The sequence below is a fragment of the Phocoena phocoena genome, chromosome 3, assembly GCF_963924675.1.
Source record: "Phocoena phocoena chromosome 3, mPhoPho1.1, whole genome shotgun sequence".
Lineage (NCBI taxonomy): Eukaryota > Metazoa > Chordata > Mammalia > Artiodactyla > Phocoenidae > Phocoena > Phocoena phocoena.
This window is the reverse complement of record NC_089221.1, coordinates 130,562,697-130,706,875: the sequence shown is the minus strand read 5'-3', so window position 1 is coordinate 130,706,875 and position 144,179 is coordinate 130,562,697. Positions and strand designations below refer to the sequence as shown.

The 144,179-nt window shown below is 42.9% G+C and overlaps 2 protein-coding genes and 1 pseudogene across 3 annotated transcripts; 2 read left to right on the top strand and 1 right to left on the bottom strand.

Moving 5' to 3' along the window:
- Positions 1 to 53,043: 53,043 nt before the first annotated feature.
- On the bottom strand, positions 53,044 to 57,029 carry MFAP3 (microfibril associated protein 3). The gene is made up of 2 exons (XM_065875179.1): positions 56,735 to 57,029; positions 53,044 to 53,837 (listed from the first exon to the last, which is right to left on the bottom strand). The coding sequence occupies exons 1-2, from the start codon at positions 57,027 to 57,029 to the stop codon at positions 53,044 to 53,046; spliced, it is 1,089 nt and encodes a 362-aa protein (XP_065731251.1).
- Positions 57,030 to 59,525: 2,496 nt separating this feature from the next.
- Positions 59,526 to 60,272, top strand: LOC136120821 (large ribosomal subunit protein uL30-like; annotated as a pseudogene).
- A 6,950-nt stretch (positions 60,273 to 67,222) lies between these two features.
- Positions 67,223 to 104,748, top strand: FAM114A2 (family with sequence similarity 114 member A2). 2 transcript variants are annotated; one of them, XM_065874491.1, is made up of 14 exons: positions 67,223 to 67,250; positions 70,720 to 70,964; positions 71,309 to 71,408; positions 71,820 to 71,912; positions 74,526 to 74,617; positions 76,029 to 76,163; positions 76,663 to 76,821; positions 77,656 to 77,779; positions 81,306 to 81,385; positions 88,895 to 89,017; positions 89,506 to 89,645; positions 92,558 to 92,630; positions 101,821 to 101,874; positions 104,152 to 104,748. In XM_065874491.1, exons 2-14 carry the CDS (start codon positions 70,734 to 70,736, stop codon positions 104,251 to 104,253), a joined length of 1,506 nt encoding a protein of 501 aa, XP_065730563.1. In that variant the 5' UTR covers positions 67,223 to 67,250; positions 70,720 to 70,733; the 3' UTR covers positions 104,254 to 104,748. The 2 variants fall into 2 exon arrangements, with proteins under 2 accessions (XP_065730563.1, XP_065730564.1); XM_065874492.1 differs by lacking the exons at positions 67,223 to 67,250; positions 71,309 to 71,408 and having other exon boundaries at positions 70,734 to 70,839; positions 71,826 to 71,912; positions 104,152 to 104,253.
- The last annotated feature ends 39,431 nt before the right edge of the window (positions 104,749 to 144,179 follow it).

Genomic DNA, 144,179 nt, shown 5'->3' with positions numbered 1-144,179 from the left:
CTAAAATAGGCTGGCAGCTATGGTTCTTCTGGAGACTGTAGGGGGACAATCCCTTGCTTTGCCTTTTCCAACCTCTGGAGGCTGCCTGGGTCCATCTCTGCTTCTGTCATCACATCTCCTCTTACTCTGACCCTCCTGCCTCCCTCTCATAAGGACCCTTGTGATTACATTGGACCTATCCAGATAACCCAGGATAATCTCCCCATCTCAAGATCCTAACTTAATCACATCTGCAAAGTCTTGCCATGTCAGGTAGCATATTCACAGGTTCTGGGGTTAGGACATGGACATATTTGGGGGGCCATTATTGTGCCTCACACATTGGACTCTCCTGATGTAATGGTAAGACCCTGGTGTGGGAATCAGGAACCCAGGGTCCTGGTCTGCCCCCTGGGTTGACTTACTGCGGGTAGTAAGTCTGACTTACTGGGCTTTTGGCAGACATATTGAATAAAACGAAGGGCTAGGATGTGATCCATTTCACAGGTGCCTCCCAGCCTCCACGTTCTAGGACTCAATACATAAGCTTTAGGCTTGGGGCTCTATCCAGCCACCCCTTTCATCTGTGTGTGCCGATTCCTTCCCACCCCCAGGGCAAAGGGAGCACACCTTCTGAGAAGACCTGGGAGGCCTCCAGCAGATTCCCCACTGTCCCTCCCTTCCCCTTCCTTTCTATCATGTGACCCCTGGGCCTTTTATCCAGAATGACTCTGAAAGCCTGCTATTGATTTTCCTGTCACTTCAGGTCATACACTCCCACCCGTCATCTTCCTTTAAGTGAAAGTTTGAAAACACAATTTGGAAAAGAAAAAAAAAAGATCACCCACGTGATTTCAGGGGCTGGGCTGATGGAGCAGCCCTTCCAGGAGGCTGGGTGTGAAGTGCTTGGAGGAAGTAATAGAGACGCCCTTAAAGACTCCGTTCTGACATGAGCTGAGCTGTTCCTTCATTTGCAGTTGACGGCTGTTCTAGTCGTGGGCTCCCAGCAGTTACTGAAAAGAGAAAGTGGGAGAGCAAATCATTTTCATGATTGCCATACAGGAAGCCTACTTTGCTGAAAGCGAACCAGCCGCCTGTTGGGTCTTCATATTTTCTACTAGCCGAGTATTTGGTCTTTCCTAGCTGGCACCTTGTGGCTGATCATCTCCTCCATCTCTTCTCTCATTGATACAGTCATTAGTGACCACCTACTTTTTCTGCTTTGCATGGTAACTAGGGCATATGCTTTAAAGTCAGATGGTCATTCCTTCAATAAATGTTTACTGGGTGCCTACTTTATGCCGGGCACTTGACCAGGCACTGGGGACAAAATGACAAGCAAAACGGATATGGGGTCTGTCCCCAAGGAGCTTATACTGATGGAGGAGACAGAAGGGAACTGCATAATCCCACGATATATTGAATTACAAAATGTGGCAAATGCCATGAACCAAAAGTCAGGGAAGCTATGAGAGCAAATTCCAAGAGGGCACGAACTAGTTTAAGGGTTAGGAGAGGCTGCACTGGGTGGAAAATGGGGGCATAATGGAGACAAAGGAATCTGTTCAGATGAAGCCCTGAGGCAGAAGGAAGCTGGGTAGGTTTGAGGACTTTGGAGGAGTGTAGACGGTGAAGGGTGAGGGAAGGAGAGCAACACATAATGGGGAGTTTTGAATTTATTAATGCTGTAATAAAGTCCGTAAACTGGTTGACTTTCAGTGTCCTAATCCATAAAATGTGTATAGAAATACCTTCCTTGCAGAGTGGCTTTGAGGATTCACTGAGATAAAATATGCCATTTTAAGACAAAGTGCTTAGCCCAGAACTTGGTCTATTGCAATCCTGGAATAAATGGGAGCAACTAGTTTTATGACTGGGCAAGGTGCACCGCTGCTGGGAGCTGGGGACAGAAATGAATCAGCTTTGGTCCTTGCCTTCAAGCAGCTTCTAACATCGCTGAGGGGATCAGCAATATCTAGTCTGCAAGTGTGCCATAGCTTCTCCGCCGACAGGGCTCAGAGGAGGGAAGGCTGACTCCAGTGGGGAGTAAGGGAAGGCTGCTTGAGGGGGAGGCATCTAGATGCCCAACACATAATTCTGGTCAGGCGGGAAAGCAAAGGAAAGCGAGGACCATCTTCACCTCCCTGGGAGCATCTGGGTTGTGGAGAGGGAAACAGCTGCATTTCCTTCCCTCCTGCCGAAGTGAAGGAACTCAGAGGTGCTGCTTCTCTTATTAATCCAGCTGTGAGCATTTTTTAGACCATCGTGAGCCCCTGAGGAATGAGGTGCAGAGCCTCTGAACAACATCATTAAAATGCTTCCCAAGATGAAACTCAAGCCGAGCAGGTGAGAATCTAACGGCAGAACCAGCACCAAGCGATGTAGCTCGGAATGCGAGGCAGGGAATGGTTCCTGTCTAGCTCTGTGCCAACAGTCTTGGACAAGTCCCCTCACCTATGGGTCTTGGTTTTCTCACCTGTAAAATGAAATGATTGTTGTAGATGATGACATTTGTTCTTCTGACATTCTATGTCTCCAAAAGGCTACATTATTGCTTTGGTAAGATTCTGGGGACGATTTCTATCAAGAACAAAGGGGAAAATGGAGGCAACTCCCCAGTAATTCTCACTGCCTCTCAACACATTTGTACTGGAAAATCCACACATTTGCAACCTAAGTGAGTTTGGGAGCCTAAAATATATCTGGCAAGCTAAATAATTTCCTCACTTCAGTTTCCTAATCTAGTCCTAGCGTTGATATTTCTAAGCAATATGTGACCACAAGCAAGTCACTTAACCTTTGTAAGTGTCTGTTTCCCCTTCTTAAAATGCAGACCTCCGACTGAATCATCTCCTTGGGCCCCTTCAGCTCTCATTTTCTCTGTCTTTTTCATTCATGGCTTTGATCCTTGGGCAGGTCAGTTATCTCTAGCAACAAGTGAGATGTGGAAAAAGAAACTCAGGTGGTCTACCATCTCCCTGAACCTCAGTGCTGTGATCTGAATAAAGTTAACATGTTTAAGGGTGTCTTTTCTAGACCAGCAGGGTAGCAAAGTAGTTATAAGCAGGGACTTTCAGGCAGGCAGTCTGGAATCAAATCTGGTCTCTATCACTTACTACCTGTGTGGCCTTGAGCAAGTGCCAATCAACATGAAGCACAGATAGTTCTATTTAGGCAGAAAAGCAAGAAGTCTCAGTTTCCTTATCTGTAAAACGGGAGTGAAGATAATGCCTGCTGCTTACAGTCATTGTGGGGAATAAATACACAGTGCTTTCCAAATTTCTATCATACAGTAAGATAAAACATAGTTTCTCTGATAAATGGGCAAATGACGCTTGGTCCTGAGATTAGGGACACGTGGAGCAGTGGGGACTGAGGCCAAATGGGTCAGTTTGCTGCAGCTGACTGTAACACTGTAGGTCTCAGTGTTGCCAGATCTGATTTTTTTCTTTTTCAAGAGAAACCAGAAATCTGGATTTTTATGTGAGATTGCCTAATCTTAAAATACTGGCTCACATTTATTTTTTTAAACATGCAAATAAGACATGGCTGCTGCCAGGATGTGGCCCACAGTTTTTCAGTTGGTAACCTCAGTTTGTAACCATTAAGTGCTCAATGAATGATGGGGAAAACCCCGGTCATCTTAGTTAGCACTCTCAAGCACTCTCAACCACCCAATTTTACAGATATGGAAACTGAGGCCAAGGCTAAGAAAAGTGAAATGACTTGCCCAATGTTGCATGACTTTATTATGTTAAAGATGGGACTCTAACTCAGGTCTTTTGACACTTAGTTTGGTGCCCTTTTGCCAAGTCACAGGAATCCTTCTAGAAACTCACAGCCTGGATGGTGAGCTGCCCTGGAGCCACAATCCTTGCTTTCCCCCCATGTCTTTTCCTGCAGTGCTTACAGATAACTGTGTTTTGAGATGATGCACAGAACCTCTACCTATGTGCTTGCATAACACCCACAGTCCAACAGTGGCTCAGATCGGGGCAGGGGTGATTCCGAGTGTTCCCAGCTGTTCCCCTCACTCCATGCCTCCCGTCTCTGCCCACTTTCCCTGAGATCAGCTACAAAATGAGTTTTAGTTGGAATGTATCTTTTTATTTTTTTTTTATTTTTTTATTTTTTTGGAATGTATCTTTTTAAAAGGTTACAGGACAAAATAATCCTTGATGCAATATAATTATAAAATATAATCTCATTTGTGGTTAAATCCTCGAGCTTCAGCACATTTTAGCTAAAAATGGATAGTTTTATTTTTAATAAAAACAAGATTAGCTAATGAAAATCTACTATAATTCCTATTAGAAAGCTCTAAAGCATTGCTGCCTCTGATTGAGCTTCCAGACGCCCTCCCCACTATCCACATCCCCTGATGCATCCTCCTCTCTGGGGAGCCTGATAGATGTACCCACATTGCCTTCTGAAACCTCCCTCTTGGGCCCCAGTTCTCAACCTTCATTTCCTTCACTTTAAATTCTAGTGCAAACCAGCTCAGCCATCCATCAGCACCCCTCGGCTCTGACAGGCTCTCTGCCCATCGGGAAGTCCCCTCTGCTCCATTCTAAGAGTCTTGTTAGGGGTGACTGGGATGTGTACCATTGGCAAATCGCTTCTGGAAACGAGTTTCCCACTTTGACGGGAGATGGAGCAGGGACAATCCCGCTGGGGGACTGGCATGGTTTATCAGCCTTCGTCCCAACTCTGTGTTCTTAACAGGGGTTTTCATAATCTCCTTTCCCTCAGTTGCTTCCTCTCAAAGGTATTTGCATTTAAACAAGAGTTTGCTCCCCTGCTGATTATTTTCCCCCTCTTTGATTCCATTGCAAAAGCAGCCAGAGTTGCCCGGGCGTGCTGGTGTCTGGATGGGCTGCATGGTAACAGCTGGGTGTAAACTTCGCCTCTTCCTTTTGCAGGTACGGTTGGCAGAGTAAGCACATTTAGGAGAAATTTCCAGGAAGTGAAAAGGGAACTATTTGTCACCTCTGAGTCTCCTGGGCCTGCTTCAAAAGCCTCTGGTAACATTTCTCAGAGAGAAATATTACCCTCTAGGTAATATTTTAAAATATTACCCACTAGGTAACATTTTAAAGCCAAGAGCACATGATTCTACCCAGGGAGAATTGTGCAAAGAGCAGGAAAAAAGCGTTCCAGTGTCTCCTTGACACTGACCCATGGCATGACCTTGAGCAGACAGGTGATCTCTGGTTAACTTGGGTGCTCTTACACTGTGCTGGATGGAGGAGAAGCCTCTGAGGCTGAACTCCAAGACCCTCTTCCCTGTGGGGCTTAGCTCACCTTGCATTTAGCAGAGTTCAGCATAGTAAACACACAAGCTTTGGTGTCAGACACAGCTGGGTCCAAAACCCAGATGCATTCCACACACACTTGTGACTTTAGACAAATAGCTTAACTGTTTGAAGCCTCGGCTTCACCATGGGGTAAAGTTGGGCTGTAGTAGATGGGATTGTTGTTCTTGATTCTTCACACCCTCGGTCTTCCATGTGACCTTGCAGGGCACACATGTGCACAGGAATATATTTTCTTACCTTATGGATGTTGGGCTTTGCCATATAACTTGCTTGGGCCAATGGAACGATAAGGACTTGGTGTGAGCAGAGGCCATAAATGTGCTTCCAAGGTTTGGCTTGGTTCTTGCATCTATGACCTACCATGGAAAGAACACGAACATTGTAGTGTCTTGTCTAAGGAAAATGAGGACACAGGTAGAACAGACTAGAGACCATCAACAGCCTGGAGACTACCTATGGCTTGAAGCTGAGCCCCTCCCAAACTGGCCTGTAGACTCAGAAACTAGAACATGAAATGCTCTTTAATATAAACCATTGGGTTTTGAGGGGTAGTTTGTTATGCACAAACTACCATGGTTGTGGCCATAGCTGACTGATACAGAGAAGTTACAACACTGAGGATTAACTGAGAATATGCATGTGTTACCTGGCTGCCGTATACCACTGCTTTGTTCAGTCTGCACTACTCCCAAAGAACTCAACTTCAAACACATGTGTAAGTGCGTACAAACGTACAGATGATCTAAAGAGCAAGTCAATATTTTTTCTTACCATCATAGTTTTTCCTCCTCTTAATGCAGTGCCAAGTAGACAGCGAGCTTTCAATAAATGGTGACCATGATGAAAATGATGATAACTCTGGCGAGGGCAATCTCTGTGCACTTTAGTTGGGGTGCACTTGGCATTGTACCCCAGGAATCTTCTTGGTAGACTCTTCTAGCTTGTTTCTTAAACACCCGAACTCATGGATATCTGTTTCATTTGCAGCTCTTGGTCTGACCTTAAGAGTAATAATAATCCATAACTTCTAAGGAGCATTTTAGAGCTTATGAAATGAGTTACAATTCATTCATTCAGCATTCATTTATTGAAATTTTATTTTTAAAATGCCCACTAGATGCAGGCATTGCCTAAAGTGCTGGGAAAACAGCAGTGACCAAGACTGGGGAAGCCTGTGCCCTCATGGGACTTGTGTTCCAGGCAGGAAGGACCACACAACTGAACAATTAATTAACTTAATATTCTAAACAAATATTTAAAAGTACATACTTTACAAGCAAATAATTAAATAAGAGCTTAATTAAACAGACTGTGGTAAGTGCAACAGAGAAAGTAGAACAGGATTGAGTGACAGGGAAGGATTGAGGGCACTTTTTAGATGGGTTATCAGGGCCAGTGACTGCAAAGAGAATAGGTACCCAGGAGTCCAGGTGTTTAGCTAGAGTATGGAGGTGACATATTTTATCTTGGAATCTTATAACAACCTTGCCAGGTACCTATTCTTATTTCTCTCACCCCTCCTCTCCTTTTTTCCAGTGAGGAACCCATGGCTCAGAGAAATCAGATACCATGCCTCACGTAGCAGAGGAAGGAACTGGGACTTAAAATCAGTTGTTTGGAGGTTACCCAGAAGGCACCGGGCAGCAGAAGACCTCAGATGAGGATGTCAGGAATCCAGGTGATTGCCTCGCCCACCCTAACCCCCAGCTCCCATGTTGGGGATATGACCATCTTTAAGGCAGTGTCATTGATGACCCCCGACCCACCTGCCCAGTGTTACCAGCCAATACACCCAGCAGGAGGAAGGCAATCCTCACCAGTCCTTCCCTAAGAGAGACAGCTGGGTGCCTGGAGCAGCACACACTGCCTGGTCCACTGTGAGCCAAAGATGCCAGCTGTCACCTGGCAGCCTTTGGATGATGCAGTGATTCAGGGGAGCGCCATTGCGAACTCAATCACACCTCCCTGCCGCAGGTGGCAGCCACAGACCCACAGCATGAGCACTGAGGGAGGGCCTTCACTTCCAGACGCAGAACCAGTGATGCGCGGGGGCGCCAGGCAGTCTGGTTCCCACATGCAGCCTAGCACACATGCTCTTCTCAGTCTTTGGCTTCTGAGCTCAGGATTCCATAGATATAATGTCTCTGAGTTTACCACCACTCGAAATTAATCAGTAGTACCTGCCGTCTAAAATTTTCCTTATGGAAAAATGGAGGCACAGGCCAGGCAATGACTTACTCATAGTCATTTGCAATTATGAGTTCTGGCTAGACTAGGGACCCTTCTAAGTCTTGGTCTTCAACCAAGTGTTGAGAATCTGCTATGTGCCGGGTGCTGTACTAAATGCTGATGAGCTCACGTCTTCTGAGAAAGAAAGAAACATGAACAGTTATGAGTGTTATTTACCTTAGAAGTGATGTGATAGGAATAGGTGTGGGTGACCTCTGGGGGTCCCCAAAGTAGGGAATCTACACTTCTGCAGTGGTAGAGAGGGGAGGCCGGTGGGTGGGGTCTTGAAGGTCTAATGCAAAGGTCATGCTTGAGCTTTCCCCTGCTCTTTCCAGTAAAAGATATTCAAATTTTCCATTTGCATAAACTCATTTTATTAAAAGTAAAAAAATTCACTTATTTATTTTTAGCTTCAGTTTTGTTTAAGTTTGAATATGTAGTTATGAAGAAAGCGTTATCATCAAAGCTGTGTGAATTTTAGCAGATCCTCAAGCCTCTCTGTGCCTCAGTTTCTTCAAAGGGGGCTTGGGAAGACTGAATGAGTTAAAATATACACAGAGTGGTTAGAACGAGGCCTTACACTATATGCTGTGATTCTTGCCTTCCTTCCCAGAGGACACCATTAGGGGGAAATTGGGTATGAATGAGCCACAGCAGCAATCCAGACGCCTGCAGTCTCCGAATCCTGCCCCTGAAAGCTGCAGGAGCCACGTCCAGCCTCAGTGAGCTGGGGTCTGTGGACGAAGCCCATGCCATGGTTAACCTGCAGCGCTGCTGTGAGGATTGCTGTGGGATATCGTTTGGGTATAGGAACGTGAGGCTTATTATTTCTCAAAAGACAACCACGTGGCCTGTGGGTTTGTTTTTGTTAGCCACAGGCCAACATTTATTTCGTTTGCTAAAACACGCAAACAAATAAAAGGTCCACACTGCAAAGCACTGAGAGGCGAGACGCATGTTTAGGCAAATCAGGAGACAGTAACAATCCATCACAGCCAGTTTCAAAGCCTGCTGCGCTTGTGACTGGGCTTGGGGAGGCTCTGCACAGAAACTCCATGCTTAATTGGGTCTCAGGTCTTTGGTATTTGCCGGCATCACATGGGAGGGGCTGGCAAAGCCAGGAACAAGTTAGCTGTGATTGGAAGTTTGGATTTCAGGACGGAGCAGTAGCTGGGAACTTAGAGCTGAAATCTCACTCCCAAGGAGGCTCTAGTGCACTAAAAACCCACTAAGAAACATCTGGGGTGGGAGGATCAACAGCCAGTTGATCCCAGGTATTGGGGGTGGCTGCATACAAGGTGATATGGGAAGCAAGCAGCGTTTGTCTGGCACTCAGGATACAGAGCGTCTCCAAGTTCTCACAGCCTGAGGGAGGCAGGAGGAAGCTCACTATCTGGGATATGCCAAGGCAAAATGAGCTCGAAACTCAGTTGTGGTGCCCACTGGAGCACAGTGGACGCTGCAGCTGCTCTGTCTCTGTGCCTTCAAGGATGTCACTGTTCCTCCCCCTTCCCCAGGATTTTGTCTGCCAGAGGAGTCCCCCACCTACAGCTACCCTTCAAAACCCTGCTTTGGACTTGCTAGATGAATCATGTCACTGCTCAAACACCTTCAACAACTGCCCCAAACATACAGAATAGAGTCCAAACCCTAAACTCAGCACCCAAGGCGGCTTACCCTGATATGGCCCATAAGCGCCACTGCTTCTTCTATTCCATGTTTTAACCACAGCATACATGCTCACTGCAAATGAACCCCTATTTACTATCTCTGGGCCTTTGCTGATGCTATTTCCTCTGCCTGAAGGCCTTCCTTGCTCTTTCCTCATCCTAATCACGTCACTTATTAGACAAGAGTTTATTTGCTTGGTGTGTCTATTATGTGGCAGAGACTATTCTGATGCTGTTTGAAATGGCCATAGTGGAAGACTGCAAAAAAGGCCACAAATTCTTCCCCTCCTTGAATCCACGTCCCCTCACCTATAACTCTGCGTGCCCTCCCATTCTGACTCTGGGTTCAGCCATGTGATTTGTTTTGGCCAATGGGATATTACCAAATGGGATGCAAGCAAAGGCCTGAAAAGTGCTTGTACTCTTTTTGTTTCTCTTGGAAACCTTTTCTGCTTCTGTGTGAATGAGCCGGGGCTAGCCTGCTGGAAGCTGAGAGACCTTGTGAATCAGAAATGATGGCTCAACCAAGGGCCCTAGACCAGTCAGTCCCAAGCAGACCGTGTGTCTGTTCACAGATGCATGAGTGAGCCCAAACTGCCAACCACAAAATCCTGTACTAAATAAATAGTCGTTGTTTTAAGTAACACTTTTCAGGTGGTTTCTTAAACACAATAGATACCTAATGCAGCCATCGATGGGTCTTATCAGTCTAATCTCTTACCCCTTCTGTTGGTGCTAACAACCTGCTTTTATAGTGATAAACATCCTCCTTCATTCTAAGTTAGATGCTTCTGGTGAAGTTAGTCTACCTGCTCCTCTGACTGCAGGACTGTCAATCAGTGTATCTCTGGCCACCACGATGGGCACATGGCTCAAATGGTCTAATAAGCCTCAGATCTGGGATTTCTGTTGAAATTCCTGAAACAATAATGCTCTTTTTCCAGCAGGGTGGCTAAGCTAGGAGAAGGTCAGCCTCGAGTGCTCACACAGCTCCCACAGAAAAGAGAAGGACCAAGAGACGGAGAGTGAGTCCTGCCGACACGGGTCCCTGGATCAGCCTGTGCCTACAGTTCCATCTCTCCCTGGGTTTTTTTTTGGTTACATAAGACAGAAAAAAAAAAATCCTCTACTTCTGTTTAAGCCAGTATGAGTGGGATCTCTGTCATTTACAGCCCCAAATTTCTGACTGATGCATTCCTCAAATGCTACCTTCTCCAAAAAAACTTTCCTTCATCTCCTGGCAAGAACGGAGGTTCCTAAAGATTTTTGCACATAGTCAAGAACACTAACTTCAAGTCGGACAGACTTGACCTACAGTGACCACAGGGCTTGCATTAGAGACGGGCACGTGACCCATGACAGACCAGTGGGTGTCATTTCTGGGACTTTTACTAGAACTGTTAAGGAAGAGAAGTTCTTTCTCTATTGACATTGCCAGACTAGAAGAATGAAGCCAGGAGTTTGTAGCCTCCATCTTGAAACCAAGAGGAAAATCCTGTCTGGGGTGACGGCAACACAGAGGGAAAGGAAAAGCCAAGGCAGGAGATGGACAGTGTCATCTTTGAGCCCCTCTATCCAGCTGAACTTGAAGACCAACTTACCCCTAGACCTTTTAGTTACTTGAGCCAATATCTTCCCTTTTTTATTTAAGCTGGTCATAGTTGGGTTTCTGTCACCGAAAGAGTCCTAAAGAACCTCTCTCAGCCTCAGGTTTGTCCTCTGCTAAATAAGGTTTAACAGTACCTCTCCCACACATGTAAGATGTCTAGCACAGCGCTGGCCCAGAGTGGGAGCTCCACACTGGTAATGGTCCTCCTTCCTCTGAGCTCTGGGAGTGAGGGTAGTATCCCCCTCTCTCTGCAAGCAGCAGCTTCTCCTCTGTTGGCCAGCTGACTGGAAATTGCCCAGAAGGCCAACAGCCTTCTTTCTTTGTTGCAAATGGTATCATTTCATCTGGGTGGATGCAGGAGCTCAGTGGAGTGTATATTTGTCCCTGATCTCTGGTTTTTGATTGCCACCCGGCATGTGCCCAGCAGGCAGCCTGCTGTGTTCTACGTACCACAGCCAGATGATAAATCTTTGATTTTTGCTCTTCTCTGCTTCTTGGGAATAATGGGTCCATAATGAATTGCATCCACAAGAATAGCTGTAATTGTAACAGTGCCATAGAGATGGAGCTGGCAGATCAGCCTGTCCCACGAAATGTGCCTACTTTGTTCCAATCACTTTCTTTGAAATGGCTACCAACTTTGTTTTTCCATCTCAAACTTTTAATAAGCAGTGGGTTTTCTGTGGAAAGAGGAGAATGAAAGCTATATATCTGGGAGGTTTTATTCTTGGTTTGTTTATTTTATTCCCTTGTCTGCACAATTTCCCTTAGAATTTGGTCTCGGGGGTAGGGGGGAAATCTTTGGCTCCCAAATATCTTAGCCACGCTGGCATTGTGTCAAAGAATTGACACCTCCCTGATATCTAGAGATGCGGAATCACTTGTACACTATCCGAGGTGTTGATACCTGGTATTCTTATGGAAATTTCAGAGGAGATCTCAAAGATTGCAATGTGCACAGATCTCAATCTCAAAGAGATGAGTGGTTGGGGGGTGGGGTGCAGGATTGCAAAGATTGGTAAAGAGGGGACGCCCCTGTCTATCCTGGGCTGTTTCCTGACAGCATGTCTTCTTGGAAGTTCACAGCCATCTTGACTCTCTGAGACGCTGGGGTCCAAACGGAACCAAATGATGAGCAGTAAAGAGTCAGGATGGTAAATATGACTTTCTAACGTTCAACTGGAATTGTAGGTAAACATAAGAAGAATCAGTATTAATTATATTTAGCAGCTATTAGTACTGTATACTTGCTATATGCCAGGCCAAGTACTCAGTATCAATTTTATCATTTAATCCTTACAACAACCCAGTAAGTTAGGTACTATTAGTGCCCTGATATTTTAGTCAAGGAAACTGGAAGTTGAAAAGAAAAATGGCTTGACCCAGGGCAGAGGCTGAGTTTTGACCTCATAACCCACCTTTTAGCTACTATGTTAGGCCTAGTGAACGTGCTCAAGACTGCATTCTAGGGGACTTCCCTGGTGGTCCAGCGGTTAAGACGCGGCATTTCCACTGTAGGGGGCACGGGTTCGATCCCTGGTCGGGGGCGGGGGGGGGGGGAGAAAAAAAGACTGCATTCTAGAAGACCCAGGAAGGTCAGCCTCCAGCTCACTGGGTGACTTAGGGCAAGCAAAATTTCTCATCTGGGTTTTGAATTCTCCAGTTAAATTAGTGGATCGGCTCTAAATCCTCCAATGGGCCAGGTAGACTTGGTTCAGGGGTCGGCCCCCTATCATTGGATGTAAGCTTGAGTCATAGCCAGGGAAGTCCACGGCAACAAAGTCACAGAGGGGATTCAATCACAGGACGGCGAGATGGGGCGCCATGACATTTACGGTTCTCTCTCCTATGAGAGTCTGATGCCAATATGTTTTTTCATCTATTTTTAAATCTAAGAGGCCAGCATTTGTGTTCCCTGAAGCTCGGCCGTGCCGATTGCAAGGCAATTCTATTTGCCTGCTGCATTTTGCTCTGGTGGCTCAGCAGGAGGCGGGGAGGAGGCGCCCATCCACTCAGCCCTCCTTCTGAAGCCTTTGCTTGGCTGAGCATGGGAGACTGGGTGGGAGGGCACCAAGATAATTGCTCAGAATTGGTTTGCTGCTGGTGCGCCCGTTGTCTCTGCAGGCACCACATTTCCCCATCCCTAGCAGGGTTCTCACTGGGTTGAACGCTGAATGCCCATTAGGGAAGCTTGTCACTTTCTCATTTGCGGGAAATGTCCGACACAGAAGGGCAGGTACCACTTAAAATGTCAAGGCAGCAGTGCAACTGGCAGGTAAATTTCTGCGTAAAAATCCTCTTTCTGCTTTAGAGCGAGGAGATTATGTAAGATTGTTTGACAGCCGTCAGACAGGAGGACTGCCTTCAGCCAGAGAGGAAGAGGTAAACAATCTCAGGAATCCAGCCAGTTCTTTCACCAGTTGAAGATTCCAGTGCGGGCTGCCTCCACACTCACACTTCCAGTCTTCATACAAGGCACCCTGTTCCCCTCCCAAAGCCCCTTTCCATGTCCACCGTTGATCAACACCTCCACTATCACTACCTCTCTTCCACCTCCACTGCCACGTCCTTTTGGAATAATGTCCTAACTTATCTTCCTTCCTCTAACTTCTCTGTATGACAATCCATTCTGTAGGGAGCTGCCATTTGAAGACTACTGAAGGGGAATTCTGAACAGCAGCTTCCCAGCATATGAAATTTCCAAGGCTTCTCGAGTGTTTACAGAAAACAAACAACACCTCTACTGCCCAGTCTCCAAGCCTAACACTTTTTGTGTGCTTACTACATGATGCCAGGAACTATGCTAGGCACTTCATGCATTGATTTGTCTTTCACAACAGCCCTGTGAGCTGGGTATTAACAGCCTCATATTACAGCTGAGTAAACTGAGGCTGAGAATTAAACAACCTGCCTAAGATCTCCCAGTTTTTAAGTGCCTAACCCAGATCTAAACTGAAGTGGTCTGCATTTCCCCCCTCTTTCATTACTACTTTTAATAGACTTTACTTTTTCGCGTAGTTTTAGGCTTATAGAAAAATGGGAGTGCCAAGTATAGAGAGTTCCCATATGCCCCATTATCTTTGTCCCTCTCCCAACAGTTTCGCCTATTATTAGCATCTTGCATTGGTGTGGTACATTTGATGAGCCAATATTGATACATGGTTACTAACTATAGTCCATAGTTTACCTCAGGGTTCACTCTTGGTGTTGTACATTCTATGGGTTTTGACAAACATATAATGACATGTATCCACTATTACAGTATCAAAAGGAGAGTTTCACTGCCCTAAGAATCCCCTGCACTCCACCCATTTATTCTCCCCCACCCAACTCTTGGCAATTACTGATATTTTTACTGTCTCCAACTGCAGACCCAGCTGCCCAGAGGCCCTCGGTAGTTTCTAGCTTCTTTCACTCCCTGGAACAATCATGCAGGGCAGGATTCAACAAAGCCAGACCCCACCATCGCCAGCATTGGTGGGAAGGGCTTCTTCCCCTGATTAGGCCTGGTTCTCATTGGGCTTGTGGGTAAAAACTCAGGATCTGTCTGCCTGTCTCCACAGACTCGGCAGGTGGCTCGGGGTGGAGAGATGGGACTGAGAGTTTCATCAGCAGAGTCAGAGAATTCAGCACATGGGGCAGGTGATGGAATGTGGCAGCAAAGGGCTGTTGGCTCATGGGCTCGCTCATGCTGTGATGGGGTAGCTAATGCTTATTGTACTTGCCTGTGGCAAACATACCTGTAGCCTGTCCTTCAGAAAAGTGCCCCCCCCAACCAATTACGCAGTGCAGCTTTTCGAATCTTTAGTATGCATGTGGATTTCCTGGGCATCTTGTTAAAATGCAGATTCTAATTCAGTAGGTCTCAGGCGAGGCCTGATAGTCTGCATTTCTAGCAAGTTCCCAGGTGATGCTGAGAGTAGCAAGGATGTAGGAAACAGAAAATGAATTTATATTGGGCTCATTGCCTGTTTTGTCATTGGGCTTGCTACCTAATTTCCTTAAAACTCTGATTATTTCTTATGCTTCAGAGAAACACTTGTACCTGGCTGAGTTCGATCCTAAGTTCCACCATTAAATAGGGACATTTACAATCTCAGTGTGCTCAGATGAAGGCACCTGGGATGGATAATGAGGCCAATTATTCAATAACCAATGTAGTCTTTCAGTAAATATCTGTCAAGCTCCTAGAATGTGCTAGACACTGTCCTCTTGGGACTTTGGGCTAGCAGCCAAAGGCACCAAAACTAAGCAAACAATCAAAGTAATTTCAAGTTGTGATAAATTCATGGAAGGACATTAACAAAGGCCTAAGCTGGAGACTAATGAAGGGGAAGGGAGTATCTTAGAATAAGTGGTTGTACAGGTTTCCTGTTGCTGATATAACAAATCAATGCAAACAGTGGCTGAAAACAACACAAATGTACTCTCTTACGGTTATGGATGTGAAGTTCTAAATCAGTCTCACAGAGCTAAGGTCAAGGTGTCTGGGGGCTGCTTTCCTTCTGGAGGTGCTAGGGGAGAATGTTTCCTTGCTTTACCAGCTTCTAGAGGTTACCCACCTTCCTTGGCTCAGGACCCTTTCCTGGAAACAGGCCAATCTCTGTGTGCGCCCACCAAAATAATCCAGGATAATCTCCCCATCTCAAGATCCTTAATCAGGGAATTCCCTGGTGGTCCAATGGTTAGGACCCTGCGCTTTCACTGCCGAGGACCCAGGTTCAATCCCTGGTTGGGGAACTAAGACCCTGCAAGCCACTCAGCGTGGCCAAAAAAAAAAAAAAGATCCTTAATCACACCTGCAAAGTCCCTTTTGTCGTGTCAGGTAACGTGTTGACGGGTTCCAGGGATTGGGATGTGGACATCTTGTGTGGGGTGGGGGGAGCAGGCATTATTCTGCCTACCACGGGGTCAAGAAAGCCTCCCTGGGGAAATAACATTCAAGCTAAAGACTGAGCACAAGTCAGAAATGAGAAGAGTAGAAGGAACAGCTTTCTGGATGGAGCCAACAGCGAGGGCAAAGACCCTGAGGAGAGAGCTTTTAAAGTCCAAGCACTGGAGAGAGCCCTGGAGTGTGGGAGCACAGGGAGTAGACAGGATGAGGGCGTAGCAGATGGCAGGGGTTGGGCCCGTGGGCCCCGCGGGCTATTATGAGGACTTTGGATTTTACTCCAAGTGTGGTCAGGAGCCACTGGAAAGTCGAAGCCTGCTGCTAACGTGATCTGATTCGTGTCCGAAGGAGTGATGGTTTCTCAGCGGCAGCCCACGCTTGCCTTGTAGAAATGTGCCACACAGCCCAGTGTGCCCAGCTCTTCTGACTTCTCAGGCAAAGTTGGAAATCTGGATACTTTTAATGTCAAACTCCCTATTTTATATTACTGACAATATACTGGAAAATTAAAAAAACACACCTACAAGTAAGGTTTGGCTGAGACCTGCCAGGCCACCATCTCTGAAGAAGTTCTGCTACCTACTCACTGCATGACCTGGAGTGAAATATGGACACTTCGGGGCTTCAGGTTCCCAGTCTGTACAGTGGAGAGAATACTGGTGGCTATTACAGAGGGTTGAATGGATTCAAAGTCTATTAATGAGAGAATCCATATAAAATACTTGGTACCGTGCCTGGAAGCTTTCAGTATATCTGTACCCATGTATGTATGTTTTTTAATTTGAGGGGATCAGATGAAGGTTTGAAAGAGATGACCTTTAAAATTGCTTCTGGCTCTGAGATTCTAGGATGATAAAAGAGTCCTGAGTTGCCTTCCTTCACCTGGATTTAATTTCCTTACCCAGTATGCTTCACACAGAATGCATGGTTGATAAGATGACAGCAGGCTCCAAGACAACTATGCTTGACAGCAAAAACCACTGTGGTCAGGAAAAAGGCCCCTGTTGCTGATTACACACAATACCAAGGAGTAAGAGCCCCAGCAATCAAGCCCCAGTATCTGCTCAATTTTCTCAAGAGTTTTGGAATTAACACTTCCTGAGCTTCTGAAACTCCAAATATGGTTCCTTTTTTCTTTTTTATTAAATTGAAGTATAGTTGATTTACACCATTGTGTTAGTTTTAGGTGTACAGCATAGTGATTCAGTATTTTTCAAATGATATTCCATTAAAATTTATTACAAGATAATGGGTATAATTCCCTGTGCTATATAGTATATATCTCTGATGCTTATCTATTTTATATATAGTAGTTTGTACCTGTTAATCCCATACCCTTAATTTGTCCCTTCCTCCTTCTCTCTCCCCTTTGGTAACCACAAGTTTGTTTTCTATATAGTTGAGTCTGTTTCGGTTTTGCATATACATTCATTTGTATTATTTTTTAGATTCCACATGGAAGTGATATCGTACAGTATTTGTCTTTCTCTGTCTGACTTATTTCACTAAGCATATTCTCTAGGTCCATCCATGTGGCTGTTAATGGCAGTATTTCCTTTTCTATGGCTGAGTAACATTCTATTTTATATATATATATACATGCCATATCGTCTTAATCCAATTGTCTGTTGATGGGCACCTGGGATTCTGGGTGCCCTTCTTTCTACTCAGGGGAGTAAAATCTGAGGAGGGTATAGGCGAGTACAGGTCACTGTCTCTAGACAGGTGAACCTGAAGATTGAAGGCTTTTGCTCAGGAGGGCCTCCTCCTAGGACCACATCAAATATCTCCCCACCCTCAGGACTGTACCCAGAAAGGCACAGAGCAGAGTCAGGGCAAGCCTGATGCCAGGCAGAGCTCCAGGAGAGGATGTGGCAGGTTTGAATTTTATCAGTAAGATCAATGTTTGTAAATGGCAATGACAAACAAATTGCACAGCTTCTTGGAATACTATCCAAGGACACTTCCGCGTACATTTACACACTCACACAGAACTTTAATTTCTTTACCAAGTTTCACCAGCAGCTTGGAGTTGGGAAGATAGAGAGCCATGCCTGATCACCAACACATCTCTCGCTAATTGAACTTCCCCAACAGGAGGCTGCAGTCACAGTGGTAGGCTGGGAGGTCTACCTGAATCTCTGAATCACAACCTTTAGTGTCTCTAGGGTGGGTAAAATGCTCCAACTGTGCCACTTTAGGGGGACCATGTGAGGGAACTGCCCAGCACTGTACAGATGGAGGGCACGGATTCTGACACTACTCGGGTCCTGGGCTGCAGTTCTTTTGCCTCAGCCTGGTGTTCAAGGCTGTTTGTTAAGGCTCTTTGTTTGCAAGCCCAGACTGACTCAGGCTAACGGCTAACTCAGGCCCAAAGCGGGCCTAATGGAAGACTGTGGGGCTGACAGAGTAAAAAACAAAACAAAACAAAACAAAAAAGGGCTGAGACCTTGGACAGGGCCGGCAAAGGCAGCTCTGAGATCCAGGGCAGAAATGAACATGAACTCACTCCCTGGGGACACCATCTGGTGAGTTGGTGCAATGGTTTTCAGTCTCTGTGTCATTCTGCTCATGGATTGAAATCCCTGAGAGACTCTTATGGTGTAGGTCATCTCTCTCCTGCCCAGTGTGTGTCGGGACTGACAGGCTCGCCAGTCTGCATGCTATGGGGAAGCAGGTTTCCCCAAAGAAATATTGATGTACTGCTACCAGAAAAAAAAGGACGAAGGCAGGCAGAGACAGCAGCTGTCTGCACAAAGGCCCTGCATGAAGAGGTTCCAGCCACCCTACTGGCCTACTTCCCAAGACTCCCAGCACATGCTGTCCCCTCTTTTTTACCATATTCCCCATTTCTTCTGGTTTGTGTCCTGCTCACTCTGGGATGCCCTTCCTGCCTACCTCTGTATGTTCCCCAAGCCCATATCATGGAAAGGGAACCTCTTCCTGGTCTCTGCCTATTGTGCATCAGGGTTTGGGTTCAACTGGCTGTGGGTTAAGAAATAGGCTTTACTGGGGAAATGGAAAACTTACATAGCTAGTGCTTCCATACCCCACAGAGAGAAGCCACTGAGGGGCCCACAGCTAAGGTGTGATTTCCAGCAGGGAAAAATTGCCCCCTGCTCTTCTCCCATTTATAGGGCAAAAGTGAGAAAACAGCCTTGGTAGAGGAACACACAGGCTACTTTGTGCCATTAGTCCAAACGTGGGGTGCCAACCACTTATAGGAATAGTCTGGGATACTAGCTACCCTGCACTTGAACTTGGGGTCCATAGAAAGTTAGAGTTCTCCTTACCAGATGAAGGAAACCATCAGTTCTGTGGGGAGCTGAGTTTGGGTGCAGCCCCTTTGGTTGTGCAAATGGGGAGTGATCCTGGTCCTAATTAGCTTGTTTCTAGGCAACACACATACCCAACTCCAAAGCCACTCCTTTTATAGTTCTTTCACAGGTCCACACTCTTAACTTCCAAACCCCACAAATCAGACAGCTCTCATTTCTCTAAACCCTTTGATGAGGTTGCCTTGAGGATTTGTCCTCTTTTTCCTGTTTCCATCTTTACTCATCCCTGCCCAGGCTCACTCCCTTGATTTTAAATGTCCATATCCCTGTCTCCTCTACCAAACTGTCATCTCTTCAAGGGCCTCTGCCATATGTCTCTTATCTTTGCATTCCTGTCACTAATTGGAAGCTTGACCCAAAGAATCCCTCCATACAAATATAGGGTTGACAAACAAATGGTTTCAACTGCAAGATAGAAAACTACTCAGATATGAGATGAAGATGGATCATTCAGAGCAGCTCCCTAGAAACACAAGGCAGTGGCATGAATGACAACACCACCAGGAATGGACTAATGGGGAGAAAGCCCGTATGGCATTGTGGAGGGCGGGTGGTAGAGCTGGTGTTGGTAAAAACGTTGATTCCTTCGACAAATATTTTTTGAGCATCTACCACACCTCAGGCACCAGGAAAATCTGTGGAATACACCAGTGAATAAGGCATTTAGGGTCCCCACCATGATAGAGGTAAACGTACATTCTTCAACTTCCTCTAAACCCTGAGAGTGAATTTTCTTTGCTTTGCTAAATTCTTAATACTCCAAGATAAACTGGGCTCTACTTAGATCCATATTTACTGGTGCATGGCATTGAATCAGAGGGGAAACTGGACCAAAAATTCCCTGTATTTGTTAAGAATTTTAAAAAGAAAGAAAAGAAAAGAAAAAAGAACTCCCTCCCCTTCTCTCCCTCTCTCTCTCTCCTTTTATCCCCAAACGTTCAAATGGTCACAGGCAAGCTGAGTCAAGATTTGGCCTGCTCAGCTCTATTATCGTGCCAGAGACACAGCAGGGGGTGGCATTGTTTTGACAAACTTAAATGGCTTCAAAACCCAAATAGCTTAAATGTAAAATGCTGTCTCTGTGAGCTGTCACTCAGAAATCGCTCCAAGCATTGATCTGGGGAGAGTGAGGATGAATCAATGGTTGGATAGGGAGAGGTCTGCCTTTCAAGTCCATGCTTCTCTTTCTTGCTATCTCTGGCCTTGGAGAGGGATGGGGGGAGAGAAGGCATTGGGTTATTTTGAAAACCTTGCCTTAATCACAAGGAATAAACCTTAGAGATTTAAAAGTACAGGACCCTCATTCTACAGATACTATGAATGAGGAGCCTTATTACTGACTTTCCTGGTCAGTTCCCCACTCACCTCACCTTTTATGCTCACTGGGATTAAGGAGCCCAGAAGGAGAGGAAGCTCCTTTTCCTCCTGGGTCACTGACATATATAGAGGGAAAAACTGAGGGTTATACAAATGTCTGAAACAACTCAATTGGTTAGTTTAGGAATATGGTTCCTGTGTGACAGACAAATGCACATCTAAGTCACAGCTGTTTGAATGAAGACCAAGAACTGCAGTTGATTGAATGATTATACTGTTTAAAAGCCTAGACTTAGGGACTTCCCTGGCGGTCCAGTGGTTAAGACTTTGCCGGGGCGGGGGGGTGGGGGGGGTGGGGGGGGTGGGGGGGGGTTCGATCCCGGGTTGGGGAGCTAAGGTTCCACATGGTTCGGGGCCAAAACACCAAAACATAAAACAGAAGCAATGTTGTAACAAATTCAATAAAGACTTTAAAAATGGACCACATCAAAAAATCTTAAAAAAAAAAAAGCCTAGACTTAGTCTTTATGTCTCAGGCTCAGGACCGGCTCCTCTAGAATAGCTTTCTGTGCCCCACTCAGCCAGAATTTGGCACTTCGTCTATACACCCACCCCACTTATACTTCTGAAAAAGCACTTGCTGAAGCAACTGAGGTTGTTTGCAAGCACTGTCCATTGTTTGTTAGTCTATCTCCTTGTGGACAAAGAGACCATCTTATTCTTTTCTATATCCTTAGCACTTAGTAAGTATTCAGTAAATGTCTCAAGAATGAAGGAACAAACACCTGATTACACGCACCCCATATTATGGTAGTTATGAGAGAAAGAGATGGAAGGGGATTGCCTAGTTCTGAGAGTTAGAAGGGAACAGGAAGATTGAAAACGGGAAAAAGAAAAAGGAGAAGATAATAAAAGAGAGGGACAGGGGCTTCCCTGGTGGCACAGCGGTTGAGAGTCCACCTGCTGATGCAGGGGACACGGGTTCGTGCCCCGGTCCAGGAAGATCCCACATGCTGCGGAGCGGCTGGGCCCGTGAGCCATGGCCGCTGAACCTGCGCGTCCGGAGCCTGTGCTCCGCAACGGGAGAGGCGAGGCCACAACAGTGAGAGGCCCGCGTACCGGAAAAAAAAAAAAAAAAAAAAAAGAGAGGGACAGAAGGTAAGGTTCCAGGAGGGAGACACAAACTTAGAAGGCAGGAGCTCAGTGGCTTTGAGTCAGATTCCAGGAAAACATGGATCAGATCCTGCCGTTCCCTGGGGTTTATGGCTGAGAGTGGATTCCTGTTATCACTTCTCTCTGAAGTGCTAATTAGAAGATTAGCCATTGTTCAGAGCTCTTTGGCCACTCTTTATCTTCCCCAGTTGCACTCTGAAGGGGACAGCTTCAGGAGAACTAATTTTCTGTACTGCAGCCTAAAAGCCAGAATACTATGGGAGCTGGATGAAACCAGATTTGAGCTGGCTCACGGGGGTCTTCTTTGTCTCTCTGGTTGAAAGCAATGTTTTTTGCATCTACTCTGATCATCCACAGAACTGGATTTCATAATCCCTACCCAACCAAATCTGTCACAAAAAAAACCCCCAAAAAACAAAAAAGAACTGCAGAGAAAGGCAGAGGATGAGAAAGGGAGTTTTGCGGTCCCTATCTCCCATTTATTGAACTCTGACTGTGTGCCAGGCACCAGCCTCAGCAAGTTACATGAATCGTCTCACTTAATCCTCACCTGTGGGGTAGGGAATTTTATTATTCCCATTTACAGATGAGGGAACCGAAGCTGAGAATAAATAACTTGTCCAAGAGCAGATATCTGGTCCCCATTACAGCCCAGATTTGAGACTAGGATGGTCTGACTCCAGAACCCACTCCCTTCACCATGATGTTGCTGAACTCCACCCACCAGGAGGCACGCAATCACTGGTGGGTATGGCATGATGGTGGTGGTGGTGATGGTGATGACACATGGAAGCTAAGCTGTTATTACTGAGGGTTTATTTTCTGCCCATCATTGTTACTAAGTGATTGTACATACATGGTCCTATTGAAACCTCCTGACAACCCAGTGAGGTAGGTTTTATGATTTATCTGTAGATGAGAAACTTGAAGCCCATAGAGATTTAGACTCACCCACGGTTGCCCAGTGAACTGTGCAGCGGCAGAGCTCAGAATTGAGACCAGGGCTTCCATGGTGGCGCAGTGGTTGGGAGTCCGCCTGCCGATGCAGGGGGCGCGGGTTCATGCCCCGGTCCGGGAGGATCCCGCGTGTCGCTGGGCCTGCGTGTCCGGAGCCTGTGCTCCGCGGCAGGGGAGGCCACAGCGGTGAGAGGCCCGCGTACTGCAAAAAAAAAACCACAAAAAAAACACACAAAAGTCTACCTGGCTCTAACAATGATGCTAAGGCTTGGAAGGATTAAACCAGAGGATTTCTTCACTGACTGGACTTCACTCTGACTCACAGAATCTTCCTGGAGAAAGGGATCTTTTAATTCGCCCCTCTGCCTTTGGGTAGATAAACCACTATTTTCTGCTTCTGATAGTTGCAATGGGGTCAGAGAGTTTTAAGGGGCTCGTTCAAGGTCACAGCTTGTTTGACATCATCTCAAGTCCCCCCCCCCCGCCCCGCCCGCCTCCACCCCACCAAGACCATTAGGTGATTAAGGATTGTCTGCACCATCTCCCTACGTTCTCTTGGCCTCTCCATTTCATTCCCCCACCTGGTGGGGGAACAACAACAGTTTATTTCTTGCATATGCTACAGGCTCATTTTGGGTTTGCAAAACCCAAAATGAGCCTGTAGCATATGCAAGAAATAAACTGTTGGCTCTCTGCTATCAGAGAGCCTGTAATCTTGCAGGTACCCAGAATGATGGAGGAGTCACCATCTCAACTTGAAGCTTCAGGGTTCACCTTAGTGACAGAAGAGGGCACACAAGCTCTTAAATACACTGGTCACATTTCATTGACCCAATGTCCATTTGATGTTCCTGGGGTCCTGGGCACCTTACTACTCCTCTTGCCTTTGCTGCCTTTTTTGAATCCTTTTATCTCACTAGAATTTATCTCGCTGTGTCCCTCCTGACCCTGCCAGGTGGCTAAAGTCAATTTGATCAAACTCATTTGCACTAAAGCATTAATGGCTTATTATAGCAATCCTTCCGGGTAAGTGCTGCGTTTTAAAACACCTCATTTAAATCTTGGACCAATGCTGTACACTGCAGCATAGTGGCAGGCATCTGAGAGATGTTTTGGTAAGGTTTTCTTTCTGGTTAGGCAAATCACTTGACCTGCACACGAAGGCAAGCCTCCCCAGCATTTACCACTTCAGACAGATCTTTCCTGGCAGAGCTTCAGTTGCCAAAATGGGGATGGGGATTTTTTTGCCTGCAAGGAGGCAGTTGGGCCTGTCGCAGCATGAAGATCAGCCTAATTTCAGAAATCTAATCCGGGGAGGCAGAGGCTGTCAGGCAGCCAGCAAAATTAATGAGAAAATTGGAGTAAACACGATGTGTGTCTCATTGACTTGGGTTAGGAGAAGGTGACTTGGTGCCAGTCTTCAGAGTCAGGCTCTCCGAGGTGTGTATATGTGGTCTACGTGCCTCTTTGGAAGTGCTATGTTCTCCGAGCTAATGAATTCAAAGGCACGGATAAGGGCTTAGAAGAGAATGCCTATACCTGGATAGCTTCTGGAGAACCTTTCATTTACTTGAATCACATCTTAGATCTGCCCTCTGTGATCAAATTAATGAGGAGTAGCACACACACGAAGCCTCTCAGTGTCAGATAAAAAAGACATCATGCTCAATAGGAATGGCAAGAGGGAAAAAGCAATAAGAGATTGAAGAGCTTCTGTGATTCCCTGCCTGAGTATAAGCTTCACAAAGTGGGGTTTCTTCTTTTCTCTTCACTGGGAGATGCGAACATCAGGAATGAGAAAAAGTTGCCATTTGATTGAGTCCCTTGTAATGGGGTGATTCTTTTATAAAGGACGTACACAGGAGGAGCTGCCATTACCTGACAACCTGTTTGCTTTAATCGATCAAATATTTTTATTCCTGGCTCATTCCTTTGAGGGGAAATTTGCTTGGCAGAAAACAGGTACAAGAAGGGTAATGGGGACCTAGTCCATGGGTTTGTGCTCATGGGAGGAGAGAGTCAGGGACAAGGGGAGCTTAGGGTGAGAGTGGTTCAGATTGTCTTAATGACTCTAGGGTTTCTGGTGACCTGGAAGGTCATGTGTTATACTTTTAATATTTATTTTAGAGGAACTATAGCATAGTGCAAGGTTGCAAAAGCAATGCCCACAGGGAGAAAACAAGTAACATAAACAAATAAATTGATTCATGTAGGAAACTCAACAGGCCAAGCCCAAGACAAACAGTACTGACCCTCAATGTCTGGGATATAACAGGTACTGTGTTGAGTGGCAAAGCACTTGGACTGTCAGGGATCAACCTCTGGAGACTAGTTGAAAGTACACTCTATTGAATCAGAAAAACCTGTATTAGAATTCCAGTTTTCCCTCTTATTGGTTTTGTGACCTTGGGAAAATTATTTAGCCTCATAAATTGAAAACAGGAAGTTAAAAAGCAGCATGAGGGCCTTCCCTGGTGGCACAGAGGTTAAGGATCCACCTGCCAATGCAGGGGACGCTGGTTCAATCCCTGGTCCAGGAAGATCCCACATGCCACGGAGCAACTAAGCCCGTGCACCACAGCTACTGAAGCCCGTGCTCTGCAACAAGAGAAGCCACCGCAATGAGAAGCCTGCGCACCGCAACGAAGAGTAGCCTCCGCAACTAGAGAAAGCCCGCATGCAGCAACGAAGACCCAACGTAGCCAAAAAAAAAAAAGCACAAGAAGGATGAGCTCTATATTGGTCAGTTTAGGCTAAGATACACTGTTGTAACAAACATCCACCGTTATGGGTTGAATTGTGTCTCCCTAAAAATCATATGTTAAAGTCCTACTCCCTAGTACTCAGAATGTAACCTTATAAGAAAGTAGGGTCATTACATATATAATTAGTTAAGATGAGGTCATTATGGTGGGCCCTAATCAAATATGACTGGTGTCCTTATTAAAAGGAAGAAATTTGGACACAGATATGTACACTTGCAGGATGCCAGGTGAAGATGAAGGCAGTAATCAGGAAGATGCTTCTATAAGCCAAGGAATGCCCAAGATCAGTAGTAAACCACCAGAATCTAGCAGCGAGGCATGAAACAGATTCTCCTTCACAGGCCTCAGAAGGGACCAGGCCACATCAACAACTTGAACTTGAACCTCTAACCTCCAGAACTATGAGACAGTAAATTCTGGTGTTAAGCCACCCAGTTTGTGGTACTTTGTTACAGCAGTACTAGCAAACTAATATATCCACTGAGTTCCAATGGCTTGAAACAACCGTTTATTTCTTGCATATGCTACATGCCCATTTTGGGTTGGTAGGGGGCTCTGCTATCAGAGAGCCTGTAATCTTGCAGGTACCCAGAATGATGGAGGAGCCACCATCTCAACTTGAAGGTTCAGGGTTCACCTTAGTGATGGAAGAGGGCATGGAGAACGGCACACAAGCTCTTAAATACACTGCTCACATTTCATGGACCAAACCAAGTCATATGACCATGCCTAATACCAAGGGGGGAAGGAAGTATAATTGCCCCATGTATTTAGAAGGAGAAGAGAACCAGGTGATGGGCGTGAGTAATGTCTATCACAATTATTTAAGAATATCTGCATAGAAAAAAAACAATTGGGTAGAAATTTACCAAAAAGCGCTGATTGATGTTAGCACGCTTGAATTATAATATTTTTCTAAATTTAAAATAATTTTTCACAAAGTATATATGTATATTACCTTAAGAATCAGGAGAAAAAAACCTTTTACTTTTAAAAATAAAATAAAGGTCATACCACTTACCAATGGTTAATAAATGAATGGACAAGTTAATAAGTGGATGGATCAAAAACAAAAACTCAACTCTAAATTTCTCACTTTTACACCTGAAACTAACACAACATTGTAAATCAACTATACTCCAATAAAATTTTTTTAAAAATATTCAACTTTTAAAAAAAAGGTAAATTTCTCACTTTTCTTTTCTATAAAAGGAATGGGATGAGGTCACCATTATGTGTAGTGAAATTTCCTTATTGAAAAGGCTTTATATATAAGATGGACATGAACACTACCAAGTTGAGTTTATTGTTGTCTAGAAATCTGCTGATAGAGTAGATAACTTTAACAGTGACATTCCCATTTACCATGTTTACATTCATGAGACACATTTCCATAAGGAAGACTGATGCAGATGATCATGGGGAGGGAATATTTATTCAAGGGAATATAGTCTGTGGGCCTGGAGGAAAGGAAGGTAGATGAAGGATGAGAGATGGTGTCTTAGGGCAGATGGTGTCTCAGGGCAGGTGATAGTGTGCTTGCATGTGATTTATTAAGGGAGCGCTCCAAGGAGAAACTGGTGAGGGAGTGTGGGCAGTAAAACATGATGAGGAAGAGGCCAGGCAAAGGTGTGATTTCAGGCTCAATCCGAGCCTGATCCAGGGGGATCTCTGGAATGTAATTGACACCTTAGAGTTGGCCCTGACTTGCGGCAAGAGAGCTGGGTTTTTAGGCTCCTGCCCTAGTTGGTCACTGGCTCTCAGGCACTTCTGGCTCCCTGAAAGTGAGGGCAGAGCAAATCCGACAGCCTGAGGCAGGCCTCTGCAGAAAGTAGCAGGTGTGATTCATCAGAAACAGAGCACACAGAAGCTGGCCGAGGGACCACAGAAATGGTGAAGGGGATCTGAGGACTCTGGGTGGAACACTGACATTGCCCACTATGGATGGAGACTCCCTGCAGACAGAGGTCCTGGCACTTCAGATAACCTGGGCTTCACAGACTGTGTATGGATGGGGCTTAAGTAATAGCCCGTGGGAAAGAACTTTAGTCAAGACAGACAACATGGCTCTTAACCTGCTCCTTGCTGGCAGTTGGAGGAGGGACTCATGTGGCTTTTGGCCACAGATACCTCCATCAGCTATCATTGGGAAGGATCGATAGATGGTTTCAAATCTGCATGAGTGGCTGGGGGGAAGCGTGCATTGTACTGACCGTGTAGGAATTTTTGACATACATGAGGAATGAAAAATGACAGTGTTGTTGGGTGGGGTCGGTGCCCTTATGAAGATGTGACGGAGGGGGAAACCCCCTTGCCCTTTCTTACTATCATCTCCACTGGAATCCAGCCTGCCTGCTTCTCCCTCTCCCTCCCTCTCTCCTGCTAAGGGCTAGAAGGCCATAATTCAAAGTTTCCCGAGGCCTGCATGAGAGGAAGCGCAGGGAAAAGACTTGAAGAGAATTGACCCAGGTTCAAAACCTGACTCTGTCACTTACCCTCAATCTCAAGTTCCTTAAATATAAAATAGGGAGTGATAACACCTATACCGGTGAGGACTATACTGAAGTTAGAGGGGATTGCAACCTTTCTGAGTCTTAATTTCTTCATCTATACAATATAATGTAATAAAATGAATGATAAACGATGATGATGATGATGACACTGGTGATCGCTCTTACCTCTCAGAACTGATGTTGCGGGAGGGAGGAGGGGTGTGTTAAAGTACTAAATATTGCAGTGTGCTGTAAATAGGTTATTGTCCCCGGCCCATCCCGGGTGCCCCTCCACCCCTAAGTCTACTTAAAGGGAAGAAGAATGGGTCTTGCCACTACTGACCAGGATATTTTTCATATAGACTTGGAGCCCATTTGAAGTGCTGCATCTTGTATTTTCTAATAGAAATCCTACTCTTTTCCTTCCAGCCATTGTGAGCTTTGTGACATGGCTGTCTCTGGGTAAGGAGACACAGAGCCCTCCAGAGGGTGAGAAAGCCCATCAGGCCAGGCCTGCTGGGCCCAGGTGGAATAACTATGAACGAGGTAATGTCGAGGGCTTTCTCTTTCTCCTGGTAAATGCCCTGGACGAACCTGGACCTGTTTAATTTCTAGGCCAGAAGCACAAATTGAATTCTGTACCATATGCATTTGTTGTCTCTCCCTTTTCTGCAAGAATCTAGATGGGGATTAACGGGCTCACTCTAACAGGGAGAGACGTAAGGAGTGCCATCGAGTCCTCTGTGTTTACAGCGCTTGAAAGGATGGAGCTCTAACAAGTCTAATTTAATCTTGGCTCAAGTGAAGGTATGGTGAATTCCAGGCCAGGAAGAATAAACTGGCATGCCATAGAACATTAGAGATAATTTAATTCAACTCCTTCTCTCAGAAGATAAGGAACCTGTGGCTCAGGGGGTGGAGAAGGAGCATTGGTGTGTCCACAGCCACAAACCAAACTACTGCTGGCTGGGACAGGGGTCAGCGCTCTGGGCGCTGTCATTCATTTCTGTGCTGTTGTCATGATTTTTGTCATATCTACACGCCATCTGTACATTTATTAACATTGTTTCTTTAATAATTGAATTGACTTTACTTTTTACTCCTAAATAAATTAATTTTGAAAGGAAACTGGTACAAAGGGAAAGCAAGCATCGTTTGCCACAAATAAAAGGCAACCATAAAAATAAATGCTATGAAACAAAGCAATACAAATTTTAGTAAGTTACCGCTATATGTGAAGAGACCACTCATTCTTTCTTTTAAAAGGGAGAGTCACAATGTTAAAGAGAATTTAAAAGGGAATACATTTTAAATAGGAGAGGACTCTTTTTTTTTTTTAGTTGTGCCACACCATGGCTTGCAGGATCTTAGTTCCCTGACCAGGGATTAAACCCGGGGCCTTGGCAGTGAAAGCGCAGGGTCCTAACCACTGGACCGCCAGGGAATTCGCAGGACAGGATGTTTTTTAATGTGTTGTGGACCACTTAAAATCCTCTCTCATATGATGAGTGACTAAGTGTATCAGGAAAGAAAATGGGTGTGAAAGTTTCTAAGGAAGTCTAATACTTTACCTAGGTTAGAATTCCAATTGTCATTTGCCTTGAGCAAGTTACTTAATCTCTTTCTGCCTCAGTTTCCTCACTCATAAAATGGGAATAAAAGTATGTGTGTGCCATGGGATTGTTGCAAGTATTAAATTAGACAGTATATATAAAGCCTTAGAACAGTACTTGGCACAGAGCAAGCACGTGATAGCAGCAGGTATTACTGTAATTATCATTATTAAAACTTAAGTGGTATTTACTGTCTAGCAGGATTACAAACTTTATTTGTAAAGGTTTACATAGTAAATACTTTGCCTCTACAGTCTGTGTGGTCTCTGTTGCAACCACTCATCTCTGGCACAGCAGAGAAAAAGCAGCCATAGGTAGTACATAAACAAATGGGCATGGCTGTGCTCCAATAGAACTCTATTTACAAAAATAGTCAGCAGGCTATACAGGTTCTGCTAGAGGCTCATAGGTATGGAAAACAAAAACAGGTCAACTTATTCCATGCAAATGGAAATCAAAAGAAAGCTGGAGTAGCAATTCTCATATCAGACAAAATAGACTTTAAAATAAAGACTATTACAAGAGACAAAGAAGGACACTACATAATGATCAAGGGATCAATCCAAGAAGAAGATATAACAATTGTAAATATTTATGCACCCAACATAGGAGCACCTCAATACATAAGGCAAATGCTAAGAGCCATAAAAGGGAAATTGACAGTAACACAATCATAGTAGGGGACTTCAACACCCCACTTTCACCAATGGACAGATCATCCAAAATGAAAATAAATAAGGAAACACAAGCTTTAAATGATACATTAAACAAGAAGAACTTGATTGATATTTATAGGACATTCCATCCCAAAACCAACAGAATACACTTTCTTCTCAAGTGCTCATGAAACATTCTCCAGGATAGATCGTATCTTGGGTCACAAATCTAGCCTTAGTAAATTTAAGAAAATTGAAATCGTATCAAGTATCTTTTCCGACCACAATGCTATGAGACTAGATATCAATTACAGGAAAAATCTGTAAAAAATACAAACACATGGAGGCTAAACAATACACTACTAAATAACCAAGAGATCACTGAAGAAATCAAAAAATACCTAGAAGCAAATGACAATGAAAACACGACAACCCAAAACTTATGGGATGCAGCAAAAGCAGTTCTAAGAGGGAAGTTTATAGAAATACAGTCCTACCTCAAGAAACAAGAAACATCTTTAAAAATAAACAACCTAACCTTACACCTAAAGCAATTAGAGAAAGAAGAACACAAAAACCCCAAAGTTAGCAGAAGGAAAGAAATCATAAAGATCAGATGAGAAATAAATGAAAAATAAATGAAGGAAACAATAGCAAAGATCAATAAAACTAAAAGCTGGTTCTTTGAGAAGATAAACAAAATTGATAAACCATTAGCCAGATTCTTCAAGAAAAAAAGGGAGAGGACTCATATCAATAGAATTAGAAACGAAAACGGAGAAGTAACAACTGATGCTGCAGAAATACAAAGGATCATGAGAGATTACTACAAGCAACTCTATGCCAATAAAATGGACAACCTGGAAGAAATGGACAAATTCTTACAAATGCACAACCTTCCGAGACTGAAGCAGGAAGAAATAGAAAATATGAACAGTCCTATCACAAGCACTGAAATTGAAACTGTGATTAAAAATCTTTCAACAAACAAAAGCCCAGGACCAGATGGATTCACAGGTGAATTCTATCAAACATTCAGAGAAGAGCTAACACCTATCCTTCTCAAACTCTCCCAAAATATAGCAGAGGGAGGAACGCTCCCAAACTCCTTCTACGAGGCCACCATCACCCTGATACCAAAACCAGACAAAGATGTCACAAAGAAAACCACAGGCCAATATCATTGATGAACATAGATGCAAAAATCCTCAACAAAATACTAGCAAACAGAATCCAACAGCACATTAAAAGGATCATACACCATGATCAAGTGGGGTTTATCCCAGGAATGCAAGGATTCTTCAATATACACAAATCAATCAATGTGATAAACCATATTAACAAGTCGAAGTAGAAAATCTATATGATCATCTCAATAGATGCAGAATAACATTCGACAAAATTCAACACCCATTTATGATAAAAAAAAACCCTCCAGAAAGAAGGCATAGAGGGAACTTACCTCAACATAATAAAGGCCATATATGATAAACCCAGAGCCAACATCACTCTCAATGGTGAAAAACTGAAAGCATTTCCTCTAAGATCAGGAACAAGACAAGGTTGTCCACTCTCACCATTATTATTCAACATAGTTTTGGAATTTTTAACCACAGCAATCAGAGAAGAAAAAGAAATAAAAGGAATCCAAATTAGAAAAGAAGAAGGAAAGCTGTCACTGTTTGCAGATGACATGATATTGTACATAGAGAATCCTAAAGATGCTACCAGAAAGCTACTAGATCTAATCAATGAATTTGGTAAAGTAGCAGGATACAAAATTAATGCACAGAAATCTCTTGCATTCCTATACACTAAAGATGAAAAATCTGAAAGAGAAATCAAGGAAACACTCCCATTTACCACTGCAACAAAAAGAATAAAATACCTAGGAATGAACCTACCTAAGGAGACAAAAAGACCTGTATGCAGAAAACTATAAGACAATGATGAAAGAAATTAAAGATGATACAAACGGATGGAGTGATATACCATGTTCTTGGATTGGAAGAATCAACACTGTGAAAATGACTATACTACCCAAAGCAATCTACAGATGCAATGCAATCCCTATCAAACTATCACTGGCGTTTTTCACAGAACTAGAACAAAAAATTTCACAATTCGTATGCAAACACAAAAGACCCCGAAGAGCCAAAGCAATCTTGAGAAAGAAAAACAGAGCTGGAGGAATCAGGCTCCTCGACTTCAGACTATACTACAAAGCTACAGTAATCAAGACAGTATGGTACTGGCACAAAAACAGAAATATAGATCAACGGAACAGGATAGAAAGCCCAAAGATAAACCCATGCACATATGGTCACCTTATCTTTGATAAAGGAGGCAAGAATACACAATAGAGAAAAGACAGCCTCTTCAATAAGTGGTGCTGGGAAAACTGGACAGCTACATGTAAAAGAATGAAATTAGAACATTCCCTAACACCATACACAAAAATAAACTCAAAATGGATTAAAGACCTAAATGTAAGGCCAGAAACTATAATACTCTTAGAGGAAAACACAGGCAGAATGCTGTATGACATAAATCACAGCAATATCCTTTTTGACCCACCTGCTAGAGAAATGGAAATAAAAACAAAAAAAAACAAATGGGACCTAATGAAACTTAAAATCTTTTGCACAGCAAAGGAAACCATAAACAAGACAAAAAGACAACCCTCAGAATGGGAGAAAGTATTTGCAAATGAAGCAACTGACAAAGGATTAATCTCCAAAACATACAAGCAGCTCATGCAGCTCAATATTAATAAAACAAACAAAGCAATCCAAAAATGGGCAGAAGACCTAAACAGACATTTCTCCAAAGAAGATATACAGATTGCCAACAAACACATGAAAGGATGCTCAACATCACTAATCATTAGAGAAATGCAAATCAAAACTACAATGACGTATTACCTCACACCAGTCAGAATGGCCATCATCAAAACATCCACAAACAAAAAATGCTGGAGAGGGTGTGGAGAAAAGGGAACCCTCTTGCACTGTTGGTGGGAATGTACATTGGTATAGCCACTATGGAGAACAGTATGGAGGTTCCTTACAAAACTAAAAATAGAACTACCATACGACCCAGCAATCCCACTACTGGGCATATACCTGGAGAAAACCATAATTCAAAGAGTCATGTACCACAATGTTCATTGCAGCACTATTTACAATAGCCAGGACAATGGAAGCAACCTAAGTGTCCATCGACAGATGAATGGGTAAAGAAGATGTGGCACATATATACAATGGAATATTACTCAGCTGTAAAAAACAGAATTGAGTTATTTATAGTGAGGTGGATGGACCTAGAGTCTGTCATACAGAGTGAAGTAAGTCAGAAAGAGAAAAACAAATACCATATGCTAACACATATATACGGAATCTAAAAAAAAAATGGTTCTGAAGAATCTAGGGACAGGACAGGAATAAAGACGCAGATGTAGAGAATGGACTTGAGGACACGGGGTGGGAGAAGGGTAAGCTGGGACGAAGTGAGAGAGAGGCAAGGACACATATACACTACCAAACGTAAAATATATAGCTAGTGGGAAGCAGCCGCATAGCACAGGGAGACCAGCTCGGTGCTTTGTGACCACCTAGAGGGGTGGGATAGGGAGGGTGGAAGGGAGACACAAGAGGGAGGAGATATGGGGATATATGTATATGTATAGCTGATTCACTTTGTTATAAAGCAGGAACTAACACAGCATTGTAAAGCAATTATACTCCAATAAAGATGTTAAAAACAAAAACCAAAAAACAGGCCAACTGCTTTTGGACGATTTTGAATAAAATATCTACCCACACGAGGTAGCATTCTATCTCATATCATAGCCCAAATCTCAATTTTTGAAGTCATCCTCATACACCTGAAATGTAGGTTTTTTCTTACTACCTGCCATCATCTTAACTGCTCCCCAAACGGCCAGGGGACTGGACAGCCACTGAACTTGAGCTAGGATCAAAGTTAAAAGCAGAGGCTTGGGAGTCAGAATGACTTTAGTTTGTCACCTACCCTGCAAGGGGTGTCATTTTTTTTTTTTTACACAGGAGGAAATTGCAGCTCAGCGTGGTATAGTTATTTGCCCAATGTCACACAGCCAGCAGACTGACATCTATTCCACAAACATGAAATTTGGTTCTAATTCAGAAATCCCAGGGCCAGCTGCATGCCATCATGAGGCTTCCACTTCCTGTTTCGAACCTCCATGATAAGGGAGGGGAGAGCTTGTGAAGGATTGATACAGCATTGGAAATGATGCTGATGGCTTAGGGCATGATTGTAACCTGGGGAGGAGGGAGAATATAGTCCTCAGAGACCATAAGATAGAGTGGAAAGTGCACGGAGCCGGACATGCCCCCTCTCTCACAACCCTAGTTGTGTACGTGGGCAGTTCTTCCTACCTCTCTGTGCCTCACTTCCCCCAAATGTAATAATAAGCAGCAGCATTTACTAGTACACAGGGCACAGTGCTTTCCAATACCTTTATCTCATTTTCTCCTTTCAACAACCCTGAGATTTTTATCCCCATTGCACAGATGAGTAAGGTGAGGCTCAAAAAGTTTGTTTCAATTGCCCAGGGTCACAGAACTAGAAATAGTGCAGCTGGGATTTGAATGCTAGTCTGTCTGGTTGCAAGTTTTTCCAGTGCAAAATATTCCTCACTGGAGTCTACATCCTCTCTGCGGTGAGTCTGCAAATGAGGAGGATGTACATGGATGTTCTATAATTCTAGAATCAGAGCTAACTCAGGTTGCACTCTTATCATGTGCTCGGCACTGTGCAAAGCCAGTCCTGCCAAATGACCTTATGAACAGGGGGTGTGGTGGTGGTGGGGGGGGTGGCTAATAACATCCTCTTTCTGCAGATTTGGAAACTGAGGTTCATAGACTTTACGAAACTTGTCCAAGGTCACTCATCTACTAAGAGGCAAGGGTAGGCTTTGAATTCAGGTCAAACTCACTCCCAAGCCCATGATCTTAATAGAGTTTATCGTTCAACCCAGGACACTTTGGCCCGATTAATAATTACGCCAGGATAGCAGGCAGAAACAGGGATGTGTGGTCATCCCAGCTCCTGGCCACTGTGTTCTCCGCATCCCTCAGGACCACCATGAATCATGATGACATGGAGAGGAAATCTACTACAGCTGGCAGCACCGCCATTCTAACCATTACAATGAGCACTTACATTGATCTTAGGAAGCATTTTGGGAAAGAGGTCAAGTCCTGTGGAAATAAGGCATTTGGGGTTTGGTGCTTGAGATTTTTGGAAGGGGAGGCCTCTAGAGCTGCTACAAGAAGTAGTCAAAGACCAGCTGGCACCCTCCCCTGACAGACCCCCGTTTCCCTTAACTCTCTGACTGTAGGCACTGGGTGAAAAAGAGAGGTTAAAAGAGTGCTCCAAGGAAATGGAGATGATAAACGACTTTAGATTTGCTATGGTAAGAAGACCAAGGAACTTCTTAGATTCAGAAAAGAGACCAGACCATCATCAGGCTAACGCTGGAAACCACACATACCTCTAACTCAAGGCTAGTATCACATGGGGTCAGTGCTTGGAGCTGTCTCCACTGGACACTTGGAGGCATGCTGGGGAGAATTTTCTGCATCAGAATTCCCAGAATTCTACCCTGAAGGCCTTACCTCTGTGGGTAAACATTTCATTCCTCTAGGAGCCCAGTTTTAAAAATAAACAACCTTGGAACCATTTGAGTTCATTATCAGTCGTAAACATGGTGGAACTTATTACATACCAGATTTCCTTTTGAATTTGACTGTTGGCTGGGACATAAGAAAGGTAAGTTGTGATAGAGAAATGGGCACAGGGGAAGCTTTAGGACATGGGATTTTGCCAAAGGAGTTTACCTTAGTGTGGGGTCCTGGGCAGCCAGGAGGCAGCAAAAAAGGTTTTGACTAAGTGGTGCTCAGCAGAGCAAGAGTGCTGGGGGAGAAGATGGCACTAGAGGGGTAAAGTCTATCACTGCAGCCTTGACCACGCAAAGCTCCAGGGCAATGAATCCACAGAGAATGGCGAGGTCATGGGAGTCGAAGTGGTAAAAGGCAAAGAGGCCAGGGAACTCGGACCCTGGGTGGCTGGGGAGACTGCTAATGTGGGACGCCAGGAAAGTTAGTCACCCTGTGATGGCTCATCTACCAGGCATGAAGCTTGGCTGAAAATGAAATAATCTCTGCGGTCTTTCAGCTTTAATACTAAATGCGATTCTAGATGGCGTGACTAAGTGAATCTTGCTGTGCCTAAGTGGGTGGCTTAGAGCTAAGAGGCTCTTGACTGGAGTGCGGGCATGACCCAAACCACGAATCTCTCCCCTCCACGTTATCCCTTCTCCTCACCTTAATTCTCTTGATGACCAAGGGAGCTTTTAACTTCTCCTTGTCCTAGTCTTCTTTTCAACCTATGGGGAGAGGGCAGAAAAGAAGGGCCAGTAAGAGGGAAGGGTGGCTGGGCAAAGGCTTCTGATGGGCCCTATCTGCCAGGGTCCCACCTTGGCTAAGAGGGAACTGAGAAAAGTCAAGATCCTTGACTACCAACTGCAGCAAAGAGAAAACCTTACCTGGAGATGGCCCAGGGACTGACCACAAAGTCTGGGAAAACACACTGGAAAATGTCAGCTAAGACATTTAGCTTCTCAGTGCTTTGCTTTTTCATCTTTAATGAGGAGTCAGGGGCGGAGTAATGTTTAATGGACATCTACTCTCACAGGGACTGGCTGGGTGCTTTACGTGTTATCCCATTTAATCCTCACAACGACCCTTCAAGGGAAATATTATCTTCATTTTACAGAGGAAGAAACAGCAGCTTAGGGCAGATAAATCATTTGCCCAAGTTTATACAGCTGAGAAGTAGCAGAGCTGGGATGCACACCAGGTCTAAGGTCCAAGGCTGGTCCACCAGGATGATTTCACTGTCCCTTCAGGTCACCGAACAGGCTCTGGTGTAGGAGGGGGAGGGGGCAGACTGCCTGAGTCCAAATCTCATTTACAAGCCTGTCATTTAGGGCAAGTTACTTAACCTCTCTGAGCCTTAGTTTCCTCATCTATATACTGGAGGATTAGGACAGTTCATACCTCTTAGATTTGTTGTAAGGATTAAATGAGATGAAGTGTGTAATGGGTTTACTGGCCTGAGGCAAATGCTACATAATTTTTAGCCATTATTATTATTAATATTGTCCTTAAATTGTACGCAAAGCAACACACAAATAAATCTGTGGTTCACTTGGATTCTACGCTGGGTGGGATCTTCTGATAAATCCCTGCTGGATTCAAGTGCCATATGTGAAAGCAGCCCCACCCACACGCAAAAAAAACACAAACATTTTGATGTTTAGATGGTTCACAAGGAGCTTTCACAATATTTCAACTAATATTTCAGCACAACTAATCCATGAGGTAGGGAACACAGATAAGGTAAGACTTGAGTCACACAGCTGGAGGTGAAACTAAAGCTTTTTTTTTTTTAACTCCTAAGCCCAGAGCTTTTATATGCTATGTCACGGAGAATGCAAACGAATTCTCTTAGAGCCTTCAGGTATATGCATGCATGTACATCTGGACAGATAGATGGCTATATTGATGAGGAAGGAGGAAAGAGTGAGCCCTGGAACATCCCAGATCCAGGGAGGGATACATTCAAGCTAGGTTCACCTCTCCCCTCTGAGAATTTGGCTTCTGGATTTAAACTTGGAGTGACTACCCCACTCTGTGTAATTCTGCCTCTTGGCTGTGTCTACCTGGACCAGGCCAGGTTCACTCCTTCCCCTCAGCCTTTCCCCAGGACCTGGTATCCATCAAACCCCACTGGGGACTTGTTCAAATGCTTTCACCCTGATATGCCGCCTTCCAAAAGCTTACTGGATATGGGCTGCGGCGGATCTCCAGGAGCAGCTTGGCTTGGTGTTGGGCACGAGGCTTTAGGAGGCAATAACAAACATGTTTCCATGTCCCAGCTGGGCCTGCTTGGCCACCCAGGTATTTCCCTCCCAGGGTCTGTGTTAAGCCCTTGGCTGTGGGAGGCAGAGCAGCAGCGAGCCTTCCTGTCCGTTCTGCGGCGCCACAGCGGCCCCTCGTGGCTATCAACAGAACTAAGGCACTCCTGTCTGGTCGGGTTTTCTGCCTTTTTTTCCGTTTAGATGTATTGAGACCTACGGCGTGTCAGCCACGGTTCTAGACACCCTGGACATATCAGTGAACAAAACAAAATCCTCTCCCTCGTAAGGTTTAAGCTTTCTTGTGTGAGTTGGGGGTGGGAGACAGAAAATATACGTGCATATATGTGTAAATGTATGTTGGATGTTCAGAACTATACGAAAAATAAAGCAGGGAGGAGGGTTAGGGAGGGGGAGGAGGATAGCCCTTTTCAACAAGGTACAAAGCCTCACTGATATGGTGACATCTAAGAGGGACTTGAGAGAGATGAGGGAGGGAATCCAGGTACATGCAACATCAAGGATTAAAGGCCTTGAAGTGAGAAAGCACCTGGCCGTTTTAGGAATAACAAGGTGGCCAGTTTGGCTGGCACAGACCGAGTGGGGGAAGAGCAGCAGGAGATGCTGTCTGAGAGGTGTGGGACCAGATCCCACAAGGTACTGGGCCTCCAAGTGTGGCCCCTCCCCATCCCCCCTCCCCCTCCCAGCATCAGCGTCACCTGGGAACTTGCAAGAAATGCAAATCATAGGGCCCCGCCCCAGACCTACTGAGTCAGAAACTCTGGGCATGGGTTCCAGCAGGCTGTGTTTGAACAAGCCTTCCAGCTGAGTCAGATGCTGTCGCAGTGTGAGAACCACTGATGCGAGGCCTCCTGGGCCATCTCAGGAACTCTTTTACTCTGAGATGAGAAGCCATTAGAAGTTTTGGGGCAGAGGAGTGACATGATCTGACATAAAAGGACAAAACCACACTTGTGCCCTCTGGTCCTGCCCCCAGAGGTTCTAATTTGATTAGAGTGATATGGGCCGGGCATTGACAGTTCTGAACCTCTTCCAGGTGATTCTAATGTGCAGCCAAGAGTGAGGTCCCTCCGGCTTCTGGGTCGAGAATAGGCTGCAGGGGGTCAAGGGAAGACGCAGGAAGCTAAGCTGGGAGGCTACTGATGGGATACGGCTGAGTTGGGAGGGTATTGCTGTAATACAGGCGAGGAATGAAGGGGGCTTAGACCAGAGCAGCAGCAGTGGAGGAAATAGATCCAGATTCTGGATCTATTCTGAAGGTAGAACTATCAAGACTTTCTCATAGATTTGATACAGGGTGTAAGAGAAAGTGAAAAGTCTGGATGACTCTCAGGTTTTTACCCTGAGCAACTGGAAAGACGCGGTTTCCATTTGCTGGAAGGACACGGTTTCCATTTGCTAAGGTGGGGCAGACGAAGTGAGGAAGAGGTTTCCCCGTGGAGGGGGATCAGGAATCTGATTTTGAACATGCTGACTTGGAAATGTCTTTGTGAGATTCAAATGGAGATGCTGACTCGGTTCAGGCGAGATGTCCGGGCTGGACATCTAAGTGTGTGAGCTGTCGGTGATGGTGTTTAAGGTACAAAGGCTGGCTGAGATTACTTAGGGAGGGAGCGTAGATGGAAAAGAGAAGTTCAGAGGAGACCTAGGGGCGCTCCAATGTCAGAAGGAAGTAGGAAGAGAACCAAGAGCCGGTGGTGTCCCAAGAACCCAAGTGGTAAAGTGTTTCAAGAGAAAGGTGCTGCTCAACTGTCACAAACGGCTGACCAGGCAAGTAATGTGAGGACTGAGAATGACCTCCGGGTTTAGCAGCACTGAGGTCACGGGGGACCACGCCGACCGAGAACAGTGTCAGTGGAGGGGTTGGGAGAAGGGCAGAGGCCTGTTTGTGGAATGGGAGGAGAGGAACTGGAGACACAGGACCAACAATTCCTTTATGAAATTTTGCTGTAAAGGGAAAGTGTTGGAGGAAGATACAGTCTAGAAAAGTCTTTTTTTTTAATATGAGAGAAGTAACAACATGTTTCTCTCTTTGTTGGGAAAGCTCCTCCAGCTCAGGGAAAGATTAGTAGATATTTTAATAGCAACAACATACATTAAGCACATTTTTATGCTCCTGGCACTGTTTAGCGTTGCACATGAATTATTCTCCTCACAACATAACATTTTCTCCTCACCACAACCCTATGAGACGTTTCTATTATTATCCCCAATTTACAGCCAAGGAGTCTGAGCACTGAGAATCGAACTAATGGTCCCAGAGACACACAGCCAGTAAGAGGGAAGAGCAGAGGTTCCATCCTGGAATTGCCTCCGGAGCTAGAGCCCTTGACCCCTGCTCTGCAAGGCCCAGCTGTTGACCTTCCTGCATGTGGGCCACCCTTTAAAATCCCTGCATTTTGGGTGCTCAACTAGAAGGGAAGAAATGACTCAAAACGGTACCAAAGAAACCAACAATTAATTAGAAGTAATCATGCCTACAGCGCTGTTATAAAGTCTCCCAGGTATAACTGGGAGGAAAGCTTTCAGTTATCATTCCCTTTACACTGTCACGCCCAACACGATGTTGCTGTTTACTGCCTGGAACGTCCTGGGCGCGCAAGCTGGCTTTGCCCGTCCTGTTGTACCTGTCTGCAAGGCACAGTCTCACAGGTTCCATTAAACACGTTTCCGTTCTTTGTGCCAGCCTTGATGCTCAGATGTACTGCCTACCTCTTCCTCATAGAGCACCCCTCTGCACTAGGCTGGGTGACCTCCTCAACTCAGTGTCCACTGGTGGACACTGCTGTAACAGTCCATACCCTTGGTAGAAGCAAAAGGAAATAGTATCTGTACTGGGTTGAACAGTGTCCCCCCGCCCCCAAAGTTTATGTCTACTTGGAACCTTAGGAACGTGAGTTTATTTGGAAATAGTCTTTGAAGGTGTAACTAGTTGAGTTCATGCTAGATTAGGCTGAGCCCTACTCCACTGACTGTTGTCCTTATAAGAAGAAAAAACAGAGACACAGACCCTCAGGGAGAAGGCCATGTGATGACTGAGGCAGAGATTGCAGTGATGCAGCTACAAGCCCAGGAACACTGAGGATTGCTGGCAACACCAGAAGCTGGGAAGAAGCAAGGAAGGATTCTTCCATAGATCCTTCAGAGACAGCATGGCCCTGATGACCTTGATTTCAGACTTGAGTTTCCAGAACTGTGAGAGAATAAATTCCTGTTGTCTTAAGCCACCACATTTGTGGTAATTTGTCGTGGCAGCTTGAGGAAACTAATACAGTACCCATTGGTCAAAACTTGGCAGTACTCCTGTGAAGGATTATGTGGCGTCCCCATGTGCTATGCAATTAGTGCAGCACTGCATTGAGATCGCCATTAAGAATGCATTAAGGAGAGGCACAGAATGATACATCTGGGAGGATCCTTGGAGACAATGTAGTTCAGCCAGCTTCTTTTAAAGATGTGGAAGATCAAGTCCAAGAAGGGCAAGAGGATTGTCCAAGGTCACATGGCTATTTAATTGCTGGGCTCATATCTGTTTGGTTTACATTGCATCCCCGGTAACCTAGGACCCTGCCTTGTACCTAGCAGGTGCTCAATAAACATTTGTTGAATGAAGGAATGAATGAATGGAACCCAAATGCCTGATCATGTTCTCATGTTCTCAAGATCAAAATCAACACTACTTTGTTTAAATTGGCAATTCTTTTCCCCAAAATGCTAAGATTAATACCTACCAGCTATGAATTGATTTTTATTGTTGAAAATGTCAAGGCTTCTTGGAGATCCAGCCAGAGAAAATTTCTAAAACTGAAGCATTATGCCTCATGGGTTTTCCTTTACTACCTAAGAAGGACTTTCCTGTTCCATTGGACATTCATCTTCAGTAAATGGCTGTTTCATAAAAATAGTGCCACCTAAATTTGCTAATATTATACCAACCCATTGACTCTAGTTGTGTTTAGCTTCGGGCCTTGGAGATAAATTCCTCACCGGTTGTTCACAAGCATAAAGGCAATATGACTAAGAGCCACCATTTACAGGTAACTACAGTATGTCAGATATTCGGATATTTGTTAGGCACTCTGCTACATTATCACCTGTCTTCACAGTAAAGATTGATAACATCTTTCAAAGTATTGATTGTACCTGTGTTGTCCAATAAGGCAGCCACCAGCCTTGGAAGGAGCTCTTTTTGGAGGTCTGACGTTAGCAGAGACAGGCTGATGGCTTGGTGAACTCACAAGAGGATGCTCTTCTGGGTTTTAAAACTTATAAGAACTTATCTTACAGATAAAGTTTATCAAGTGTGCAAAGAAGTATGTCCAGAGATATTTTTTAGGAAACTGTTTGTGAGAGATAAAGATTGGAAACATCTAAAAAGTCCAACAACAGGGGTTGGTTAAAGGGTACATTCCATTAATAGGATGCCAGAAAGCCACTCAAAGGAATGAGGCAGATCTATAGGTACTCCTATGGAAAAATGTCTAAGACATAAGGTCTGAACAGTACAGTCCCATTTGTGTAAAATAAATACAATGATATAAAATACATAGAGAAAGGAAGGTGGGATGTTATTGTCTTATTTGTGTAAGATAAAGATAATTATGTAGAATATATATAGAAAGAGAGGAAGGGAGGGAAAAGATTTCTGTAAGAATGTATAAAATACTGTTCATATATGGGGAGTATAACTAGGGATCAGGGGGCGGGAAGCAAAGAAAAGATTTTTGAACCTAAAACCTTTCTATACTGTTCATATTTTTAAACAATGTGCATATATTAAACTTATTTAAAACCCAGTTGTTTAAAAATAAGAAAAATGGAGGGTGTATGACTTGCTATTAATACCCTTGGGGTCTACAAAGAGACCACAAAGAAACCATGCAAGCTTATTTCCGCATGCATGCTCAGAAAGTAAGGAAATGTTGGCTCTTAGCAGAATTTATACTGATACATGCAAGCTCAGGTTAATAACATGCTCAGAATAGATAGGCTAGGGACAGTGTCACTGGACACATGCAAAACAGAGTCTGGCCAAGCTGTTAGAGGAAAGATATTACAGAGCACAAATGTTGGACAGATGGATGGTGGAAGATGTTTCCCAAAATGTTGCTAAGTCTCAAAAGGATACAGAAAAATGAAATATGTGGAATGAGTTCTTAATTCATAAGGGGCCACTTTTTTCCTGAAGGAAACATTCATTTCCAAATTCTTTTTCCTGCTTTAGTGGGCTAATATGTGAGCCAGCAGATATTAAGCTGTAAAATTACAGAGTGATCCTAATATTTCCTGACTTGACTGCGTTGTCTGTGCCAGGCGTTTTAGCTCTCACAATCATCTGTGAGGTAGGGCATTCACAAATAGGTAAACCAATATTCAAAGAAGTTAAGCAACCTGTCCAAGGTCACTTGGTTAGTAGGTGATGGAGCCCCCCTTTGAGCTTCCTGCCTGCTAAGCTATGTGCGTCTCAGCCTTCCAGGCGGAGTGGCTTGCACAGGCATCATCTTATTCTGCAGGAGAGGAAGCTAAGGTCCATGGGGGAAGAGACTTGCTGAAGGCCAGGGTCCATCCTGGTAGTGGCCAAGGCATGCCTGGAACTCAGGCATCTGCTCCCAGTGCATGTTCATCCACTTAAACTTTTCCTTTAGCTCTTGGGTATATGGCGAGTATTTCAGATAATGTCGAACCGAATTAAATCAGGCTCTTATATATACCGTATTGTAAGAGGCCTCCAAGAATGAGGCTCCTTTCTGAAACCCACACTTTCCCAAACTTGAACATCCTCTTCTCGATTTTTGCACTGTCCCTATGGCCCTGAGCATCACCTGTCAATTCCATACTTTATGGAAGGTTGATAACTGTGGCATCACTTATCTTAACTTCATTTAAACCAAAAATATGTGTGAAAGCATAGGTTTAGTGGTTTTCTTCTAACACATATTTTGAAGGGTAATGCTGATCGTGTTACTCCTCTTTAAAAGAAGCATTTAATTTGTTTTTAGAATGAAGTCTCAGATTCCTAGCCTGGGCTTATGGGAGGAGGGGTCTGCAGTCTGGTTCCCTGACACTACAGCATCATCAGGAGACTTGCTGGTCTTAATTTTTCTGCTCAAATGCACCTTTGTCTCACCATTCACACCCTCTGAACATGCTTTTCCATCTGCCTGGAACATTCTTCCCCTGAGCAATTTGTAGGAATCAGCTTAAAGGCCATTTCCTTGGGGAGGTGCTTCCCAAGCCCCAGGGTAGGCCTTTGAGATTCTTGTCGCACTTGTACTTCCTTGGTCACCGTAATCTTTCCCAGCAGATTGTGGGCTCCAAGAGGGCAGGAATCACATTTCTCTTGTTTATCACTCTGGGCAGAGTTCTTAGTGGCCAGCCTGCAGGTACTGTGTGTCTTACTTGTTGATTAAATAGATGAAAGAAGAGAAAAAAAAAAAAACCTATGCAATATACATAAAAGATCTCAGGAAGTATAAAAGTTCTACACATCTGTGATTTCAGAGTTTATCACTATTTTATACCCAAGTATGTAATGTAAGCTTGTAATGATATTCCAAGTTATTGACAAAAGGCTCTGCTCAGTGTGCTGCCAGAGAAAGTGGCACTGAAATTCATTTGAAAACTATTTCCATTAAAACAGTCAAATTGAAAAAAATCTTCTTACAACAGGAACATTAACCATCTGAAAAAACAAAACACTTAGCAAAATACCTATTGATGCCAGAAAAACAAAGCATTACTCTACTTTGAACTAACAAAAGCTGTATTTATGAATTTTTATATTACACATGGGTACATTTTATTTTCCTCCATCTTACTCAGTATCCAGGAGGTTCACGGGTAATAAAACAAATGAATTTCTTCTCCATTAGCCTGTCACCACCACTTTCAAATGGCTCCTTGCCCATACACTCCAATATTTTTCTCATAATAAGTGGTAAAGCCTTCAGCCTTCTCATTTATCTTAACCACGTCCTTTGTGTTCCAGAAAAGATAAGTAGTATATTACCTTCCGTCTACATCAAGGAAGGAGGTAAATTGAGGCAAAGATTCTAAATTATTTCTTTAAGTTTACATAATTAACCAGTATTCACCCATCCATCTATATCAGTGATGCAACAAATATTTAGTGATTGTCAATTTAGAGGTGCCAAGCTCTGTTTAGTTGCTGATAATATAATAGGAAATAAAGTAATGTCCCTATTTTCATGTAGCTGATATTGTAGGTGGGGGAAATAATATAATAAACAAGTAAATAAATAATAAATAACCAATATCTAATAGAGTGATAGACTGAATTTGTGTTCCCCCAAATTCATATGCTGAAATCTAATCCCCAGTGTTACAGTATTAGGGGGTGGGGGTCTTTGGGAGGTGATTAGGTCATGGGGGTGGGCCCTCATGAATGAGATTAGTGCCCTTATAAAAGAGACCCTGGAGAGCTCTCTCACCCTTTTCCACCACGTGAGGACACAGCAAGAAGACAGCCATCTGCAAGCCAGGATGCTGGTTCTCACCATACACCAAATCTGCTGGCACCTTGATCTTGGACTTCCCAGCCTCTTGAACTGTGAGAGAGAAATTTCCGTTTTTTAATCCACCCAGTCGATGGTATTCTGTTACAGTAGCCCCAGTGGACTAAGACAAATAGTGACAAGTACTATGGTAAAATTAACAGTTATTATTAGAGTTATTTAGCCCTGACTCTAACCCCAACCCTGGGGGCACCTACTGTTGTATGGTCAGGGAGGCCCCTCTGAAATGGTGACAGCTTAGCTGAGATCTGAATGCCAAGAAGAAACCAGTGAAGGGAACATCTGGGGGAAGATATTCTAGGCAGAGGGAAGAACAAGACCAAAGGTTTTGAGGTGGGAGCAAGCTTGGTGTGTTTGGGGAACAGCAAGGAGGTCAGGGTGGCTGGGAGGTATAGTGAGGTGGGTGGTAGGTGATGAGCGTGGACACAGGAAGGAGCAGCTCATAGGGAGTCTTATAGGCTATGGTGGGGAGTATGGATTTTCTTCTAGAATTTTCTTCTAGTGACAGGAGACACTATAGAACATAAGCAGGAGATGACATGCTTTTGAAAGTTCACTCTGGTTGCACTGCTGAGAATGGATCACCTGGGGACAATAGTGGGGAACATCAAATAGTACAAGCAAGAGATGATGGTATCTTGAAACAGGATGACATCAATGGAGGAAGAGAGTAGTGGATGGATTAGATATATGGTTTTTGAAGCAAAACAAGAGAACTTGCTGATCTATTGGACACTGAGAGTAAGGTAAATTGAGTCCAGGATGAAACTGATTTTTGTCTTGAGCAAATGACTAGATGGTGGTGCCATTTACTGAGAGAAGATGGTGGAGGTAGAAACTGATATATGCTTTTGTTATCAGGTTAGGGAATCAAAAATTCTGTTTCAGATATATTAATTTTGAGATGCCTTTTAGAGGTGCCTGGCCAAATGGTGATGGCAAGTAGGGAGGTGTTAGATCCACAGGTCTAGAAGAGAGCATTTAGAGCTGGAAATATCAATTTGGAGTCACCAGTGTGAAGATGGTATTTAAAACTTTTTAAAAGTTTTAAATTTAAAAGTCAGTGATGTCTCCAAGGAAGAGAGTGCTGTTGGAAAAGAGGCAGCCACACCTCCTGAGCCCTCACCCCCAAGTCCCACATTAACCAATGTGGTCATATACTACAACACAACAGTTTTGTCCCCCCTCCCATCCCATTAAACACACATTTACTGTCTCTTCTATACAAAAGGTGTTACCCTAAGGAATAAGGGGCTACAAATACAGGTGACTAGTACATGATGCCATCTCTCAAGTTGCTCATAAACTTGTAAGGAAGGAGTAACTATAATATAAAAGGTAGAATGTTACTGTATTTCCAAGAGAGTGGAGGGGTCTTAAAAGGTAAACTTGGGAAGATAGGCTGGGAGCAGATCATGGAGGATCAAGAAATTGGATTTTTTTTTTTTTTTTTTTTTTTTTTTACTGCTAAGACAGCAGGGCACCATTGAAGATTTCTGAGTTCCATGACCAGATTAACACCTTTCCTTCACTGTCCAAGGCTTATTCATCCTCCTGGCCTGGCTCAAATCTCACCCCATCCACAAGGTATTGCCCACCCTCTGCTACCACTCACTTTTCATCTTTAACTCCTTAAACTTTTATTATCTAGTGCTAATCCATTTAGCACTTCATGCCACACTGTCTCTTTCAGATGGTTTATTTGTAGGAACATCTTACTTTTTCAACAGGTCTATAAATTCCTTCTAAGCAGCATTCGATTATGTTTCTGTCTCTGGCTCAGAACAGAAACATAATAAGCCCTCAAGCAATGCCTGCTGCTGCTAGTGTCACTTCTTCAGGGGATTCTTCTCTGACCTCTGATGAGATCGGATTCCTTTGTTCCAAGCTCTCAGAGAATCATTTTCTAGCACACTCCTCAGTTTTTAATTATCTACCCTGTGTGTGACTTTTTGAATAGGATCTGTCTTCCCATAGGCTGTCAGTTCCCAAAGAGCAGGGACCACCTCTGATTTTACTCATGATAGTGTCCCTAGTTTATGTGCAACAAACATCTGTTGAAAAATTGAATAGGCATAGCCTTAGGTGTTCAAAGGGTCAAGGGACTTGAGCAGAGTAGACTCAGGCATGGTCCAACTGCCTGTAGTTTCTGAAAGAGCAAGGAAATTCACATGGCAAAACTACCCCTCAGTGGGAGTTCCTCTTGATAAACTTCCCTTCTGCTTAGGGACAAACTCTTTCCCAGGGGGTGGCTCTTCTATTGTAAGGAGGCCCCCTTGAAGGCTGTTTTATCATCACTCAGGACACTTGAGTCCTCCTTCTCACACGGCTAAGCAGGAGGCAAAGCAGAGTGTTTCCAGCTGTCAGGAAGAAGCAGCATGCTGGCAGCAGCCTCGATCATCCAGGCAGATGGAGCAACATATGTATATTTACATATATATTTCCTAATCAATAGGTTCCAGTGAAAACATGAAAACTCAAGGACATGACTGGAATTTAAGGGGCTCTGAAGGAGTTTGATTCCTTAAAGAAAATTAGGACAATCGAGTTGTGTTTTGTTTTTTTTAGCTGCAGATGATTTCAGGACAAAACGAATAGTACTACTGAATGATCAAACTTCCCTCCCTAAATTGGTAAATCTCCTCTTCCAAATTAGGCACTGCTAGCATTTCTTCTAAGAAACACATTTCTGGGGACAGCCAAAAAGAGCTTTGAAATCTTTTAACCTTATTCCCGGCCCCTGCCTGCTTCTCTGACATTCTCCCCTCACAGCCACACAGGCTTATTTCTTCTCTTTCTCCAATAGGCCAACCTTGTTGTCCCCTAGGAACTTTGTTATTGCTTGCTCATAGCAGGTGGCCAGTACGTATCTGATAATGAATAAATAGGTTAAGATAAGCCAATTATGCCCCAGCAGAATCCCATAACTTGTCTGTCTGCTGTTTGAGCCACATGTATTGGAGACTACATAAGTGATGGCTTGAAGATTTAACCTAAGATTTAATGCTTCTGATTCTTGCTTTGTTCATGCATGTGTGGACTGAAAAAAATGCACAACCTAAAAGTTGAGAATTATGTTTTATTCGGCAGACATACTGAGGACTTAAGCCTGGGAAGCAGCCTTTCAGATAGTTCTGAGGGACTGTTCTGAAGAGGTAAGGGAGTAGCCAGGATATACATGAATTTTTGCAACAAAAAACAGGTAGTCAGAACAGCAAAAGATTAGTTAATTAAAGAAAAACCAGACATCTCAAGTTAATGAACTTAATACTTCTCTATGTATGGGAAGATGTAAGAGCCTGGGCTCATGGAAACCATTCCTTTGATGTACACCTTAACTATCTAGGCCGGTATCCTGTTTTTCTCCATCCTGAATCCCCTCAGGGTGCACAGTCAGGGTGGCTGTAGTGGCTGATGGCTTGATGGCTGCAACATCCTTTGTTTACTGATATGGTACACAACATTCTTCATCCATACATGTGAGTATCTTCAAGGAACATGGTTTGCAACTATACCCACCACACAACCACATTTTGCTCCTGTAATTCAAGTGAAGTTGACCTTGTTGCACATTACCAGTTGCCTACAACTTCCATTCTTCACTTTCTTAATAATAAAACACTTCGCTGCAATATGTCCAGTGAAAAAATATACAATTTCATCTTCCCAAGCTTTCATACAGTAACTGCAGGTAGTCATGTAACCTAGTTCTGGAAGCTGTATAGTGGAAGTCAGGTGAGGCTTCTGGAAAGCTATCGCCTTCCTGATAAAAAGGTACAGACTTTGACTGTCTACCGCAAAAAAAAAAAAAAAAAAGAATGTATCTCTATAGAAGACTTCAGACAAATGAAATACACTCCACTGAACATTTAATACATTACATTCAAGTACAACTTTTTTTAAAAAAAGGACAAAATTTTAATGTAAGTATTCATTAACATGGTAACCATTTAAACATCATCTGAACCATATTAAACAACTCATTTACTCTTATGAAATGTGTTGAGAATCTAGGAGTTTATGCATAAGCCTTAGCACTTTTTTGTGTGTGTGTGTGTGGTACGCGGGCCTCTCACTGTTGTGGCCTCTCCCGTTGCGGAGCACAGGCTCCGGACGCACAGGCTCAGCGGCCATGGCTCACGGGCTCAGCCGCTCCGCGGCATGTGGGATCTTCCCAGACCGGGGCACGAACCCGTGTCTCCTGCATTGGCAGGCGGACTCTCAACCACTGCGCACCAGGGAAGCCCAAGGCTTAGCACTTTTAACATTGCTGGCGTAGGGGACAAAAGACTCTGTTCTCTTAATAGTGATTCAGGAAATTTGGTATACTTGTGTTACCGTAGCTGATGTGAGGAGGCAAGGCTAGCACCCATGACTGGCCGGGCCCTGGAAAACAAGCATTCACACTCCCATGCTGCTCTGTGACACAGAATACAAACTCTGATTTAGGTTGAAACTACATGCAGGGCGTGGAGAGGACTGTGCCAAGGGGTTCACTGTGGCTGGAGGACAAAAGGGAAGCTGGGTATTTCGACTTTAAAATACGTGGTAAGTGAGGTGAAGAAGCCGGGAGCCTCCTCACAACCATTCCAGGTCAGCGACTCCCAAGATATTTATATCAAGGTAGTTGGTAGGAAATATAAACGCTCACTGGGCCAGACTCAAGAACTAAACTGTCAGAACAGATGCGACTTTGAGGACAGGCTTATCAAACTGCCTATAAACTAATCGCGGTATCAGCTCAAAAGATGCCTGTCTGTCTGATTTCAGCTGGTAAGGAATCTCTAAAAATGTTCACATGTCTATTTTTGGTAAATTTATTTCACAAAGCCACCATTTCATTTCATAAGGACAGTAAGGTTCATTAAATCACAATACAAGACAGAATTTGTAAATGAGATGACATAACTATTTCAAATACAGTTTGTTGCGTAAAGGCATTTTCACTAACCATAAAATCTAGCAAGACAGAAGGATAATTACACTACCACTATTGTCAAAAGACTGTTACTGGAGTTTAAGTTCAAAAGGTTAAGGATTTTACAAAAAGACAGCATGAGTACTAATAATATATGAAGAGTATTTGATTAGCTACAGAAAATGTTAGTGACTGTGGTTTTCTTCCTCTGAACAACTAGATTTAGAAAGTAATACCAGCTCCACTTAAATTTTGACCTACTTTAATTTCTTATCGGTGGCACCTTAACCTGGAATACTCAAAGTAATCCAGTTACTTTGACCACCAAATTAAGTCACCGTTACATTTCTAAAGTGATTTATCTAGGATACACTGGAGTAGCCTATACTTGTTATATAGTATTGTGCAAACTTATTTTTTTCCCAATATTTCTTGTATTTTTCCAAAGCCCTGTTTCTCAGGACTTTGATCATTAAATATGTCTACATTAAGGTCCCAAATGCCCATGTCTATTATGAGAACATGTGGGGTAAATCCATTCTCTTTAATGTGACAAGCTGCATTCTAAAAATGACCCCAAACCTGCTATATTGGGACAGGTTGCAAGGTGCTATCTAAAGATCTGAGGGACATTCAGGGGACAGACCTCAGACAAGGGATTTAAAAATTTTTTACATTTTCAAGAGAAACATTCTGGGAAGGGAAAAAGTGTTCTATAATCTAGGGCATGTTCAAGAGCCCTTGCTCTCATAGCCAAATGTATGAAAACAGTGTTCTTTAAAGAAATACAGGTCTATGAGCCAAGACAAGCTTTGGCTAAATGATGGGTAGCTTTTGTTTGGCTCTGGAGGTTTCCATGGAAACAGTCTGAGAGACAGAAAAGGCAGCATTATCATTATCTGTAATGCCATCTGATAAAACTGCACATCGATTCATTCATGCTACTGAGAGCAGATATATTACTTCTGATAAGCCTTCACAAAGGAGAAAGGAGTTCTATCTGGTCACACTTTGAATTTCCTGCCTTCCTCCATTTGAAATTAAAATCCTGATAAAAACCTCCCCCAAACATTTCTCTCAGGAACCTCTGTTCAAGTAATGCTTCAGTAATCAGAAGCCAAATGAAGAAACGTGAAGCACATGGAGCTCCACTGCCAAGTTCTTAAAATTATATGACGCCAAGCTTACTGTAGCTGAAGAAATTATTTTGAAGAGTATGTACAATTCCATTATATCAGATCTCAGCCAGGCAAGAAATACTGTCCTAAGTGTTTATTATACACAGTTGAATCAGGTGGCATCCCTCATAATTTTTCTCCCTCTTTATGTCTAGATCATCTGTATGTGTGTATATATATATCCATCTGTATTAGTATCTATATATTTAGTATAGTAACATACACCACACACCATTATCTAATCTTATTTCAGATTAGTGCTTCTCAGAAAGGCCACAAAAGCAGCCCTAGCTCAAAATTCTATACCTGAAGTACACAAAAATAAAAACCTCAACAATAAAATATAAACAAGACAAACAAGATAAGGAGGCATGCAACCTTTAGCACCATATTAAAGACCACGGAGGGCAAGAGTGTTGACAGAGGTCTAAAGAGGAATTCAGCTGTGGGTTTTTCTCCTGGAATGGGATCCCAAACACAGAACTACCTCATAGAGTCCAGTACTTTTAAACAGGGAAAGCCTGAGAAATTCTATGAACAGAAATGTCAAAATCCATTAATTTACCAGACACAGATGATTTGACATTGTTTCTTATTCTAAAAACAATGAAGACATTATTCTTTAGGAACGAACTGTTCACTTTTGGAGAACAGTTGGGAAATCACTGCCGGCTCAATGAGCTAAATGATGCCTCAGTAAGTTAAAAAGACATGATACACCCCCACAAGTTCCAATTTACTCATGGAAAGTAGCTTACTAATGAGCAGTTAGCTCCCCGGTATCTGTATAACGATACAGACATGGGCTACACTGGAGACATTCAACCTAGCATATACAACTGTATGCTCCACCAGCAAGACATCTGAAAAACACCCACACCTCTATGCATAGCATTGGTGTGGGAATCCAAATCACAAAGTTTCAGCTTGGTCCTTTCCATAAAAAGGACTCAAAGTCTAGGGAAGTGTTTATTCAGAAATGGGCTGAAGATTCTTTTGGTTCAAAGGTGGCAGGTAAGAAGTTAGAGGGCCAGAAATGTCTTTAGATATCATCCAGTGCAAATCCCTCATCTTGTTAGTGGGAAAACTGAGGCCTAAAGTGTCAGCCCTAACAATGGAAGAACCATGACCAGAAGAGAAGCCACGTAATTCTGGGTGTGGTACTTTCCCCATTAGGCTGATGTCTCAGGCCCCTTTAAATCTCAACATGTGTCATTTAATCAAGCTCACGGTAAATGACTGAGAAAGATCAGATAGGGAAAACACTGAATTTTTAGAAAGATTTTGGTAACAATTCATGTCCTGATGTGCTTAATATGAGCAAGGGGAAAGTCCTACTTATCTTTTGGTAAAAATGTTATTTCCTGCATGAAACAGGTTCCTTTTCTGAGAGCCATTTTTGTAGGTACTGGGGTAGCTCACAGCTGGCAGCTTTCAAATGCCCCATCTTTGTAGTTAGAGTTCAATTCAGCAGATCCTATATCATCAGGCGGGCTGAAATGATTGCTGTCTTGAGAATCTGTATCAATACTTTTGGTCTCTGACTGAAGGTGGACAGAAACCTGAACTGCTATCTCCTGGCCTTGTTCACTCAGGGAACCATCATCCGAATCTCCTCCTGGTGAATTACTCCGGCCCATCTCTGGGTTAATGACAAAGATGCCATCCTGAGCATTCAAGGCAGGTCTCTCTTTAATTCTTTCTCCCATGTCATCAGGGTCATCCACTCGCACAGCCTCAAACATCTCCTCTACAAAGGCCCGACAGTTTAGAATAAGAGGTGGCAGAGGGACGCTTCTTGCCAGTTCTTCAATATAACGAGCAAACTCCATGGTTTTAAACTGTGTGACTTTGGCGAGCTCCAGAGTCTTGGCTGAGGTGATGATGGGGATGCGTTTTGCGATCTCAAAGGCCTTCTGAAGTTTCTCTGCCCCTTCAGTTCGGAAGAATTCATTGATGGCTTTCTCAGTTTTACGAAGATGGCTGCTCATCATGCACAGCCGTGTGACATTCAAGATGAGAGTGATTGTAAAGGCAATCAAGCAAACAACCATGTAGTAGACACTCATGTCTCCCGAGGTGAAGATAACACGCAGGGTGACCGAGTAGGAGGCACGGATCGGAGAGGTGATAAAACATGTATAGAGCCCACGGTCAGCAAAGGCTATGTTGGTGATATTCAGGAAGTTATCAGAAACCAACCATTTTCCACCTGATAACCCAACAGAAATAAAAAATTACAGTATAAAGAATACTATTACTAAATATGCCAACTGCCTTATCAATATTCCACCTCTTCATGAGAGTACTTTAAATCAACTCTTCTATTAGGCTCTGCTATTTCCTTAAAAGATGTAAGAAAGGGCAGACTTTTTATGTTCAGAGTCAGAATTTAAACAGCCTGGAACTTAAAAAAGGGAATCAAGATCTTCCTGACACTAATGATTATCATAACTACCTTTTCACTGCTAGATGTAAGAAGCCTTTCAGGGAGACAGGTGTGTCGACATAATGCTAAATGACTAAACTTAAAAAGAAATATTTACGTGTGTGTGTGTGTCTATATCACAGTCTCTACCTAGACTTTCTCATAAATAGAAGGATGTGCCTCAGAAATATAAAACAATGGTTATTTATAATGGGTTATGAGTAATTTTTACTTCCTTTTAAACTGTTTACTTTCAATAATGAACTTATTTAAGACAAAAACTATTTTTAAAAAACCCTACCAATTTAATGCATTTCTTCAATTACTAAGTGGCTAATCTGGCATGCCTTGCACATGTTAATTTGTCTTGTTAGAAAAGGTTGGTTGATGATAGTATCTTGTTTTTCTGGCAGGAGTAAATGAAGCACAAGCCAAAAGATATGTTTCACAAGCAAGGCTAAATGACCAGCTTGGGAGAGAGAAAGAAGTTGCCCTTAAGATGCCTAGGCTTGTTTTAAACCTAAAACATGCTGCCTCTCTTCCATACATGAAGGTATCTTCATTCAGGGAACGCATATACAAAAGCACATGAGTATGAAAAACAAAGCACACTGACCACCCACCGTGATTCAACATCCTTTAATAACTTGGAAAAAAAAAAACAACTTGGCTCTGCCTGCACAATTCTCACCTTTGTGGTAAGTTCTCAGTGTACTCTGTGCTTTAACTATGAAAGCCATTCAAAGATGGGATAGATGTGCGGTGTAGGTATGAGTCCCAATGCCTAGAGGTGGTGTCCCAGAGGAGGCTGGGTGACTGCTAGTTAAGCACCATTTCAATGTCTAATCTTCCAGATCTCTTTCATCCCTGAGATTCTATGGTTCAGGATTATTTGGGTGGCACGTCAATTAGTAAGTACTGTGGATTGTGCCCGTTCTTATCATCATCAAAATTTATCTAAATTCTAGTTATATTTTTACTAAAGTAAAAAGAGGAAAACATGTAGTTATGAATATAGTCATTATTTTATAAACTTCTGTTCTATAAACTTGGAGCTATGAAAAGGATACCCTGTGAATCCACGGTATGATGAACTACATAGACTCCATTCATCAACCACTATAACCACAATCTAAACTCTCTAGCTTACTTGCTGATAATAGCTCAAGATTTATGAACCTTATACTAGACTAATATGCTCTTTAAACTCTCCTCACTTGAGATTCATAAAATTTAATATAATTGTCCAGAGCTGCTGCTGAAAGCATCAATGACAGATGTTAGTGGTTTTCAAAGTAAGGGCAAAATAGGAAAATAAAACTGTCATTCCACTTGGCTGGTCTCATCCTGACCTAAGCTTTGTCTATACAGTCAGTCCGTAATAATCACATTGATTAACTCACATCTTAAATGAGTTTGTTAGGACCCTAGAGCCAAACGAGATAAGAGTCTAGTTCAGTGGATCCAAACAGGGAACCCCAAATCATGTTCAAAATACCACTCTAGAGATTCTGCTTTCTGGGTACCACTGTAGAGATTCTGATTTAATAGGTCTATATTCTTAAGAAGCTCTGTTCTTTCTAACATTCAAACTCTTCAATCCCTTGGTGGCCAGTTACTCAGTTTGCATAACGTTAAAATATTTAGCGTATACTTTAGAAAGAAGCACCATCTGTCTCCTTTTCTGTTTTCCACTCTAATATGAATAGCCAAATATCCTTATATTCCAAGAGATTAGACTATCTTTCTAGCAAAAAATATAAAGCGGCCTTTTCCGAAAAGTGTAGCTTGTGAGGATCCCAGAATTTAATCTTTATCCCATTGATATTTCATGGAGATTTCTTCCTAAGGTGTTTTAACACAAGTAGTCTTCAAAAAAAAAATCTTTCTAACAGAACAGTAATTAAAGGAAATAGTATTCTGATTAAGATGTGTTTACGGGTTCACAAACAGCATAATCAAATAAAAACCTGTCAAAAAGTAGACCTTGGTCACATTATTATGATGTTTGTGTGATTTCTTAAGACTGACAGACAAAAAAAAAAATACAAGGGAAACTCTCCTGTTTTCAAGTAAATTAAGGTATAGAATAGAAAGGGCTTATAGAGTTCCTCCTCAGTGCCCTTCTGATTCTGAGGGACTTAAAGTTTTATGCACAGATCTTTATAACTATTTTTAAAAACATCCTGGATTTCCTCCAACATTTTTAGTAACTCATTTCTGAACAAAACATTTTTATTTATGACTCTAAGTCTAACCCAAATCCTTCTTGCTGTATTCACACAGGGCCAGCACTCTGTACTACTCACATTACAGTCTAGGTGAATGGTGCCCCTGGAGTTGTGCAGTGTGTAGCCTGCACAGCTGTATGCAGCAACCCTGATGGAGTCTACCTTGAATGAAGAAGGAAACCAGCTCACCAAGAGGAGAGAAAATAGCTCACCATCATTATGTGAACACCTTTTAAATTCATAACTATTCTCTATTTATTTTCTTCTGGTTAAGTAATTACCATTATTTTGCTTTTTCTGATAGGTATAATACTCCAGGCCTTCCAAAGTTTTAACTATTTACTGTAGTACCTCATCTTAGAGATTTCTTGTTGAATATGCCTTAAAACCAAGAAGAAAGAAGTAATAGGAAATGAGTAACCTTGATTAGTTATACTCTGGCATAGTTACCTCTGCCTCTGTTATCCAGCTGCTGTCCTTTTGAGTTGTACCAATAGACACCTTCATAGTGGTCGACTGTGAGAAGACACTCAATTGAAACACTAGTTCCCTCTCTGGCTATGATGACATCATCACCTGAGTGGGAATCTGCTGAGAGTTCAAAACTTGGGAGAAATGATGCATTGGAAGAACTATGATTTGCTCCCAGCGGGGTCATTTGGTTGAAGCCTACATCTTCCAAAGCAAAAGCAGCTGGCACAGTAACACTCACCACTAAAGTGAATAAACAACAATGTGGCTTCATGGGAAAATGGGAGAAAATCTTGTTTAGAGTTGGAGAACTGAAAAGCTTCTATATTATAACAAGAGCACGGTGATTGCTTGGTATTGGAGTTTTCAAAAAAAATGGTAGATCCAGGTATATTTTGAAGTCTTCAAGATTAAAAGAGATGAGTGGAGACCAACCTAAAAGAAAGCCAGATATAAAGTTTAACCAGGAAAGACTCATAGTAGGGTGAAACTCTATGTACTAAAAATAAACAGATGTGAAACTGATTAGAATAATTGGCATCAACATTAGGGAGTGAAACAGAGAGAACACCACCTAAAAATCCCAATGGAATCGGTTGAAAGAGCACTGAATTGGGAAACGGCAGACCTAGATTCTGGTATTAGCTTTGCTACTAACTAGCTGTAGGTCCTTGGCAAGTAGCTAGGCTTGTTCTCTCATGTGTCAAATGAGGGACTGGATGAGACAATCTCTAAGGGCCCTTCTAGTTCTGAAATGCTGTGATTCTATTTCACTCTGACAAACTCCAAGCAACAGGGAGCCAATGAAGGTTAAAATATTTAGCTTAATGATCTTTTATTCCAACCTGCACCATTACCAAATGCTGTTATATCAATAATTTAAATCAACTGGTACATTATAATCATAACCATGGAGCTCAAAATTTGAGTAATTCAAGTACACAGACATATAAGATATAAATAATACAGGGCTACCTGAAGTAGTTTTTTTGCTTTAACATTAGAAAGAAAACTGCACTACTACATGTACATAAATAGTTACTGACTTCTGAGGCTATAGAAACTCCCTCTTGGGCAAGAATGTTAGACAAAAGAATTTTCCTTTAATAATTTCTTCAATATCAAGAAACAAAATTCAGTATATTTAAGTTTGTAAGAATACCAGATTTCTAGCTCAAAGTCTATAAAATTAGCTAAGGGAGGAACTGACACCTTAAATGTCTAGTTGGTAGAAATACAGATGTAAGCTACAGGGAAAGATTGTCAGACACGTTTAAAAGAAGAGTAAAATATCATAAATAAAAGCAAAATGATATCCCAGTGTAAGAATCTATGTGATTATGATGAACTTCCTGGTAATTTGATTCCTCTTTTAAAATCAGACTCTTTTTTAAAAAATTTAGTTATTTAATTTATTTATTTTTGGCTGCGTTGGGTCTTCGTTGCTGCACGCGGGCTTTCTCTAGTTGCGGTGAGTGGGGGCTACTCTCCGTTGCGGTGCGCGGGCTTCAGTAGTTGTGGCACATGGGCTCAGTAGTTGCGTCTCATGGGCTCCAGAGCGCAGGCTCAGTAGTTGTGGCCCACGGGCTTAGTTGCACTGCGGCATGTGGGATCTTCCCAGACCAGGGCTCGAACCTGTGTCCCCTGCGTTGGCAGGAGGATTCTTAACCACTGTGCCACCAGGGAAGCCCCTAAAATCACTGACTCTTAAAGAAATATTTCAAATTCTATTTCTATAAAATATGGGATGAAACACCTAGCTTTATTTCTTATGAGGGCCCAAAATAATTAGTTTTGGAAATGACATTTACTCCCCTGTATACTCACGTGAAAGCTGCTTGATCATACAACATAAAAATCAATTGATCATTGTATTTTGCCATTAAACTACTCAAAGTCTAAATTACATTAAGTTGTAAATATCATTTAATCTTCATTAGACCTTGAAAGGATGGTTGGATGATGACAATAATTTTCTCTTTCAAATTTAAGTATGGACTATTTAGAGTAAAACAAAGAACTTCAGAGTTTGCTATACATAAATAGATAAACACATGTGCTTGTTTCCATTTCTTTCCAAAACCCCACTAAAATGACACTAAAGGAAACAAAGCACTTAGGCACTGCAGGGGATTATAGAAGTGATCTGGTCTAACCTCTTCACTGTGACTTGCTCTTTAAGAGCATACTATAAGTTAGCAGGAGAATCCTGGTCTCTATTAGGAGGGAGTGGAGGGTGGAAACAATAGAAATAACATTTATTAAATGACTGAAGTAAGCCAGGCACTGTGCTAGGGCTTGATATATGTAAGCTCCCAACTTTTTCACTACAATTGGCAGATGTGATTTTTGTCCTTTATTCTAGACTCGTGGTTCTCAACAGGGACAGGAAATGAGTATGCTGAAAAAGCGCTCCAAGTTTTCCCCAGGACTTCCATAACAAGTACCTGTGGCTTCATCCAAGTTGGCATTTCCCAAATTTCATTCATTTCTTCTACCGTTATGATTTTTTTTTGCTATATCCATGAACCATATTATTATTAGTTATGCTTTTCTTTAAAAAACTCATTTTTTCATATATTTATGTTAAAAGGAAAGTCTGTATCACATCTGTAGATAAAAGTAAGTGTACACATAAGCACAATGCAAACAAAGTCATGTTATTAACTTCTAGAGATACTGCCATCTGTTGAAGGCTCTGAGCTAGAGGCCTGCTCTCTTTGTGGAGAAAACAAAAACAAAACAAAACAGCTCTTTCCTGGCTGGAACCATGGAGAGTGCAGAAGAGAAGAAAAAGAAGGTTCCTGCTGTGCCAGAAACCCTTAAGAAAAAGTGAATTTCACAGAGCTTAAGATCAAGAGCCTGAGGAAGAAATTTGCCCAAAAGATGCTTCGAAAGGCACGGAGGAAGTTGATCTATGAAAAAGCTAAGCACTATCACAGGGAATACCGGCAGATGTACAGAACTGAAATTCGAAAGGCTGGGATGGCAAGAAAAGCTGGCAACTTCCACGTACCCGCGGAACCCAAATTGGCATTTGTCATCAGGATCAGAGGTATCAATGGTGTGAGCCCAAAGGTTCGAAAGGTGTTGCAGCTTCCTCGCCTCCGTCAGATTTTCAATGGCACCTTTGTGAAGCACGAGGAGGCTTCAATTAACATGCTGAGAATCGTGGAACCATACACTGATTGCACGGGGGTACCCAAACCTGAAGTCAGTAAATGAACTGATCTACAAGCGTGGTTATGGCAAAAGCAACAAGAAGCGAATTGCCCTGACGGATAACGTGTTGATTGCTCGATCTCTCGGCAAATACGGTATTATCTGCATGGAGGATCTGATTCATGAGATCTATACTGTTGGAAAACATTTCAAAGAAGCGAACAACTTCCTGTGGCCCTTCAAATTGTCTTCTCCATGAGGTGGAATGAAGAAAAAGACCACCCATTTTGTAGAAGGTGGAGATGCTGACAACAGGGAAGACCAGATCGACAGGCTTATTAGAAGGATGAACTAAGGTATCTACCATGATTATTTTTGTAATCTGGTCAGTTAATAAACAGTGACTGCTTTCAAACTGAAAAAAAACAAAACAAACCTCCCAGAACTCCACTTTATTCTAATACCACCTCATTTCTTATTCTGCCACTCCTTTGCTCCCCACCGCTTCTTACTACAGAGTTTAGAACCCACTATTTTAGACCAGAGGTATACATTTTAATCTATTCAACTGTGTCTACTGAGCAGCTACTTTTTGCCAACCTACTCTACCACAGACACCATCTCTGCCTTCACGGAGCTCAGTCAGGTAGAGGACATAGACACTAAGTACATACAAAATACACTAAATGCTACCCAAGGGAAAGTACAGGATGCTACAGGAGCACCCAACATGGAGAGCTAACCATGTCGCAGAAAGCCTCCCTGAGAAAGTAAGGTATGCAATAGGACCTGAGGATAAATGGGAATCGAGAATGCAAGAGGGCCATCTAGGTAAAGGGATGGGGGCAGGGAAAAAGCAGAGGGGTCACTGGTTAGAAGGTGTTCAGGAAAAAGAGCTACAAGTTGTGGCCAGAGAGTTATGGGTCTGATTCCTGATTCTGGAGGGGAGCAGTTTCAACCAACAGCAAAACTGGAGGTAGACTTTGGGAACTGGAGTGGCAGGTTGAAGTGAGTGAAAGAGATAATTGTCCAAGGTGAAGCAGTCAAAGAATTGAGAGGCTCAAAAGTGGGGTACCTCATGTAAGGGGGTGTTAATGTCCCCCCAGGATCAAGGCAGCTAAGGTAGAAGACACTGGAAATAGAAGAAATGGACTCACTCTCCCTGCTCTGAGATCAGGAGCTTCAGGGGAATGAATAGCTTCCATGTGACAGCCTCCACGTGACAGGGCTGTAGGGCAATAGTGTCCTGGCAGTGTTACTGCTGTATGGAATCCCTTCTTCATGCAGCTTCCCTGAGCCTCCTCTCAAGGCCTGGCTCTTCCTCCCATATGGATCCAGAGTATACCTGGACGCAGGATGGCTATTCCCTGACCCCTGTAGTCCTCACCATTACACTATTCACCTGGCTCTAGTATATGCTGCTCTGTACTACCAGGCAGTCTACACCATCTCACCTATGAGCCCTTTAAGCACAGGGACTGTATTTTTTTGATGCTATGTTTCGTAACTCGCACATGTTCAATAAATACTTACTGATAGAGAATAGTTTGAATATAATCAAGTATGTTATGGATCTTTGTAAATTGAAGAATGGTATACGACAGGGATCATAATTATTCAGGCCCACATGCATTTACTAGCACTTGTTATATTCTCTGAGACAAAAAGAACCAATGTTGTAATCTCGAAAGATCCTAAAGGCATAATGCCTAAACGCATTCCATGAACCAACCACTAACCCTCAAAGTCTTCATTTACCATCTAGTCCTAGGAGATAATGGTGGCAATAAAAGATTACCAAGTCCAGAGTTTCCAAGCCAGGCTGAATATCACAATCACCTAGAGAACTTGTTAAAAATATAGATTACTGGGTTCCACCCCAGACCTACTGACCTGGTGAATAAGAACCTCTGCGTTTGGACCTTGGAATTCATGGTTTTTAATTAGCTCCCTGGGTGATTCCGAGGCAGAGGGTCCATGGACTAGCAACCACTAATATACTTCCTCATTTCCTCTACAACAGCCCTGCTCCAGACTGTCTGAACACTTCCAATACAAGAGAACTATTACTCAGATTACATTCTGGATTGTTCACCCTGGAACATCATACTTGCTGGCCTCTGATAAAGGCAGGGTAGCAGAGAAGTTCAGAGTACAGACTCTGGAACCAGGTTTCCTGGGCTCGAATCCTGGCTCTGACTCTAACCAGCCTTACGACTTTTGTTAATGATTTAATCTCTCTGTGCCTCAGTCCCCCCATCTTTAAAACAGGGAAAATAATAGCATCTATTTTCACAGGACTATTGCAAGGTCTGAATGAGACAGTATATAAAAAACACAGAGTCTGGTAATAGTAATCACTGAATAAGCTCTAGATATTATTATTGCTGATGGTCCTTTCAGGTGCTAAAATCTACACCTTACAGCAAAGCCATTATTTAAGATAAATAAAACACTTTTACTTGGAATACCATGCAACCATTTAAAAATCATGGAGGAGGGAGGGGAAACACCACTAGGTAATTTCAGTCTTTAAATTTCACACTCTTTTTCTCATCGCAAATAAATATTTTACAATGATAATGGATCAAACAGGAACTGTAAACTGACCTTGGAGCCCAACCATTATATTACATTGTTTTTAATGTGTCCTGAGCTTGTGGTAGAGAGCTTTTGTTGTGATCTACCTAGCCCGTGTTTCCCTTTTTGGAGCCCTGCCTTCTTAGGCCCAGGAGGAAGTCAACCCACTGGCTAAGAAGAATCTTGTTCTTGGAATTTGGATTGAGACACTGTGGGTTAGGGCCATCTGAGGAAGAGAAGCCTTATAGGGAGCTGAGGCAATCAGGTTAGAGAAAGGACAACAGGGGTGGAGAAGGGAAAGAGAGAGGAGACAGGAGAAAGGGGCTGCTGGTGGTGGAAAGAGCTGCAGAAGGGAAGAGAAAGAGGGACTCACACATGCTGCTCCGGCTCCTGATAGAATTCTACTTCCTGGCTTCAATATGACTTTTTTTTTTTTGGCAGTACGCGGGCCTCTCACTGCTGTGGCCTCTCCCATTGCGGAGCACAGGCTCCGGACGCGCAAGCCGAGCGGCCATGGCTCATGGGCCCAGTTGCTCCGCGGCATGTGGGATCCTCCCGGACCGGGACACGAACCCGTGTCCCCTGCATCAGCAGGCAGACTCTCAACCACTGCGCCACCAGGGAAGCCCTTATTTTCTTTTTGAGAAATAAACATCTTGGAGATATGGGGATATATGTATAGTTGATTCACTTTGTTATACAGCAGAGACTAACACACTATTGTAAAGCAATTATACTCCAATAAAGATGTTAAAAAAATAAATAAACATCTTTATCTAATTTTATTCAAAATTAAAACCACAAAAATGAAGGCTGACTGTGCAAACAATGAAGGAAATGGAGAAACGGTCAGGTGGGAGAAAAAAGACTGAGTTCAGCAAAACCTGGAAGGCAGGGGCAGAGACAGCTAACTATATACAAGAGAAGTACTGAAGAGAAGTGTAATTGTGCTGTGAAAACAAAAGAGAAAGGAGGACTTCATGAATTTTAGAAATGCAACTCACTTAAAAGTTTGGGACTTTGCATAATATCATGCCTGCTATTCTCAATGGAGCAGCTGACATTTGGAGGCTAAGAAGAAAGAGTTCAAAAAGGAAAATCAAAGTGCCACCTTCCTGTAAACAGTTAAAAAGGGCTATGCTATGCTTGTGATTGAAGTTACTTGGTAGAATGTTTTATTACCTTTCTTCAGCATGAATAGGATAACTGAAAAGTGTGATATTTAAGTTTAATCTAACTCCTTTTTCATCTTTCAGGTATACTAAAACGTTAGCTTTTCTAGGATCATGAATAATCAGAAATATAGATGATTTTACCCTCCAGAATCATTCTGGATATTGGCTATATCATTAAAAAAGAAAAAGAAAGAAAAGCGCCTAAGCTGTCATCCCTAACAGATTGCCTTGTTGCTGTTCCTGCCAAATTCTGAGAGAAGAAATATTTCCATTCTCTTCCAATTTTCAACAGAAGTAAATAAGGAAGTAATGTGGCTAACTTCCATTCTTGTGGCTCAATATTAAGTTGGCTGAGGAAACAGCTGTTTGCAGAAATAGTTCTGGGATAATTCAAAGGAAGGAAAAACACTTGATGCCCAGATGGTATTGGTTTTTGCTCCAAGTATACTGGGATATTAACGGTTCATTCTCCATAGTTAACTGCGTTCAAGGCTGTATTTACAGCTTATCCACTCTCCTCAGCCTGCACTGTTACACTTGAAAAATGGAGAAGGTCCCTACACGAGGCACACAAATGGTCAGAGTGGCATTCTGAATTGGCAAAGGGGAGAAAAAAAATGAAGAGCAGGCTGTTAGCACTCCTCTATCCTTTCAGAGAATAAATGTAAAGCTGTTGTGCTTATACTCGACCACTGCTATAGATAACATAAAAAGGTTAGTAATACGCAAACAGAAATCATCATTTTGAGGGCCATTTTCCAAAAAGTTTCTGAATAGCCCTTATGCTCCCAACAGCATCTTAGAGCCATCACACACCTCATCACTGGCCTTTGGGCACTTGGCTCAAATGTCAGCATATTTTCTGGTACACTGAGGAACACCCTCTGTATTTGCTGAAGTTGTGCTTCAAACCATGGTTAGTTGTTATGCCCTTGACTTTGATCATTTTTGCCATAAGCATTTGCTTATGAAGCTACACAAAGACATAGATATGACAAGCTTAGACTTATGATCTCCTTGCCCATTTTTTTCTCTATAGTCTGAACCTCCCCCTGCCTCCACACCCTCCCAGTATCTCAAACTCAGTATAACTAAAAAAGAACTCCTCACTCTCATGCTCAGATCTACCTGTCCAGTATATACATAGTTCAAACGATAACCACACAATACAATTCTTCCAGTTTTGCAAGATCAAAGTTACAGTGTCATCATGGCTATGTGGTCAGGAACATGGATTCTGGCGTTAGAGTGCCTGATGTGGGACTTCCCTGGTGGTGCAGTGGTTAAGAATCCGCTTGCCAATGCAGGCGACACCGGTTCGAGCCCAGGTCCGGGAGGATATCACGTGCCTCGGAGCAACTAAGCCCGTGCACCGCAACTACTGAGCCTGCACTCCAGAGCCTGCGAGCCACAACTACTGAAGCCTGCGTGCCTACAGCCCGTGCTCCGCAACAAGAGAAGCCACCGCAATGAGAAGCCCGTGCACTGCAACGAAGAGTAGCCCCGCTCACTGCAACTACAGAAAGCCCGTGCGCAGCAACGAAGACCCAACACAGCCAAACATAAATAAATAAAATAAATTTATTAAAAAAATAAAGATGCAGATTTCTTGGGCATCTGCATCTTTGCCGTGCATGCAGTTTTAATGACTTACAAATCAAGCCCATGTATCTTTTGATTTTCAAAACCTTACTGTAATTCACTGATTCTCAAAGTGTGGTGCAGGGGCCTCTGGGGGTCCCTAAGACTTTTTCAAAATGAGTTTCGTATTAATACTAGAAAATTATTTGCTCTTTTCTCTCTCATTCTCACACAATATGGTGCAGTTTTCCAGAGGCTACATAATGAATGCTATCACAAAAGAGTGAATGCAGAAGGAGATATGAGAATCTAGTTGTCTTCTATTAAGCCAGATACTAAAAAAAAACTTGTAACAATGTAAAACAATGCCATTCTTTCCAATAATTTTCTTTTGGAAAATATTCTTCATAGAAATGCTATTTATGTTAACATGTAATAAATGTATCATTTTAAATAAATAATTTTTGAAAAGCTGTTTTGATATATAAAATGGCATACTGAGGAACTCTGGGAGAGGGAGGGTGTCAGGGAGTGCTGGGTGAGAGTGGGTATGAGGGAACTCTGGGCGAGGGAAGGGGTGGGGGGAAAAATGGCATATTGATAGTTATAAGCACACAAACAAAAACTCTCTGACGTTCTCAATAAGTTTTAAAAGTGTCAAGGGATACTAAGACCAAAAAGTTTGAACACTTTCTATTATAATTATTATCAGTAGTATTTTAAGGATAAGACAGTTAAGTGGCTTGCCAAGATTCTATTCTTAAACCTCCGATTTTATGCATTTCCATTACAACAGAAAATCAGAGGAAAACACCTATTTTATACTTAAAGTGTTGTTTTTTTTGGGAATAGGCATTTTTAACATGCTCCCAGGTGATACTGATGCCCCTAAATTTAGAGAAGCACCATCAAAGCAAAGGAAACCATCTGAAGAGTTTTAGGAAGTGACAATTATGTATAGACATTAAAATGGTCATTCTGAAAGCATTAAATGGAGTTGGAAGACGTTGGTTCTTAAAAGGCCAGGTGCCTTCACCTCTCTGGGACTTAGTTTTTCACATCTCTACAGGGAGGATGTCTCTAATGCTTTTCTGGCCGTCATTTTGGGTTTCATGCATTCCACTGTCCAAGGGCAAGTGAAGAGGTGCATCTTTCTGATGAAGGGTCAGGAGTAACCTAAAGTCATAAATCACAGCATGTCACTCTTGGGCACAGAAACCTTCAGTGCTTTTCCACTGCTTTCCAAATAAAAGTCAAAATCCTTCTCCTGGCTCACAGCCCCTACAAGGGTTAGCCAATTTAAGTCTCTGGTCTCATCTTCCTCTTTTTGCTCCACGCACAGTAGCCTTTTTCCTCTTCCTTGGCCTGGCTCGGTTTGTTCCCACAAGAAGGCGTTTGCACTTGCTATTCCTTCTGCTTCTAATACTCTTCACCAGATCTTCAAAAGGTTTACTCCCTCGCTTCGTTCCGTCACTTTATTCTGCTTAATTTTCTTTAAAGCACTCACTACCGTCTTAGATAATCGTGTTTGTTTGTTGACCTGTTTATAGTCGGTCTCCTCCGCTAGGCTGTCAACTACTTGTGAGCAAAGCCACAGTCGCTCGTAAACCAGTATGTCCCAAACGCCCAGAGAAGTGCCTGGCAGGTATGTGGAGCTCCGTAAATATACGACGGCCGAACTCCTGCAGCCCAGGCCAGGCTTGCAAAAGGGCAGCGGATACCCCACCCTCCTTCACGTTGTACACCAACCCACCGCTCAAACCCACGCCCCGGCACCGCTAGTAACCCACCCCCACCCCGCCCCAGCCCTAGACCACGACCGCGAACTAGCCCTCACTCACCAGACCCTTGCCAAGCTCCTTCCGGCTGGACCGGCTGCTTGACCCGGAAGCTCTCTCAGGTAGGCAAGGCCTTCTCCGTCCTGAAGGAGGACTTCCGGGGCAGTAGGGCGTGGCTTCTCTGCGGCTGTGGTGGCGGTGCGGATGGCGGCGGGCTGGGTACGGGGCTTCCTGGGAGGAGGCAGGCCGGGTGCGGCGTCTCGGGGTTGCCGCGGAAGGGGAGGAAGCGGCCTGGGGCTGGGGCGCGGGCGCCTCGGGGTGGACGCTGAGGCTACGGAAGTGCTCTGGTTATTGAAGCGCTCCGCTTGCGTGAGGAATTCTCGTCGTTGTCAGCGTCGGAGAACTTAGGAGCGCAGGTTTACACCAGAATTCCGGTTTGGCACCTGTTCTTGTAATTAGGAAGAAGGGAGAACGGATTTTGTACATCTCGAGACAAATCGTTATATTAGTGAAAATAGTAATGCTCCCTCCAGACAACCACCAGGTACTAACAGCAGCTTTTACCCGTGAGGGGTTACGTGCCAGGCTCCGTTCCGAACCCCTCACATCCACCGGGTCGTTTCGTCTTTCCAGGAATCCTGGCAAGTAGGTAGTACTCTCCTCCTTTTACAGATGAAGAAACGGAGACGCACATAGGTGAACTGACTTCTCACAGTCACTCAAGTACAGAGTTGGAAGAGTGTCAGCCTAACTACATATTATATAGAGTATATAATGTGTATGTTACATGCATATTACCGTGTGTTGTAACTTGGAGACAGCATAAGGAGAGCAAAAAAATATTCCATCAATGTTTCAGCTACACGAAACATTGATGGAACTTTGTGCAAGAACTGTGTAGCCTTTCCTATTTGGCCTCTGGAGTAAGTAGGGCAGAAATAGTGTCTTAAATTAGTTCTCAGTCTCCAGAGCTTGGCATGCAACAGGTAGTCAAAAAAAACGTTTGCAAGTAAATGAATGAGTGTTTCACAGTTGGTTTTTATGTTTATGGATGGTTGTATCTAGATTGTTTTTTTCTATGTGTTTCGGAAACGTATGTATATCATATACCATATGGTCTAGGATCCCGGATGTTATATAAATCTACCTTTCTAGCCTTACGCCTCCCCATCATTCTCTTTGCCATATTAACTACTCCTGGTATCTGTCTGTATTCCACGCTGTCATACCTCAGACCTTTGAGATTTCCCCTGTGTTGTTTACACACCCTTGAATTCTCTCATTGGCATCTTCATCTGTCAGAATCCTAAGTGCCCTTTAAGGCAGGTATTACAAGTTCAGATGCCTACAGGGGCTAATCAGGTAACATAAACGAGTCAAGTGAATTTGGGTGGAGATTACGGGGAACTAGAGAGCACTACTCTACCCTGTCTAAAAGATCCCCAGCAAATATTTGGCATGAGCTAGTTATTAACAAGTCGAATGTGGGCCCAGTGTCGCCAGATCTTTCAGTTTTACAAGGGAAGTTGGAAATTTCTATTTGTAAACAAACTCTGATTTTTAAATGTTACCAATTAGTATAGAAAAAAGTTTAAGCAATGTGCAGGCCAAACAAAAAAATCTGTAGGCTGGATTTGGGACTCAAAATCCCAGTTTGTGATCACTATTTTATGCTTTTTTCAAGTATTTAAAGTTCATGAGTGTTATTTCCTGATCGTAGGATACTTTTCTTTGCTCTCTGTTCTTTTAACATTTTGTGTGTACCTCAGTTATAGTGCTACTTCCAGGCTGCCTTAGTTGTTAGTATGTCTCTTTTTTAGTATGTTAGAAATGTTTTGATGGCATTGATGGATTGGGTCTAATTTTGTGGTTAGTATATATTGGTAAAAACATGTGCTTATACATACCGAGGTCTGGGTGTATGTGTGTGTCTATGTATGTGTGGGATACGTTTATTTCTGCCCTGGTAATACTTGGTTATCCTGGAAACCAGCATCTCCTCCTTGTAAAAACACCAATAATATCTTGACTTTAATTGTCAAAGAGCCGTACTTCTGGAAGGAATTGAATTTGTTAACATTGCTGTTCAAAAGCTGGTCTGATGTAAATCTTATTCTGGTAGCTTAAATTTCATAATCTTCTCTCTGAAAAATTGAGGTAGGAATGATTAATGAGTAATAAGATTTTTTTAAAATGTCAAAAAAGGAAAAGTTGATAAATTGAAATTAAAAACTTTTGCTCTGTGAAAAGATCTATGAAGAGGATGAAAAGATAAGCTACAAACTGGGATAAAATGTTTACAAACCTCATATCTGACAAAGGACTTGAATCTAGAATATAAAAAGAGCTCTCAAAACTTAACAGTAGGGCTTCTCTGGTGGCGCAGTGGTTGAGAGTCCACCTGCCGATGCAGGGGACACGGGTTCGTGCCCCGGTCCGGGAGGATCCCACATGCCGCGGAGCGGATAGGCCCGTGAGCCATGGCCGCTGAGCCTGCGCATCCGGAGCCTGTGCTCTGCAACGGGAGAGGCCACAACAGTGAGAGGCCCGCGTACCGCAAACAAAACAAAACTTAACAGTAAAAATAAAAATCCAATTAGAACATGAGCAAAAGATTAAAAAAGCTGTTTCACTGAAGAGGATATACAGATGGCAAATAAACACATGAAAAGATGTTCAATATCATTAGCCATTAGAGAAATGCAGCTTAAAGCTTAAAGCCATATTAAGCTGTCATAGTGCACCTATATCAGAATGGTTCACATAAAAAATAACACTGCCAAATGCTGGTGAGAATGAAGAGAAACTTGATTACTCATACATTGCTGGTGGGAATGTAAAATGGTACGGCAACTTTGGAAAAGAGTATGGCAGCTTCTTATAAAATTAAGCAAGTACTATCGATTGCACTCTGGTCATTTATTCCAGGGAAATGAAACCTTATATTCCCATAAAAACCTGTATATAAATGTTCATAGCCATTTTATTCGTAATAGCCCTAAACTGGAAACAGCCCAGACATCCTTCAACAGGTAAATGGTGAAACAACTGAGATACATCCATACCAAAGAACACTGCTCAGCAATAAAAAGGGAGAAACTAGTGGTACAACAACTTGGATGAATCTTGAGAGACTTATGCTGAGTGAAAAAAGTAAATCTCAATAGGTTACATACTGTGTGATTGCATTTATATAACATGTTGAAATGACAGAATTATAGACATGGAGAATATCAGTGGTTGCTGTGGGTTAGGAGGAGGGTGGGACATGGCTAAAAATAGATAACACAAGGGATCCTTGTAACTGAATTATTCTGTATCCTGACTTTGGTAATTGAATTATTCTGTATCCTGACTGTGGTAATCCTATTCTGTATCACATGAATTTGTGCATGTGATAAAATTTCATACAACTAATTACACGCACACAAATGAGTGCATGTAAAACTGGTGAAATCTGAGTAATGTTGGGGGATTGTATCTTATCAGCATCCTGGTTGTGATATGCTATAGTTACACAAATTGTTCCCTTGGGGGAAACTAAATGAAGGGTATATTAGATCTCTCTGTACTATTTCTTACACCTGCATGTGACTCGATAATCTCAAAAAGTTTATTCAAGTAACTTTTACCAAAAACAAGCTTATATAATTAATTTTCAGGGGTTGGGGGGCTTTTATTTTACCAGGCAATGATCTAATCATGTCGGATAAAGGTGATATTGAGACTGAAGTGATAACTGAAGCAACTTCCATCCTTGAAGATGAGAACTGTGAGCCAACCAAGAATTTTGAGTCAGTTGACCAAAGTGCCAAGTCAGAGAGTAAATCAGAACCTGTAGCTTCTACTCGGAAAAGACCAGAGTCCAAACCTTCCAGTGACCTTGAGACTTCAGACGTTCTCCCTGTTCAGACATCACAGGCTGCAGGCAAAGTAAAGTATCTATTAAAACATTGAGATTAAAAAGTATTAGGGTTAAAAGGAATACGGAATCAATACCAAATTGGGATTGCACCTATTTCTTTCTTTTTATAACCATAAAACAATTTTCTCAGTTCTGTAAATGCTTTTATGAGTGGTTGCCTTTGCTATGTGGTGCTTACATTGCAGGTAACATACATCTGTCAGTCAAGCAATACACTTTTTGAGCCAACTAATATGTATCTGTTCACCCATACTTTTGGCCAATAATTAGCTACCTTGTATATACACTCTTATTTTCCTCTAATTTTTCCATTTTTCTTTGCCTTTGTTTTTCTGGCTACTGGGAAAAATAGGAGACTGTTTCCAAAGATGTACCCCACACCGGATGGGGCTATTGGGGAAGTTGGGGCAAGTCCTTGCTCTCCTCAGCCTCAGCTACAGTAGCCACAGTAGGTAAGGTCATCAGTCATTTTATTCATTTTTGTGTGCATTTTGCTACAGATCTGTGTTCAAAACGACTTTGTTAATCATTCTTCTTCCATGATTACTCAAAGGCTTTATAGTTTGAAGATACATTAATAATGATGGGCTGATTTATACTGCCACTAGAATTGGTAACGTATTTCATTAGAAGGTTGACATTTAGGAATTAATATAAAACTATTCATTGGTGATAATAAATCAATTTTTTTTTCCTTTAGTAAGGATACACTCCCAAAGATGAGTTATATATGGTCAAAATAACATGTATTCTGGTTGTAATGAATTTTAAAATCTGTGGTTTTAATTTTCAGCTTGTTTCTTCAGTTTTGGTGACTAGTAGCAAATAAATTCAAATATAAAAATGTTATTTTTTCTCATTAGGACAAGGTATTTCAAATGTCATTGAGAAGGCAGAGACTTCCCTTGGAATCCCTAGTCCCAGTGAAATTTCATCTGAAGTCCAGTATGCAACAGGTCAGTATATGGAAACATTAAGGCCTAGAATTATAAACTGAAATGGAATAGTTAAGCTCATTTTTTTCAGTAGATGTTTTTTGACTGTCTGGTATTCAGGGCATCATGGGGCTGATGAGAAATGGGATTTGGAATCTTTGGCTTTAACCACTCAGGTGTCTCTTTACTTTCCTCATCTATGAAATTGGGTGATATTTTATATTGCAGAGGACTGTTACAAACATTAAATAAGTAAAGCCATGAATGTAAATTGTAAAAATTGCCTTGCTTTGTGCTTGGCACAATTGAGTAAGAGCCCAGTAAGAGTTAGCTGAATTTGAATCTACTGTGGCATGAAAAAATGTTTTAATGTGTTAGTTTTGGTGCTGTTCCATGGTTCATTTTTTTAAGCCTTTTTTCTCTGTGCTTCGGTTTGGATAGTTTTTGTTGTGGCTTCAGGTTTACTGATCTTTTCTTCTGCTGTGTCTAATGCTGTTAAGTCCATTCAGTGACTTTTAAATTTTAGATATATTTTTCAACTCTAAAAATTCCATTTGTTTCTTTTTTTGTCTTCCATTTCTCACCTCCTTATGTATATATTTTAGTGTCCCTGACTGTCATCTCTGTCATTTGAATCTGTTTCTAGTGACCATTTTTTTTTTCTTGCTTAGAGATAACATTTTCATTTCATTGATTGGATGCTGCACGTTAGAAATGTTACCTTGCTGAGTGGATTTTGTAGTCCTTTAAAGGGTGTGAGTTTTGTTTGGAAGGCAGTTAAGATATTTGTAGCTTAGATTGATCTTTTGGTCTCGATTTTAAACTTCTTGAGCGTGATTTCTAGAGTAGCCGTTATTGTTAAGTGCTAGTTTAGATCAACTACCAAGTCTCTGACCCTTCTGAGGTCTCTACCTAATTTCCAGGTGTTTAACTAGGTCTCTCTACTTGATTGGTTGGAAGTCAAATGTCTGTCAGCCTAGCATGAGCTTTGGGCATTGTTTAGTTTACAGCTCCATGGCAGTTCTTTGCCCAGTATCGTGGAGTTTTCCAGTGCAGGAACAGCTTAGTATTCAGCCAAAGACTCAAGGGCACTCCTGTGTAGATAGTTGGAACTCTTTACCTCTGTATCTCCCTCCTCTCCAGTACAGGCATACCTTGGAGATATTGTGGATTCAGTTTCAGACCACTGCAATAAAGTGAATATCGCAAAAAACGAGTCTCACAAATTCTTTTTTGGGTTTTCCAGTGCATATAAAAATTTATACTATATTGTAGGCTATTAAATGTACAGTAGCATTATGTCAAAAAGAATAATGTACATACCTTAATTAAAAAAATACCTCATTGCTGAAAAATACTAACCATTATCTGACAGCAGAGGATTGCACAAACCTTCAGTTTGTAAAAAAAAAAAGCATATCTGCGGAGCACAATGAAGTGCTTGTGCTTCATGCACAAGGTATGAGGTATGCTTGTACTCTGACCTGCAAATTCCAGGTGCTTCAGCTTTCCTAGATTCCAGTCTCTGTCTCTTCTACTTAATAAGACTGCCATGCTCTGCTTGGGTTTCCCCTCCCTGTGCTGTGGTCTGGAAAGCAAGCCAATCACAGAGTTCTCATCATTTGTTTCTCTTCTCTCCTGAACCATAGTACAGTATGGTCTGTAGTCCAATGTCTGGAGGTAATTGTTTCTTATATTTGTCCAGTTTTCTAGATGCTATGGTAGAAGGGCAAGTCTGACACCAGATAATCCATCATAGTTGGAAGCAGAAGTCCTCCCTACAATAGATTATTTGTTGATCTCCTATAAGAGATTTTAGTGTTAATAAAATAGAACAGATTTTAAACAAATCTTTGTAATGCATGTCTGAATCCTGTGAAGAAGCATAATTTTCCAGGATAAAGTTTAAAGTAGACTGGATTTTTAAAAAGTCACATTTATTGAGTTATAATTTACGTAAAGTTCACTCTTTTTAGATACAATGATCCCTTGATATCCATGGGGGGATTGGTTCCCGGAGCCCCCCCCATGGATTCCAAAATCCTCAGATGCTCAAGTTCTTTATACAAAATGAGTATTCACGGGTTCAGCATCCATAGAACAGAGGGCCAACTGTATATAGTTTTACATATTTTAACAAACATACTGTCCTGTTTATGCTATGTAATCACAGTCCATTGTGATTATACAGATATAGAATATTTCTTATTTTTGTATAGACAAGACTTGAGAATATTTTCATTCCTCCCCCCCCAAAAAAAAAAAATCCCCTCATGCCCCTTTGTAGTCACTCCCCTCCACCTGTTCTTAGCTCTTGGCAACCACTGATCTGTTTTCTGACCCTGTGGTTTTACCTGTGCAGAAGATCATATGAATGGAATCACACAGTATATAGTCTGTTATATATGTCATAGGTTGTTCAAAAGACTGGATTTTGTTTTTGAAATGAAAATGAAAAACTGCCTTAACTTTTAATTTAAAATAGGGAAATGGTTTAAAATAATAAAACAAAAAGTACTAAGGCCTTGTGTGTTGGAAATAAAGTCTAATTTTTAAAAATTCATATAGATGCTAATAAAGCAAAATTATTTACGGACTGTCTCTTCATATTTACACATCCCTTCCCCACTATAGGAGAGACAAGTGCCAAAGAGAATGAAAACTCCTCTCCAATGAGTGGGCCATTTGGGGTATTCTCTACCATCTCTACTGCTGTTCAGAGCACAGTGAGTAAAAATTGCAAGGTGGCCTGCTTCCTTCCATGATTATAATGGGTTTTTGTCTCTTTCTCTTTCTTTTCCTTGAAAAGTCATGGGGACTGATTCCTCTTATGGGAGTTCAAATTGCTGAAGATCATTCACTTTGATCTTAGGGTAAAGTGAGAGCTAACTTGAAAACTTAAAAGAAGTAAAAGAGGGAGCAGGAAATGCAGAGTAATAGAGAGGCAATGTACCTAATATTTTATGGACTAAGAATTCTTAGTTTGGTGGCCCTAGAAAAACATCTCTGCTTTACAAAAATATTTTTGTCATAATTATATCTTTTAGACAAAGGGAAAATGAGATGTTTATGATAAATACTTATAAAACTATAGATGATTAGAAACATTTTTGAAAGGATTAAATAGGAAGCTTAATATCTTTCCTACATGAGGATAGATAGCTAGTACTTTTTTATTTTAACTTTTGTGTGGTTTTTTTTGTGTGTTTTTTTTTTTTTTTTTGCGGTACACGGGCCTCTCACTGCCGTGGCCTCTCCAGTTGTGGAGCACAGCTCCGGATGCGCAGGCCCAGTGGCCATGGCTCACTGGCCCAGCCGCTCTGCGGCATGTGGGATCCTCCCGGACCGGGGCACGAACCTGCGTCCCCTGCATCGGCAGGCGGACTCCCAACCACTGCACCACCAGGGAAGCCCTTAATTTTAACTTTTTATTGAAGTATAATCTGTATACAGACGAGTGAAATCATAAGTGTTCAGTTTTAATTTTCACGACATGAGCACATTCAGACTAAGAAACAGAAGGGTGGTATATCAGATGTCTCCACTGTGCTGTCTCCCAGTCTTCTGTGCCTCCCCCTCTTGCCATCTAAGATAACCACAATTCAGTCTTCTGCCATCATAGATTAATTTTCCCTGCTATATGAACAGAATAATACAGAATGTACTCTAGTGTATCTAGTTTTTTTCACTCATTATGTTTATATAATTTATCCACAGTATAGTTTGTGTGGTGTATTCCATTTTCTTTGTTGTATTCCATCGAGTGACTATGTAACATTTACTCATTCCAGGGTTGGTAAGTATTGGGGTAATTTCCAGCTTTTAGGTTTTATAATAGTACTGCTATGGGTGTTCTTGTATGTCTTTTGATGAACCTCTACACATTTTTTTTGAATATTTAACCATGCGTTGAGTTGCTGGGTCATAGGATATTCACATGTTTAGCTATAGTAGATACTGACAAATAATATTCCAAAGTGGGTATACTGCTTTACATTCCCACAAGCACTGTATGATTGTTTTAGTTGCTCCTTGTTCTAGCCAGTGGTTGCTATTGTTAGCCACTATTTTATGAAATGAAAACATGCAGGTGTCTTTTTTCAGTATTATTGTAATGAGGTTGCATGTGTTTCCTAGGGAAAGAGTGTTATCAGTGGGGGTTTGGATGCCTTAGAATTCATTGGGAAAAAGACAATGGATGTAATAGCAGAAGGGGATCCTGGATTTAAAAGAACCAAGGGTCTGATGAACCGGACTTCCACACTATCTCAGGTACTGTTTGCATTCCTGTCTGTATTTTGATCTGTATTTTTGCCTTTGGTAATTTGGGACCTTCTTATTATTTCCTTTTGAGGACTTTTCAGTGTTTTTTGTTTTTTGTTTTGTTTTGTTTTGTTTTGTTTTTGGTAAGGGGATGCACAGCTCTAATGCTTAGAAAAATGCCCAGTTCTTTTTTTTTTCCTCCTCTTTCCTTTCTACAGGAGCCTCTTGTCAGTGCAATATAAGATGCCAAGCCCTGTCAGGGTTGTTATTAGATTAATAGTAAAACCACTGTCAGAGAAACACCTGGTTCCTGGGGTGTTATTTACCCTGTCTAGGAGCAAATTATGTGATCATATTTTCCCTGCAGCTCCTGAGCCTATCCGATTTGAATCACAATTCCAAGAATGAAAGGGCAGTGTTACCCATCTCAGTTTGCTTCCCTTGACTTTCAGAACTCACCCTTAAGCTCTTGTTACTTGTTGCAGTGTAATGCCTTGATCTCTTTCAGGTTTTAAGAGAGGCGAAGGAGAAAGAAGAGCTATGGACCACCAATGAGGTTACCATGGAAACGGACAAGAAAACTCATTATGGGCTACTCTTTGATGAATTTCAAGGCCTTTCACATCTAGAAGCTCTGGAGATGCTCTCCCGAGAAAGTGAAATAAAGGTAATTCCAAACCAAAAATTTCAACTGGAGTAGTCTTTAAGCAGAAGCACACTGCATAGTTTCTTTTCCTTTTGTGCAGTTGGAGGATGAAATGTATGTCAGGTAGAGGCTTGAGACTCTCTGAAAATACTATACCAAAATAAACAAAAAAACTAATTTTTGAACTAATTGCTAGAAATAGAATGAGTCAAGTGTTGTTTCTCTTAATTTAAACAAAAATGGACAGATTGGGCTTCCCTGGTGGCGCAGTGATTGGGAGTCTGCCTGCTGATGCAGGGGACACAGGTTCGTGCCCCGGTCCAGGAAGATCCCACATGCCGCAGAGTGGCTGGGCCTGTGAGCCATGGCCGCTGAGCTTGTGCGTCCGGAGCCTGTGCTCCGCAATGGGAGAGGCCACAGCAGTGAGAGGCCCGCGTACCGCAAAAAAAAAAAAAAAAAAAAAAAAAGGACAGGTTAACAAAGAGGTCTTAATAGCATATCTATTATTTTTCCTTCATCTTGTTCTTTTTTTTTCTTTTTATAAGTTTCTTTGGCTTAAGCTGCCAGTTTGGATACAGTTACCTGTTAGCATTTAATTGATTCAAGACTATTCCATTTCCTCCTAATTTCTAAGCTGTTGTTAAGCACTAATAATTTCCAGACATTTCTGCTTATATTATTTTTGGAAGCACAATTCTCTGTACCTTTCTTTGATGACCTGCCTCTTGTATTAAGGTTCTTGAGGAAGAGCTTGTGAACTCATACTTTTAATTTTAGTATGATCCATAGCCTCTTCATTTGAGAATGTTTTTCTTTTTCTCTCATACTCCCACTTACTATTTTATATCAATTCAGGTGAAATCTATTCTTAATTCTCTAAGTGGAGAAGAATTGGAGACTCTAAAATGTGAATTGGAGCAACTCAAAGAAGCATTTTCCCTAGCAGAGTTCTGTGAGGAAGAGGAGGAAGAGAAGAAAGGTAACATGGAAATCCAGCATCTGAGTGGGAGGGATGTAGTGTGTTTATATGCAGTGATTGTCCTTGAAATAAATCTCTCCAATTACATTAACTCTTTTTTTAAAATTGAAGTGTAGTTGATTCACAGTATTGTGTTAGTTTCAGGTGTACAGCAAAGTAATTCAATTATATACATATATTTTTCAGATTGTTTTCCATTATAGGTTATTACAAGATATTGAATATAATTCCCTGTGCTATACAGTAAATCCTTGTTGCTTGTCTGTTTTATGTATAGTAGTTTGTATCTGTTAATCCTATATTCCTAATGTATCCCCCCTTCCCTTTTCCCCTTTGGTAATCATAAGTTTGTTTTCTGTGTCTGTGAGTCTGTTTCTGTTTTGTATATAGATTCATGTGTACTATTTTTAAGATTCCACATAAAAGTGCTATCATACAGTATTTGTATTTGCCTCTCTGACTTCACTTAGTATGATAATCTCTAGGTCCATCCATGTTGGTGCAAATGGCAATATTTCATTCTTTTTATGGCTGAGTAGTAGTTCCTTCTGTGTATATATACCACATCTTCTGAAACCAATTGTCTGGTTATGTAATATCTTGCTAAATGGTATCTTACTCTATGTAAAAGAGTCCTGATATGAAATGGTCTTTGAATATGAGTTTTTAAAGCTGTCTTGAGGTATTGAGAAGGCAATAAGCATGGTGGATAAAAGGATGGGTTTTGGAGTTAGACCTGGGTTCTAAATCAAGATCTGCCATGTATTAAGCCATGCAACTTTGTGAAATTACTTAACCCTGAGTGTCTGGTTCCTCAACTGGTGAGTAGAGGTAGCTAATTCCTCTCAGTTTGTTATAAGGACTAAATGAAATATTATGTTTAATGTGTGGCTCATAGTAAACACTCAACAAACGGTGGCTATTATTTTCATTATTAGGATGGCATAAGTAAATAAATAAAGATCTGCATTTTCAAAGTCTCACTTAGCAGGAAACCTATAAATTAATTTTGATTTGCTTAAGTTGCTCCATTGTTCTTAACTAAGCCCTGGTGTGACAATCCCTGGTTATTTATGAACTTAATTAAGGTTATTTGTACATAGTGCCTAACAGGATTTGTTTAATTTAGTTGACATCTGGCTTCACATAGTGATCAGAAATCCTGATCTTTAAATACCATTCAGAGGACTCTAAGGGAATTTCTAAACAGATGGATTTGTGTCTATAATATTTTTATTCCCTGTTTGCCTGAGATCAGGATTCTGCAAAGATAGCAGTGGAGTGCTGCATGCCACCCTTCCCAATGGCCCTCTGCAGTGATTTTGGTTGAGAATGCAACACTGACCTTGGTATTTATTATATCTCAATGAAGTTTTTTTTTAAAAAGTGGTAGCAGAGGGGAGAGAAAACCACAGAACCTAGTTCTGGTGATGTTGATCATCTTCAGTTTCTATCAGCATCCTTAGCCCTTGTCCCTCTATCTTATATACTCAATGCCTTCACTTTTTTAGGAGACTTCTTGCTTGAGGTGCTAGCCTCTCTCCTGAGTCCCTCCAAAGCACTAACCCTGTCTCCCTTCCATCCTTACATGCTTTATTCTAATGCAACAACTGCTTTTTATGCTCAAGTCTCTGGGGAGTACGCGACAAGGATCTCCATTTTTTCCCCCTGTATTTTATTTTACCTTATTATTTTTTTAAATATTAATTTGTTTTATTTTTTAGATTCCACATATAAGTGATAACATAGTTTTTGTCTTTCTCTATCTGACTTATTTCTCTAAGCATAATACCCTCCAGGTCTATACATGTTGCAAATGCAAACATTTTTTGATCAACGCTTAGCAGTAAAAGGTTTTTGAGCACTTAGACCCAATATGTGTATATTTGAATGTGTATAAATTATACACATATACTACCATAGTAATATATTATTTACATTCTAAAGTACATCCTAAAAAAGTACTTCTTGAAGAATGAGATAAATGACTACAAGTAAAAGTTGAATTTTTTTCGTCCTGCGCTCAATTTTTTGTGAACCCTTTGAGGTGCTTGCATCCCACTTGGATTCAGATCCATCCCTTGTCTCACATAATTTAGAGCTTAACTGGGAAAGCAAAATGCCTTCCTGAGAGTCAGGTTTTTAGTAGAATATGATTTAGGAGTTGTTCACATGAGTTATATAGGTCACAGTTGTATCATTTAGTGAGATCGGCTTTTCCCAAACTATGTTATACCCGGGATCACTAAACCTTTTGAATTCTCTGCCTTGAATGCCAAGAGAGGACAGAAGAGCAGATGGAGAGAGAAGAACCAAGACAGAGTTTTTTCCTAAGGATTCTGGGGAGAAAGCATGTATGAAGCAGTAGTAATTTGCCTTGGTAACCATGAACTGGTGTCTAAGAAATACATAGATTGTAAGTGCTAAGAGATTTCTGTGTACAGGATTTCTCTCTGTAGTCTTTGGTGGAGAGAAAACTTGGGCTGGGCTTCAAAGAGGAGATTGGATAGGATTTAGATGAATAGAGAGGAAAAGAGCCATTTCCTGTCATTTGTTTGGATGTGTTAATTGTTTTTGATCTTGACTCACCTGTTTGTTTGCATGTTTCTCAGGTATTAAGTATTCCATGTTCCACATCATCGCTCATCAAGCTTATTCCAAAGCTTCCTTACTATCCTTCCAACATTCTGGAATCCTCTTCCTTTCTTATTACCTACCCTTATTCTTATCTGGATCCTGGAATATTGCCTCAGGCTTCCTGCCTCCCTTCATGTTTCTCTTATTTCATTCCCACCAGGAGCTAAAGTGATCTTTCTAAAATTTTAATTGGACTTACCTGTCTCTGTATAAAACTATTCAGCAGCTCCTCATTCTCTTAATAAAAGTTTGAATTCTTCACCATGGTTTATGATGCCCTTTATTATCTGGATCCTGCTTAGTTTCCTAGCTTCATTCTACCCCTCTTCTCTTTCTTCCATTAGGACACTCCCAACCATGTTAAACTTCTTGCCACGCGTTCTTTCACCTCTGGACCTTTGTACTTGTTTTCTCTGCCTGAAGCTCTTCCATTCTCCTGGCTAACTTGTACTTGTTTTTTATGTCCCAGCTTAAATCCATTTCTTTGGAAGCACATGCCTCTTACCCACTTAGTACTCTGCTTTCATCACTTTTCCATTCATACTTCTAGGATGTAATCCAAAGAGCATAGGCTGTGGAATGGGGGTGGGAAGCCCAAGGTTTGACTCCTTATTTGTTATGAGATTTGGGGATATAAATTAACCTCTTCAAGCCCTAGTTTCTTCATCTCGAAAATGGGATAATGACGCATTTTTTTTAGAAGCCTATTGGAAGAATTCATCAGTAAAATATACATAAAAGGATTCTGTAAGCACTAAAGCACCTTGCTCATATAATTTGCTTCTGCTGTTTTTACTGCTACAGCTGCTACTATCATTCCTCTTCTCTCTCCCTGCAATGATCCTCACCAGTCTTTCTGCAGTGTTTTATGTGGGACTTGTTTTTCTAGGGGATGAAGACTTTACCAAAGAGATAACAGAGGTATTTTCCCAGCTGCATGTCTCCTCCAAACCGGAGAAACTTACTAGGGTAAGTTTTCCTTCTTGCTGATTTTCAATTTTTTACATATATATTTAGTGGATAAAGAATGTAAGGTTGTAAATTCCTGGCAAGGATGTCACCAAAATCAAGGGTATATTCTGAGTTCCATACCTCCTGTCTCCCTCTTGGTCTTGCAGGTTAGTGTGCTAAACTCACACTGCACCCCCTTACCCCCAGCCCCCCAACACATCTGCCATCCTCACCTGTTTCCATTTGGAATGCTTTGCTTGTCTGAAAGCTGAAGTTAGGCCATAGCATTGGTCAGTTAAAGTTGGCAGCATTCATCAGCCATCATGATACCAATGGGCTAGTTCTCTATTGAGGGCTCACTGTTCTCAAGGCTCTGAGTGATTCCGAGATGATGGGATGTGGCCCCTGCCTTTAGGTAGCTGGAGTTTGCCATTTCCCAGAGCCCAGTAACTCACATAATGACCACTTAGCTTGTGGAAATGAGAGAGTCCATGGCCTGAGTCTTGGTCTTTGGTAGTGATGCCTGAGCTGTCTTCAGTCAAAGCTCAGAGTGGGTCGGGAGATACTGTTTCCAGGGTAGTACCCGCCTAGCATATACACCAGTGCCAGCTCTTGGGACAGTATTCTCTGGGTCTTGGGCTGCTTGCTGCCTCTTCACCCTCTTCTCGAGAAATATCTTAGAATCGGTTAGCAGCAGCACACATTGCTTCCTGGCCAGGGAGAGCTGATAGCCATTGTATAGTCATCAGAGTCACCTCTTGTGTACCCCACGGTAAGGAATAGGATGCTTCAGGGAAGTTACCCTGCTCTCCCATGCCCACTAAAAACACTGCATTCTCCCAAGAAAGCTTTTCAGAACCTTGCGTCAGCAGCTCCTCTCCCTCATCTTGTCTGTAGCACTTTATGGCACTTTCTAGCTTGTGTTATAGTGTTTTTTGTTTTGGAAGTAATAGTAAACTTAGAAAAAAGTTGCAAGAAAAGTACAAACAACATTCATATAGCTTTTATGCAGATACACCTATTAACATTTCACTGCATTTGCTTCATCATTTGTGCTTGCAAATATGTTCTCTTTCCCTCTTCCTATCCCTTCCTCTCTACCTCCCCCATAGACACACACACACAAGTTATTACTATTATTGGGACTTTTTTTTTTTTTGGCCATACCGTGTGGCATGCGGGATCTTTAGTTCCCCAACCACGGATAGAACCCATGCCCTCCCGCACTGGAAGTGTGGTGTCTTAACCACTGGACCACCAGGGAAGTCCCTGGGACTATTTTTTGTGAGTAAGATGTAAGCATTATAGCCCTGTACTCCTAAATATTTCAATATGTATCTCGTAAGAATATGGATATTCCCTTCTATAACCACACGAATTATCAACTGCAATAAATTTAACATTGATACCATACTTTATTTAATCTGTTGTCCACATTCCAGTTTTGTCAATTGACCTGATAATGTCCTTCATATCCAATTTTTTCCTCTAATGTTGGAGCCAGTACATGATTGCGAATTGTATTTAGTTGTCATGTACTTTGTCTCTTTTAATCTATATTTGCTTTGTTTTGTTTTTTTGTTTGTTTTAGTCTCTTTTAATCTGGAAGAGTTCCTTTGCTTTTCTTTGTCTTTTATGATTTTGACATTTTTGAGAAATACAAGCCCCTTCCCCCTTTATAAAGGTAGAGTATTCCTCATTTGAGTGTTGTCTGGTGTTTTCTCATGATTAAAATCAGGTTATGCATTCTTGTAAGTGATGTTGTATCCTGCACAGGGTTCCATATCTAGAGGCACACGATGTCCATTTGTCCCTTATTGGTGATGTGTTGTCTGATTTCTCACTGTATAGTTATGATTTTTTTCCTTTGCTGCTAATGAGCTTTCTGTGGGGAGACATTTTAAGACCATACAAATATCCTGCTCCTCATAATTTAGCATCCTAGATTTAGCAACTATTCATGATTCTTGCTGCACCAGTCTTTACTGTGATGGTTGCTGAATGATCATTTGTTTCAATCCCAGTACATGCTCCACATTTACCAGTGAGCTCTCAGCATTCTACTTAGAATTAAGAGCTCTCCCTTCTCCCCTTATCTCTTTATTATCTGTTTGCTATTGATATGGTCTCATGGGTTTCTATTTTTTCCCCCATTGGTTTGTAATTCATTACTGTCCTTAATTATTTTGCTGTTCAAATTGTCCTTCAAGCTGACTCCTGTGTGACATGCCCCCATTATTTGAATATTTCCTTATTTTCTGGCATAACGAGAGATCTTGTACCTTCCATATTTCTCTCCAGAATGAACCTTTTCTTCAAGGAGCCATGGTTCCTTTTTGATATTACAGGACAAAACCTGGATGCTAGGTGTGCTCATCGCTTGGGGTATCTTTGCTTCTAGGCCCTGTTGGCCTAGGAAATATATTCAAGTACACATACGTGCACCTGTGTGTGTGTGTGTGTGTGTGTGTGTGTGTGTCCATGTGTCCATGTATATGCTCACATACATATTTTAGAGATCATGAGTTCACACTGATAACTCCAGTTTCAGTCCATTCTTACAGGTTCTTCCTTGCCTCTCCCCATTATACATTTGTATCTCTTTTTCATAGTAAGAACTCTGTCTCCCAACAACATTACTGCATTTCCTAATTTCCCTAGTCCTGTAATGCATCTGAAATGGTTCCCTTGCTTTGCCCATACTACTATAAAACCAAACTATAAAAAATTTTATGTTATATTTATTGTCTCCCCATGTTAATTTAATTTCATCTTTGAATATATAGAATATTAATATGTTTTCAAAAGTCAAAACTGTACAAAAAATATATTCAGAAGTGTCACTTCCTCTCAATTCCCACCCACTTCACTCTCCCCTCTCCTTTTAGATATTAAACTTTCTTGTTTTCCAGCATATCCTTCCTGTGTTTCTTTTTTAGATAAGCAGATATATATTTAAAGACAAGCAGATATATTTTCTTATCTCCTTCTTATATAAAAGTTAACATACTATTGATATATGTATTCTTCAGCACTTTATTCACTTAACTGTGTGCAAACGTATTTTCATAAAATTATCATTGGTTTTTGTTTGTTTGTTTTGTTTTGTTTTGCGGTACGCAAAGACGTTCCAGACTGAATTCTGGGTGTGGAGGGTGGCTAGCATTGGTTTTGTTTTGTTTTGTTTGTTTTTGCTGTACATGGGCCTCTCACTGTTGTGGCCTCTCCCGTTGCGGAGCACAGGCTCTGGACGCGCAGGCTCAGCGGCCATGGCTCACGGGCCCAGCTGCTCTGCAGTATGTGGGACCTTCCCAGACCGGGGCACGAACCCGCGTCCCGTGCATTGGCAGGCGGACTGTCAACCACTGTGCCACCAGGGAAGCCCCTGTTTGTTTTTAAATGTGTGTATCTTACCTCCCATTCTAAAACTTAAATTTCTTCAAGGCTGGCTCTGTGCTTTATCAGTTCTTAAAATCCCAGCTTTGCCATCTTTTACTTTCTGTGTGGTCTTAAGCAAGTTGCTTAACCTCTCTGTGCCTCAGCTTCTCTGTCTGTGAGGTAGGGATAATGTAGGGTTCCTGTGAGGATTTAATGTGTTAATACACACAGAGCTCTTAAAAGTGCCTGGCCCGTAGTAAATACTCACTGTTTATGGTCCTAAAGAAGCTAGCTCAGTATGTTATACATTTAGATGTTCGATAAACATATATACAATAAACCTTTATTTTCCTAGGTGCTAGGGAAACAGTAATGAAAGAGACATAGTTTCTCTACTCAAATAGATCATCATAATAAATAAATTGTTTTTAAAAAGTAACCCCTTACCTATCTGGTAGTCCTAGTCATTCTCTAAAAGCAGTCTTTGTATTGTTTATATTTTGGGTGTTGAGACTTAAGATGTAGAATGATTAAGGATCAGGGCCTGATTATTTCCCGGAATTTATATGAGAGTCTGTATGATGCAGGGGAAAAGCAGTGAAGCAAAAGTCTGAGAACACAGTTCTGATTCTTATTGTGACTCTCACATGTGATGTAGGCAAATCTCATTTGTTCTCCAGGCCTCATTTTTTTCAGCTGGAAAAAAAAATAAGTTGTTGGAGAAGCTAAGCTCAAAGGTGCCTTTTAATTCCAAAGTCTCTAGATCTCATCAGTGGGACGTTCCAGACTGAATTCTGGGTGTGGAGGGCGGCTAGCATTGGTTTTGTTTTGTTTTGTTTGTTTTTTTGTTTTTGCTGTACACGGGCCTCTCACTGTTGTGGCCTCTCCAGTTGTGGAGCACAGGTTCCGGATGCTCAGGCTCAGCTGCCATGGCTCATGGGCCCAGCCGCTCCGTGGCATGTGGGATCCTCCTGGACCGGGGCACGAACCCGCCTCCCCTGAATCAGCAGGCAGACTCTCAACCACTGCGCCACCAGGGAAGCCCTTGGTTTGGTTATTTTTTAATTTATTTTATTTATTTATTTTTGGCTGTGTTGGGTCTTTTTTGCTGTGTGTAGGCTTTCTCTAGTTGCGGCGAGCAGGGGCTCATCTTCGTTGCAGTGTGTGGGCTTCTCATTGCAGTGGCTTCTCTTATATGGAGCACAGGCTCTAGGTGCGTGGGCTTCAGTAGTTGTGGCACGCAGGCTCAGTAGTTGTGGCTCGTGGGTTGTAGAGCGCAGGCTCAGTAGTTGGGGCACACGGGCTTAGTTGCTCTGCGTCATGTGTGATCTTCCCAGACCAGGGATCGAACCTGTGTCCCCTGCATTGGCAGGCAAATTCTTAACCATTGTGCCACCAGGGAAGTCCCAAGCATTGATATTTTTTGAAAGGGATGATAAATTACATTGAGTTGGCACAATAGATTATAATAACTTAATATATTTACTAGGTTAATTTGAGTATGTATTATGCCTACTAAAATATCTCCAAGTAAGTTAAATTTATAGTATCAAATTTCTTTTTGTTTTATGTGGCCTTATATCTCTATATTTTTCTTCTTTTTTCCATCTCACATAAATCAATGTCTGTTTTTTGTCTGGGTTCATAGGTTGTGCTCTAGCTCATTCATGTTGTACCCTTGGGTGTAGCCCCACTTGTTGATCCTTAAAGGCTCAGCCCCAATGCTATGTCTGTAATAAAGCCTGTGATTCTCTCAGTTTTCAGTTGGAATGACCCTCAGCGTCTTCTCTGGATTCCTATTGCCTGGTTACAGCTCTGAACACATTCTGTGTATATAAAGTTACTCAAGTGGGTGACTTAATTTAATGACAGTAAACATTTAGTTAGAAACCAGGACTCTTCTCAGTTGCAAATGACGGAAACTCAAGTCAGACTGGCTTAAGAAAAAGGCACATTTATTAGCTCATGGAACTAGAAAACTAAGGGGCAACACTGGCTTCAGGCATGGCTCTCCACCCAGAAACTTGTCCCTTCTCCATCTCTTGACTCTGCTTTCTTATGTTCATTCTTAGGGATGCTTTTCCACATGATGGTAAATGATTACTGGCAGCTTCAGGAAACTTCTTCCAGTTGAGTAACTCCAACAGAAAGAGGACTTCCCTTTCCCAGTAATTTTATGAGATGCCCTGAGGCTGATGCCCATTGACCTAGCTTGGGTCACTTTTCCATCCATGAACTAATTACTGTATAGACAGGGGGATTAATTTCTTGGTAGCTAAACCTGAATCATTTGCCAACCCTTGGAGTCAGAGGTTGAAAGTAACCCCATCCAAACCACATGAACTGAGAAAAATCTAGAACTTGCTACCAAAAGAAAGGAGATATATATGCCAACTAGGTAAAAACAGTAGATATCTCTCAATGCTATAGGGAACATCTGGGTGCACTAATCCAAGTAAGATACTACCACTGTTCTGTAATAATGTAGTTTATTTAGGAGATAACACATAGTTAATTCCAGTGTATTTTGGTAAGTACTAAGTTGAAGGTGTACTTAGGGGACTGTGGATGTACAGAAAAGGGTTGTTGAGGTGCCCAATCTCCTGGGATGCCTTTGAAAGTTACTTGGAGCAGACAGTATTTGGGTGGAGGATTGAAAAAAAACTGAGTTGCCTTGATTTAGGGGAAAAAAAAATGGAAATGACACTTTGGACTAAGGGAATACCATGAACAAAGAACAGGCATATTACAGGTCATTATTACCAGATCATAAAGTGGGAAATGGTAAGAGATGAAGCTAGAGAAGTAGGTAGAGTAGGTCATGGGCATTTTTTAGATCATGTCAAAGAGCATGATCTAGTGGATGGAGAGCCATTGAAGAAAAGCAGAGTGATCAGCTATGGGCTTAGATAGATCACTGGTACCATTATGGAAGATGGATTTAAGAGGAGCCATATCAGAAGCAGGGAGACCAATCAGAGTGCTCTTGCCATAGAGTAGATTTGAACTTAAGTGGTGATAATAGAGAGGAAGAGCAAAGTGGAGAAATACATACGGTAAAATCAGACTATCTTGGTGATTGGAAAGGAAGAATCTAGGATGGCTCGTGTATTTTGGCTTGGATGACTGGTATATGGTGGTTCTTCTAAAGCTCAGGGGAATAAGAGAGGATGAAAAATTTAGGGATAGGGAGAGAAAGATGATGAATTTAAATTTTGCACATGTTATATATGAGAGATGCCTATAGGATATCCTGATGTGTATGTCCAGAAGGGAGTTGGAATATGTTGTTTTCAGAAGTTAGTGCTGGAAATAAGGATTCAGGAGTCAGCAGCAGGTAGGGAATAGTTAAAATTACTGAAATAGGATCGATGGAGACGGGAGGGAGTAGGGTGAGATAAGTAGAGCACCAAGGCTGCCATTTGGGACTAAGAAGGGGTATGGGGGACTTCCTAGAGTGATGGGAAAGTTCTGTATCCTGATCTGGGTCACAGTTACACAGGCATATACACATGTAACCTGTCATGCTCTGAAGATTTGTGCACTTTACTGTGTGTAAGGTACACCTCAGTTTAAAAAAAGCCAAAGAATTAGAGGGAATGTGTGGTCACAAATGTTAAGTGTTGTAAGGAGATCTAGTAAGTTAAGTACTGAAAAGCTAGATGGTATGTTTATTTGGGTGAGAACAAGAACACTGACTTCCATGATGCTAAAATGTTCCTGGTGGGTGCGCAGTAATCTTGGTGAACTGAATCGAATTGCTGATGGACTGTACAGTCATCCCTTGATATCCCCAGAGGTATCCTGGTTCCAGGGCCCCCTGTTGATACCAAAATTGAGGGATGCTCAAGTCCCTGATATAAAATGGTGTGGTATTTGCATATAACCTACATACATCCTCTGGTATATGTTAAATCACCTCTTGATTGCTTATAATACCTAATACAGTATAAATGCTGTGCAAATAGTTGTACATACAATGTAAATACTATTTAAGTTGCCAGCACTTGGCAAATTTAGGTTTTGCTTTTTGGAACTTTTTGGATTTTTTTTTTTTTTTTCCGAATATTTTCAAACTGTGGTTGGTTGAATCTGAAGATGTGGAAGCTGTGTAGATGGAGGGCCAACTATAATCTTTTTCTTATTTAGGCAAGAAATACAGCCTGTGAATGGATCAGGACATCTCTGGCCAAACCATTAGAAGAGAAGGAAGAAGGAAAAAAACAGTTGGAAGCAGAAAAAATTGAGCAAATCAATAACAATTCAATAGAGGTAATGAAAACAACTAAGGCTTTTTTTTTTTTTCAATGTGGTATCGCAATTAGGGACGTAAGCACCTATTTTGTTGTACTGCTATCCATAATTTCTACCTTGTGATCCAAGATCGCAACATCTTAGTTCTAGACTATAGGATGCAAGGAGTGAAGAAAAAGAGACAAAGGGTGCATGTATGTGGCGTCATGAGAAGGTTCCCAGAAGCTGCACATGACACTTTTTATTCAAATCTTTTGGCTAAAACTTAGTCACATGGTCACACCTGACTTCAGGGGAGCCTCTGTTTTTATAGCTATGAGCCCAGTTATAAAATTATATAGCTACTATGGAAGAAGAGGAGGTTTATTGAAGGGCAGCTGTTAGTCTGTGTTGCTTTCAAGATATGGTATACTTCAGTATGGGAGAAGCAGGGTGGTGTCATTTCCTCTTGTATTTAAAAAAACAATGCTCTGTGTTGTTATGCTTTGTTTTGTTTTTCCGTCCAGGATATCCATGCATTTGCAATCAGGAGCCTAGCAGAACTGACTGCCTGCTCAATTGAACTGTTTCACAAAACAGCGGCTCTGGTTCTGCATGGCAGGAAGCAGGAAGTAACAGCCATGGAAAGGAGCAGAGCCCTTTCCCAGTAAGTGTAATGAGTATCCCTCTAAATAATACAGTTTGCTGAAAGAGCTTTCTCAGTTTCTTTCCAAAGTTTTAGAAACTTTCCTCTCAGTAAGACGCTGTTCACATTGCACCATTCACATCTTAGAGGTTTGTTCATTTTGGGTTTTAGTTAATAAGTAGCCAAGGGTGTTTATTTTCATTGAGCCATAAATCTATATTATAAATCTGCCCTTTTTTATTAACCAATTCATACTCGGAAAACTAGTTTTTTTTTTTTTTTCAGATCACTGACCTTAATTGAAGTAGAATTTTGCATAAGTGAAAACAGAAAATAGTTCTAATAACCTCAGTTCTTAATAACAGTTGTTGGTTATTGAGTGCTAATTATACGCCAGGTGCCATGCTAAGGGATTTATGTGTATCATTTCTAATCTTTAAAAACAACCCTCAAGATAAATAATCAGTCCAGCTTTAAAAATGAGGAAACACAAACATAAGAGAAGTTAAGTAAATTATGTCCAGGTTGTGCAGACTGGGATTTAAACCCAGGTCTATCTAAGTTTCAAACCGTATTTTTCCAGTATATTGCTGGTTTTGAACAAAAATTTGAAAAATGATAGAATGTAGGTAGTCACAGGAGGAAAAAAAACCCTACTGTTTTCTAAATAAATCTCCTAATTAAATAATGAGAATTTTCATTGGAGGAAAAAACATGAGTGAGAGTGTCTAGTGTGTTAGGATTGGAAGGGACCCTTGATGTTCTCTCGGCCATTTCTTCACCTACGGTTTCACTGCCCCTCTACAACATCCCGTAAGGAGGGGCCTAGTTTTGTCTTAAACATCCTTAGGATGAGGGATTCACAGTCCCAAAGCAGACTATTCTTTGGAAAACTAGCTATTTCCACTGCATGGAATGCTCTTCCAGTCATGGCTCTTTCCTTCACTGAATTTCCTTTACTTCTTAGAGGGTCCTTTTTCACCACCCTATCTAATACTATCTTCTACTATTTTCTCATTCTTTTTTTCTTTTCTCTAACTCTAATTCACTATTACATTGATCAGTTTAACCTCCTCAAGGGTAGGATTTTTATTTTGTTTTATTTTTTAATTTATTTTGTAATAAAAAAATGTCATAAAATTTTTGAAGGTTACCTTCCATTCACAGTTATTACAAAATATTGGTTATATTCCCCATGTTGTTATTACAAAATATTGGCTATATTCCCCATCCTTGAGCTTGTCTTACACCCAGTAGTTTGTACCTCCCACTTCCCCACCCCTATATTGCCCCTCCCTCCCTCTCCCCACTGGTAACCACTAGTTTGTTCTCCATATCTGTGAGTCTGCTTCTTTTTTGGTATACTCACTAGTTTGTTGTATTTTTTAGATTCCTCATATAAGTGATTTCATACAGTATTTGTCTTTCTCTGTCTGACTTATTTCACTTAGCATAAATGCCCTCCAAGTCCGTCCATGTTGCTGCAGATGGCAAAATTTCGTTCTCTTTTATGGCTGAGTAGTATTCCATTGTGTATATATACCACATCTTCTTTATCCGTTCATCTGTTGATGGACACTTAGGTTACTTCCATATCTTGGCGATTGTGAATAATGCTGCTGTGAACATTGGAGCGTGTGTACCTTTTCGAATTAGTGTTTTTGTTTTTTTGATATATACCCAGGAGTGGAATTCCTGGGTCATATGGTAGTTCTATTTTTAGTTTTTTGAGAAACCTCCATACTACTTTTCACAATGGCTGCACCAATTTACATTCCCACCAACAGTGTACAAGGGTTCCCTTTTTTCCGTATCCTCACCAACATTTGTTATTTGTGTTCTTTTTGTTGATAGCCATTCTGACAGGTGTGAGATGATATCTCGTGTGTTTTTTTGTTTGTTTTTTAAATTTTTATTGGTGTATAGTTGATTTACAATGTTGTGCTAGTTTCAGCTGTACAGCAAAGTAAATCAGTTATACATATACATATATCCATTCTTTTTTTTGGAGATTATTTTCCCATGTAGGCTATTGCAGAGTATTGAGTAGAGTTCCCTGTGCTATACAGCAGGCTATTATTAGTTATCTATTTTATATACAGTAGTGTGTATTCACCAGTCCCAACCTCCCAGTTTATCGCTCCACCCCCACCACCCCCCCGCTCCACATCCCCTGGTAACCATAAATTTGTTTTCTACATCCATGACTCTACTTCTGTTTTGTAAATAAGTTCATTTTTACTCTTTTTTTTTAAGATTCCACATATAAGCGATACTATATAATATTTGTCATTCTGTGTCTGACTTACTTCACTCAGTATGACGATCTGTAGGTCCATCCATGTTGCTGCCTCGTGTGGCTTTGATTTGCATTTCCCTGTTACATTTTAGAATTCTTTACTTGCTTTCATATCACCATCTAGTACATATTATATATATAAATATATGTATACTTTTGTGTGTGTATAAATGTATACATATATAACTATAAACATATACAAACATCCATCTCTTTCTATATTTATAGTATCCCTGTCAATCAGCAAGTAAGTTAGTATTCATGAAAACTGGTGCTTTGCTTGTTTACTAATATATCCCCAGTGCTCAGAAGTACCTGGTACATAGAAGCCTTTCAGTATTTGTCGAATGAATGAATATTTAATTTAACTATATTTCTAAATGGAATGTAGGATCTTTTAAGTACGACCTTGTCTCCTTAAAATGTATCTTAGTTATTTCCTTTGATTTAATTTGAAAGCATAGTATTTTCTAGAGAATTTTGTAGAAAAGTATTTCTCTAAGGACTGAACCTTCTCTTCCTATAATAACATGGGTCCCCATATATGTAGTTGAACATATATGGGGACCTAGGACCTGTTGGAACATATATGGGGACCTAGGACCTGTTTCTTCTTTTTTCCCTTCTTTCCTAGGATGACAGTTGTGTTGTGTAAAGAGTTGTCCTCTCTGTCTAAAGAGTTCACCACCTGCCTAACAACTGCTGGGGTAAGAATTCATGATTTTTATTGGGCTAATGTCTGTTTTGTTTTGTTTTTAGAACAGCTTTATTAAGATGTAGTTTACATATCATAAAATTTTTCCCATTTAAGTGTACGTTTCAATGGTTTTTAATATATTTACAGAGCCATGCAACAGTCACCAAAATCTAATTTTAGATCGTTTTCATCATCTCCCAGAAAACCTCTTACCATTGGCAGTCACTTACCATTCCCTTCCCCTCCACATTCTTCTAGCCTTAAGCAACACTAATCTACTTTCTGTCTATAAATTTGCCTATTCTGGGCATCTAATATAAATGGGATCATACAATATTATGGTATTTTGTGTCTGTTTTCTTTCACTTAGCATAATGTTTTTGACGTTCATCCACATTGTATCAGTATTTCCTTTTATTACCTAATAACATTCTATCATATGGATATATACCACATTTATCTATTCATCAGTTGATAGACATTTGGATTGTTTACTCTTCTTGGTTGTAATGAATAATGTTACTATGAGCATGCATGTATGTTTTTATTTCTCTTGGGTGGATAGCTAGGAGTGGAATTTCTGGGTCATATGGGTAATATGGACCATTAAGGAACTGTCAGATTGTTTTCCAAAGTAGTTGCACCATTTTACACCCCTGCCAGCAATGTATGAGAGTTCCAGTTTCTCCACATCCTTGTTGACACTTGCTGTTGTCTGGTTTTGTGTTTTTGTTTTTGTTTTTTAAACTTTTACCAGACCTAGTAGATACGAAGTGTTATCTCATTATGGGTTTTATTTGCATTTCCCTGATGGCTGATGATGTTGAGCATCTTTTCACATGCTTGTTAGCCATTTGTATGTCTTCTATAGAGAAGTGTCTTTTCCAGTCCTTTGCCTATTTTTAAATTGGGTTGTCTTTTTATTATTATTTTATAAATTGGGTTTTTTATTTTATAATTTATTCTGATTTTAATTATGTGTCTTTTTATTATTTACTATTTATTATTGAGTTATAGAAGTTCTTTATTTTCTCTGGATACAAGTTCCTTACCAGATATATGATATGCACATATTTTCTCCCAGTCCATGGGCGGTCCTTTCACTTTCTTGATAGTGAATAGTGATAGAGTCCAACTTGTCAATATTCTCTTTTATCACTTGTTCTTTTGGTATTGTATCTAAAGAATCATTGCCTCACCCAAGATCATGAGGATTTACTCATGTTTTTTTCTAAGAGTCTTATGTTGCAGCTCTTATGTTTACATCTATTATATATTTTGAGTTAATTTTTGTGTATGGTGTGAGGTAGGGGCCCAACATTTTTTTTTTTCATGTGGATATCCAGTTGTCCCAGCACCATTTGTTGAAAAGTTTCTCCTTGTTGAATTGTCTTGGCCCTTTTTGTCTAAAATCAATTGACCATAGTCATAGGGATTTGTTTCTGGGCTCTTATTTCAGTTCCATTGATCTGTGGTATCCTATGCCAGTGCCATACTGTCTTGATTTCTGTAGCTTTGTAGTAAGTTTTGAAATCAAGAAGTGTAAGTCTTCCAACTTTCTTCTTCTTTTTCAAGATTTTTTTGTCTATTGGGGGCCCTATGCATTTCCATATGAATTTTAGGATCAGTTTGTCTATGTCTAACTGAATTTTGCAACTCGTTGTTCTTTTTTATACAGTCTTCAGTATATTTTGTGCTGCTCGCTCTAGAGACCTGTACTGAGAATGTAGACCTTGATAAGATAAAAATCCCAAAGTTGGATTCTAGTTTAAAGGGGCAGTGCCTTACTTAGAGTATGGCAACTCTCATAGTTTGCAGTTGCCAGCCAGTAGGAGAGTTGTAATTAAAGCTAAAGTTTTTCTGTTTTGTTTTAAGGAATTGTAAAAATTTACTGAAGGTGTGTGAACTATGGAAGATGATTCAGACATCAGTAATCATGAATTGGCATAAAATCAAGGGCATTTTAAATGGACAGATAAAAATCACTTTGTAGTACACCAAACTCATACATACAGAGAACAGATAGGTGGTTGCCAGAGGCAAAGGTGGGGGCTGGGTGAAATGGGTGAAGGGGATCAAAAGGTACAAACTTCCAGTTATAAAATAAATAATGTACAGCATTGGGGATGTCATGTACGTCATGATACCTATAGTTAATAATACTGTATTGCATATTTGAAAGTTGCTAAGACAGTAGATCTTAAAAGTTGTCATCACAAGAAAAAAAATTACTTCACTGTGTATAGTGATGGATGTTGACTGGTCTTATTATCATCATTTTGCCATGTATGCAGATAGTAAATCATTAGTTTGTACATATGCAATTAGTATAGTGTTGTATGTCAGTTATACCTCAATTAAAAAAAATCAGCTCGTAGTTAAGGGTATAAGGGTCAGTGTGGCAGCAAAGTTATTCTGGGCCCTTAAATTTATTTTAGTTAAGAGCATGGCCCAAATTAATTCTTCTCACTTTGAGTTTAGATTTTTCCTATACGGGATAATTCTGTGATATAGTTTCACTTTTCCTCTTAGTATTTTCTTTAAAAGAGCTTCTGGGTTTCCTGAAGTTAATCTTATGAGGCTAAAGTTTTCCATGTGTTTCATAAAGATACTTTAACCCAGCAAGTCAACTCTAAGGTGCTAAAACATGCAAGTATTAAATTTGCATTATTTGTCTCCACATTTTCCAAACAGCCCATCTTAAAAGCGAGTTGAGTATTTTGAGCGCATGTTTCATATCTGTATATTTTGTTTTAAAATTTTTCTAAAGTTTTGTGGTCAAATATACCATTTCTATCTCCCTTCCAAAATGAATATACTTTTTAAAGTTAGTAAAAACTACAAAGGCAGGGCTTCCCTGGTGGCACAGTGGTTGAGAGTCTGCCTGCCAATGCAGGGGACACGGGTTCGTGCCCCGGTCCGGGAAGATCCCACATGTCGCGGAGCGGCTGGGCCCGTGAGCCATGGCTGCTGAGCCTGCACGTCCGGAGCCTGTGCTCCGCAACGGGAGAGGCCACAACAGTGAGAGGCCCGCGTACCGAAAAACAAAAACAAACAAGCAAAAAAACTACAAAGGCATACACTCTCAATTTGGATAGAAGGAAATTTAAAGCCCTTCTTGAGTCTGATCCAGCCTTTGTCTATGCTTATATTTATATTTGGGTACGTGTGAGTGTGTTTCAAAGTGGAATCATACTTTATTTATTTTTGAATTTTTGAATTCTATTTAATGTATTTTTTTCTACAGCAGGTTCTTATTAGTTATCCATTTTATACATATTAGTGTATACATGTCAATCCCAATCTCCCAGTTCATCACACCACCACCACCACCGCCCACGTCTTTCCCCCCTTGGTGTCCATACATTTGTTGTCTACATCTGTGTCTCAATTTCTGCCCTACAAACCGGTTCATCTGTACCATTTTTCTAGGTTCCACATATATTCATTAATATACGATATTTGTTTTTCTCTTCCTGGCTTACTTCACTCTGTATGACAGTCTCTAGATTCATCCACGTCTCTACAAATGACCCAATTTCGTTCCTTTTTATGGCTGAGTATTATTCCATTGTGTATATATATATATATATATATATATATATATATATATATATATACACATATATATACCACATCTTGTTTATCCATTCGTCTGTCGATGGGCATTTAGGTTGCTTCCATGACCTGGCTATTGTAAATAGTGCTGCAATGAACATTGGGGTGCATGACTCTTTTTGAATTATGGTTTTCCTGGGTATATGCCCAGTAGCAGGATTGCTGGGTCATATGGTAATTCTATTTTTAGTTTTTTAACGAACCTCCATCCTGTTCTGCATAGTGGCTGTATCAATTTACATTCCCACCAACAGTGCAAGAGGGTTCCCTTTTCTCCACACCCTCTAGCATTTGTTGTTTGTAGATTTTCTGATGATGCCCGTTCTGACTGGTGTGAGGTGATAAGTCATTGTAGTTTTGATTTACATTTCTCTAATAATCAGTGATATTGAGCAGCTTTTCATGTGCTTCTTTGCTATCTATATGTCTTCTTTGGAGAAATGTCTATTTAGGTCTTCTGCCCAGTTTTGGATTGGGTTGTTTTGTTTTTTTTTAATATTGACCTACATGAGCTGTTTATATATTTGGGAGATTAATCCTTTGTCCATTGATTCATTTACAAATATTTTCTCCCATTCTTAGGGCTGTCTTTTCGTCTTGTTTGTAGTTTTCTTTGCAAAAGCTTTTAAGTTTCATTAGGTCCCATTTGTTTATTTTTGTTTTTATTTCCATTACTCTAGGAGGTGGATCAAAAAAGATCTTGCTGTGATTTATGTCAAAGAGTGTTCTTCCTATGTTTTCCTCTAAGAGTTTTATAGTGTCTGGTCTTACATTTAGGTCTCTAATCCATTTTGAGTTTATTTTTATGTATGGTGTTGAAGGAGTGTTCTAATTTCATTCTTTAACATGTAGCTGTCCAGTTTTCCCACCACCACTTACTGAAGAGACTGTCTTTTCTCAATTGTATATACTTGCCTCCTTTGTCATAGATTAGTTGACCATAGGTGCATGGGTTTATCTCTGGGCTTTCTATCCTGTTCCATTGATCTATATTTCTGTTTTTGTGTCAGTACCATATAGTCTTGATTACTGTAGCTTTGTAGTATAGTCTGAAGTCAGGGAGTGTGATTCCCCCAGCTCTGATTTTTTTCCCTCAAGAGTGCTTTGGCTATTCGGGGTCTTTTGTGTCTCCATACAAATTTTAAGATTTTTTGTTCTACTTCTGTAAAAAATGCCATTGCTAATTTGATAAGGATTGCATTGAATCAGTAAATTGTTTTGGGTAGTATAGGCATTTTCACAATATTGATTCTTCCAGTCCAAGAACATGGTATACATCTCCATCTGTTTGTATCATCTTTAATTTCTTACATCAGTGTCTTATAGTTTTCTGCATACAGGTCTTTTGTCTCCCTAGGTAGGTTTATTCCTAGGTATTTTTTTCTTTCTGTTGCAGTGGTAAATGGGTGTTTCCTTAATTTTCTTTCAGATTTTTCATCATTAGTGTATAGAAATGCAAGAGATTTCTGTGCATTAATTTTGTATCCTGCAACTTTACCAAATTGATTGATTAGCTCTTAATAGTTTTCTGGTGGCATCTTTAGGATTCTCTATGTATAGTATCACGTCATCTGCAAAGAGTGACAGTTTTACTTCTTCTTTTCCAATTTATATTCCTTTTATTTCTTTTTCTTCTCTGATTGCCATGGCTAGGATTTCCAAAACTATGTTGAATAATAGTGGTGAGTGTGGACATTCTTGTCTTGTTCCTGATCTTAGAGGAAATACTTTCAGTTTTTCACCATTGAGGATGATGTTTGCTGTTGGTTTGTCATATATGGCCTTTATTATGTTGAGGTAGATTCTCTCTATGCCCGCTTTCTGGAGAGCTTTTGTCATAAATGGGTGTTGAATTTTGTGAAAAGCTTTTTTTACATCTATTGAGATGATCATATGGTTTTTATTCTTCAGTTTGTTAATATAGTGTATTGCATTGATCTGTTTGCATATATTGAAGAATCCTTGCATCCCTGGGATAAACCCCACTTGATCATGGTGTATGATAATTTTAATATGTTGTTGGTTTCTGTTTACTAGTATTTTGTTGAGGATTTTTGCATCTATATTCATCAGTGATATTGGTCTGTAATTTTCTTGTTTTGTAGTATCTTTGTCTGGTTTTGGTATCAGGGTGATGGTGGCCTCATAGAATGAGTTCCTTCCTCTGCAATTTTTTGGAATAGGTTGAGAAGGATGGGTGGTAGCTCTTCTCTAAATGTTTGATAGAGTTCACCTGTGAAGCCATCTGGTCCTGAATTTTTGTTTGTTGGAAGATTTTTAATCACACTTTCAATTGCATTACTTGTGATTGATCTGTTCATATTTTCTATTTCCTCCTGGTTCAGTCTTGGAAGGTTATACCTTTCTAAGAATTTGTCCATTTCTTCCAGGTTGTCCATTTTATTGGCATAGAGTTGCTTGTAGTAGTCTCTTAGGGTGCTTTGTATTTCTGCGGTGTCTGTTGTAACTTCTCCTTTTTCATTTCTAAGTTTATTGATTTGAGTCCTCTCTCTCTCTTTCTTGATGAGTCTGGCTCATGTTTATCAATTTTGTTTATCTTCTCAAAGAACCAGCTTTTAGTTTTATTGATCTTTGCTATTGTTTTCTTTGTTTCTATTTCATTTATTTCTACTCTGATCTTTATGATTTCTTTCCTTCTGTTAACTTTGGGTTTTGTTTGTTCTTCTTTCTCTAGTTCCTTTAGGTATAAGATTAGATTATTTACTTGAGATTTTTCTTGTTTCTTGAGGCTTGTATTGCTGTAAACTTCCCTCTTAGAACTACTTTTGCTGCATGCTATATAGGTTTTGGATTGTCATGTTTTCATTGTCACTTGTCTCTAGGTATTTTTTGATTTCCTCTTTGATTTCTCCAGTGATCTCTTGGTTATTTAGTAATGTATTGTTCAGCCTCCATGTGTTTGTGTTTTTTACGTTTTTTTCCGTGTAATTGATTTCTAATCTCATAGCATTGTGGTCAGAAAAGATGCTTGATATGATTTAAATTTTCTTAAATTTATTGAGGCTTGATTTCTGACCCAAGATGTGATCTATCCTGGAGAATGTTCTGTGCGCACTTGAGAAGAAAGTGTAATCTGCTGTTTTAGGAATGAATGTCCTATAAATATCAATTAAATCTATTTGGTTTCTTGTATCATTTAAAGCTTGTGTATCCTTATTAATTTTCTGTTTGGATGATCTGTCCATTGGTGTAAGTGAGGTGTTAAAAGTCCCCCACTATTACTGTGTTACTGTTGATTTCCTCTTTTATAGCTGTTAGAAGTTGCCTTATGTATTGAGGTGCTCCTATGTTGGGTGCATATATATTTATAATTGTTATATCTTCTTGAATTGATCCCTTCATCATTATGTAGTGTCCTTCCTTGTCTCTTGTAACGTTCTTTATTTTAAAGTCTATTTTATCTGATATGAATATCACTACTCCAGCTTTCTTTTGATTTCCATTTGCATGGAATATCTTTTTCCATCCCTTCACTTTCAGTCTGTATGTGTCCCTAGGTCTGAAGTGGCTCTCTTGTAGACAGCATATACATGGGTTTTGTTTTTGTATCCATTCAGCGAGCCTGTGTCTTTTGGTTGGAGCATTTAATCCGTTCACACATTTAAGGTAATTATCGATATGTATGTTCCTATTACCATTTTCTTAATTGTTTTGGGTTTGTTTTTGTAGGTCCTTTTCTTTTCTTGTGTTTCCCACTTAGACAAGTTCCTTTAGCATTTGTTGCAGAGCTGGTTTGATGGTGCTGAATTCTCTTAGCTTTTGCTTGTCTGTTCAGCTTTTGATTTCTCCATCGAATCTGAATGAGATCTTTGCCGGGTAGAGTAATCTTGGCTGTACGTTCTTCCCTTTCATCACTTTCAATATCTCATGCCACTCCCTTCTGGCTTGTAGAGTTTCTGCTGAGAAATCAGCTGTTAACCTTATGGGAGTTCCCTTGTATGTTATTTGTCATTTTTCCCTTGTTGCTTTCCATAATTTTTCTTAGTCCTTAATTATTGTCAATTTGATTACTATGTGTCTCAGCATGTTTCTCCTTGGGTTTATCCTGACTGGGACTCTCTGTGTTTCCTGGACTTGGGTGGCTATTTCCTTTCCCATGTTAGGGAAGTTTTCAACTATAATCTCTTAAAATATTTTCTTGGGTCCTTTCTCTCTCTCTTCTCCTTCTGGGACCCCTATAATGTGAGTGTTGTTGCTTTTAATGTTGTCCCAGAGGTCTCTTAGGCTGTCTTCATTCCTTTTCATTTTTTTTTCTTTATTCTGTTCCGCAGCAGTGAATTCCACCATTCTGTCTTCCAGGTCACTTACCCATTCTTCTGCCTCAGTTATTCTGCTATTGATTCCTTCTAGTGTATTTTTCATTTGTTATTATATGGTTCACCTCTGTTTGTTCTTTAATTCTTCTAGGTCTTTGTTAAACATTTCTTGCATCTTCTGTATCTTTGCCTCCATTCTTTTTCCGAGGTCCTGGATCATCTTCACGATCATATTCTGAATGTTTTTTCTGGAAGGTTGCCTATCTCCACTTCATTTAGTTGTTCTTCTGGGATTTTTTCTTGTTCCTTCACCTGGTACATAGCCCTCTGACTTTTCATCTTTTCTGTCTTTCTGTGAATGTGCTTTTTGCTCCACAGGCTGCAGGATGGTAGTTCTTCTTGCTTCTGCTGTCTGCCCTCTGGTGGGTGAGGCTATCTAAGAGGCCTGTGCAAGTTTCCTGATGGGAGGGACTGGTGGTGGGTAGAGCTGGCTGTTGCTCTGGTGGGCAGAGGTCAGTAAAACTTTAATCTGCTTGACTGCTGATGGGTGGGGCAGGGTTCCCTCCCTGTTGGTTGTTTGGCCTGAGGCGACCCAACACTGGAGCCTACCCGGGCTCTTTGGTGGGGCTAATGACGGGTTCTGGGAGGGCTCACGCCAAGGAGTACTTCCCAGAACTTCTGCTGCCAGTGTCTTTGTCCTCACAGTGAGACACAGCCACCCCCGTCTCTGCAGGAGACCCTCCAACACTAGGAGGTAGGTCTGGTTCAGTCTCCCCTGGGGTCACTGCTCCTTCCGCTGGGTCCTGATGCACACACTACTTTGTGTCTGCCCTCCAGGAGTGGAGTCTCTGTTTCCCCCACTTCTGTCGAAGTCCTGCAGTCAAATCCCGCTAGCCTTCAATGTGTGATTCTCTAGGAATTCCTCTTCCCGTTGCCGGACTCCCAGGTTGGGAAGCCTGACGTGGGGCTCAGAACCTTCACTCCAGTGGGTGGACTTCTGTGGTTACATGTTCTCTGGTTTGTGAGTCACCCACCCAACAGTTATGGGATTTGATTTTATTGTGATGTGCCCCTCCTACCATCTCACTGCAGCTTCTCCTTTGTCTTTGGATGTGGGGTATCTTTTTTGGTGAGTTCCAGTGTCTTCCTGTCGATGATTGTTCAGCAGTTAGTTGTGATTCCGGTGCTCTCGCAGGAGGGAGTGAGAGCATGTCCTTCTACTCCGCCATCTTGAACCAATCATCATATTTTACCTATTGTTTTTTAATGTGCTATGCTCGCTTAACACATTATCCTTTGTTCTAGGTCAAGGAAAAGGCAGACGTCCTTAATCCGTTAATCACTGCAGTATTTCTAGAGGTTAGTAGTACTAATTGTTTTTTAAGTCTCTAACTTCTGGGGCATTATGTATTAATAACTCTTTTAAGTTTTCATTTTTTGTTTTTTTCACTAGTTTAGCATGTTGATGCAGATATGACCAAAATGGTGTATATTTTATCATATTTCCTATTAATGATGAAGGTGCCAGGTAAAGTGCAGTGGAAGAAGCGGTAGGCTGTCATTACTCAGTACTACCCCTTTGTAATTAATGGCCAATTCTCATTAATGAAACATCTTCTGGAGACTAGCTAGTAAACATGATGCACTGAAAATTACAAATAGGCTAGCACTGCTCCTTAAAGGAGTAAGGTTTATGCAGAGAAGATTAGTTACAAAACAAAACAAAACAAAACAAAACATTTTGTCATTTTCTTGCGCAGAAATTTGCTTTATTATGTCAAAAAGCTACCTGTGTTTACATAATCCGTGTCAGTTCATTAGATTTAAGAAGGTAGGTAGTTTAAGTCCATGGATGGATTATATTGCTGCCATGTATGATGCTTTCTGGATTCCATGATTTAAGAACTCTATCTTAGGACTTCCTTGGTGGCGCAGTATCCACCTGCCAATGCAGGAGACACAGGTCTGAGCCCTGGTCCAATGCAGGGAACGTGGGTTCGAGCCCTGGTCCGGGAAGCAGAGCAACTAATAAGCCTGTGCACCACAATTACTGAGCTGTGCTCTAGAGCCCGCGAGCCACAACTACTGAGCCTGTGTGCCGCAACTACGGAAGCCTGCATGCCTAGAACCCATGTTACACAACAAGAAAAGCCACCGCAATGAGAAGCCCGCACACCGCAATGAAGAGTAGCCCCTGCTCACCGCAACTAGAGAAAGCCCACGTGCAGCAATGAAGACCCAACGCAGCCAGAGATAAATAAATAAATAAATAAATTTATATTGATAAAAAGAGAAAACCACAGAAGGCAGAAAAAGTGAAAGATAAAAAAAAAAAACGAACTATCTTGTAAATTAGTTGTGCAAAAATTTAGATGTTTGATGAGTTGTTTAAAACATATTTATCTAAGTCTGAGGGGAGAAAATATATTTGATAATCAGTTAGGTTTAAATATGAATTGAAAAAAATTTTTTGCCACCAGAGTGTTACTTCTTTAGTTTTAGATTCTTTTAAAATTACCGATGAAGAAATGCCTTCCATTCCTTAACTGCATAGTTTTCCTTTAATAGTTAGGGAAATTATTCTGATCACTTAAGCAATTTAAAAAAAATAAGTGTATGATTTAGTAGATGGCAGAGTGGTAGAAATGAAAGAAGTTTGCAAACCAGGAGCCCAGTCCTGTCCTAGGTCTCCCCTGATTTGCACTATGACCATGGACCAGGGGTTTACCTTCTTGGCAATCTTGTTATCTTTATATACAAAATAAGAGATTTAACTAGATGTGCTGTGAGGTCTCTTTTGGCTGCAAAACTTGGTATCAAACGTCACACTGAAGTTTAAACAGGGGTTCTTGCCATTGATAAATCAGAACATGGTAAGCTCACTTGATATGGTTACCCTTTTGTTATTCTGAGTTGGTTGTTCTTGCCTACAGATTTGAAACACTCTTGTCCTTGAAATTATACATTTTTATTTTAAGGTAATGAACTCTTATGCTTCTGGAAAGTCAGAACTTGTCAGATATAAATGAAGTCTGGCAAACTCTGAGCATGATTCCAAGTTTTTCATATGTCTCTTGTAGTAGACAGAAACATATCTGTACTTTATCATCTTTAAAAGCAGTATTCCTTCTTTGTCTTTGTGAGCACCTGTCGCATGTTCACTGATTACGTTGAGTCCATGGAAGAACAATCACAATGGACTAGAAATCCTATTGATGTAGGATTCATAGCCTTCTGAAATCCTCTTTGAGTAATTGACTAAAATGCTGTGACAGGATCTACCCATTCAATCAAGGAATAGATAAGCTTTGAATGCCATATTTGAGCAAGATGCCAAAGAATGGCTATCATTCTAATGGGCAAGTTGGACAAAAATGGTGACATTCTTTTTTGGTGCTGTCATATCATTTTAAGAGCTAGATCAAAAAAACAAACAAACAAACAAAAAAAAGAGCTAGATCATTCTTTCCCCTATAAGTTTAGTGAAATGGTTAAGTATGTATTCTTATTTGCCAGGCTACAGATATAGTTAGATTGTAAAAATTAATTTGTTTTTTTGTTGTCTTATAATATATTTTCTCTTTTAAGTGACTGCAGTATTTTCTTTTTCTTATTTTTCAATCCTTATCCTTATAGGCATCAAACAGTGCTTCCTACATTCAGGATGCCTTTCAGCTACTTTTACCTGTGCTGGAGATCTCTCTTATTGAGAACAAGACTGAATTACCAGAGGCATGAGCTACAGGTCCAGAGGCCTTTGTCAGGACACTGAAGAACAGAGAAGATTCTACATGAGACTTGTGATGGCCAAGAAATGCCACTCTTTTCTGGGTACTCCTGGAGAAGTGAGGGAGAAAGGTTATTTTAATATATAAAACTCCAGGCAGGAGAGCATGTTTAAGGAAGTTTGTTGCCTTCAGTGCTTGGTTGAAGTATTCAGGTCCTCACACTGCTCTTCCCAGTTGTTATAATTAATAAATTATTTGAAAAGAAGTTTTATAGAAAGTTAAAAAATAATAGCTCATAAGGTTAAGGGGACACTCAGGCAAAAATATTGGTCTTCCTTTGACAAGATGCAAAACACTAAAAATTTTGCAGTGGCTGTAATTTTGCAGTCCATGGATGTAATTGGTTGTTAAGCAAGAGGAAAAGGAATTCAGTATTCTGGAATTCATGTGCTTGATCTATTAATGCCATTTTCTTTCTCCTCTCTATAATAAGATCTATGACTTTAAGAAAACCGAGTATATATAAACTCTGTAATGATTACATGAATTCTTGGAATTGGTTAGAAAGTTTCATCTCCTCTTTAATTCTCAGTAGATATTTGGCATTGAAGAGAAGCTTATGGAATATACTTAGAGCCACATGAATGAACTATAGCAAGGTGCCCTTTGGCTTCAAATTGCTTTCCCACCGCAAGATGACAAGCTTCAAGTTGTAGTTGACCCCCCTTTAGGGGATTCATGACCAATAAATGCAATTTAGAGAAACAGTTTCATGTTTGCAGATATTCTGAGTCTCCAGGATGTTTTTCATGCATACCCGATATGCAGGATAAATTCTGTAATAGCCAACTCCAAAGGAGTGTTGAAGCTCTTTCAATGATGGGGATTTTGTTGTTTGAATATTGTTGAAGTGGACTGTAGAGTCCCATAGAAATGATGTTTATGTATAACAGGATTAAGACAGTTTATTTTTCCTCATTCTTTTTTGTTTCTTTTAATGTATTCTTTAGCATGTTTATAAATATAACTTTTATCTTTCATATCTTAAGCCTTCTTTTGCTTTGTTCAACAATCTAAAAGACTTACAGGTTATCTTCTTCCTGAAAGCTATTTTGGTATCCACTCTTTTAAAAAAAAATTCTCCAACTTTGTGGTTTTTAATGATTCAGGTAACTTTTGTGAGCTCTGCCCCTTATCTTTTAAAACCTTTAAATAAAATATAATAATCATGTCAGTTGATCCTTTTATTTACTTTTGCAAATGTGAGCCCTGATATCTTCTCAGACCACAGAAATAGCAAAGCAAACCTATAACAGGTTGATATCAAGACTATTTCTATGTGATCACCTTATTTGGGGTAGGGGGCAGTTTGTTAGCAAGGAGGAAAATAGGTAGATTTGGACTAAAAAGATACACCAACATCACTAAAATGTTACTCTGCTTATATTCTGTTCTAACATGATGAGAAAAGGTTTTGAATATTTCTTTTTATAGAAACATTTAACTCTTCCCAAAGTGAGTAATTCTGTAATTTCAGAAAAACAGTTGTGTTGTGGTAAGTAAAGCTGGTGTCCCCAGCCCTAATTTGTGCCTCAGACCCAGTTGCTGTGTCTGAACCTGGATCCTTGAGGGTGGTATTTCTTGAGTAAAGTTTAGAAACTGGCCACACTACCTACTACCTGTTCAGATTCTCATATAAGGGCAGTTTGCAGTTTTTACTCTTTGATCTGGAAACACATCTAAGGTTTTTCTTTTAAGAAGAGGGGTATAGATGTGGGGGATAGAACAGTGACTTCTTATGCCTTTCCAGATTGCAGCCCTCAGTTTCACCTGTTTTAGATTAGATCTTACAGAAGGCCATTGTGAGTCACTGCCTCTTCTTTCTCTTTCATCCCTCTCATCAGGTTTGCCCACCCACTCACATGTGTTTTAGTGGATTTAGGAGACCACCAATGAAATGATGAAAGGACCAATGAATTCTGAGTAACAGTTACCTACCTTTCACCTAGAATATGATGAAAAAGAATGAAAGTTCTTTGATTCAGTAGAGTAAGGGAAGTAAGAGCATAAACATTCATTGATAGGTGGAATAGGTAGATTCAGGGGACTCATTGGAACCTGTTGGATTATGGTGATGGTTTTTGGATGATGCATGCTTCATTATTCCTTTTGGGGTGAGTACATGATGTAGTTTCTTGATGATACCTACTCTTCTGGTGCTATTTCCTTTAAATTTTTTGGTACCTAAAATTTACTGCTGTGTCATAGTATGTGCTACCTCCCCTTCCCAATTCACTTAACACCTTGATAGGTTAAATGTTCAGTGTTTACTGGATTAAATGTTTCTCTTCCTACTGTTGGGATCTTTAAAGGCTGTGATTAAAAGAGACTTTATTAATTTGATCTAAAAGAAATAGAAATTTCCATGAACTAATTCTTGTTCCTTTTTCCTTTATACAATACCTTGGAAACATGTTAAGGACAAGCTATTTTTTCCTTACTTGATTTTGATAGGTGGTTTTTTTTTTTTTAAGGTTAGACGCCTAGATTGACAGGTCTCTGAAATGTGAATTTGTAATTCATATCGGTGGCATTACCACAAATCTGAAATCAGGGCTGATGTGCAAATGTAAATTTTCCAGTCCTACAATCAGGAAACAAGATTTTGTGGGTTCCTCTGCTTGAATGAGGACCCTCTCTTTTGAATTTGTTTTTATACAAAGACTTATTGCAGGGAGAGATGTTTTATAAGTAGTTGCTATTGATGCCATCAGTTGAGAAAGAGACATTTTTCTACACTTTTAGATGTTTTCCGAATTTAAAGGCGAGTATACTCTTCAGGATGGAAAAACCCAGATAAAATTGTATCCACAGTGGGCTCTCAGTAAGCATGATATTTCTTCATAAATGTCAAAGGTTGAAATCGCTTATTATGTCTTTGCAATGTGAAGCTCATTTTCATAAATGATTTAGAATGAAGCATTTGAGAAATGAGGAAGTTCTAAAAATAACAAACCTCTTAATTAATGTGTCATCGAGTTCTCTGGCTAATACATGAGGAGAATTTGGAAAACTCGCCCATTAGTGTCACTTTTCAACCGCAACCTGTTCCTCACGTACCAACCAGTCACTCGTTCCTCCCTGTTTTACTTGTGACCCTTGTTATTACATCCTTTCTTGTCATTACATCATCTGCCCAAATCCCAAAGTCCCTTCATGTCTATCACTTCCCCAATCAACTCTTCAGGGAAATTGTTTTATAAATCAGAATATTGTCTGAACTAACATGTCCTTTAGGCTAAAGGTAAAGGAAGGCTGCAGTGACTGATCACCCTCACACATGAATGTTGAATTTTCTAGACGTCTAAGTTTCTGACTGGCTTACTCTTGTAAGGGGCAGATACAGAGACTACAAATAGAATTGAATCATCATCTGTGTCTTCTTGTCAGCCCCACATTTGTTTCCTTCTGTGTGCACGGGCCATTGCTACGCTCTTAAGCTAGTTCTAAAGAGGAAGTCATTTTCCCCATCACAACTGTGCATGCACCAGTATGCTTAATATTTTAAAACATGTTTTTAAAGTTGGAATGGGAGTATTTTTCCACTGTCTACCAGCCAGTCTCAGTTGGGTAACTGGTGCACTGACTCGGCAATTTCAGCCAAACCTGTTTAAGCCTGAATTGTCTACATAGTAATTGTAGCTGTTGATGTCAGAACTGAAGGCCTTCTCTTAAGTGTTTAGTACAACCTGATCTTCCTTTACTTCTTCCAGGCATATCATTGAGAGTAATGAGAACTGCATGTTTAGCATGTATGTCGAAGCAAAAGTCTCAAAGTAAGAATTGAATATTCTTAGGCATTTAGTGCATTCAGTAAATCAGCAAATATTAAGTACCTTTTTTCTGTATTTGTCTTGCTCACTATTGAGTTCCCAGCTTTTGGCACTGGGTCTGGCACATGGCAGGAAATATTTGTTGTCTGGCTGAAAGAAAGAAGGAAGAAAAAGGAGGGGAGTGGGAGGGAAAAAGAAAAGTAAAAGAGGAAAGTTTGCTTAGTGCTTTGCTGCTAGTAGAGGATATGGAGCTGGAAGGGATTTCGAGCATGTAAGGTGAAAACCCCTCATTTCACAGCTGGGGACATTGAGGCCTCATAGGAAAAAGTGACCCCCAAAGTCACATGGCTGGCTGATAGCAAGCTCAGGGTAGACCTGAATCTGGGTCTTTGAATCCTGGCCTAGTCTCTCCATTGCACCAGAGCCTCCCTGGGGTTGTGCACACATTTACTGAGAGGTTATGCCAGACACTGGGTTAAGGGCTGGGGGAACAGACTGCAGAATGTGTGGCCTCTGTCCTGTAGGAGCTCACGTGGGTGCCACTGTCTGAGCAATCTCTGCATGGTAGCTGCAAAGCCCTCCGAGAAAGGAAGTGAGGCAGCTGCTCTCTTGTAATGGATTGTGGCTGAGCTGGATGGACTCGTCCCAAATCTGATTGTGATTGTTGGGCAGGTCACATTGCAAATGTTTGCAGATGCATCCTCAAAACCCTCAAATTGCTACTTCTGTTTTGGTGCTTTGTGTCTTGAGAGGCCAATTTCTGCTGTGTATAGAACTATAGAATGATCTGTTGTTCATCAGCTACCAATAGTTACAAGAGGACACTAACACATGTGGAGCCCACTGACTACCAGGCACCACGGAAGACACATAACTTTGTAAATCCTCATAACTGGTCTGCCAGGCAGGGCACTGCCTCCCCCAGTTCATGGGCCTGCAGGATGGTGTAGAAGTGAGAAGCAAAGACAGACTCAAAATTGAATCTGACTTCCCTCATTTTCCAGACCTGTGATCATGAGCAAGTGTCTTAATCCCTTAAATTGTAGTTTGGTAATCTGTACAATTGATCTCATAATAGCACTCGTATATTATAAAGTCATTGATAGGATTAAGTAAAATAATCTGTGTAAAGTGCTTAGAATAGTGCCTGCCACATAGCAGTGGGAACTAATGCTTAGTAAATACTATGTGCCAGGTGCTGTTCTGAACATTTTGTGTGTATTCACTTAATCCTCACGAGATAGGAACTATTCGTATGCCTATCTACAGATGGAAAAACTGAGGCACAGGAAGATCACAAATAACTTGCCCGAGGTCACATACCCAACAAGTGGTAGAGTCAGGATTCAAACCCAGGCAGCTTGGTACCAGACTTCCTGTTTTTAACCATTACATGACACTGCCACCACAGGTGGTTGATAAAGAAACCTTAACTATCAGCTGTTTTATTATGATTATGAAACAGATTCAGAGTTAAGTAACTCGCATGAGACTTCACCACTGTAAAAGGCAGAGCCCCTGCAGTGTGAGCTCACGTTGTCTGGCTCCCAAACTCACGTTTGTTCTATTTTATTTCTTTTAGGAGAAAGGCTTGAAGGCACCTGTCTAGTGATAAGTGTCTGTAGGGGAGCATCTGGGCAGATTATCCAAAGCTACCAGGAGTTGGCATAGAAGGGATGGTGTAGTGACAAGTCACGTTTGCAGCAGGAGGAGCAAAGATCTTGGTGAATCTGCATCAATTAGTGATCAAAGAGGAAAGAGGAGTATATGAATGTTCACAGCAGCTTTATTTGTAACATCCCCAAACTGGAAACTACGAAGATGTCCTTCAGTGGGTGAATGCATCCGCACCATGGGTTACTACTCAGCAGTTAAAAGGAACAAACTGTTGATACATGTAAGAACTTGGATGAATCTCAAAGGAATCATGCTGAGTGAAAAACTCCAATCCCCCAAAACTGCATAAGGTATATAATTCCATTTATATAACATGGAAATGACAAAATTACAGAAATGGAGAACAGATCAATAGTTGCCAGGGGTTAGGAATGGGGATGGGGGAGGAGGTAGCTAGGTAGGTGTGGGGTTTTTTTTAAGCTTTTATTATTACTATTTTAAAATTCTTTTTGGCTGCATTGGGTCTTCACTGCTGCATGTGGGCTTTCTCTCGTTGTGGCGAGCCGGGGCTACACTTCATTGCAGTGTGCAGGCTTCTCATTGCAGTGGCTTCTCTTGTTGCGGAGCACAGACTCTAGGCGTGCGGGTTGTGGCACATGGACTCAGTAGTTGTGGCACATGGGCTCAGTAGTTGCAGCGTGCAGGCTCTAGGGTGCATGGGCTTTCAGTAGTTGTGGTGCATGGGCTCAGCAGTTGTGGCGCGAGGGCTCTAGGGCACAGGTTCAGTAGTGTGGCACATGGGCTTAGTTGCTCCACTGCATGTGGGATCTTCCCGGAACAGGGATCCAACCCGTGTCCCCTGCATTGGCAGGCGTATTCTTAACCACTGCACCACCAGGGAAGTCTGGTAGGTGTGGTTTTAAAAGAACAACACATCATCCTTGTGGTGATGGAGTAACTTGGCTGCGCTGGTGGCCACAAAGACCTACTCATGTGATAAAGTGTATAGAACTAAATACACACACACACACACACACACACACACACACACACAATGAGTACAAGGAAAACTGAGGACTCTGAATGACAGGTGGATTGTATCAATGTCAATATCCTTGTGAAATTTTATTTTAGTTTTGTAAGATGTTACCATTGGGGGAAACGGGTAAAGGGAACACAGAATCTCTGTTTCTTATAATTGCATGTGAATCTATAATTATCTCAATACCTATTTAAGTTAAAAAAAAAAAAAAGCAAGGAGGAGGGCTTTGGGCCAAGGGAGCCAAAGAGTCAAGAAATGTTGCCCACTTCCTGGGTTTAACAAAGGCCTAAGGGGCCTCTCTTTCAGGTGACCGTCCCTATCACAGGTGTTCGGAAGCAGGAATGGTGGCAAGTGCAGCTCCGTCTGGCTCCTCTTCATAAACAGGTACTTGGGGAGCAGGTTCCAAAGTGGAAGGGGTTTGAGAAATTTTCTTGGGTGATTCTAATCCATTGTTGTTCACTGAAATCAACCAACTCAATGGAAAAGATGTTTATGGAATTCTTTTTCCAGCATCATTAAAGCCAAATTCTGCATCAAACAGGTGAAAGAAGCATTATAAATTAAATAAAAGCCATTTATAAATAAAGGTTTTGACAGGACCTACCCAGGACAACTGGGTTCTAATGCTGGTTTAGTCTCTAACTCACAGGATTTATACGGAGACACTTTCAATGCATTAATCTTGCTAATGATAATAGCTACTGTTAACTGAGTGGTTACTATGTGCCAGGCCAGTGTGCCGAAGGTTGTAAGTACATCATCCCATTTATTTTCACAACAGCCTAACAAAGCTGGAACTGTTCTGATGGCCTGCAGAGGTTAAGACATTAGCCTGAGGTCACACGGTGTGTGGTGGGAGAGCAGACTCACCACCACCCTCGGCCTGCCTTCATAGCCACTACACTGACTGCTGCTTGGTTCTCAGCTGTGGAAAGAGGAGATTGGACCATTGGGTCTGGATTCTCCATGCCTCCAGTGGATGCTGAGCCAATTAGCTAATTCTGACCTGAACTTATCAGGGGGCAATAAAGACATAATTTAAGAAGTGCCAATCTTGCCTTACAGGGAGGAAGATAAGCCTGGGCAGGTTGAGGGACAGAGAGGGTAACAGGATTTTTCATCCTTCAAAGGGATGAGACTTACTTAGGACTTCCTGTTATATCCCAATTGAATGTGAAAAATAAGCCCTTTCTCTCCAATAGACTTAAGGTCTCTAAAGAGTCCTGATGGTTGAATGCATATTATAGCCTGTCTCCTTTGATTACCTAAAAGACAGGCAATGGGAAGATAAAATATCTGTGTGCTGGCTCATTCAAGTTCACATTACGCCCTCCCAGAAAAGCAACTGCTGCTGTTAATACACTGTAGGAAGGGAATCAGGACAGGATGCGTGTCGGCCAAGGTGAAAGAGAGATACCAAGATCCAATGGGAGAGAAGAGACAATACACAATAGCGCAAACAAGCTGAGGGGTTTTCTTCTGCATCTTGAAGTTCCTTGGGGTTTAAGGAGACCACCTTTGGGTGGTTTTTGGTTCTTCTATATCTTCAGGGTTGGCATGGCTTAAAAAGGGGGCCGCTCAAATGGAATTGGGGTGAGAGAACACTGCTACCTAGAGTGGGCGGACCCATCAGCTGTCAGCGACCATTTAAAATCCACTTCGGCTTGCAATCCTTACCCCGCTCACTTCCCCTGCGGAGGCAGAACAGCAAGATGTTTAAGAGCCAGGGTGAGCTCTGGAACCAGACAGCCAGAAAATGTGCTCCCTGTGGGTTTTTTCTGGGGCCCACTCAGCTTCCCCAGGAGAGAGAAGAATCTCATACAGCCAGATGAGATCAGGCCAGACTATCTCAGCTGATGAAGATTATTTTGAGGTGTGAAGGCTTTCCTAATCCTCTTACAACCCCCAGGTGGGCTCTGCCTTCTCTGTCCAGGTGAAGACGCTGCCCCTGGTGTGAATCGTGACAGCCTTGATTGTGGTTGGAGGGCATCAGGGGCTACTGCTCTGGAGGGACTCGCCACCAGTGCAGTCACCTGACTGCCTGCAGCGCAGTGGTTAGATAGACTACAGGCTCTGGGCTCAAATTGACCTGGGTTCAAATTCTGTCTAAGCTACTTCCAGCTATGTTTCCTTAGGCATCATAAACTAACCACAACTTCCTTGCCTGTGAAATGAAATAAAATGAGCACATTCCTTATGTTTAGATTTGCCCAGGGTAACTTAATTTGTGGGCTCCAGTGCAAAATGAAAATGCAGGGTTCCTTGTTCAAAAAGCAAGAATGAGCTTTTCACCTTCTTCCGTGGTTCCTCTGTCCACCTGCCATGGAGTTTTTTATTTGCTATTGAATGTTGTGCTCTCTCAGGCACAAGGATACTTGGCGGGCTAGCGCAGACCCTCACAGGAGCCTGGGGCCCAACCCCGAGAAAAAGTGAGCTGAGCCATGCGTTGGCCGAGGCTCCAAGCCCCCAGCACATGTTCCACTGTCTATCTAACTTTGCTAACAAGAGCTAAATTCAAATATAAAATTATTAAGCATTTCACGATGGTAACCCCAGAGCATTAAACCCCCAAGCATCGGCCCTTGTGAGTGTAGGCCTTGTGTGATTGTACTGGTTACACACCCGTGAAGCTGGCCCTGTATGTGATTTAGCCTGATCTCTGGTCTTTAGTAAGGCCTCAGTAAGTGGTCAGGAGAGAGAGCCCAGTTTTGTCCACAGCTTACCTTAGGAATCCCTAAACTTAAGCCCTCACTTGAGCTTTGCATTTCCTGGTTCATGGGAGAGTCGGGGAAGGTGTTATTACCACCTTTGTACAAATGGGGAAACTGAGGCCCAGAGAAAGGATAGGACTTGGCCATGTTCACCATGCAGGTGGTAAAAGAATCAGAAGTGAATGGTGATCTCCAAATTGTCAGTCAGTGTTGAGCCTCTCAGTTTCAGCTCCCCCTCTGGCCTCTTACCTGGGATTGTGAGTGGCAACAGCTCATGCAGCTTCCATCAGGAGCACACCCCCTGCCCCAGCTCCTACTAGCTTTCTGCACAAACCCTAGCTCAATGCCAGCCCACTCCAGAAAGATTTCCCTGCCAAGGACCTAACCATGGTATGTTTTTTTTTTCCTATGCACATTCACCCCAAATTTAGTTATATGTAGTTTTATTTCCTGTGCTTTTTATATTACCAAACGAGCATATTTGTGGCTTATTAAATATTTTTAACCTTATTTATAATAGCTTCATAATATTCTATTTTAGGGAAACTCCATAATTTATTTGACAAATCCTCTATTGTTAGACACTCAGATTGTTTCAAATTATTTTTCATCTACTGAGGGGATGTACAAGTGCTAAACTGGGGATAATCACAGTACTGGTTCGTGGTTCATTGTGCTGATTAAATAAATTAATATAGGAATAGCATTTAGGAAATGAAACAAATAAGTATTGTATATGTGTTAGCTAAGGTTATTCTGTTAGGTCTATTATTTTGATAATACTGTAGTTGCTACCATTTTATACATATCTTTAAACACATAAGTGGCTATTTCCTGGGTCAGAGGGGAGAGAATTGTGAAGGCTGGCATAAAATATGTCCACAATTTATGGAGGGTGTGCCTTGCCACTGACAAGGGAGATCAAGGGGGGCAAGAGGTGGGGTGGGATTGAGCCCCAGGCTTTGGCTGGAAACATCTGTCATGATCTGACTGTGATGCCTTAGGATGTTTGGATGAGTTTGTTCACCTCAGGGCTGAAAAGAGGAAGCGTAGAAAGTGTGAAGACTTTTGAGAGGCTCCAGGAAGTATCTGTTAGCCCTGCCCAGAGACCAGTTTGCCCTCCAGCTCCAGATTAAGTAGGTGGATATTTTCCTCTGTTCTCTTGGCTCCCGCTATGACTAGTGAATTTGGGCCTTGGGTACAAAGGCGTTGAGATAAAATTGGGTGGGACCATTGAGACTTAGATAGCCAAAGCTCTGCAATATTAGTCTGTCACTTCAGGTCAGCACTGGGTAGAGAAGCAGGGAATTAACAGCTGCCTTTGTGGTTGGCCTGCCCCCATGCACCTCCTCTGCCTGCTGTCTTCCATCATGGAGCTGTGACTCTGTAACTTAAAAATAATTTGTCTTTAGGATGTCCCTTATACAACACAAATAACCAGGGGAGTTATGTATTTCATAGAAGGATAGAATCATAGAATTTCAGAGGTGAAAGGGAGCAAATTCCATCTGGTATTCTTCTAGAGCAGGAATTCTCAAACATTCAGTTGTCAGAATCCTACCTCAGAATTACCTGAGAGCTTGTTAAAAAGGTAGATTCCTGGGCCCACACTTAGAGTCTGATTCAGTGGGTGTTGAGTGGGTCCCAGGAATTTGCCCCTTTAAGAATAACCCCAGATAATTCATGCTGATACAGGTGGGCTACACTCTGAGAAACTCTATTCTATAATATCCCTAGCAGGTTGGTTGCCTCTAGTGTTGGGGAGCTCACCACCTCAGAAGACAGACTATTCCATTTTAGAACAGTTCTGACCATAGAAAGTTCTGTCTTATGTGGAGCTGGAATCTGCCTCTGTGTAAATTCCACACACTGGTCCTAATTCTATCCATTAGGGCCCTGCAGAGAAACTCCAATTCCTCCAGCCTTCTATGGGCAGGGGGACTTGAGAAATATGCACCCATAAGAGTTTGTGAGTCAAAGGTGCATTGTAAGGGAGCCCCTAGGTCTCTAAGCTGGCTGGGCTTTGAGAAACTCATTTCCCCTTCTCACTGGGGTTGATGTCTCCTTCCAAACCCAGGTGGAGGTGTCCCCAAATCAGAGGGCAGACTCCCTGGGGAGGAGGAAAGGTGACCTTGGGCAGCTCAAGGGGCTGCAGAAATCAGTTCCTGTGATCTCAGGGGATGGTGGAGGTGGGGCGCATGCCTGGCCAGGTGTGCTCGTGGGGAGTTCCACGACCTGGGTTCCAGCCCAGCTCTGCCTCTAAGCCCCCAACAGATTCTCAGCAAGTCCCTGCCCCCTTGGGCCTCAGTTTTCACATCTACACAACCATCCTTTCCAGTCCTCTGCAGTCTGAAATCCCATCTCTAAAGCCCGGCGCTCTCTGATCTGGCCTTGTCTTTGCTACTCTGGCAGGTTGTCTGGTGAGGGTGGCAGGAGGGGAGGTGTCAGCGTTCTCAGGAGAGAATCTCGAGACCAAGTCTGAGAAGGGGCACAGTCACCATCCAGCAGAGTGGCTCTTGTGGGTGCAGGGTGGGGATGAGTCATGAAAAATTGAGGGGTGGACCTTAATGGCCATTGTCTCTGGAGTTTGTGCTCCCAGGGCTGGAGGCCCCCTCCCTGTGGGGCTCTGTCTGAGGAGGGGAGCCCTCCAGCTGGAGGCTGGCTCAGGGAGACAGAGAATAGGAAAACAAGGAGGGTCAAAGGGTCCTTATTCTACACCCCACCCTACCTCTCCGCCTGACCCACCTCCTTCTTTTGTTGGGAGATAATCTGAGGTTTTAGGCGAAGAGAACTCTGTGGGAGCACTGACTCTCCGTGGGTTCTTGGGATGTTCCTCTCACCTCCCTGGGCCTCTGTTTCCTCATCTGTCCAGTGGGCTAGCAGTGCTGACCTCATAGGGCTGCCCATCATAGAAGACAACATCCATAAACCCCCCCTGTAAACTGGTACATGCCAGGAAGATGCCAGCTGCCGTCAGTCTATTTGTTCTCAGCTTGGTGTGCACAAAAGCAAGAAATCTCACTTAAGATGGATTTTGTCCTGCTCACCTGGGATTTTTTTCTCTGTATCCTGGGCATGACCTTCCGGGGACCTGGTGGGAGAAGGGGCCATCTTAACAGGAAAACTCTCCCCAGAGTTGCCGAGGTCTGACTAGGATTTAGAGAAAAACAATGGCTATCAAGAAATCTGGAACCCCAGACCAACAACTCTGGGGTGAGAGGCCATGGCAGCCATGAGCAGAAACGGCCGCTGGGGAACATGCATGTGTAGGTTGTTAAAGTGTGAATGGCTGAGCTCGGGCGTGCTACGTGCACACATATCATCCGTGGACACTCACTTGTCATTACATACACCAGGTGCCTAGTATCCCTTCCCACAGCCCACACAGACCCAAAGGCTGACCCCAAAGTGTCCCCCAAAGGCAGAGGCTGCAGGTCATTCCTGGGGAGGCACTTGACTAGGGCCACCAGTCAACGCTGATGGGGGGAGCTGGGCTGTTTCTCTCAACTGTCATGTTCTACTTGGTCGGGGAAGAACCCCTGGACCGGGAGGGAGAAATCTGAGATTCTAGTTCACCCATGGCACCAATTTCCTTACATGTTTTTAGAGATGCCACTTACCTTCTCTGGATCTCAGTTAACTTCTCTGTGAAATGGGTCCACAATCCCTTCTGAAAATGGCAGTAGGGCTCAAATGGAATATTCAATATGAAAGTACTTTGAGAAAGCTGAAAAACCTGCACACATGCAAGGAGGAGGGAAAGGGGAGAGGTGGGCAAGGGAGGAACAGACCCTGATGATTTTAGGTCACACCATCAAGCCGGCCTCTCACCTGAGCATGTTTTCTCTTCACCACCCTCTCCAGGGTTTGGCAGAGATGATGACAAAGAGAAGGAGCAGGGCTTCCCTGGTGGCGCAGCGGTTGAGAGTCCGCCTGCCGATGCAGGGGACACGGGTTTGTGCCCCGGTCCGGGAAGATCCCACACGCTGCGGAGCGGCTGGGCCCGTGAGCCATGGCCGCTGAGCCTGCGCGTCCGGAGCCTGTGCTCCGCAACAGGAGAGGCCACAACAGTGAGAGGCCCGCGTACCGCAAAAAAAAAGAGAAGGAGCTGCAGAAAGAGAAGGGGAAGCTGAAGCGTACACCCTGTGAGGAGCAGCAGAAGAAGGCTGAGCAGGTGGTGAGGCTCCTGTGCCCTCTCTGTGTCAGAACAGTTAGGAAATGAGACTTGCCAGGGTCACAGCTCATGTGGAGACTCTCTGGGGTGACTGTGCTGTCCCGGTTTGAGCTGCTCCTGGCAGGCAGATATCCTGGGATGAGGGAGGCTGGTTCTGCTCAGGCATAGAGGACCCAGGAAGGAAGCTGTTGGCCAACTGGAAAGTGACTTCAGCACTTGGTGAATGGACCAATCAATGTCACATGGCTGTAAACATGGATTCAAAGACCTCATACAAATTACTGAGTAGGGCTGAGAGGCTGGGGAAAAGGGGCTGTGGGCTTCATAGGGCATGCTTAGAGGATGCTGGCGCTGTGCCTAGACTGAGGAACTCTGCTCCTGATTCCTCTCCAGCCTCACCTTGGCCGGTCAGGGGAATGGTCCCAGCTGCATCTAAGGGTCATTTGTCTAAGTCCCGTGTCCCAGGAACAGCGTTCCCAAATAACATTCTCCTTCTCCTCTGGTAATTTACCTTCCGAACAAACTTCTCTTTGAAGCCTGTGTAGAAGCAGATTAATGGATGCAGCTGCCTTCTGCCTTGGGCAGCTCCTGGAAAAGTTTTAAAGTAGGAACAGTTTGATGCTGCCCCATCATTTTTCTCTGGTTGCTTCTTCCTCCTCTTTCCTCCCCGTGAAGCCTCTCAGTGATGGGGTGGTGGTGGTGGTAGGGGTGGGAGTGGAGGTTCTCCTTCCTTACACCTTTACCATACTCTCTGGAAAGAATCTGATAGCAGCCATTCATAGTTTAAGGTCAGAGACTTTGAGAAGCTAGTATCAGAATTTGGACTAAAATCTGTATCTCTCTGTTGTGTGTACCCTCCCCTGGTCTTTACTGCCCCAGGATGTCTTTTTTCCCCCTACTATGCCACGGGCATAGTGCTTAGAGCTGTTCTCAATTATTTAATGTCACCCTCCAAACAACACAGTAGGTCTGTAGTATCATTCTAAATTACAGATGAGAAAACAGGGTTAAGGAGCTCAAGAGCCTTGCCCAAAGTTAACACAGCTGTGGGGTGGGTGGGTGTGGGGAAGAGAGCTTCGCATATGACTGTGTTTGACCATATTGCCTATCTACACATGAAACGTGAAAGCCCGACCCCATCCACTTAAAGATTCACTGTCTCTCCCTCAGGATCTCCCCAGTCCCATCAACCTAACACAAATGAGCTACAATTAGGTCAGGGCATCTTGGAATGAACTTGACTGGACCAGAATCCTGTGGCATAAGCAGAGAGCAGGGGAGGGTAGAAGGATCCTTGCTGGCCCCAGGGGCAGGAGAGAGAGGCTTTGTTTCCAGCCCTGCCACTGAGCAGGTGGGGTATCTTGAGTACTTCTCTTATTGTGTTTATGGTTTAGTTTCTGCACCTGTAGCTCTAGAAAAAACTCACCAGGAAGTAAAACTTATGTTTCCAGGATATTTGGCTCCATCTTCTGGTCAGTACCAATCACTGCAACTTTTGCAGTGTAGTCATCCACTGTGGACATCAGGTAATGTTGAGTCTTCTAGGAAACTTCTGGTCACTGTGGGGATTAGGGGTGCCTGGGGCAGAACCAGGGATGACCTGAAAGTCCAGGGAATTTCTGTGGCCTCTGGGTCACACTGGCCCTGTGCTGCTAGGGGCTGGGCAGAAATTCAGGGAGGGAGAAGCCCCAGTTCCAGAGTAGGAGGGACACTGGAGGCCACGGAGTCTAGCCCCACCAAAGGACAGGCAGGGACACTGAGGCCTGGGGAGAAGTAGGGCCTCACTCCAGGCTACACACATAGGTCTCCTGACACCCAAATCCACTAGCCTGCTGTCTGCCTAGCTCCCTAGCAGCCCCCTTCTCCAAGGATTCCATCCCAGCTGGTCACTTCTCATCCTCCTGAGAAAGGACCATCTGCTTAATAAGCACGCTGCTCCATCCACTTGCTCCCATGACAGCCCACCCTCTCCTGGTCCCAGCTCCAGCCCTGACTGGGTGGGGCGTCCTTCCACCTCTCCAAGCCAGGGCTTTCCTGGAGGAGTTGGGGGCATGGAAGGAAGAGGGAGGCAGAGACCTGCATCTCCTCCAGCTCTGCCTCTCCTCCACTTCCAGCCCAGCCTCTCTCAACCTCAGTTTCCCCATCTGACACACAACCAACCACTACACCAGATTCCTGAGAAGATTAAGTGGATAGTTGGTGTGAAGGTGCTTTGTGAATTCTTGAGCCCTCTAAGAAAGTATTAAATTTCCAGACCTATGAGTCCTCCCTAAGCCACACAGGACCCCAGGTGGTAATTGGAACCCAATTAGCCCACAGGCTATGGGACCCTCCTCAGAGGAGGGAGATGAACCGTTCTTCTAATCTCATGGCTTCAGGATCTGGGGCTTCCTTGCAGAGTCTAGAGTAGAACTCCCCCCTCCCACCCAGTCTAAGAGATTCTGCTTATTTCTGGAAGATGAGTGAGTCCCAGTCTAAGAGAGTTTCTTAGAGGCACTCCCACTGACCCAGAAGCTAGCCTTTGAAAGCCCAGGAGCTGTAAAGGGAGAGGCAGAGGAGGACCAGTTTGCCTGGTGTCTTCCTTTCCCTTGTCTGGACATAAGGTCCATGGCCTCTAGTTTAGATGAGTGAGGGCCAGAGAAGCAGCTGAGGAAGAGGGGAAACCTTTCCCCGCTTGAGTCTTGAGCTCCCACTGCAGTCTTGATTTCGTTTGAACTTCAGAGTAATGGAGAAACTGGAGGCAAGAAGGGATGGTTGAGGTCATCCAGAGCAGCCCTGCCTTTCTTGCATACTCCCAAAGGTGGGGGGATCACTACCTTTCCTAGGAAGCCCAGTTCCTCCTAAGGCAGCTCTAACCCTTTGAAAAGTCCCGCTCAATAATGCTAGAGGGAAGTTCTGAGACCACTTGTACCACAGTCCCCTGGAGTGACTTGCTGAATCAAACCATCTGGGACAGGCCTAGAATCTGCATCTGTGAGCTCCAGGAGCCATTGGTCCACCTGTGTTGCCCCGGGAATGACAGCCCCCCACTCTCAGTGCCTGCCCTGGACACAATTCTGCCAACCCTTTCTGACAGGACATGGTTTTCTCTTTTCTCAGCATTCTGCTCTGTCACTTCTTAGATTATTCTCTCTTTTTCCTGGTCTCCATGCCTGTTTTGTAAATAGAACATCATAGAATTTGGGGGCTAGAAGTGTCTTAACAGAACACCTTATCCAATTCCTTATTTTATAGATGGGGTATTTGAGACCCAGAGAGGGCAGAGTCTTGCCCCAGGTCACACAGCTGTTCCATGGGAGCTAATAGGAGACACAATCCCATGACTCCTAGTGAGTGCCCTTCCTACTGTGCAGTTCTGTCCTGCTGTAAAAGCTGCATTGTAGGGCGATGCCCATCCCAGACTCCTTCTTAGATGAAGCCATCATGGTGTCATCACAGGACTTTCCCTGGCCAAAACTGACTGGACTGGGAGTGGTCATCTGAACTCTGAGCTGGGTCAGTCAGATTTTCTCTTGAAAGAGAGTTGTTGCTGAGGGTCACAGATGCTATTGAGCCCTGGGGCTCAGAGGCCAAGCAGAGTCCAGTGTTGGGGGCTGGGGTGGCAATTTGTGTGCCATGCATGCTGAGGAGCAGGTCGAGAAAGGGCCTGCGGAGAGAGACCGACCAGAGATGGGAGACAGTGAGATGCGAGAGAGAGGGAGAGGGAGAGGGAGGCCCTTAGAGGGTGAAAGAGATTGCAATAAACATCAGAGAGAGACAGAGACACACATACAGATGGAGAGAGACAGAGATAAATACAGAGAGACACAGAGGGAGAGACTGGAATAGAGATGTGTGCGTGTGTGTGCGTGTGTGTGTGTGTATGTGTATGTATGTGTGTGAGGGAGAGAGAGGGAGAGAGAGGCCCTTAGAGGGTGAAAGAGATTGCAGTAAACATCAGAGAGAGACTGAGACACACATACAGATGGAGAGAGACAGAGAGATAAACACAGAGAGACATAGAGGGAGAGACTGGAATAGAGATGTGTGCGTGTGTGTGTGTGTGTGTGTGTGTGAGAGAGAGGGAGAGGGAGAGGGAGGCCCTTAGAGGGTGAAAGAGATTGCAATAAACATCAGAGAGAGACAGAGACACACATACAGATGGGGAGAGACAGAGATAAACACAGAGAGGCATAGAGGGAGAGACTGGAATAGAGATGTGTGCGTGTCTGTGTGTGTGTGTGTGTCTGTGAGAGAGAGAGAGAGAGGGAGGGAGGGAGGGAGGGAGAGAGATATTGACTTAGAGCGACAGAGACAATGAAAGAGAAAAAGTCAAAGAGACAAAGACAGAGCCCTTGGCACTCGGTATTTTGTTTTTTTCCCAAGGTCCAGCTGCGCCCCTGCCCTTGCTTGCCTTCTGTGAGATGCCCTGGAATCTCTCTCCAACCACCTTTACACTTGAGCGAGCTTCAGTGGGTTTCTGCCTCTGGCCATGATGTGATTCCCAACCAACCGGGCCCTGGAGGGGTTTCTGGGGGCGGGTGGGGCTCATGGGAAGCAAAGGCTACATTCTGCTCCTCAGACCAGCTGTCATTTCTCCTTACCTCCAGGACCTGGGCATGACTCTACTCCTCAGCAGGTGCCGCAGAGCCGGCTCCCATGGTGGGCTGCTCTCCCGTCAGCAGCAGTCTTCCTGGGAGCAGACTCCCTGCCTGTCCACAGCCGAGTTAACGAGGCCCACGCTGTGCTCGTTGTCACCTCCAGGCCCATGTTCACTTGGCGTCCTTCCCTTCCCAGGACTGTCCTCTCAGCCCAGGCCATGCCCCACTCACCTTTCCACTTCTCCAGGAAGCCTTCCTAACAGCCCATCTTGTGGCACACACGAATCCTTCCCTTTCTAAATGTTCACTGTACCTCTTTTCTCTCTTTTGTTCTTTAGTGCGTATCGCTCCAAAATTATGTCACATAAAGGGCTATTACGCTAAGTTATGAGCCCATCAAACTTACCACGTGAGTGGAAAAGGAAATCATTGAATTTGTATGTTTGGGACAATAAGAGCTATTCATAATATAGAAGGTTATTTGGATGCTGTGAATCTTCTAGCACTTGTTACTGAGTAACTCATTTGATCCTCACAACTGTTTACAAAACAGGAACTGGGGGCACAGAAAAGTCACTTGTTAAAAGGTCATGTCTATAGTCAAGGACAGAAGGCACAGGAGATTTCATGACAGATTCCTTCCCCATCCCACTTGGCTGGCCGCCACCTAACAGTCCATCACTGGGATTTTGTCCTTTTGTTTTAAAGCTGTAATGCCTTTCAAATACAGATTTTTTTTTTTAAACAGAGGAAGAAAACATTCCAGACCATCAAAAATTGCCTCCTTGAGAGACAGACATCTGAATAACCAGCACCCTCCTGTTTTCTGAGTGTGTCCTATGCAATGCTAGTTCCTTGGGATGTTAAGTAGGTTTTACTAAAAAAAAATTTTAAAAAGACAAAGGCAATTCAGTGTGGGAAGCACCAGATTAAACTGCTGTCTTTGCAGCACGACTGCTCAGTGCCTTAGTGTGCTGCAGGGGGGGCACTGCAGGTCTGTAAGAAGGGGAGAAATGTGCTGTATTCACTAAACAAATTTGACCGTGACCTCTGTTCTTACAGATCACCTCTCAATTAAACTTCCATGGATCCTTTTTGTAGAAATGCTGCCTGAACTCACTGGATAACCCAGTCACCACTGACCACAGTTTCTAGTTTTTTAATGCTTCCTGTGGACACATACCTGGCTGCCCTTCGTTTGCATTTGGTGGTGCTCCCTGCCAGGTGGCTTCTCAGGTAGACAAGGTTAACCCAAACTACTCGCATTCTTCTGCCTGGATTCCCTGTCATCAATCAGCTTCCTTCACAGGGTCAGGACTGTGGAACTGCTGGCCCCTTCTATTCTTGCCTGACCGCATGCACTCACTCACTCTTTTAGAAAATGGTTTTAGCACCTCCAAGACCCTGGAGAGGTCCCTGAGGGGATCAGAGCCTGCTCCTGGCCTGGGCTCTGTTTGGGTGGATCAGATGGACACACAGGGAAGAGGGAGGGACACAGGATGGAGGGAGAGCTCACTTCCAGCTGGGGGGTGGGGTGGGGAAGCTGGGATTCTGGGAAGTTACCCAGGGAAGGTCCCCTCAGAGCTGGGCCTGGAAGGGCGAAAAGAGGTAGAGTTTGTGGCCAAGAGCGGGCAGAACTCTTGGGGTATCTTGACAGGTACCTTGACCCCTCCCCCTCTCTGGCTATGGAGAGTGGTAGAGCCCACAGTAGCTGCTAAGAAGGGGCTCCAGGAGGGTGGGACCACCAGGGTCCCCGGGTAGGAGGTGCCCTCCTGTACTCTCCTCTTCCATGGCTAACTTGAGAAGGAGGAAGCTTCTGTGTCTGGGACTCCGGGGGCCATGGCCAGGTTTGTCTTGTTCTCACTGTACCCCCAACACCAGCAGAGAGACCCTCAGACCTTGCCGGGTGAATGGATGCCCACCCTTCCTCCAGTCCTTTTCTCCCTGTGGTGCTTTCTGTTTGTCCAGGGACTTGTTCTGGCACCGGGCCATGAATCTACTGAGGAGCGAGGCCCTCCAGAAACTCTCTCATTTTCGTGAAGACCTGAAGGTTCACAAGCGCGTTTACACAGGATCAAGTGTGCTGGAGCGTCAGAGTTCACTGAGCATCAGAAGGGTGTCCGGGTAGCCAGGATGGCAGCAGGTCAGGACTGTGGCCACGAGCCAGCCCATCAGCAGAGGGGCCTTCTACGTAAATATTTCTGAGTAACTTTGTAAATAATATATCAGTCGTGGACAGCAGTCCCGCCTTATTCTCAGTTTCGCTTTCAGCAGTTTCCGTTACCCGTGGTCAACTGAGCTCCAAAAACATTAAAAGGAAAATTCCAGAAGTAGGTAACCCATAAGTTTTAAATTGCATGCTGTTATGAGCAGTGTGGTGAAATCTTGTGTTGTCCCGCTTCGCCCCACCCAGGACATGAATCATCCCTCTGTCTAGCTATACTGTCCATTAGTCACTCAGTAGCCAACTTCGTTATCAGATCACTTGTTGAGGTATCATGGTGCTTGTGGTCAAGTCACCCTTATTTTACTTACTAATGGCTGGAGCAGTGATGCTAGCAATTCAGATATGCCAAAGTGAAGCTGTAAAATGCTTCATTTAAGGGAAAAGGGGGAAGTTCTCAACTTATTAAGAAAAGATGAAATTGTACGCTGAGGTTGCTAAGATCTATGGTAAGAATGGATCTTCTATCTGTGAAATGGTAAAGAAGGAAAAAGAAATTCATGCTAGTTTTGCTGTGCACCTCAAATCGGGAAAGTGATGACCACAGTGCGTGATAAGTGCTTAGCTAAAATGGAAAAGTCACTAAATCTGTCCAATAAGATATTTTGAAAGAGTGAGGCCACATTCACGTAACTTTTATTACAGTATATTGTTATAATAATTGTTGTATTTTATTATTAGTTATTGTTGTTAATCTCTTACTGTGCCTAATTTATAAGTTAAACTTTATCATAGGTATGTATGTATAGGAAAAAACAGTATATACAGGGTTCGGTACTATCCATGGTTTCAGGCATCCACGGGGGGTCTTGGAATGGACCCCACGGGGATAAGGAGGGACCCCTGTATCAGAAAGCACACAGATTCTGGAATCCAGCTTGCCTCAAGTCCCAGGCCCACTATGGCCAGGGTGAACCTGTTTATCCAGCCTTTAACTCCTTCTACGTAGAATGAGGAGATTGTCTTTCTAAAAAGATGATTGTACTGAGTGAGACCAGGCTTGTCCAAGTCCTGTGCTAGTTAACCAGCTGCTGTCACCCAAGGAAAATGACCACCCTAAGGCCTTTCTGGACCCTGGGCCCTGTGACCACAGGTCTTCATGGGGTTTTAGTTCCACATTCTTTTTATGTTGCTCTGAAACCTGCTTCCCTGTAACACTGTCCCCTCTTCACACCGGGTTTTAATATTTCCCCCTGAGCCTTTCTCTGCAGGATGACAGCTTCTCAAATAACCTCAAGTGCATCATGTCAGCAACTTGAGGCTTGGTTCCCACATCTGTAAGATGGCCATATTGTCAGTCCTTGGCCCATAGGGAGCTTTCGGGGATTAGTCAAGGAATGTGTATACAAGTGTGTGATGCACATGGACACAATATGTATAATACAGGTACATGCATTTCCGAGCACAGGGCCTGGCTCATGTGCTCATTAACTGAATGGCTGGCGTTTCAGATCCCATTGCCCTGGTCCACACCAAATTGATAAAATTCCTCACCAGGGGGATTAGAGGAGGCTTCCTGGAGCAGGTGGGACTTGAGCTGGGCTTTGAAGGACCGGAGAATTTCCAAAAATATGCAAGAGTGGGCATGAGATTGGATGGGGTGGAGGGAGCTTTGGAATAGAGAAAAACAAGTGGAAAGTTTTGAGGTTTGCTCAGAGGACAGAGGGGAAGCCTAAGTTGTTGGTTTGTTGAGAAAACTAGAGGGAGATAAACCTGAAAGAACAGGGTATAGCCCTGGGATCACAAAAGGTAGAACTGGAGGAGGCCTGGAGGTCACCTGGCCCAGTGTCTTACCTGCAGTGGGAATACAAACAGGTGACTTGGTAGTAAGAAGAGAGCCTGGTCTGAGGCTCAGCTCTGCTGTGGGTTCTTGGATAAATTACATACCTACATCTCTGATCTGGATTTCTCCTCTTTGTGATGGAAATATCAATACTAATCCTTGCCCTGCCTACTCTGTAATTGTTAGGAGGATTTTGTGAGCCTTGGGCTAAGGATTTACTAAGAGATGCTGGGCAAGTGGCACTCATCTCCTCTGTGGGCCTTGATTTTACTGTTTGCAAAATGAAGACCCCGTCTGCCTCCAGGGTGCCGGAAGGCTGTGAGTCTAGCCAGGAGATCAGCACCCCAAAGGGGAGAGGAAGGTGACCTGGGAGGGCGTGGGGGAGTGGAGGGGCTGCTGCTCTAGAAATAACCTGGGTTCTTCCCCTTTTTCCCACCCTCTTCTCAGAAAGGACCAGCCTATTTTGGTGGCTGCTGTGGGTCCCAAAGCTGGAATTCTGTCTCCTCCCTGTGGCATGGGTTACATAGCTTGCAGGTGACAAGCTCTGTGAGGGTTGAGAATCAGGCTCATCTGCCCTGCACACCTAGCCCCTGGGCATCCTGGCCCTTCCCGGAAGGAGGGGCTGGGGAGCCGTGCCTGTTCCTCCTCTCCCCCATCACCTCTCCATACCCTGCTGTTCTGACCACCCCTACTTCTTCTGTTAGCACTGGCACAACAGTTTCCAGAGTGCATCCTCCCCGCCCCCCCACTGTGAGGCATACCAGCCAGGACTCTTGGCCACATTTCATGGGCAGGGACACAGAAACTGAGCAAGGCCAAAGGACATGCCCTTCTGGTAGAACTAGAACTCCTACCTTGGTGCTCTTTGCACTGTGCTGGTGACTCTAAAAGTTTGAGTATAAGAATCACATGGGGGCTTCCCTGGTGGCGCAGTGGTTGAGAGTCCGCCTGCCGATGCAGGGGACACGGGTTTGTGCCCCGGTCTGGGAAGATCCCATGTGCCGCGGAGCGGCTGGGCCCGTGAGCCATGGCCGCTGAGCCTGCGTGTCCGGAGCCTGTGCTCCGCAACGGGAGAGGCCACAACAGTGAGAGGCCCGCGTACCTCAAAAAAAAAAACAAAAAAAAGAAAACAAAAAGAATTACATGGGACTTAGTTAAAATGCAGACTCCTAGACCATCATCCCTGGAGAGCAGATCTGGAGCAACTTCAGTGGTGCCTGAGCATCTGTATTTTTTTTTTAATTGAAGTAGAGTTGATTTACAATGTTGTGTTAATTACTGTTGTATAACAAAGTGATTCAGTTATACATACATATACGTTCTTTTTTTTAATATTCTTTTCCATTACAGTTTATCATAGGATACTGAACATAGTTCTCTGTTCCATACAGTAGGACCTTCCATATAAAAGCCTATATCTGCTAACTCCAACCTCCCACTCCATCCCTCCCCCAAGCCCCTCCCCCTTGGCAACCACCAGTCTGTTCTCCATGTCCGTGATTCTGTTTCTCTTTCACAGATAGGTTCATTTGTATCATATTTTAGATTCCACATTTAAGGATGTCTTATGGTATTTGTCTTTCTCCTTCTGACTTACTTCACTTAGTATGATCATCTCTAGTTTCATCCATGTTGTGGCAAATGGCATTATTTCATTCTTTTTTATGGCTGAGTGTAAGTACTCCATTGTGTATATGTGCCACATCCTCTTCATCCATTCATCTGTCGATGGACATTTAGGTTTTTTCCATGTCTTGACGATTGTGAATAGTGCTGCTATGAACATAGGGGTGCACGTATCTTTTTGAATTATAGCTTTGTCTGGATATATGCTCAGGAGTGGGATTGCTGGATCATATGGTAGTTCTATTTTTAGTTTTCTGAGGAACCTCCACACTGTTTTCTACAGTGACTGCACCAACTTACATTCCCACCAACAGTGTGGTAGGGTTCCTTTTTCTCACACCCTCTCCAGCATTTGTTATTTGTAGACTTTTTAATGATGGCCATTCTGACTGGTGTGAGGTGGTACCTCACTGTAGTTCTGATTTGCATTTCTCTAATAATTAGCACAGCATCTTTATTTTTGACAAGCACTCAGGGATGATGATACACCCCAGAACTTGACCCCTGCACTATACCTCACCTTCTAAACCCTAGAGGTGCAGTGTGGTGAGAGGAGAGGTCCAGAGGGAAAAACCCTTTATTAAGTTCTCACCGTGTCAGGTACTTTGCATGTATTATCCCCCTAGAAGGAGACCTTGTTATTCCCATTTCACAGATGAGAAAATTTAGGCGTGGGGAGGTTAAATAGTTTACCCAAAGTCTGACAGCTGATAAATAGAAAATCCAGGCTTTGGACTTGAGTCTTATAGCTCCAGAGCTCAAATCTCTTCCACCCACAACTTTCCAATGGAATTAGCTGCATGCTGCCCCACCCCATTTCTAGTGTTCCCATTCCGTCTTTTCCAGCTGGGATTAAAGATACCCAGCCAGTGGGAAAGGTGTCTTTTCCTGCAAAACTCCAGAAGGTGGCAGTGCTGGACTGAGTATGTGGGTAAGGGGCAGGAGAAGCTAATTGGAGGACTATCCTCGATTGTTTTCTTCAAGTGGTTTTGCAGCCTCTTTCCCTCCCACATTCTAGGCTATCCGGTTTGCATTTGCTGAGCTGGTGCTGTTTGTTACCTCAGGTCTGATCTTCGTGGCTGGGCTGCCCCAGGAATTCCGAATATCCCCGAGCCGGTGGAAGAAAACAAGCTGCAGCTGTGGTTTACATTTGCCCAGTATACTTTTGGCGCCCTTTCTATGCATTACCTTGTTTAATACTCGCTACCCGCCAAACCCTCTCGAGTTAGGTGCTGTCACGTCACCCATTTGTTCAGAGGAGGAAACTGGAGCTCCGAGAAGCTAAGCCACCTGGTGGAGGTAAAGATGCTGGTTCAGTGACAGAGCCAGGCTTGGACATGCACGTTTCTGTCTTCAGAGCTGTGCCCATAATCATTACGCTCTCATTTGTACTGATGGGGAAACTGACCTGTGGAGAAGGAAGAGACCTGTTCCTGGGAATTAGTGGCAGTGCTGGCACGAGAGTCCAGGCCATCTCATAATTCTGGGCCTCCTCTTACTCTTGTGCTCCCATAGCTGTGGGTGAGGGCCTGGACAGCGGGGACTCCCCACCCCTACCCTCTTCAGGCACAGGATGCTTGGCTGGTGCTGTGTTCAGAGCTGGGCTGGGGTGGCCGGGAGCATGGCATTGTGGGGCAGCGACTTTGTCAGTGCTGTCACCATGTGTCCCCAGCTCCTAGCATGGTCTGGCATACAGTCGGTGCTCAATTAATATTTATGGAGGGAATGGACATTCTCCCTCTTTGTCTTCTCAGGCCATCTTCCCTGGCTGCTCAGCTCTCAGCCCACAGGTGTTCCTCCTCCACGGGGTCCTCTAGCCCTGCTGGGGGTGTGCATTTTGTTTCTTAGCTGTCTCCTTGTTCTTCAACTTTCCAGATCAGTCCTTTATCTGTCCTGCCTCCACTCCAGATGGAAAGACCCTAGGGAACAGTCTCTCATATTCCTGTGTGTATGCTTTGCAGTGTCTAGCCCAAGGTTGAATATAAAATTAGCTGTATATGAAAACAACAGTCTCTGTTTTATCCAAGCAGTGCATATTCACTGTTGCCAAAGAGAAATAAAACCAAAGGAAGAAAATTAAAATCACCCGCATGATAACAGAGTCCTTCTTTTCAATGATATTTTAGTGGAACTGTTTTTCTCTTTCTCTTTTTATTACACAAGAAATACATATTTATTGTACAAACATAAAAAATACAGATAAGCAGAAATAAATATTTTACTTCACTCAAAATACCACTTCATAAGCCTGTCAACAATTCTATTAACAATCATAATGGCAATAACCACCACTATATGCTGAGGGTCTGCTGTGTACTAGCCACTTCATATAATTTTTTAAGAACTTTATTGAGGTATGATTTATATACAATCATAAAATCCACCCATTTTAATTAATGAGTCATTTTAATGAAGAGACTTTTAAGTAAATTTGCAGAGTTGTGCAACCATCAGCATTGTCCAGTTTTAGAATACTTTCATTGCCCCAATAAAATCCCTCAGGCCCCGTTACAGTTAATCCCATTCCCAACCCTCAGCCCCAGGCAACCACTAATCTATTTGCTGGTTCCATAGTTTTGCCTTTTCTGGACATTTCATATAAATGGAACAATGCACTGGGTGGTGTTTTGTGTTTCATCCATATATGGATGATGTTAGATGCAGCCTTTCATTTACAGATGAGGAAACTGAGGTCTGGAGAGGGTAAGTGACTTGTTGGAAGTCACCACTGGAGGAGAGAGTGGAGTAGCCAGGACTCAGCTGAGGTCTGTCTGGCCCACCATCTTCCAACACCTTGTCATTGGGACATGACTTTTCACGTTCTAGCCTGTGCAACTGCATGTTCATATATATTTATTTCTCCCAAAGGGTTGATCTCTCTGTATTGTTTTGCCGCTTTCTTTTTCACTTAATAGTAGGTTGTGAGCATGTTTCCATGTGAATAAGCATACATTTACAAGTGTCCCAGTAGATTCTTGACAAGTACGGAGCAGCGTTAAGGCTTTGGAGCCCCCAGTGGCTGGGGTTCAATACCAATTCTGCCACTTATTAGCCATATGACTTTGGGAAAGTTACTTAAAAGATTTGTGCCTCAGTTTCCTAGTTTGTAAAAGGAGATTGTAGTGTCAGCTGACTTCATCCAGCTGCCATGAGGACTGAATGAGCTAATACAGCCCACGTGGTACCAGGCACGGCTCAGTCCCTGCCAGCCTGCTTGCTGCTGTTTTTGAACTAATGAATGAACCCCTGCTTTTGCACATCGATTTCAGCCTGGAAGCTGGCGTTGGGGATGGGGCATCTCCTCACTCCACGGACCAGCCAGAGAAGGTCACGCTGCCTCCTCCACAGCTGGAATCTCGGCTGTCTCTCTGTGGATTAGTGGAGGAATGGCCTGAAGAGGTTGGGAAATGGACAAACTAATTCCAGCTGGAAATCCCTTCCTGGGGAGTTTAGGAACTGAGCTCCAGAGCTGGGAAAAGTGTTGGGATCTGCTCCAAATTATGAGGGAGACAGACCCCAGGGCTCATGGGGTTGGGGAGGAGTCAGCTCCCTGCCCTGGCCCACTTGAGTCCAGGCAGTACCTTCCTGAGGCTTCTGCTTGCTGGTATGCAGGAGCCAGAATACTGTTCTAGCACCATCCGTCAGCCTGCAATTAGTGAAACAGAGGCACACATGCTGGTTTGCCGATTGTGGATGGGAGGGCAGGATGTGGTAGGAAACAGCTCACCAACTTGAGAGGTAGGGATGGCATTTGTCTGTGTTCCCCGGTGATTTGGCACCGACGCTGCTGGGCACTCATATGGGGTTGGCAGCCTTGGAAAAACCCTGTAGGGCCCTTTCCTTCAGTTGGGTCAGAGGTGAGTTCACCAGGTTTGCCCTCTGGGCAGTAGGGTCAGTGAGGCCAGAGCAGGACACCAGGTATACCCTGGGGGTGGGGCATGGAGCTGAGGACAGTGGCCAGAGGAGGTGAGGAACCAGGAGATTGGCAAGGGGCCTGAGCCCCGGGGAAAGCTCGGGCTGCAGTGGTGGAGCTCAACCCCAGGGACTCAGAGGAGAACCTGCTGGTGCCTGCGGCAGCGCATGAAACGGACAGAAACAATCTAAAGAGTTCCCATGGAAATCCAGGTTTCTGAATCTTCTTGGAAAACTAGAAATTCAGCAGCACAGCCTACATTTCTGCAAGGCAGCACCCCGACTGAGGCTGTGTGCTGGCTGCCCCTTTTGGACAAGGTATCCACTCTCCGGTCTGCTACCATCGCCATTATTCCCCATCTTCGTCCAGTCCAGAAGCCCAGTGCCATAGCGATTCATCCACCTGCACTGGACCAGTTTCATCTTTTTGAGTTGGTGACCTTTGGCCTGAGGATGCTGTGCTGAGGACCTGGATCCCAACTTAGGGAGGTCAGGGGGCTCTGGAGGCGATGACTCCAAGCTGAGACCTGAAGACCCAGCCTGTCCTAAGGTGAGTGCTCCAGGCGGAAGGTACAGCAAGTGCAAAGGCCCTGAGGCAGGAAAAGGCTTTCTGTGCTCTTGGAACTCCTGAAGTGGAGTGCTCAAGACAGACTACATGGGCTTCCCTGGTGGTGCAGTGGTTGAGAGTCCGCCTGCCGGTGCAGGGGGTATGGGTTCGTGCCCCGTTCTGGGAGGATCCCACATGCCGTGGAGTGGCTGGGCCCGTGGGCCATGGCTGCTGAGCCTGTGCGTCCAGAGCCTGTGCCCTGCGGCAGGAGAGGCCACAGCAGTGAGAGGCCCGCATACCGCAAAAAAAAAAATAATAATAATAAAAATAAGACAGACTACACATCAGGAGGAGAAGAGAGAACCTCCTGGAACAAGTTAGAAAGCTATCCCAGCTGGGATAAGATAGGGCAACCAAGAAGAGCCCACTGTGGATGCTACAAGAGGACAGAGCTGTCAGAGGCTGAATGGGATGGGTGGCCAAAGGGCTCCTAAAGTGTCTCTGCCCTGAGGCTGACCTGGTTCTCAGGGATGGGTGAAAATTGCTGGGTTCTGCCCACACCTATTTCTGACCATCAGAGGAATTTCTGCCCTCCCCTCTCACTGGGGCTTTTAGTAAGCCATCCCCGCTCAGTGGAATCTGAGCCTCCCTTACCAGTCCTGGTCTCATTGGTGGGATCCGACGTCAAGGCCAGAGCTGGGCTGCCCCCCAGCCCTGAGTCTGGGAGGGCAGCTCCTGCACAGCCAAGCCTTCTGCAGCCTGACAGGCCCCAGGAGCCCGCCCACCTAGTGTGCGAGTGGATTCAGGGCATGGGGTCTGGCGAGTAGGGGGAAGCAGAGTCAGGGTGCAGTGGAGCTGCCCTTGGGGTCCCTTTTGGACTCTCTAAATGGGAGGGGAGAAGGCAACTCAGCTGACCTCTGTGTCTATGTGGCTTTCTCCCCTGGGCCCCAAAGAGGCAGCTAGACCCAGTCCTGCTGGGCAAGGAGCAGGGTCCTGAGCCTGCAGGGGTTGGAGATGGAGCGTGCTGCAGGAGGACTTGCCCTCCCTTGGGGCTGTTCTGAGTTTTGGGTACTTCCTGGGATCTCAGGGAACACAGAGGCCCTTTTTATCCCCTGTTTTAAATATAACTTAATTTTCTCTAATTATGAAAGAAATGCATGTTTATTACAGAAAATATGGACAAGAACAGAGAAAAATTACTACCAAGGTTAGACTAAGACCCTTTTAGTCCATATGTTTCTGCAGGGTGCACTCACACAGGTGTGACATGGGCTCTGCGAGCTGTGGACGGTGAGGGGCACTTTAGAGTTGGACAACCTGGGTTCAAAACCTGGTTCTGACACTTGGTAGTTGCATGGCCTTCAGGGAGCTGCTTGATTTCCTTGTGCCTCAGTTTCCTGATCTGTGAAATGGGGAAAATGGCATCACCTTCCTCATGGGATGATGCAGGTCACACCATTTTATGACTTGTTTTTTTCACTTTGCAACTATAGTCAATATGGATTTTATTCCATAAATCTAGGCATGTAAGAAGAGGCAGATTAGCTCTTTAAGGCAAATCTTTTCTCCTTCTGCCTATCCACCCTGCCCCACTGGTGGGCTCCCCATGTCCGTACCTTGGGTCTCCCTAGAACTGGCCTGGAAATCGTGAGTCTTGTCCCAGGTCCTTTGCATGTGCTGGACTGTGGGCTCATTTCCAGATGTTCCTTGATGGTGGGCCTGCTGCAGTTTCTGTGCTTGGTTTGCCAAGGGGACCTTGGTCAAGACGGGGCAGGGCTGGGGCTGGAACTGGGGGAGAGCCCCCTGGGGCAGGCTGCTGCCACGCCTCTGGGGCCACCATCTGCCTGTGGTGCAGTCAGGGGATGGGAGACAGGGAAAGGGAGGAGGGGCAGAGATCCCGCAAACCTTTCTCGCCCTCTCTCCTCTCACCTCTTTCTCTCCCTATCAACAGCTTCTCCCTTTCCCCTGCAGATTGCCCCAGTGACTCTAGAATTTAGAAGAAAACCCGGAAGGGAGGCTGCATTGCATCACCAATCTCCCCTGAGGCCAGTGAGCAGCACAACCGTGGCCTGTGTGGGCGAGGAAGATATGTAGGGAGAACAAGCTACAATAGTTCCTCTTCTTCCTGATTTTCTTCAGAGTGGCAATGAGCACCAGTGAATATCTCGGTATATTATTCTACTGGGACTGTTTTCTAAATGTAATTAAGAATTCTTTTGTACAAGGTAACCTTTATTAGCTTCAAGATATTCCAATATGTAGGTATTTCCAGTTTCCCCAATGCTTTCCTATTACATGTAACTAGAATGAACATTCTTATACCTAAAATGCAGATGGATCTCTGATGTTTTCTCATAACTCCTGGCAGTAGGATTACTGGGTCAAAGAGCTATCTTTAAAAAATTATTTTATTTATTTATTTTAAAAAATTGTGGTTAGAACAGAAAACACGAGACCTACCCTCTTAACAAATTTTTAAGTGTACATACAGTATAGTAAACTATAGGTACAGGTTGTATAGCAGATCTCTAGAACCTACTCATCTTGCATAACCAAAACTTTTTTTTTTTTAAACTGCTGTGGAGATAGGCAATCTATGGGAGCATAACCAAAGCTTTACACTTGCTGGACGGCACCCACTATGTCCTTCTCCCTTCAGCCCCTCATCTGGCTTGTTTTTAGGTATTTGGTGTTTTTTTTTTTTTTTTTGTCCTCCAGACAGTTGTATGAATTCCAGGTCAGCCAGCAATACACAAGAGTCCTAAGTTCTTCTCAGGTATCAGAGGGGACTTTTTGCCTAGCTCCAGGGACTTCACAGGCTTGACTCTTGGGATGCAGTGGCTTCTTTCTTTGAGGTGTCCTGAAAGCTTCATGGAGCCCAGCAGTGAAATCCCCCTGGTCAATAGCACCGTCCCTGGCTGTCTTCCCCCACAATAGCACCTGGAGCTCACCTCACCTGGGCCTAGTGATGGGGAAGAGAACACATTAGGTCCTTAGGAAGCAGATGCTGTTGGCATAACCCTGGGGTGGTCCCTGGTGAGGGAGAAGCTCTTGAAGGATGCACGTGTCTGCTTCATGGCAGGGAAAGGGCACAGTTAGGCTGATGGCCTGGAGTTCTGATGGCCAGTTTGGGACATTGTGGGGAGGGAAGGCTCCCTGAACAACAGATGCTCATTCCTTCATTCTTAGAATTGAGTAGCTTTGTAGCTGAAACTCGGCCTCTGTACATCGGTACTGAATTGAACCTCAGAGACAGAGTTTTGGGTGAAGTAGAAAAGAATATTGTTTTGCCAGGCAAAGGGGACCACGGGGGGCTTAATGCCCTCAAAACTGTGTGTCCCGACCTGGAGGGGGTAGTGAGGAGTTTGATAGTAATGGCTCAAAGAGGGCTTGATCAGCTTGTGGACATTCTTCTGATTGGTTGGTGGTGAGGTACACGGGAGTCAGCATCACCAACCTTCTGGTTCCAAAGGGTCTGGGGTTTACGGGCTTGTGGGAAGTATGCGGTTAACTTCTTCCACCTGGTGAGGGTTTCAGTAGCTGCAAAACAGCTCAAAGATATTGTTATGTGTATCCCTCGAGGGGGAACCAGGACCCTGCCCCAAGGCTGCACTGTTGTTTCTGGACTGCTCCTCCCTTGTCTCCACATCCCCTCCCTTCCCTGATTAGCCGCTGTTTGAACCTGCCCTTTGGAACTCAGGGAAGGTCATGGAGGCTGAATGAAGCCTATTTCCTACAAGCAAGAAACAAGGGACACGGAAAGGCTTTTGTGCTCAGGAGCCCCGCAGGATCCTGCTTGGGTTTAACTTTTTCCCTTCTAACATTTTTTCTCTGTAGTTGCTTCCAGATGCCCATTTGCAAATGGAATGGGTCTATGATGGAATTTTCATTTGTCTGTGGCAAACTGAGAAAGAAAAAAAAGGAACTGGGAGTGAATTTTTAATGAGGCTAGGTTTATTTAATTTTAAGGACTGTCTTTTATTTGAGGCAATGACCTTCCCTGTGTTGTTAAAATGTTCTTTCTTTTATGAAATGATTATGAAAGTAAATGGCGTTTTCTTTTACTCTCCTCACTTTGCAATTTAAAAGGCTGGAAGTTCTATGTGGGGACTTTTCCGTGCATGCCCCCCTTCCAACTTTTGTGTTTGTGAGTAGGTTTATCTAGTCGATTAAAATCTAGAGTCCACAGATAAGTCCTTTCAAGGGTGAGCCTAGCCCATGGCTTTATTTCTCGTCATATTGGCTTTTATCAACAAACTCTTCATTCAGCAAATCTTAAGAGCCCACCACACTGTGTGCCAGGCCCTGTCCCAGGAGCTACGGTGGTGGGCCTGGCTGCTGCGGGATGGGTCACACTTGGCTAAGCTTCTCAAGATCTTGACCCTCCTGTAGTAGGCTGAAAATTACCTTTCAAGAGATATCTGTGTCAAATCTCTGGGACTTGTAAATGGACCTCATTTTGCAGACACTGTGATTGAGTTAAGGATCTTGAGAGGAGGCATTTATCCTGGACTATCCAGTGGGCCCTCAATGCAATCACATATATCCTTATAAGAGAGAGGCAGAGGGAATTTTGAGAAACACGCAGAAGAAGAGAAGGTGATGTGAGGATGGAGGCCGTGATGGAGTGATGTGGCCTCAAGCCAAGGAACGCCTGCAGCCACCAGGAGCTGGAAGAGAGAACAGATTCTCCCCTGGAGCCTCTGGAGGGAAGGTCAACAAAATCAGGTGACCCTTGCTTTTGGAGTTCTGGCCTCCAGAATTGTGAAAGAATTCCTGTTTTTTTTTTTTTTTTTTTTTTTTTTTTTTTTTTTTGCAGTACGCAGGCCTCTCACTGTTGTGGCCTCTCCCGTTGCGGAGCACAGGCTCCGGATGCGCAGGCTTAGCGGCCATGGCCCACGGGCCCAGCCACTCCACGGCATGTGGGATCTTCCCGGACCGGGGCACGAACCTGAGTCCCCTGCATCGGCAGGCGGACTCCCAACCACTGCGCCACCAGGGAAGCCCATTTTCCTGTTGTTTTCAGCCATCAAGTTTGTGATAATTTTTTTTTATAGCAGGAAACTAATATTCCTTCCACCAAGTCAAAGAGAGTGGCTAAGCCAGGGTGAGTTACTGGGCCTGGCTGTCCCAAAGGGGTCAGCATTTACTCTACTGCTTATTAATACAAATGCTGTATAACGAGTTTTGACTGGTCCAGCCTTGCTGGGAATCTTTCACCTAGGTCTGGACCTGCCCTTTGAGACCTGACTCCTACTCTGGGCAGTGCTGGCTTTGTGGTGCTTAATTCCAACAGTGAGTGATCTGGAAGGGTACTCAGTGTCAGGTGTGAAATCCGCTCCAAACACAGGTGTATGCAATAGCTATTTTATGTCTCTGAAACAAGTTGAACCTGCTGCAAGATTTCGTGATTCTGGGTGGTGGGTAGTTCCATTTCACTCATCCCTGGGGCCCTCCCTTGTCCCTGGCATGTGGGGAAATGCCCTGAGGTCTTGTGTACTGGGCGGTGGCTCGGACCTTGTGTCCACACTCTCACAGCTGATACCTTCCTTCAAGTCTACAGGATCTTGAAGGGCTCTGCATCTTCCAGGCCAAGCTGGCCCCTGGGAGGCACACAGGGCACAGCCTCTTGAGGTGTGTCACAAGACATCCCCTTTGATTGCCTAGTACTTCCCAGCCCTGCAAGGGGCAGGGAGCACCCACAGACCACTTGATCCACTCAGCCCCGGAGGACATTTTCTGTTGCTTCCTTTTCTGACTCTGTTTCTTAAACTCCCAAACTCACCTTTCTCTCTCCCTCTGAGTAACAATCCAGAGGAATCCCCCTGTTATGGACTGAATTGTGTCCCACCCTTAAATTCATAAGTTGAAGCCCTACTCCCCACCCCTCTCACATCAGTGACTGTATTTGGAGATAGGGCCTTTAAGAAGGTAATTAAGGTTGAATGAGGTCATTAGGGTGGAGGATTAATGGCTTTATTATAAGAAGAGAAAGAGATACCAGGGATTTGTGGGCCCAGAGAAGAGGCCAAGTGAGGACACAGGGAGAAGGCAGCTGTTTGCAAGCCTGGAAGTGAGGGCTCATCAGAAACCAGCCCTGAGGGCACCCTGATCTCCGAACTCCAGCCTCCAGAACTGTGAGAAAATAAGTTTCTGTTGTTTAAGCCACCCAGTCTGTGGTATTTTGTTATGGCAACCCTGGCAGACTAACGCACCACTTCAGTGAATTTAGGTTTTTCCAAAATAGAAGTCATTCTTCTGATGGCCTCCGAGCTCTGTTTGTCCAGAAACACCCAAGACCCTGAAGAAGGGTCCATCCTGTGAGGTGATGTTCAGAGACAGGGAAGAACCTGCATCTTACCTATATGACACTTAAAGCACTCATACACAGCGAATTCATTTTCCTGCCATTTTAGCCCTGGTTCTGTTTGCAAGCACATGACTATCCTGGGGCTGACTGCGTGCTGACCAATGTGCTCCTTTCAGGACACAAGTGCTCAGAGCCTCCAGCTCCCCATGGGGCTGTCCAAGTCCTGCTGTGACTGGGTAAGATAGGCACACATGAGGATCAAACCCTGAAGGCAAGGAGGGAGGAGGTATAGAATTTTTACATGTCAGTGTTTCCCAAAATACATTCCATAGGATCAGAGGTAGTAACTAAAGAAGTTCTGTGATATAAGATTAGGGAACTGTTGGGTTGAGTTAAGCATATTTTGTTTTTTCTTTTACATTAGATTTTCACAGAATCTTTTTTTATTTTTAGTGGAGGAAAGTTGATTTACAATGTTGTTAGTTTCAGGTGTACAGCAAAGTGAATTAGTTATACATACGCATATATCCTCTCTTTTTTTAGTTTCTTTTCCCATATAAGCCATTACAGAGTATTGAGTGAGTTCCCTGTGCTAACCAGCAGGTTCTGATAAGTTATCTATTTCATATATAGTAGTCACAGAATCTTTAATGTGCTGATATCCACTCTGAATCTCTAAAGGGGAATTCATAGACAGCATTTCCCAAACCTAGGGGACCACTTAGCTGTCTTTTCACTGAGCATCTTGTAGATTCAGTGTTTGGTGGACCCCATTTTGGCAACTGCTGATATTCAATGGAGAATTATGAAGTGTGAGACCAGGAAAAGACGCTTGGGATTAGCTAGTCTGAAGCCCTTGGATTTAAATTTGGGGAAATTGAGGCTCAGGGAGGTGAAGGGACTTGCCAGCATCATCCACTTGTTACTGGAAGAGCTGGGGCTAGAACCCAGGTCTCCTGATTCCCAGCGTGGCATTCTTTTTTTTAAAATTAATTATTTTTGGCTGTCTTGGGTCTTTGTTGCTGCACGTGGGCTTTCTTTAGTTGTGGCGAGTGGGGGCTACTCTTCGTTGCAGTGTGTGGGCTTCTCATTGAGGTGGCTTCTCTTGTTGCGGAGCACGAGTTCTAGGTGTGCGGGCTTCAGTAGTTGTGGTGCACGGGCTCAGTAGTTGTGGCTCACGGGCTCTAGAGTGCAGGCTCAGTAGTTGTGGCGCAGGGACTTAGTTGCTCCGTGGCATGTGGGATCTTCTGGGACCAGGGCTCAAACCCATGTCCCCTGCATTGGCAGGCAGATTCTTAACCTCTGTGCCACCAGGGAAGTCCCCAGTGTGGTACTCTTATTTCCACACCCCCTGCTGCCTCCTGTGCTGATTAACATGGGAGGCACCTTGCTGGAAACTGCTGGCTCCAGGGAGACACAGGCAGGCATCCAGCCTTGACCTGACTCCTACTCAGGGGCAGTGCTGGCTTTGTGGTGCTTAATTCCAACCATGCGTGGTCTGGAAGGGTACTCACTGCATCTTGCCTAATTTTTTTTTTTTCTTTTTTTTTGTGGTACACGGGCCTCTCACTGTTGTGGCTTCTCCCGTTGCGGAGCACCGGCTCCGGACGTGCAGGCCCAGCGGCCATGGCTCATGGGCCCAGCCACTGTGCAGCATGTGGGATCTTCCCGGACCGGGGCACGAACCTGTGTCCCCTACATCGGCAGGTAGACTATCAACCACTGCGCCACCAGGGAAACCCTGCTTAATTTTTTTTAAAGGAAGAAATCATTTTGCATTTGACAAATCAAATCCAAATCTATTTTATCCATCACATTTCCTGGTAAGATTGAAGGCCTCAGGGAAATTTAATCCCGTGTTTCTGATTCATCTTCATTTGAACTCATCTATTTTCATTCTCTACGTTGTTTCCCTGGCCCCAGCCCTCTGAGCTTTCTTCTAATCTCTCTTCCCTCAGGAACAAGGCATTCTATTTGGAGAGATGGAAAGATTCCCTACCCCCAAATGTCATGCCCCACCCCCGAAACCTGGACAATTTTAAGAACCTTTCAAAATGGAGACAGTACATCAGAGGGCTACAGAGAATCAAAAGTGTTTGGGTCAAGAGAATGGAAATGATTAATGGCCCCCCAAATCAGGCCTGGCAAGACAGGATGGTTCAGCCTAAAAGATGGTCAAGGGGTGATTTAACAATCTTAGCAGAAGAGCAATTAAAGTCTGGGTACCAGTTCCTCCAAGAACAGAAGAGGCAGGGAGGGCCTGAAGCTGCAGCTTGAAGGAATTCGGTTAGACAGATGGGAGGATTTCTTGACTGAGATGGTCTTTCACACATTAGAGTGGATATGGGGGATTTACAGAGAGGCCCACCGGGTACTGGAAAGATCACAGGCTTTGAAGGCTGATTCTATGTCTGGTCATGCAACTTGTGAGATATGCAAACCTGGGTAAGATGTTGACCTTGAGACCCTGTGTCTGTACCTGGAAAAGCAGAAGTGATATATCTACCTCACAGCATTGTCAGGAAATAGGATAATATATGCCACCGCCTTTTTTTTTTCTTTTGAAGTGGAAAATAGTTTATTTTATTTTATTTATTTTTTATACAGCAGGTTCTTATTAGTTATCCATTTTATACATATTAGTGTATATATGTCAATCCCAATCTCCCAATTCATCACCCCCCATCCCGCTCACCACTTTCCCCCCTTGGTGTCCATACGTTTGTTCTCTACATCTGTGTCTCTATTTCTGCCCTGCAAACCGGTTCATCTGTACCATTTTTCTAGGTTCCACATATATGTGTTAATATACAATATTTGATTTTCTTTTTCTGACTTACTTCACTCTGTATGACAGTCTCTAGATCCATCCACGTCTCTACAAATGACCCAATTTTGTTCCTTTTTATGGCTGAGTAATATTACACTGTATATATGTACCACATCTTCTTTATCCATTTGTCTGTGGATGGACATTTAGGTTGCTTCCATGTCCTGGCTATTGTAAATACTGCTGCAGTGAACATTGGGGTGCATGTATCTTTCTGAATTATGGTTTTCTCTGGGTATATGCCCAGTAATGAGATTGCTGGGTCATATGGTAATTCTATTTTTAGTTTTTTAAGGAACCTCCATACTGTTCTCCATAGTGGGTGTATCAGTTTACATTCCCACCAGCAGTGCAGGAGGGTTCCCTTTTCTCCACACCCTCTCCAGCATTTGTTGTTTGTAGATTTTCTGATGATGCCCATTCTAACTGGTGTGAGGGCATACCTCATTGTAGTTTTTTTTTTTTTTTTTTTTTTTTTTTTTTTGCGGTACGCGGGGCTTTCACTGCTGTGGTCCCTCCCGCTGTGGAGCACGGGCCCAGCCGCTCCTGCGGCATGTGGGATCTTCCCGCACCGGGGCACGAACCCGGGTCCCCTGCATCAGCAGGCGGACTCTCAACCACTGCGCCACCGGGGAAGCCCCTCATTGTAGTTTTGATTTGCATTTCTCTAATAATTAGTGATGTGGAGCAGCTTTTCATGTGCCTCTTGGCCATCTGTATATGTCTTCTTTGGAGAAATGTCTGTGTAGGTCTTCTGCCCATTTTTGGATTGGGTTGTATGTTTTTTTTAGTATTGAGTTTATGGCATGTTCTTGGCCCACGTGATGCAAATTTGTGGTGCTTAACGTGATGATGGTCCTGATGATCACGATGAGTGATCAGTGAGCACTGGTTCTCATTCCCCTCCCCTTACAGTCTCCCTGGGGGTGAAACCTTATGCTTATAAATTATCTAATAACCAAGGAAAGGGCAATAGCTACCTGGGGTGCTTGAAAGAGCTTGTTTTCTTGGCATGGAAACTACTTTTGTCCCTCCTGAGGGAAGATAGGGTCTCACTGATACTGAGATTGTTTCAAGGATCAAGGAGAGCCTGATATCTAGAAACATTTTCTCACATGGAATCATTACATGCACAGATTATTTGGGTAAATTCTTCCTGAATGGTGATGTGGGGCTGTAGTACAAAAAGACTTGAATACAGTTAAAATTAAGTTTTTCAGGTCAGGGAAGACCCTAGCTTTGGTGGAGGAAGTCATAGTTAGCCGAGGGTCCCCCACTAGGAGATTTGAGGCACATCTGAGACATGCTGCATTGGTTTTTGTTTTGCATGATCACTTTGCTTTGAATGTTTCAGATTTGTTTTAGCAAATACCCAGAAATTTTCAGTGGGTGTCAGTGTGTGGAGTCTCTTCTTGCCAATACACAGCCCACCTGAAAAATGCTGTCCCAATTAGCTAGAGAGGGCAGTATAAGGTAGGGGCCAAAGTGACTTGTAAGCAGTATAGACTTACAAGTATAGTATAGCAGTATAGACAAGTCAATTAGAGAAGGGTAAGATTAGGACAAGCTCCCTGAAGGAGTGGGACTTTGTCTAAATCTTACAGAGAGTGATAGTTCTTGGAGAAGCAGAGTTGATGGGTGAGAGGCCATTCAGTTGGGGCCTCCCTGACTCTGGGAGTCAGGTGTGGCTTAGCTGGAATTGCAAGGCTGCAATCAAAGTGTTGGCCAAGGCTGTGGTCTCATCTGCAGGCTTGATTATGGAAGGATCTACTTTCATTGTTATTAACGTGTTTGCTGGCAGAACTAAGTTCCTTGCAGCTGTTGGATTGAGGGCTTTAGTCCCTTGCTGGCATTAACCAGAAGCTACCCTCAGTTCCTTGCCACACGGGCCTCTCCTACATGGCAGCTTGCTTCATCAAAATGTACATGCTGAAGGCAAAAGAGAGTCCAGCTGGATGAGCCAGTTTGGCTAATAAAAACAGCCTGTTTGGGACTTCCCTGGTGGCACAGTGGTTAAGAATCCATCTGCCAATAAAGGGGACACGGATTTGATCCCTGATCCAGGAAGATCCCACTTGCCACAGGGCAACTAAGCCTGTGCACCACAACTACTGAAGCCCATGTGCCTAGAGCCTGTGCTCCGCAACAAGAGAAGCCACAGCAATGAGAAGTCCGCGCATCGCAACAAAGAGTAGCCCCTGGTCGGCACAACTAGAGAAAGCCTGTGTACAGCAACGAAGGCCCAATGCAGCCAAAAATAAATAAACAAACAAACAAACAGTTTTATATATATATATAATATATATATATATATATATATATATATATATATATATATATATATATATAAAGCCTGTTCCCATGGACTGGCTCATGATAGTAACTGTGGACCCCTTCATGGTATCTGCAAACTCCCCGAGGTCCCCCCGTAAGTACTCCTCAGGCCATGGGCCCCCATAAGCTGAGCTTCTACAACATGGTCCTGCCCCCAAGTCACAGTTGCTTGGCCCTTTTTTTTTTGAAAATTTGGAAATGAGACTGAGAGATTCTAATTCAGTCTAGGCTAGTCTCTTGAATAGAGGAGATACAAATTCAGGAGCTGTACTGTGGCTATAATCTGGCATTCCTGTGGTCCAAGAAGGAGAGGAAACTGTTCTTCAGGGTTAATAAAAAATAATAGACAAAATCAGACATTCAGAAAGGAAAAAAATGTCCAGAGACCAAAGAGTCTCATCATCTTCATTCCC

Bases quoted from the DNA above. Each gene is read 5' to 3' on its own strand.
- MFAP3 (XM_065875179.1), bottom strand. From the start codon at position 57,029: ATGAAGCCACATTGTTGTTTATTCACTTTAGTGGTGAGTGTTACTGTG. The intron at 53,838-56,734 runs GTAACTATGCCA...TTGGGTTATCAG, and splicing joins GCTGGATAACAGAGGCAGAG to GTGGAAAATGGTTGGTTTCT.
- FAM114A2 (XM_065874491.1), top strand. From the start codon at position 70,734: ATGTCGGATAAAGGTGATATTGAGACTGAAGTGATAACTGAAGCAACT. The intron at 71,913-74,525 runs GTCAGTATATGG...TCCCCACTATAG, and splicing joins TGAAGTCCAGTATGCAACAG to GAGAGACAAGTGCCAAAGAG. The intron at 76,822-77,655 runs GTAATTCCAAAC...ATATCAATTCAG, and splicing joins CCCGAGAAAGTGAAATAAAG to GTGAAATCTATTCTTAATTC.